Source organism: Grampus griseus (assembly GCF_964374135.1).
Source record: "Grampus griseus genome assembly, chromosome: 3".
Classification (NCBI taxonomy): Eukaryota; Metazoa; Chordata; class Mammalia; order Artiodactyla; family Delphinidae; genus Grampus; species Grampus griseus.
In genome coordinates this window covers 161,510,244-161,649,149 of record NC_139019.1, presented here as the reverse complement: position 1 = coordinate 161,649,149, position 138,906 = coordinate 161,510,244, and the positions used below count along the sequence as shown (strand labels likewise).

The window sequence follows — 138,906 nt, the reverse complement described above, 5'->3', positions numbered from 1 at the left end:
AGGGAATATTGCCAGGACCATGGCTTGATCTTGAGCATCTGTGGAGTCAGGGAGGCATTAGGGGTGTTAGTACTGGACCATGTCCAGGTGTAACGCAGGGCAGACCCTTGCTCCAGGGGCTTTGCTGCACCTCACGTGCCACACTCTTCTCTCTCCTCAGAAACCCCAGGACTTTGATTTCGCCCAGCAGAAACTGACCGACAAGAACCTGGGGTTCCAGATGCTACAGAAGATGGGCTGGAAGGAGGGTCACGGCCTGGGCTCCTGTGGGAAGGGCATCAGGGAGCCTGTCAGTGTGTACGCAGTGGGCGCTGGGGGCCAGGGGTGGGGATGGGCAACCGTGCCTGGGGAGATGAGGCTTTCTGTGGGATTCTGGTCCTAAGTCCTTTGACCTGCAGTCTGATCCTTGGTTTCCTTCATGTCGAACATGGGTTATAGCAGATCATTTACATATGTAGGTGTTCATACAGCTCCTTGCTGCACTTGTATAGACTTGGTCCCTGGCATTTGGCCACATTCATTATTATCATAAAAGCTTGAGTGGTAATGCTGGGTAGTTACGCTAAGAGCCGCTTCCCTTTTCCAGGAGCCCACATGCAGACTAGCCAGGGTAGAGCACGGCCCAGAGTTTATTAAGCCCCATTAGCAGCCAGCAAGCATTTCAGTTAAAATTGAGCTTAGCACCTGCTGGAGAGGCTTTCTGCCGTAATCAGGGGCTGGTTCTGAGCACACTTCTCAGAAAGTTCGCATGCCTGCATGGGTGAGTGTCCCTTGTTCCCCACGGTGAATTGTGTCTCTATTTTCCCCCTCCCTTGCTGTCACTGTTGTGTGTCCCTCATACCTCTGTCCCACTCAGATGACTCAGGCTGTTTTCCATCTCCTGGTGGCCGGGCTCTGGGCTCAGGTGTGGCTAACTCTCCATTTTGCTCCTTAGGGGAACTGCCTCGGAAGGGGAGGGGTTGGGTGCCGACGGGCAGGAGCACAAAGAAGACACGTTTGACGTGTTCCGTCAGAGGATGATGCAGATGTACAGACACAAACGGGCCAACAAATAGGTACGTATGTGAGCTAGTGTGGGGGGCATTCTGCCTAAGCTGATGTTCTGGTACACATAGAAGCTTCCTCCAGAAAAGTTAGTGTGCCCCACTCCTCAAAACCCAAACATCAAGATACCACTCCCCCTAAAAGATCATAAAATTTTGTGAGGGAAACAAAAGGAGTGTTTGGATGTGGATGTGTCCCACCTCTCACCTTCCAGGCTGAAGGAACGAGCCCAATGCTCGCCAAGCGCCACTGCACGCAGCCCATGGTGCGGCCTCTGCACTGGGCTCCCAGGTGCGACTGTACGTGGCCATCTTGTGGAAACAAGCCACCACGGGAGTGGCCTGGTGTTTTACGAGTGTAAGGGTGACCTGGAAGCTGGTGCTGCAGAGGACGCCACTCTGCCTCATCCCTTTCTGAGGGTCTTCAAATCCTTTTCCTTCTGAGGGGCCTTTGGCCTATAAATATCCTATCTTTCTCCTATCTTTCTCCTCTCCTCTCAGTTTTGAACAAAATCGTTCTCTCCCTGAATAGATGAAAACCATTGGTGAGAAAGATAAGGCTTGAAGCAGCAATTACTTTTAAAACGCCACCTCTGTCCCGGATCTGCCCTGGAACCAGTGCCCAAGTAGGTTTGGTGTGTACACAAAAAACAAACATCGCTGCAGTTTCTGGTGCGGAGGTTCCACCCGCTGGCTTTTCTTTTTCTTAAAAAAAGAACGCACCATTTCCAATCCGCTTTTGCCTTTCACCCTCTTCCAAATGCTTTTGGCAGCAAGTCTTCTCCAAGTCTCCCCTGGTTCCGCTCAGAAGGTGGGGCTGCCCTTGAAAGCACCAGCACCCTTTAAGTGCTCAGGAACCAGCTCCTGTCGGTTTTTCTGTCCTGGGACACATTGCTCTCTAAAAGTGATCTGCTTGCAAACTTGATACCGAAACAGTCACAGATCATATCTTCTCAAATTTAAATAGGGAATATAAATCAGTAATAATGAGGTCTGTGCTTTGGTACCACAGCTGTCGGTTGGAGTGCTGAAGCTCTTTAAACAAGTGGAGGTACTGGATTCGATGAACGTGTTATTTATGGAGTCTCATCTCTTAAATGCATCCCAAGAGACTTGATGAAATTTCAGCAATGTATTCAGCAGCTGTATTCAGGGGGGAGTAATCATTACACCGATGAAACTTTCCCCAAATTTACGTGTCTCTTAGAATCCACAAAGCAAACTAGTTTTTTTTTCTTAAACCACATATGGAGTCTCTCCTACAAAGGGGTGGGAGGTGTAAACTCTTCAAGACTCTTCAGTTTTTGCATGTGTGGCAGTGTAAAGAATTGTTTTATTAGGGCCTTTGTACAGAGCAGAAAGGATCCTCTTGGGGTGGGCTGTGCAGCTGTTTGCTATTTCAAGGCGTATGATTGCCGCCCCTTCCAGCTTCTCGCACTCTGCCTCTTGCAACTACATGCGAAATTCTCAGGCTGTGGGAATCTCTCAGCCCTTCCTCACAAAGCAGCCGTGTTGAAGTTTTAAATACATGCTAAAATCTGGAAAACAGGATCCTGCTGATACTATAAGCTTGGGGGACACAGCAGTGAGTTACCCTGTCAGCCACTTGTATTGGCTGTTATGAAATCCTTGCTTTCTCAAAGCCCGAGACCTCCTGGGCTGTAGTCCCAGGCTCCTCTGGATCTGTCTTGTCTGTCTGGCCCACGCTCACCAGCACAGCGTCACGGGCCTGTGCCAGCATCTCACGTGCCCGCCTGATGTTGCCCTTCTTCATGCCACGGGTAGTCCCCAGGGCCCTGCTTGCTTCTGGTCACTTTTGTTGCTTTGGCAACTGGCAGATCTTTATGGCCACGGACATGCTGGAGGTTCTTCAGCAGAGTTGAAATAGCCTGCAGGGGTGGTGTGGTTTTGGGGAACCACAGCTATGGGTTTTTTTTCCTAATCTTTCCAACAGCCTTCCATGTTGGCTGGGGATCAGGTAAAGGGATAGAACTCTGAGAACAGGGCCTTGATCCCGCATGGCCTTTCACAGAGCACCTTTGGTGCTGAGTGAGGTGTGCACCCCCCAGCATGGGTCCTGGCTCTTTTTTCAAGCATCGTATTCGCTTTGTCCTAGTATACTCATTCTTGGCTTTCCTCTGCTTTTATTTATAAGTAAAATACTTTAGGAATTCCCAGGGTTTGAGCCCTGTTCCCACAGCCTCCTGCCACTCCTCCTCCTGGGGGTGTCCTGCTTTGAGCTGACACTGTGAGCCTTTGGCAGTCGTCAAAGGGAGCACCTACTTCTTGAGCCTGGAAAGTCCTGTAAGCACTCAGGTGGCGCTTCTGTGGAGTTGGCATTGAGGCAGTGAAGGTGTTGCGTGGGCCGGGGAGGAGCGTGGTGGTGCGTCCCTGTGCCAGCTGTCGACTGGGGACCAGCGTGCTGGCCCTCTGTGCCCGCCCTTGCCCTCTCCAGCAGAGGCCACTCTGCGGAGAGCACGTGTGAGAGCAAGTGCGATGTGCAGTTGCATAGCCTTGTCAAAGTCACGGTGTCTTTTCTGTCATTCTAGTTCCAGGGTCTCTTCCATGAGGACGACAGGCATCCGGAAAGTGCTAACTCACCACTTTGGGTGCTTACTGTCTCTGCCTTGTTTCCATCACTGGAAATCATATAGAGAAATTTAGCGTTTTTGGTCCTTGGTAAAACCTAGAAGACATTTGTGATGTTACAAAATGGAAGCTTTGGGTTTTGTTTCTTTTTTTTTAATCTAAGAAGTTGTGGATGTTGTTAATCATTTAGCAGTTGAAATAAATGTAGAGGAAACCTAATTTTCCATGGTCTCCGTTGATGTGTTTTTAAATCAGACTGGTTGGGGAACACATGGTAGATGTTGTAGGGCCTACGTGGAGCCAGATCGTAAACACTCCTGCCTCCCAGGCATGCCCTCTGCCTGCGGGGGCCTTTCTGACTGGCTTGCTGCAGCTGGGGAAGCCTAGAGGGTGCCAGAAAGCAGGTAGTGATCAGGGCCAAACATAGTGGGTGGGTCCACTCTGTTTTCTGTAGAGAGGTGGGTTTATTGCTGGGTACAGAAATCTGCCTTTGAGAGGGTGTCGGGACATGGGAGCTTTACCTGAGCTGCCCACAATTCACCTGCCCACCTCAAGGCCTTCCCTGATCTCAGAGTCGGGGTTACAGCTGCCAGAGTTAGACCAAGGCCCACCTGGGCTTCCCCCTGAGTTAGGAGCTGGCCTGTGGGACATCTTCAAAGCTCCCTGCTGTTCCCATATTCTGCCCAGCCTGTGTATGATTCCTCCATCAGCAGCCCCTTGGCCCTTCTGGTGAGGAGGGAGGGTAAAGAGCACATAGGTGGGCAAGCCTGGCACCTACAGGACCTGCAGGGACTTCCACCTGAACACAGTGTAATGGGCAGGAGCCTGGGATATGGTTGTGCCTGGGGTAGCAGGGAGCCCAGGAAGGGTTTGGGGGGCCTTTGTCAGCAAGAAAGGGAGGGAAGGAGGAGACAGGGCCCCTTAGGAAGTTGGTGTGAGACCCCTGAACCTCTCCTCTCACTGTGTCCCAGAGGACACTCAGGAGTGATGAGGACCCATATGATCATGATGGGAGCTCTTGTCATCCAAGAACCTCCCACACATTTGCTGTCATCTTCACCAGAGCCCTGGAGGTTGGTGTCTGACCATGAGCTTTAGTGCCGCTCCCTGAGAAAGTTGCTCAGAACCTATAAGGACCCCACCCATTCTCCTCCTCCCTCTTGGGAGCCCCCCTTCCCAGCTCTCCTTTATCACTGTGCAGGGCTGGGGAAGGTCACTTAGACAAAGGCACACAGAATGAGGTTCTCCAGCCCAGGACACTGTTCAGGCTTTGACCTCCGGCACGTCTCTCCACCTCAGGCCTCAGTTTCCCCTCTGCGATTTGGGAAGGATTTCTTCCTCTGCTACCTTGTCATTTAGGGCTAACTGGAACCTGAACATACCATTCTCAGCCTGGAGGGCCCCTCGCCTCCACGTCCTCCCCCCACAGCCTCTCCTCTCCCTGGAAGCCTTCTGGACCAGGACCGTGAGAGGCAGAGGGTGCTGCCAGAGGAGCTCCAGTCTCCAGTGTTAAAGCAGGCCTTTGCTATGCCTGCACACGGACCTACATAACATGCACACGTAATACATGCAAACGTGCCCATTCAAGCAACATGAGTACATTTTCTTTTGTAAAAGATTTTTGAAAATGCAAGACCCAGATACACGCGGAACAAAGCACAGAGGTTTCCCCTCTTTCCCACTCCCATGTAAAAATAACAAAAAATAAATTTAATAATTTAAGGCTTACGATGCATGCCGCCTAGAGACTTGCTTCCTCGTCGTCTCAACAGTCTTTCCACATGAGTTTGATTTCAAGTACTGTTTGTGAATAAGTAATGCTTGGCTAAAGTCAGGAGGTACAGAAGTGTGTTCTGTGGGAAGATAATTTTCCACGACCCACAGCACTCAGGTATCAGGTTCCTATGTGTAGATTATTTTATTTTCTTTATTTATTTTTGGCCACGTAGCATGTGGGCTCTTAGTTTCCCAGGGATCAACCTGTGCCCCCTGCAGTGGAAGCATGGAGCCTTAGCCACTGGACCACCGGGTAAGTCCCTAGATGATTTTATATATGGGCATATTTTAGATACAGACCTTCTTAAAAATGAAAATTATACTTCACATTCTGTTTTGCCTTTTGCTTTTTTCCACTTAACTTTCCAAAAAACATTTATGTATAACAATGTCTTGGACTGTCATTTATCTCACAAGTTCCCCATCCATAGCCATATGGGTTATCCCGAAACTTTGGCCCCAGTTAGAACACCTTTGTGGATAAAGCCCTTCAAATGGCATTTCTGGGGTCTCCCCACCTCACTGCCTGCCTCCAGTGTCCCTGTGTCATCCGACTTTGGGGGCAACCCTGGGGGTTCCCCTGTTTCCCCAGCCATGCCTGCCTCGCCAGGGCGTAGTGGAGCTGTGGACTCTGGGAAGCGCTCCACTGCAAACCAGAGCCTGCAGCCCTGACCCCTCCGGACCATGTCCTTGCACTATATTCAGGACACAGGTCCAGCTGCCACCCCTCTCTTCTACCCCCAGATCCCTCTAACCCCGTCACCCCCTCCCTCCAATTTTGACCGTCCTGGAGCCAGCACAGCTGCAGCAGGTGACCTTGATTTCCCAGGAGGCCCATCAGCCTGGGCAGGGGACCCTGCCTCTCCAGGCCTTGACTTCCCCCTCTATCCAGTAATTGGCCAACACCCACCCAAGGGGCATCATGAGGGCTGGATATGCACCAGCTGGGAGTTGCGGGGAGGGGAAGGGGAGCCTGCCACAGCAGGTGGTGGGACAATGTGCCTGGTTTCCTCCAGTGAAAGGTACAGCCGATTTGCAGGGTAATCCAGGACCACTCCTAGAGAGGGTTTAGAGGGACTGGTTTTGTTACTGATCCTTCCATATCCTGTCCTCTTGGGCCTCAGTTTCCCCACCTGTGAAGTAGGCGTTGTCCTTGAAGATCCGTAACCCCCTTCACTGTGTGCCCTCCTCACCCCTCCCTGGCCAGCCCGAGGGTGGGGTCACACCCCCAAACTGCCCCCCTCCCACTGAGGAGGGGCTGAGGCCTAGGGTCCAACCCCTAGGACAGGGGTAACTTGTCAAAATCCCATGTGTTTGGGGCATGGGGACAGTCGGAGGGGAGGAGCAGTGGTGACAGTTATTGTTGGGGCTGGAGGCAAACTCCTGCCCGGCTACATGACTGCCAGCTGTCCTGTCCTATTGTACAGATGGGGAAACTGAGACCCAGAAAGGGGAAGAGCCCAGTCCCAGGCTGCACAATGAATTCTCCAAAGTCTCAGTGCCTGCTTGAGCCTCAGTTTCCCCATCTGGGTAGGGCTGGCACTGTGCTGCAGCAGGCAGCAAACTTTTTTTTTTTTTTTTCGGTACATGGGCTTCTCACTGCTGCGGCCTCTCCCATTGCGCAGCACAGGCTCCGGACGTGCAGGCCCAGCGGCCATGGCTCACGGGCTTAGCTGCTCCGCGGCATGTGGGATCTTCCCGGACCGGGGCACGAACCTGCGTCCCCTGCATCGGCAGGTGGACCCCCAACCACTGCGCCACCAGGGAAGCCCAGGCAGCAAACTTTTGAGCCTGTTGTTGGGACTTACGGTTGAGGCCTGGGGCCAAGTATTGGCTCCTACTCCTGGATGTCAAGTGTTAGGGAAACTCCTAAGCTGTGCAGCTGGCCATCAGTGGGGGTGACTCTCCACCCTGCCCCCAGGCTCCACTATGCCTGCCGGACCTCCATTCAACCTTCAAGGCCCACTTCCCATGTCTCCTCCTCCAGGCAGCCTGCCCTGCTCTCCCTGACAGAGGCCCTGCTGCCCCTCTGGCTTCCCCAGGTCTGTCCCTTATACCCCTGTCTTGGGGCGTCCAAGTCTGGCCCTGTCTCACCTGGGTTGAGAGCTCCTTCACCTGGGCCTTCTTGTCTTTAAACCCCCAGCATTGAATGAGTGTTTCATGAAAGGACAATGAACAAGTGTATTTTTTTTTTTTTTTTTTTTTTTTGCGATACACGGGCCTCTCACCGCTGTGGCCTCTCCCGTTGCGGAGCACAGGCTCTGGACACGCAGGCTCAGCGGACATGGCTCACGGGTCCAGCTGCTCCGCGGCATGTGGGATCCTCCCGGACCAGGGCACGAACCCGTGTCCCCTGCATCAGCAGGCGGACTCTCAACCACTGCGCCACCAGGGAAGCCCGAACAAGTGTATTTTGTACAGTGTCTGAAGGGGACCCGCTTTGGGGTGGGACAGGCAGACCCAAGTCAAGTCCTAGACTGGGGGCACGACAGTGGGTGACATTTAGCAAGCCCCATGACCTCTGAGACTCCATCTCCTTCATCCATAACATCCGATGATGATGTATGAGCTCGGGGAGTCCAAAATGTACCATTAATTGAAAAGCCACTTTTCTCCAGTATTTACATTGCCGTTTTTTTGTTTGTATTTTTGGCCGTGCTGCACGGCTTGTGGGATCTTAGTTCCCCACCCAGAGATTGAACCCAGGTCTGTGGCGGTGAAAGTGCTGAGTCCTAACCACTGGACCGACAGGGAATTCCCATACATCGCTGTTTTAATACACTGTATTGAACTATATGGAAATAGAGATACAAACTCAAAATATATACCTGCACCATGCACCATCACAGACAAAATCTGGAAAACTCCACACCCACCTATCAACAGGGGTTCCTTGGGAAGTGGGCTGAGCTGCGGGTGGAATCTTCCCTGTTTACCTCATACATTTCTGTGTGGTTTGAAATCTTTGCTTGCATGATTTTAGAGTGACGAAAATTCATTGTCTATGAAAACGTGGATGATAAACTGAGCCTTGGGTTTGCTTTGAGAATCAAAGGAGATCACAGGTGTCAACTTCGCAGCCTGTAGCTCAGACTGTATACTGTGACAAATCTTCTGATAGACAGTGGTCTCTCTGGACTCTAATCTTCACATCCAGCAGAAACTGGCCCATTTCCCAGTGGAGAAACTGAGGTCTGGGAGCCTGACTGCAGACTCACACTAAATATGAGGATTTCCAGTTGATCTCATCTGTTTTTTTGTTTTTTTGTGGTTCACGGGCCTCTCACTGTTGTGGCCTCTCCCGTTGCGGAGCACAGGCTCCGGACGCGCAGGCTCAGCGGCCATGGCTCACGGGCCCAGCCGCTCCGTGGCACGTGGGATCTTCCCGGACTGGGGCACGAACCCGTGTCCCCTGCATCGGCAGGCGGACTCTCAGCCACTGCGCCACCAGGGAAGCCCTCTCATCTGGTTTTGAAGCTCCCCATATATACACACATGTGTGCATATACATGCATACGTACACACATAAAGACACATGTGTGCACGTGCAGGCTCAAAAACACATGTATATATACAGACACAGATGCGCGCACACACACACACATGCATGCATACGCACCATTCCTATTTCCCACCAAGCCCATGCTCACCGCCCTGAGAACTTTGACACTGAGGAATTGCAGCTCCACGATGAATCTGACACCAGCTGCTTGCTTCAGGACCCAAGGAGGGGGACCTCATGAGCTGAGCTTTTCTTTGCTTGATTTTTCTCCAGAGATTCCTCTGTTTGGACTTGTGGGAGCACCACCTCCCAGTTCCTGGAATTCCTGGTCCAGGTGTGAGATTTGAGGTTTCAGCTTCAGGATTTCAGTGTCCACATCTTGATCATTTGCTTTGCCCAGAGGCAGCTCAGAGCAAAGCAGAACTTGAGGGTTTGAGTCCTCAGTCCAAATATGTCCTCCCTGTGCTGTGTCACCTGGGGTGAGTGATCCACCTATCTGAGCCTTATTTTCCTCATTTATAAAATGGGAGAATGGTAGTATCTGATGCCAGGCTTCTGCGAATCAGCACCAGCATGCTTCGAAGCTCACAAACGTTCACTGCGCTGTTTCCATCGTTCTGTGACACTGGGAGTCTGTCATTGAGGTTTCCTGTTGGCCTGCTCCTCCTAAAAATAAAGTCCCAAGTTCGTGATGTGATGGGAGGACCACACGGGTGATCTTACAATATTCACTCCACCCCTTGGAACCTCAGTTTCCTCATTTGTAGAATGAGGAGATTAGGTACCTGAGAAGGGGCGTCTTTGCTGACCACACGCCCAGACAAATGTTAGAATTGCTAATGCCCAGTGGTTGCCTGTATTGGCAGGGACAGCACCTCCCTCCTTGCTGGCTGCCATGAGGATCACCCCAATTTTTTGGTTTCTTATTGATGTAAAGTTCACATAACATAAAATTCACCATTTTAAAGTGAACAATTCAGTGACATTTAATACATTCACAGTGTTGTTCAAGGACCATCTCTATCTAGTTCCAGAACATACCCATCACCCCAAAAGGAAACCCAATGCTCATTAGCCGTCACTCCCCAGTTCCCCCTCCCCCAGCCCTAATAATGTCTACTCTGCTTTCCGTCTCTATGGGTTTGCCTGTTCTGGACATTTCATAGAAATTGAAATTTCATATACTATGTGGACTTTTGTGTCTGGTTCCTTTCACTCAGCATGATGTTTTCACGATTCATCCATATTGTAGCATGTGTCAGTGCTTCATTCCTTTTTATGGCTGAGTAATATTTCGTTGTGCAGCTGGACCATATTTTCCTCATCCATTCATCTGTCAATGGACATTTGGATTGTTTACTCCTTTTGGCGATTGTGAATAGTGCTGCTGAAAACACTCGTGTATAAGTTCTGGCTTGAATACCTGCTTTCAATTCTTTGGGGTCTATACATAAAAGAGTGGAATTACGGGATCCTATAGCAACTCTACGTTTAATCTTTTGAGGAACTGCCAAGCTGTTTTCCTCGGGGTTGCTCCATATTCCAGCCTTTTTTGCCAACTGATCTGGGCGTCTTTAAAAGCCATGATCCTCTCCCTCATGGGGCAAACCCACTGAGGTCAACCCAGGGCATGACTCTCAATGTCCACAGATATGAGGCGGAATCCTGGGAACAAAGCAAATAGAGGGAAAGTAGGGAGAAGTTAAAGGGTCTTTGGATATAAAATATGATGACGTTTTTCACAGAACAGACCCTGGAGGACAGAATCCGAAGCGTGATGTGATTTTTGTAGGATCCAAAAGGATGAAATTGCAAAGTGTGATGTGATTTTTGTAGAAAATATATAAAATGTAGACAGATTCCCCCACGCAGAGAGTGAGAGGGGTCTGCTCCAAACTGTCTGAGTCACGGGGAGTGTTGGGGGGGCCGAGGGAGAAGCTCTTCCCATCCCTTCCCCAGCCATGCGCCTGGGCACACCAAGAGTGCATGCTTAGGCAGTTTGAAAAGAAAACCCATTGAAGAACATTCAAAGGAAGTAAAAATGATGAAGCATGTGCTGGCGGCAATTGTCGGTCTTTGTTTCAGAGGCAGCTGTGGTCTTAGGAGAAAAAAGCACCAGATGTGAATCTAGACAGTCTCTTCCTGTGTCAAATGGGTGACTAAACATTGCTTCCTCCAGGACCACTGTTTGTAGGCTGCCATGAAAGTCCCTCCAGCATCTCCCTGACAGTCTCTCAGTAGCCTCTGTCCATCTATCTGTTGGTTCACTCATTCACTCACTCATTCATTCACTCACTCATTCATTCGCTCACTCATTCATTCACTACATATTTGAGAAACACCTAACTGCTCCTTCCGGGTGGAACCTTCTTTCAAGATCTAAAAGCAGTATGCAATTATTGGGTGGGCCAAAAATTCGTGTTTTTTCCGTAAGATGGCTCTAGTAGCACTTAGTTGTCTTTAACTTCATTCAAAACAATTTTGTTAGATTGTATGTGACAGCTGTCATATCGGCGTGCATTTAAAAAAAAGACATCAAAATTTGTGTAGCCATTTTAATATTGAAGATGGAAGAAAAAAAGCAGCATTTTCGGCATATTATGCGTTATTATTTCAAGAAAGGTAAAAATGCAGCTGAGGGCTTCCCTCAGGTGGTGCAGTGGTTGAGAGTCCGCCTGCCGATGCAGGGGACACGGGTTCGTGCCCTGGTCCCGGAGGATCCCACATGCCGCGGAGCGGCTGGGCCCGTGAGCCATGGCCGCTGAGCCTGCGCGTCCGGAGCCTGTGCTCCGCAACGGGAGAGGCCACAACAGTGAGAGGCCCGCGTACCGCAAAAAAAAAAAAAAAAAAAAGCAACTGAAACACACAAAAAGATTTGTGCAGTGTAGGGAAAGGTGCTGTTGACTGATCAGATGTGTCAGAAGTGGTTTGTGAAGTTTCGTGCCGGAGATTTCTCGCTGGATGATGCTCCACGGTCGGGTAGACTGGTTGAAATTGATAGCGATCGAATCGAAACACTAATTGAGAACAATCAATGTTATACTACACGGGAGATAGCCAACATACTCAAAATACCCAAATCAAGCGATGCAAATCATTTGCACCAGCTTGGTTATGTGACTTGCTTTGATGTTTGGGTTCCACATAAGTGAAAAAAACCTTCTGACCATATTTCCGCATGCAATCCTCTACTGAAAGGTAATGAAAACGTTCTGTTTTTAAAACAAATTGTAATGGGCGATGAAAAATGGATACTGTATAACAATGTGGAACAGAAGAGATCGTGGGGCAAGCAAAATGAACCACCACCAACCACACCAAAGGCCAGTCTTCATCCAAAGAAGGTGATGTTGCATATATGGTGGGATTGGAAGGGAGTTCTCTATTATGAGCTCTTTCCAGAAAACCAAACAATTAATTCCAACAAGTACTGCTCCCAATTAGACCAACTGATGAATCTGGTCTAATTGGACGCATTTGATGAAAAGCGTCCAGAATTAGTCAACGGAAAACACATAATCTGGGACTTGCCTGGTGGTCCAGTGGTAAAGAATCCACCCTACAATGCAGGGGATGCAGGTTCGATCCCTGGTCAGGGAACTAAGATCCCACATGCCACAGGGCAACTAAGCCCGCGTGCCACAACTACTGAGCTCACGTGCCACAACTACAGAGCTCGCGTGCCTCAACTAGAGCCCGTGTGCTGCAAACTACAGAGCCCACATGCCCTGGAGCCCGCGCGTCACAACTAGAGAGAAGCCCTCACACCACAACGAAGATCCCGCGTGCCGCAACTAAGACCCGACACGGCCAAAAATAAATAAAATATAAATCTTTAAAACAACAAAAAAGAAAACACATAATCTTCCACCAGGGGGCTTCCCTGGTGGCGCAGTGGTTGTGAGTCCACCTGTCAGTGCGGGGGACGCGGGTTTGAGCCCTGGTCCGGGAGGATCCCACGTGCTGTGGAGCAACTGGGCCCGTGTGCCGCGGCCGCTGAGCCTGCGCTCTGGAGCCCGCGTGCCACAGCTGCTGAGGCCCACGCGCCTGGATCCCGTGCTCTGCAGCGGGGGAGGCCACCACAATGAGAAGCCCACGCACAGCAGCGAAGACCCAACACAGCCAAAAATAAAAATAAAGAAAGAATTAAAAAAAAAATCTTCCAGCAGGATAACGCAAGACCACATGTTTCTTTGATGACCAGGCAAAAACTGTTACAGCTTGGCTGGGAAGTTCTGATTCATCCACTGTATTCACCAGACATTGTACATTCGGATTTCCATTTATTTCGGTCTTTACAAAATTCTATTAATGAAAAAAATTTCATTTTCCTAGAAGACTGTAAAAGGCACCTGGAACAGTTCTTTGCTCAAAAAGATTAAAAGTTTTGGGAAGATGGAATTATGAAGTTACCTGAAAAATGGCAGAAGGTAGTGGAACAAAACGGTGAATATGTTGCTCAATAAAGTTCTTGGTGAAAATGAAAAATGTGTCTTTTGTTTTTACTTAAAAAACCAAAGCGGGACTTCCCTGGTGGCTCAGTGGATAAGAATCCGCCTGCCAATGCAGGGGACACAGGTTTGATCCCTGGTCTGGGAAGATGCCACATGCCGTGGAGCAACTAAGCCCATGCGCCACAACTACTGAGTCTGCACTCTAGAGCCCGTGGACCACAACTACTAAGCCCACGTGCCACAACTACTGATGCCTGCGTGCCCTAGAGCCCATGCTCCGCAACAAGAGAAGCCATCGCGATGAGAAGCCCACACATCACAACAAAGAGTAGCCCCCGTTCGCCACAACTAGAGAAAGCCCGCGCAAAGCAACGAAGACCGAACACAGCCAACAAACAAACAAACAAAAAAACCGAAGGCACTTTTTGGCGCACCCAATACAAACTGCAGTCAGTGATTTGAAGGAAACATCCAAGGTACAAAGAAAGGCCCATAATGGAGCCTCGTCTGGGAGATAACATTTCACTGGAGAACTGAAGGATGAATACGGGCATGCCAGGCAGAAGGAGTGCAAAGGCCCTGAGGTGCAAATGATCTCAGCTGTGGGAAGAGGAATGAGATGAAGAGAGGAGGGAGGGAGACAAGGGTGAGGGGTTTCTGGGGTGGGAGACAAGTATAGATTTTGTCCTAAGGCAATGGGGAATCACGGAAGGCTTCAGAGAACAGAAGGGGCATGGCCCAATTTATGCTTTTTAAAAATTGTGGTAAAAGTTACATAACATAGTTACCATTTTAAAGTGTTTAATGCCATGGCAGTTAGCACATTCCCAATGTGGTATAACCATCACCTCTATGTAGTTCCAGAATACTTTCATCATCCCAAAAGGAAACCCTGTCCCCGTTAGCAGTCGCTCCCCATTCCCTGTCCCCCAGCCCCTGGCAACCACCAGTCTGCTTTCTGTCTCTACGGATTTGCCTGTTCTGGACATTTCATATAAATGGGATCATACAACATGTGGCCTTTTACATCTGACTTCTCCAATGTATAGTTTTAAAAGAGCAACTTAGAAGGACAAGAATGCAAATAGGCACCGTGCTGCTCCATCCACACTCCTCCATCCCACTCCCTGTTTAACAACAGGCACCTGTGTGATTGCCTGTGATTGCCAGGGGCTCCCCTGGGCTGCTGGAGCACCCGTTGCCTGCATGACCAACAGAAGGCCAGAAGTGCCTTGAGTTGACATCCCCCAGGGCAGCCCTGATCAATAGCATAAGGTGTTTCCAGATCTCCCAGCAGGATAGAGCCAAAGTCACCCTCCAGGGACTCTGCTGGATGCACGCCCCTCACCACTGAATCCTAGTCTCTGCTCTCTCCCCTTTTCTGAGCCTCAGTTTCCTCCTCTGTAAAATGGGTCATAGGGAGGGAGCAAATTGCACTCAGTGAACAGTCAAAAGTCACACTGGGTTTACAAAAAGTAAGATCCACATTAAGAGTGCAAGGAAAGGACTTTTCTGAGTGTTGATGGGGTCCACTTTGGGAGAGGTGTCAGGCTCAGGAGTCAAGACCCAGCAGGGAAGGCGTCAGGTGGTTGGGAGCAGCTGGAGGCACAGCAGAGGCTCAGCATGTGGCTGCCAGCCTAGCCCTGGGAGGCCAGCCTCTGAAGGCTGCATTCATCCTCCCAGGAAAATCGCAATTCTCTCTTTCCCCTCAGCCCCTCCCCAGCCCCCTTCTCCGCCCTAGTTTATTATTTACCCATTCAGGGCCACGATTTATTTTTGGACGAGGACGTCGCCCCTCCTCACTCTCGTGGCCACCCGCCAGAGCCCCGCGCTGGCCACGCTGGGAGAAGGAAGGCCAGAGAGAATCCAGCCTAGCTGAGAGAAGGTGGGTCCTCGGGGGAGGGTCTTGGTCACGCCTGGCTCTTGATCTTTTGTTTATCCTCATAGACAGCAACTAGGGGTGCGGGCGGCCGAATTTTCGGATTTCTCCACATTCCTGATGAACGAAGAGACTGACATGCCAGTTTACAGCACTGTGTTTGCTGTAGACACAAACAACGTCACTTCGAAATTGACATGGGTGAGCCAGGCATGGTTTGGGGTGGGTTGTGAAGTGTCCAAATATACACTCCTTTAGTTCATGCAGACAAATAAGAATGCATTCATTTTCATTTTTAAAATTATGTTTATTTTATTTTGTTTATTAAATTTTACAAAGTTGAATTCACCCTTAGTCCCCAACTTCAACTTGGCAAACTCCTATTCATCCGTCAAAACCCAATACACAGACTCCTTCCTCCATCCTTTACATGTCCACACAAATGTTACATCTTTCTCCTCTCTGTGGTGTAAGAAAGGAATCCTCCAGTACTATGGTCACCTGTTTATGACTCTGTGTCCCTCTCTGGACTCTGTTCTAGCACCCAGCACAGTGCCTGGCATATAGTGGGTGCTCAGTAAATGTGGAGGTTTGGGGGAACATTTTTAAAAACAGCTTTATTGAGATATAATCCACATATCATTCAATTCGCCCATTTAAAATGTATAGTTCAATGGTTTTTAGGATATTCACAGATGTGTGCAGCCGCCACCAAGATCAATTTTAGAACACTTTCACCACCCCCAAAATAAACCCTGTGCCCATTTCAGTCACTGCCACTCCTCCTCCCCCCAACCCCTGGCAACCACTAATCTACTTTCTTTTTTTTTTTTAGCTTTTTCTGTGTGTGTGGTTTGAGAGATGGAAATTATTTATTTATTTGTTTGTTTATTTATTTATTGGCTGTGTTGGGTCTTTGTTGCTTTGCATGGGCTTTCTCTAGTTGTGGCGAGTGGGGGCTACTCTTCGTTGCGGTGCGCGGGCTTCTCATTGTGGTGGCTTCTCTTGTGGCTGAGCACGGGCTCTAGGCACGTGGGCTTCAGTAGTTGTGGCATGAGGGCTCAGTAGCTGTGACTCGCAGGCTCTAGAGCGCAGGCTCAGTAGTTGTGGCGCACAGACTTAGTTGCTCCGCGGCATGTGGGATCTTCCCAGACCAGGAATCAAACCCATGTTCCCTGCATTGGCAGGCGGATTCTTAACCACTGTGCCACCAGGGAAGTCTCACTAATCTACTTTCTGTCTCTATGGATTTGCTTGTTCTGGACATTTCATATAAGTAGGATCATATAAATGGGATCATACTACATGTGGGCTTTTGTGTCTGGCTTCTCTCACTTAGCATGTCTTCAAGGTTCCTCCATATTGTAGCATGTATCAGTGCTTCATTCTTTTTGATGGCTGAATAATATTCCATCGTGTAGTTAGACCACATTTTGTTTGTCCATTCTTCTGTTGATGGACACTTGAGTTGTTTCCACCTTTTGCCTACTGTGAATAGTGCTGCTGTGAACATGTACGTGGATGTATGTTTTCACTTCTCTTGGGTATGTCCTGAGGACTCACAGTAAATGTTCATGGTTATATTGAACCCTGTTAAACTGCAAAGAGTCACCTGGGTTGGGTAAATGAATGCTCCAACCTCACAGGCTTTGAAATCAGGAATGTGGGCTGGAATCTGCCCCCACTGGCTCATCTGTGAAGGGGACCACAGAGACTTCTGGATTCCTCGGATTGCCTTGTAAGGACCTCAGGACCCCGTGAGTAGAAAATACCCTTTCATCGTCAGCTGGTGTAATCACTTCCTCTCTCCTGGGTCTCTCCAAAATGAAATTTTTGTTCTTTGAGGCCAACTGGTCCACCCCTCAGGGCTTTTGGGACCAAAGACAGCCCTGCCCATGGGACTGGAAACACCTAGATCTGTGATCTGGATCAGACCTTGGGGTTTTGGTGGGGGCTGATCTAGAGGCACCCTACCCTGGGTTGATTTTGATTGAGGGTGGTAGGCTGGGTCAGCACGTTGGGGGTAGCCTGTGCCCAGGACTGTGAAACCTGAGGCCTCGAATGCATGTCCTTGGCCGGCAGGTGTCTTGGGTGGCATCTGAGGCTGAGGGCCTGGCCTGTGTCCAGTCAGGAAAGGCCGAGGTAGGCTGTTTTTGCCTCTGAACACTCTCACTTTGTCAAGGAAATCTCATCTCTAAAAAACAAGCCCTGGGGCTTCCCTGGTGGTGCAGTGGTTAAGAATCCGCCTGCTGGGGCTTCCCTGGTGGCGCAGTGGTTGAGAATCCGCCTGCCGATGCAGGGGACATGGGTTCGTGCCCCGGTCCGGGAAGATCCCACATGCCGCGGAGTGGCTGGGCCCGTGAGCCATGGCCGCTGAGCTTGCGCGTCCGGAGCCTGTGCTCCGCAACGGGAGAGGCCACAACAGTGAGAGGCCCGCATAACGCAAAACAAAAAACAAACAAACAAAAAAGAATCTGCCAGCTAATGCAGGAGACACAGGTTCGAGCCCTGGTTCATCCCACATGCCGCGGAGCAACTAAGCTCGTGCGCCACAACTACTGAGCCTGCGCTCTAGAGCTTGCGTGCCACAACTACTGAGCCTGCATGCTACAACTACTGAAGCCCGTGCTCCTAGAGCCTGTGCTCTGCAACAAGAGAAGCCACCGCAGTGAGAAGCCCGCTCACTGCAATGAAGAGTAGCCCCCACTCGCCGCAACTAGAGAAAGCCCATGTGCAGGAACGAAGACCCAATGCAGCCAAAAATAAATACACAAAATAAGTAAAATTTTTTTAAAAAGAAAGAAAAAAAAGAAATGTCACTGAGCTGTGCATTACTGTGCCAAAATTTCACAGCCGCTTCTTGAGGAATGAGAGGGTAGGGGCATTCGAGAGTCCTTGATATCCATCGCCATCTGGCCTTCCCTCCAGAAGTCCCCAGCGATCAATGTCACAGGGTTCCTGCATGCTGATTTCCCTTCAAATCTTCCACTTCTTTTATGTTTTGGCTGCACTACACGGCTTGTAGGGTCTTAGTTCCCTGACCAGTCACTGAACCCGGGTCCTTGGCAGTGAAAGTGCGAAGTCCTAACCATTGGACCGCCAAGGAGTTCCCCAAACCTTCCACTTCTGACTACAAAATTACTAGCTGCCAGTGCTCTGAACTGATCCCAAAATGAATGAATATTCTGAACTTCTCCTGAAAGAGAAGGGAGTTCCAGGAAGCTGAGGCCACTATGTTCCTGTCCACATCATTTGTTTACAAATATTATGTTGCCACACTGTGCATGGCCCCACACCAAGTGATGTGTGGACTCACGAAACCTCAATCCTCAAGATCCCCCCAGTCTGGGGAGCAAAGGCAAACACAGATTCCTCCAGTCCCATGGGGTCAGGGCTGGGTTGGAGGGAGGAATTGGAGCTGGAGGACCCTAGAACAGGGAGCTGGGCCCTGCCGGGGGGTTTAAAGAAGACTTCCTGGAGGAGGGGGCAATGACGCTGGGTGTTGAAGTATGAATAGGAGTTCAGTGGGTGAGGAAGAGATGGCAGTGACCCTGGCAGAGGGAATTTGCAAGAGCATGAGTCCGAGGACATTGAGCGAACATGGGGAACTGTGAGCAGGTGGGCACACGGAGGCAGGGGGGACATTGCTTAAGGATCCCCATCTGTAGAGTGACCTCAGAGGGAAGCAGCTCCTGCAGAAGCAGTGGACAGTCTTCCTCAAGGTCAACCTCATATGCTCCATCCCGAGACTAACTTCCACGTCAACATCCTGCAAGACTAAAGACTAGAGAGAAACTTTCTCTTACGGGAAACTTACACCGCAGTGTAAGTGGGCATCATCTCTGTGCCTCTGGGAGCAATAATAGGACATCCACTGCATGCTAACTCCTCATGGCCGGAGGCAAAAACAGCAGCTCAGGAAGGTTCAGGGCTTTGGATTCGAACACTCGGCTGCAGGCCTGGGCCAGACGGGGCCATCTCTTCCTTGAGTCACTTCATTTCATCTTCACGCCCAACACTTGGGAGGAGAGAGTCTGATCTCCATTTATTGAACCTCCAAGAGAGGATTTCTGCTTGAGGGTTCATAGTGCTGGTGTCTCCAAGGAAATGCAGAGCCTGAGACCCCCACCTGCACCCATCTCCCCCTACCCCGAGTTCAAAATGGCAGGAGGCTGAGGCCCACTTTCAAGGCCAGTCCCTTCCAGAGGGAGCACCTGGAGTCACCCCAGGGTTTTACATGATCATTTTCCCCTAATTATAAAAATGTTAAGCAATTTCCTGATGGAGAACCAAAGAAACAGAAAAGAAAACAAACAAACAAAAAAAGACACAACCTGTCCCACAGTCGCTCAGCTCAGAGATAATCTCCCCTGCCATTTCATGTACTGACTCCCAGCATTTAAAAAATGGCCTTATTATATTTTATTATCCAAGTAATGTGACTCTCCTGGAGAATAAGCAACTGACAAGATAAGGAGAAAGAAAACATAAGCAGAAATTACCTATCATTTCCAAAACAAGAACTCTTACTATTTTTTTTTTGACTTTTTGAATGTTATTTTATTTATTTTTTATACAGCAGGTTCTTATTAGTTACCTATTTTATACATATTAGTGTATATATGTCAATCTCCCAATTCATCCCACCACCACCAGCCCCCAGCCGCTTTCCCCCAAGAACTCTTTCTATTTTAAAGTATTTATTTTTCTTAGTATGCAACACCTCACGTCTACTGCAAATGATTTAGAAAATACAGCTAAACCAAAGGCAGAAGAGTTTCTTTTTATTCCTTCACCCATAGATGAGCCTCGTTAACTCCAGTTCTATGGTTTCTTCACACTATGAATACTCATGAGATGAAGAACAGCAAATGCTTATGAGCAAAGACTCTGGACCCAGACAGCTCAGGTTCAAATCCTAGCTCTGCCAGCTGGCTGTGTGACTTTGGACAAGTAGCTTCACCTCTCTGGGCCTCAGTTTTCTTATCTATACAACAGGAAGGATGATCATCATGCTTCCAAGGCACAGTGAAGATTGAGATAATGCACTTGCTGTGCTCAGAACATTTTTTACAACTTGATTTTTATACTTCTTTCCTCTGTTTACAAAGTTAAGATGTGCATACCATATACACAAAAATACACACACACACACACACACACACACACACACAGCAACAGCTAATAGGAAGGGAAAGGTTGGCAACCCCACCCAGCAAAGCCCAACCTAAAGCAAGTTAGGGCAAGAGACAAGCTGACGTCCAGCCTCAGCCTGATCCCACGGGGAGCCCTGGAGCATGAAGAGCACCCCAGAGCCTGTCTCGCTCAGAGGTGAGGGGGCTGGGCTAATATATCCAAATCCACCCTCGCAGGGGCTATTATTTCTCTCCATTTTACAGAAGAGGAAGCTGGGACCCAGAAAGGGGTAGGTGACTTGTCCAGGGTCCAGACTTGATTCATGACGTGGATGAAAGAGTCAAGTGATTAGGAAAAAAGCTAATTCTTAAATTTTTTTCCTTTTCCTGTTTTATTTTATTTGTTTATTTATTTATTGGATGAAACCATTTTATAGATTAAAAAATGAAACTCCTAAAAAAATGAAACTCCTGCAATTAGTGAAAGTATATATTGATCCATCCTTTTCGAAGTAAAATTTGACATTATATCCTAAAAACCTTATAAATATGCATGCCCTTTTGCTTAGCAATTCTGCATTTAGAAATTTATCTTGAGGAAATAATCACATAAGTGCTCAGAAAATGTTGTTAATAATAATACAAAACTAGAAACAAAACATTCAGAAATACAGTATTGCTTACAAAACTTATGGTACACTTGTACAATGAAATGTATTTCAGAAATGAAATATGATTATGTCTGCCTATATTTATTGTTATGGAAAGACATTTATGATACGTTATAATATGAAAATCCAGGTTACCAAATAGAGTATGCTCCTTTTAAGATATGTATAATATGTTATTTTATTTTAAATACAAAAATATTATATGCTCAGTGTGAAAAATTCAAATTTAGAGTCCTGTTGAATAAAGAGAGAAGCCCGACTTTGCCCTTTTTTTTTTTTTTTTTTTTTTTTTTGCCGTATGCGGGCCTCTCACTGTTGAGACCTCTCCCGTTGCGGAGCACAGGCTCCGGACGCGCAGGCTCAGCGGCCACGGCTCAACGGGCCCAGCCGCTCCGTGGCATGTGGGATCTTCCCAGATCGGGGCACGAACCCGCGTCCCCTGCATCGGCAGGCGGACTCTCAACCACTGCACCATCAGGGAAGCCCCACTTTGCCCTTTTGAGAGCAATTTGACATGCATCCTTCCAGGTGGTTTACACCTGCCAGGTATAAATATACAGATGCAGACATTATATACGATTTTTTTTCCTTATTTTTACAGAAATGTGATTCTACTCTACATATTAATCTGCAAATTGTTTTGTTTACATACTGTTCTGTGAATATACATGCACATCTATACGCATAGATCTACCTCATTTTTTTTCCTTAAATGGACTACTTTAATCCCCCACTGACATTTTTTGTAATGTTTTTTAAAATTTTTGGTAAATGTAAATTTATCTTTTTTATTTTTTCTTTATTATTGCAGTATGGCTTACACCCAGGAACATACATAAAGTGCATTAATTTTAGGTGTAGATTTTGGTTAATTTTTGAAATTTTTTTTCTTTAAAATGTATTTATTTATGGCTGCGTTGGATCTTCATTGCTGTGCACGGGCTTTCTCTAGTTGTGGTGAGCGGGGGCTACTCTTCGTTGAGGTGTGTGGGCTTCTCATTGCGGTGGCTTCTCTTATTGCGGAGCACGGGCTCTAGGCGCTCAGGCTTCAGTAGTTGCGGCTCGTGGGCTCTAGAGCGCAGGCTCAGTAGTTGTGGTGCACGGGCTTAGTTGCTCCACGGCACGTGGGATCTTCCCGGACCAGGGCTTGAACCCGCGTCCCCTGCATTGGCAGGTAGATTCTTAACCACTGTGCCACTAGGGAAGTCCCTGGTTAATTTTTGATATGGGCACACCCAGGTAACCACCACCCAAGTAAACCTGGCAGGTCCCCTGGTGCCCTTCCCAGTACATCATGTTTCAAATAGCTGTATGCATCTCACTTTCTTCATAGAGGTTGTCCCCCACTTTAAAAAATAATTTTATTGTCTTCCATTATTTTCACTATCTGATCTTAATGTCTCAGAATTGCAAGTCTTTTTCTCCCTTTCATTAAACTTTGGTTTTTGTTTTTGCTTTCAAGTTCTTTTTTTTTAAATTGAAGTATAGTTGATTTACAATGTTGTGTTAGTTTCAGGTGTACAACATAGTGATTCAGTTATATATCTATGTATATGATTCAGTTATATATTCTGTTACAGATTCTTTTCCCTTATAGGTTATTACAAAATATTGAGTATAGTTCCCTGTGCTATACAGTAGGTCCTTGTTGGTTATCTTCATTAAACTTTTTATTTTTAAATAATTATAGATTCACGTGCAGTTGTAAAAATAAGACAGAGACTTGGAAGCATATGTTCCTACTAGAACTTGCATGTGAATACTCGTGGCAGCATTATTCATAATAGTCAAAAGTAGGAACAATGCAAATGTCTACCAACTGATGAATGGGTAAATTAAAAGAGACATCTATACCGTGGGAAATCATTCATCCACAAAAAGAAGTGAAAATACTGATACATGCCACAGCATGGATGACTCTTGAAAACATTATGCTAAGTGAAAGAAGCCAGACATAAAATAAAAGGTCACATATTATATGATTCTATTTATATAAAATGTTTAGAATAGGCAAATCTATATGTAGAGACAGAAAGTAGATTAGCGGCTGACAGGAGCTGGGGGAGGGGAAAATGAGAAGTGATTGCTAATGGGAACAGAGTTTCTTTATCGAGGTGATGAAAATACTCTGGAATTAGATAGTGGTGATGATTGTACAACTTTGTGAATATACTAAAACCCACTGAGTTGAACACTTTCAAAGGGTGAATTGTATGACATGTGAATTATATCTCAATAAAACTGTTGAAAACAAAGAAAACATACAGAGAGAATTAGGGTACCCTGCATCACACTTCAACCAGTGGGAACATCCTGTGTGACTACAGTACATTATCACAGCCAGGAAATTGACATGGATACAATCGACAGATTTTATTCAGATTTATCCAGTTTTACATGCATTCATGTGTGCGCCTCACAGAATTTTAAAGAAATAATAATGGCAGTAGCTTGAGAGCCAGCTGCACAGGAGGCCTACTGGGACCCAATCCCACCACAGCTCTGCAAGGTGGGGACCATCTCCCAGAAGAGGCTCAGAGTTTAAAAAGGTGAATTTTTGTGTATGGCATGAGGTAGGAATCAAGGTTTGTTTTGTCCCACATGGATATTCAGTTGCTACAGAAAAATTTCTTAAAAAGTCCATGCATACCCAAGCTCACACAGGTAACCAGGGATAGGGCAGGGACTCCAACCCAGAAATATTCGACTTAACCCAGAACAGTCTCCAGGTCTCCTGTGGGCCTGTCCTACCGGCTAGCCAGCCAAGCGAGCTTTGCCCTGTCAGCAAAATGGAATGAGTTTTTTAGAGCGTTTGCCAGAGGAAGCAGGGTGGGGAAGCACAGGCCAGCTCTAACTCGCTTCCTTCCTGCAGGGATGTCGAAACATCTCACTCTGTCTCCTTCCCACCCTGACCTCACCTTTAATTTTTTTCCCCCTTTTTCTGCCTTCTTCTGAGGGGGAAGGTAGTTGTCTGGACTGTGTGTGCAGTCCCAGTGCGGAAGGTCCAGCATGTCTTTGCCAAGGGGACGTTCAAGTGCATGCCTACATATAGCACTTTTGTCCACTGGGAGAGGTGAACATGAGGCTCCCAGGACACCCTCAAACTGGCCCAGTTCCCCCCTAGTCTCCCCAAGTCAGGGAGAGGCTCCATCAAGCACCCAAATATCCAGGAGTCTCCCTAGATTTCTTGCCTCCCTCAGCCTCTAGAACATTCCTCCACTGGCCAAATTCTCCCCCTGTTCAGGCAGGCCATCCCTCCCTCAGAAGGTTTGGGGATGGTCAGGAAGCCAGGAGGCCTAGGGGCCACAGTTGGTGCCTAACAAATGTTGAATGGAGCCATAGTTATACTCCATGCCTCCTGACACCACTGTCCCTGAGTCCTTTCTCCCTACAGCAGCCACTGGGGGCTTTCCAGAGCTTAAAAACCATATCAGGTTACTCCCCAGCTTACTCACGTCTCCCATCATCCTAGAATCCTACTCCCTGCAGCCTCCCAAGGAGGCCCAGTCCCTGCCCATCTCCTTGGCCTCCTCTTTCTCCCTCCCCACCCTTGCTCACCCTGCTCCAGCCTCACCACCCTCCTCAATGTTCCTCAAACACTCCCAGCTCCTTTCTACCTCAGGGCTTTTGCATGTGCTGTGCCCTCCCCCTGGGATGACTTTCCTCCTGATCTCAGTGTGCCTGACACCTTCTACCCTTTCTGCTCTCGGTTCAAATGTCACCTCTCCAAATGCACTCCCGCCCCATGCTCTCCCAGCCATCTCCCCTTTCCTGTTCGATTTCCTTCTCAGTACCTATTGTCATGTGACCTCTCCTTATTTAGATATTTGCCTTCTATGCTTTTTGTGCGCCCCCACACCCAGCCCAGGGCCCATGACATGGTTAGATCTCAACATATCTTTATGGAATGAATGAATGGATGGATGAATTAATGCATAAATGAAGGGACGGAAGTGGTTAAGGGACCAGAAGTGACAAGAACCTCTTCTGAGGTCTAGCTATGGGGTAGACTGTTTACACTTTCCCCAATTTGAAGAGGACCCCAGCCATGGCCACTGGGCATCTCTGGAAGGGGCCAGGACTGGGGTGGGATGTGAGGATGCAGCCCAGACCTGCACTCACCTGGCTTGGTGCCCTGGGGCAACCCCAGCCCTCTGAGCCTCAGTTTCCTTCTCTGGAAAACAGGCATAATAATTTTGACTTCCTCTGCTCTCCTCTACCTGGTTTGGACCAGGGCAGAGTCCAGGAGTATCAGCTGCTGCCATTGCTGGGATGGTTGAGGAGCTGGGAGGCCTGGGTGTCATGGTTACACTCCATGCCCCTTTGGGTTCATAGTTGGCAGAGCTCCAAGTTCTTCTCTCTGCCTCCCCTTACCCCTGCTCCAGGGGCATATGTCATCTCTGCCCTAATTGAACCCCTGGAATGGGGAATAGGTGGGGAATTTGGTCCTTGGGGTTCCCACCCCCACCTCACCCCAGTGAGGGAACATCCACGGGACCCTGAGCTTCAGGGCAACCCAGAAGGGGAGACTGAGACCCAGAGAGGCTTCCTTACTTGCCCAACCCTGAGAAGGGAACTAAGGCGGGGCTCTTCCAAGCGATGCCTCTCTGGACCTCTCCAGTACAGGCTGAGGATGGTACCAGGGGGCCGAAGTTCAGGGAGGTTACCTTGTGCACCCAGAGGTAGAGTGGGGAGGGGCAAAGCCGGGGTTCTCCTGAGACAACAGGGGCCCAGGCTGGCTCTGTGCCCTGCAGCACAATTGCAAAATCAGCCCAAACACTCCTGCTTGTGAATGCTGACAAGTGTCAGGTGTATGAGAGTCCAGCTTGTAGAAAAATGAGATGATTCTGAGCACATTTCAATTGAGACCCAGGAAATTCCCCCTTCCTTCCTCCCTCCCCCCTTCCTCCCCCTCCTTCCTTCCTTCCTTCCTTCCTTCTTTCCTTTCCTTCCTCCTTCCCTCCTTTCCTCCTTCTCTCCCTTCTTCCCTCCTTCCCTCCTTCTCTCTAATATGACCCCGAAGGTCTTTAGAAACATCCTTGCTTTCTGGCCTCACAAGATGCTCCTGGATCCTCCGGCCCATTTCCTGCCCAGACCTGGAATCAGCCATTCCTCCAGGAGCCCTGGCTTCTTTCGTGGGAAATGGTATTTAGAGACCACAGTTGACATCAGGGGTGCTCATTGCTGCACATCTGGTCACTGTTTCTAGGCCTTTTCAGTGGGCAGAGTGAGAGCATACTTCTTCTGTTTGAGAGACAATACATGCTGTATTCTTACTGATTTTCCAATTCAACTATTTAGGATTGCAGAATTTTACTTAACTTCTTTGCTTTATTGGTACATCTTTCCTCTAACCCTGAAAATCTTGGTTTCTAACATTAACAAAATGACTTAGTTGCTTTATCCAAAAAAAAAAAAATTATATATATATATATAATAGTTACAGAATAGCAACACCAATATTATTACTAATGCTATGATTCCCCACCAGGGAATATGATTTATGTACTGTATACTGTGTTCAAATGACTGTGTTCTAAAGTCTTCTGAAATAATTCCTGTTTGTGGGGTTAAGCCAACAGCTCAGAACCACAATTAGATTCATTTGTCTCTCTCTCTCTCTCTCTCTTGTTTTTTCTTTTTCTGGCCACTCCACGCAGTTATTTTCCCAACCACGTATTGAACCCGGGCCCTCCGCAGGGAAAGCATGGAGTCCTAACAACTGGACGGCCAGGGAATTCCCCATTTGTCTCATTTTTATTTCAAGTTTTTGTTTCTCTCTCTCTCTCTTTCATTTAATTTTGTTTTGTAACCGTGCAAAACATTCACATGATCCCAAAGTCACATTTACAAAATAAGATAAACTCAGATAAATCAGCTTTTAGCCTGTCCCTTTCATCCTGTTTCTTCTTTTTAAATGTTGAGGTTTATTCTTCCATTTTAAATATAAGTAAATATACATTCATAATCCCCCTTAGATAAATGATAGCCTATTACATGCACTTTTCTCCATCTTGCCCTTTGCACTTTATAACATACCTTGGAGATGACTCTGGTAATATAGAGCTTTTACTCATTGCTTTTTAAAAATATATATATTTTTTGGCTGCATCAGGTCTTAGTTGCGGCACGCGGGATCTTTTCGTTGGGGCGTGTGGGCTCCTCGTTGCAGCGCGTGGGTCTGTCTCTAGTTGTGGTGCACACGCTCACCAGTTGCAGCATGAGAGCCCTCTAGTTGTGGCGTGTAGGTTCAGTAGCCCCACAGCATGTGTGATCCCAGTTCCCTGACCAGGGATCGAACCGGCATTGCAAGATGGATTCCCAACCACTGGACCACCAGGGAAGTCCCATTACTCATTTCTTTTTACAGTGGTGTATTCCATTGGGTGGATGTATGGATAGTTCATCCCATCATCCCCTCTAGGTCATTTCCAGTCTCTGTTATTATCATGCATTTCCCACACATCTCTCTTTGGACAAGATTCCTAGAAGTCGAGTTGCTGGTTCAAAGGGCAAATGAACATGCAGATTTGCTGCATACTTCCACCATGCCATTATACTGTTCTACATTCTCACCAGAGGTGAATAAGAGTGCCTGTTTCTTCACAGCCTCACCAAGAATGAAGGGTCATATTTCTATCTCCATGTATATTTTTCCCCAAACAAAATGGAAGTTTATTTTCTGTCTTGTAAAAGTCCAGAAGTAGGTGGTCCAGGGCAGGCATGATGACTGCTCCACAAAGTCCTCTGGAATTCAGCCTTGTTTTCCCTGGTGGCCTCCATGCCCAATGTCTCACGGTTCAAGATGGCTGCCTCAGCTCCAGCCATCACATCTGCATTCCAGGCATAAGAATGATGAAGGGATAGAGAAGGTAGCAAAGAGAGTGCCCTCCGTGTAGTTTTAATTTCCATTTCTCTTATTAGAGCAAGGCTGAGCATGTTTTCAGGGCCAGTGCACTTATTTAATGTGATCTCTTGTCCATTTTTAAATATAGGGTAGTTGATTTTCTTCTTTATTTTTGGGAACTCTATATTAGGTATATTAACCCTTTGTCTGTGATATATATTGCAAGTGTTTTGTGAGACTTGGAGACTGAGGCTTAGAGAGGCCTAGGGGAGTGGGGCTCAGACAGGGGGTGGGGATCGCGGCCTCATTTCTCTGCAGAGGAGCTTAGGCCGGCAGCCCCCTCCCTTCCACAGTGGACAACGTGGTCCTGCAGCTTCTCGCTGGAGCTGCCAGAGCAGACACCACAGTTCGAACACAACCATGGGTGGCTGGCCTGCCTAACCTTGCCCCCAGCATATTCTCAACCTCGTGGCACACTAATGCCCTTCCCCAGCCCCGCCCCCGCCTCTCCCACAAAATGGAACAATCCCACCCCCTCACTCCATGGTTCCACCCACCCGTTGTGAGTAGCCCCGCCCCACCAGCCCCGTTTAAGCCCATCCTCCCAGCTGCACACGACTTCTGCAGAGGTGCATTCCAGCTGGCCCCACCTGATGGGGTAGCCCCTCCCCAACCCCTCTGGCAGCCAGATTCAAGTCTTCTCCTCGACGCCCGCATCTATGTGTCCTCCAGCACCGTGCCAACCTCTCAGCCTCACCTTCCCCCTCTATACACTGAACGCAGGAATAGTGTCACCCCAAAACCTGCTCCGGCACGGCCTTGATGTGTGACCTTAGGCGTGTCACTTCAGCTCTGTGACTTCAGTTTTCCTCTCTGTACAGTGGGTACATTGAGCTCCCTCCTCAAAACCCAGCCCCTCATTTCCCAGCTATGTCAACTTGGGCAAGGACCTTAACTGCTCTCTGCCTAAGTTTACCCACTCATAATGGGCTGTTGGGAGAACTTTGAGGAGGAAGATTGGACTCTCAGTATACAGCTGGCACTCAATAAATGTTTGGAGCTGTTCGCTTAGTTCCTCCAGGTAAGGAGATAAGGAAACAGGCAGTGATTGGAGGAGGTGGTGGCTGAGGGAAACGACAGCAAGTCGGGGGGCCCAGGGCCAGCACTGCAGACCCCAGGTGTTCCCATAGAAACCACGGCCCGGGCAAAGGCATGGAGGCTGGAATATGCTTGGTGCTTTTTTTCCTTTTTTTTTTTTCTGCTATGGAGATTTTTTTTTCTAATTTACTTATTTCATTTATTTTTTATTTTATTTTATTTTAATTATTATTTTTTTGCGGTACGTGGGCCTCTCACTGCTGTGGCCTCTCCCGTTGCGGAGCACAGGCTCCGGACGCACAGGCCCAGCAGCCATGGCTCACGGGCCCAGCCGCTCGGCGGCATGTGGGATCCTCCCGGACCGGGGCACGAACCCGTATCCCCTGCATCGGCAGGCAGACTCTCAACCACTGCGCCACCAGGGAAGCCCTGCCAGTGTTTTTTAACTTAACAGTGAGCACCTGGCACATCATAGGTGCATCATAAAAATTCACCCAGGAAATTAAATGCTATAACAAAGGACCTTATTTAGATGATTTATGTCATGCTTGTTTGTGTTTTCTGAAACTGTTTTTATACTGAGCATATTAATTTGGCAATCAGAAGAGAAAACACATAAAGCTAATTCCATTAGAAAACATATGCATGTATGTTTCATGCCCTCCCCCCACCCCTCATCATGGCTGTTTATCTTCCCAGCTGCCTCTCCTTTCCTCCAGTCTGGCTCCTCCTGACTTCTCATTGAGAGTGGAGTTGGTACATCCCAGTTCCTAGGGTCTGGGGCTGGGCTGGGCTCCTAGAAAGTGTGCAATTAAGATAAGATGGAGAGGGAATTCCCTGGCGGTCCAGTGGTTAGGACTTGGCACTTTCGCTGCCGTGGCCTGCTTTCAATCCCTGGTTGGGGAACTAATATCTGCAAGCCGCAGGATGAGATGGAGAGATTTCCGGATGGGGGAACTGAGGCTCAGAGAGGTAAGTTGACCTGTTCAATGTCACATAACACATAAGTGTCAGTGGAAGCTGTCTGCCCCCAGAGCTCTTTCTGCTACCTGGAATGGACTCAGGCCAAGCCTGGATTCCTTCCTACCCTGCAGCCATTTTATTAGGCTTATATGATGGTGGCTTTATTATTGACGGGGGGAGTTGCACCCCACATGGAGTTTGATTTCTCAATGGGCCACTGGCAGAAATCGCTGGTCTTTTCCTTCGTATACATCTCACACTGGTGCTCCTTGTTCCCCAAGAAGCCTCAGCCCCAGGCCTAGGGACACCAAATCAGATACATTTGCTCTCTGCTCCCTGGGATCAGGGACCTGAGCCAGGTGCTCTGCCTGGAAAATCTGGAGGGCTGCATGGAGGAGGGGGCACAGAGTTGAGGCTCGGATGAGTAGAAGTGTGCTAGGTTGAGAAGTGGAGGAGGGACTTCCCTGGTGGTGCAGTGGGTAAGAATCTGCCTGCCAATGCAGGCAACATGGGTTCGATCCCTATTCCGGGAAGATCCCACATGCTGTGGAGCAACTGAACCCGTGTACCACAACTACTGAAGCCCGCGCACCTAGAGCCCGTGCTCCACAACAAGAGAAGCCACCGCAATGAGAAGCCCGCGCACCGCAATGAAGAGTAGCCCCCATTTGCCACAACTAGAGAAAGCCCGCACACAGCAACGAAGACCCACGCAGCCAAAAATAAATAAATAAAATTATTAAAAAAAAAAAGAAGAAGAAGAAGTGGAAGACTAGCTGGGTGGATGTAAGGATGGAGGAGCTGGGGGTGGATCATGGATGATGTCTGCGTCTCTAGGAGGGTAGGTAGATGGTTGGGTAGGTGGGTGGATGGATTGATGGATGGGTGGCTGGGTGGGAGGATGAATGGATGGGTGGATGGATGGACAATGGGTGGGTGAGTGGATGGGTGCATAAGACACAGCAGGCCACTCGGGACCACTGACCACCTGGCCGACCCAGTGGGGGCCCCTCAGCCTCCCTCCCTCTTGCCTCTGCTCTTCTTCTCCCTGGAAGGTGCCCCCCCAGAACAGCAGAGACACCTCAGCCCAGCCACCAGACACATCCTGCCTGGGCCCCAAGGTGCAACGAGAGACCCCAAGATGTGATGAGACTGACACCCCTTCCCCAGACTCCGAGTTCCCCTGGTCTGTGCTCACTTTGGGATTTGTTATAACAAAGAATTAAACGATTTTGAGAAGCGGGGACCCAGAGTTCCAAGTTCCACAATCCCCCTGCTGGGGTCCCCAAGATGTGACTAGGAGGCTGAGTCCTAGTTGTCCCCGCTACACTTATCACACTTGCCACCATTTTGGGAGGTGGGAGGGTCCCCGTGTGTCCCTCTGCTCTTGGGCACGCCCCTTCCCTCTCTCAGACTCAGTCTCTCCAGCTGTAAAAGGTGTCCACGAAAGGTCCCAGCTGGGACCAGCTTCTAAGTTTACTGCTCTGATGTCACAGTCTTAAAGATCTGAATAATTTGCATCTTCCTTTCACGCTGGGTTCTGTAAATCACGCAGGCTACGCTGCTCCCACTGCATCAATCAACGAGCATTTATGCTGCTCCAGCTGAATGCAAGCCAGGCCAAGCCATGATTCCCCTCTCTGGAAGTGTGTGGCCGCTACTCTCAGGCCTCCCGGCTAGAATAACACAGAGCAAAACTCGAACCCAGGCCTCTGATTGCAGCCTGGAGGTAGTCTCCCCTGTGTACGCGGTTGGTGTCCAACGTGTGACCCTTTCTCTGTCCCTTAGTGGGCCCCCTCCTCCAATCCAGCCCAGGGCAAAGCAGGCTCCTCTGTGACCTCCCTTGGGGCTACAGGATCCACGTGTTCCGGAAACCAGATGTTTCCGTCCTGTTGGAGGCCTGGGATTTCAGTGATAAGACCAGGGCCAGCATCAAGAGCTTTTGAGAGAGAGAAAGAGGAAGGCCAGACAAAGCAGAAAGAGAGTTACTGAGATGAGCTTTCTCCTGGAAGCCCTGGGAGGGATACGTGCTTAGAGCCTGGGACCGTCCCCAAAGATATAATGATAGCGCTAATAACAATGTCATTTGTTTATCAAGCACAGAGCAGGATACCCTCTGTTTTGTGATAAACGAAGAGGCAAGTATTAGAATCGCCCTCCTCAGTCCATTTGCCATGTGGTGTGCTGGTGAATCTTATCGAACATGTAAAAGCAAATCCTGTCCCTCTCCTGCTCAAAAGCCTCCCATGGCTCCCCAGTTCACATTCTTCACTGGGGCCCAGAAGGTCTCTTCTGACCCAGTCTATGAAGCTGTCTGCCCACACGGCCCCCAACTGTGCCCCCGCACTCACCCTGCTCCAGCCACACCTGCCTCCTCGATGCCGCTCCAAGGGGCTGAGTGTGTTCCCACCTCAGGGCCTTTGCACATGCTGTTCCCCCTGAATCACCACCTCCTCAGAGCAGCCTTTGCCAGCCACCTGTGTTTGCCTGTGGCTCTGCTTGATTTTCTTTCCTTCGCATAATGCTGTCAGAAGCCAGCCTACTCTGTCCTCTGTCATCCATTTTGTCCACCAGGTAGTTGTGAGCGCCCTGAGGGCAGAGCCTCCCTCAATGCTGGCATGTAGTAGGTACTCAATAAACATGAGTTAACAAATGAAGAGCCCCATCTTAAAGAGGAGGAAACAGGGGATTCCCTGGCAGTCCGGTGGTTAGGATTCCGTGCTCTCACTGTTGAGGGCCTGGGTCCAATCCCTGGTTGCAGAACAAAGATCCCATCAGCTGCGTGGCACGACAGAACAAAAAAAAAAAAAAAAAAAAAAAAAAAGGAGGAGGAAACAGAGGCCCCCAGTGCATCCATGGAGATAGGCCGTTGGAACATTTGAGTCTGAGCCCAGATTGTATCATATCTACCTGCAGGGAAGTGAATGCCCCCCCACCCCCTCCAATGGGTAAATAAGGCTTCAAAGGCTGCACGGAGCAGGGCCTGGCCTGTCAGATCCAGGTTCGAGGCCAAGCTTTTCCACTCGGACATTTTTTAATTTGGGGAAGTGGCCTAATTCCCCTGATCCTCAGTTTCCTCTTCTATAAAAATGAAGTCAGAGGTCAGATCAAGGAGGCAGCCTGTGGGGCCCTGCCATGGGCTGCCATAGCAGGCATCTCTCTCCCTCTTTGTGCCCTCCCACACTGCGCGACAATGGGGCCCCTGAGAGGCCTTTGCCCAAGTCGGGACTCTGAGGGACTCCCAGTCTGGGGTGGCGGCAGAGCCAGACAGAGATACCCCCTCATCATGTAAGGTCAGGGTTGGGGTAGTGGAGGAAGTCTGGGAGGGCTTCCTGGAAGAGGAAGTGTTGGAGCTGGCATTCCAGGCCATAGGTGGGGTCAAGTGCAAAGGCTCAGAAATGAGGCCGAATGCATAGGTTCAGAGATGGGGTTTAGCAGCTTGGCTGATGGAAATGAGGCGCTTGATTCTCCCTCTGAGACCTAACAAGAGAGCCATAGAAGGTGCTGGAGTAGGAACGTGAGCAATGCCACCAGTTAAGGGGTCCTGGGGGTGGGAATGCTGGTTTAGGGGCTGGCCAGAGGGGTGAATCCTGACTCTAGCCTGTGCCTGGGGACCAGCAACAACCTCCCCTGGCAGACTGAGGGAGGAGGATGCAGCATCTGAGTCACCCGGTTCCTGCAAGAACATTCGGCACCCAGCAGCCCCACATGGGCTGTCACGAAGCAGGAACACGGCCCCCGGAGCCCCTCCATGCAGACTTCCCCGAGACCTCCTGCTCTCTGTTCCCACAGCTATTCCTTCAAGGCCACAGAAGGAGAGTAGTAGGAGGAGAGGGCAGGTGAAGGGGAGGCCATGTAGGTTGTTTGGCCAGAATTTGGGAGCTTGGGGGAAGGGGAGATTCCCTGGCTGAGGGCCCTGAGTGTCCTGGGGCTGCCAAAGCCACTGGACTCTGTCTGGGATTGGGAAACTGAGGCTCAGAGAAAGTCAGGGTCTGCCCCTATTCTGCGCAGTGTATAGATACCTGGTTCTCTCCTAAGAGCTGAAACTCTGGGGAATTCCCTGGCGGTCCAGTGGTTAGGACTCCCCACTCTCAAGGTTGAGGGCCTGGGTTCAATCCCTGCTCAGGAAACTAAGATCCCGCAAGCTGCACAGCGCGGCTGCCCCCCCGCCAAAAAAAAAGAGTCGAAACCTTGTCTGGAGCCTGCAGTGTAAATCTGATCACATCCCTCCCTCTCTGGCTCCAAACTCTCCCACGGCTCCCCAGTACCCTCAATACTTCATTGCCATCCACGAGCTCCCACCTGGCTCCTTTAGCCCTCAGCATCCCCTTAGTCTCCTCCCTCACTCTGTTCTGACCACCCTGGCCTCCCTGCTGTTCCTCCAACACACCTAGCCCATCCCCACCTCGGGGCCTTTGCACATGCTGTGCCTCTGCCCAGAGCACTCTTTGTGACTTATTAACCCCATCTGATCCCCCAGCAAAGGTGCGGAGAGAGGGGATCATGTGCCCAGGAACACACATCAAGCTGGTGTGAGTCAGGATTTATACCCAGGCCTGTCTGACTACCCCCCAATCCAAGCCCTCTCCCACAGATGGTGTCACGTTCAAAACAGGCCTCCAGACCAGTCCACCGTAGAGATGAATGATTCTCAGTCTCTCCAGGTTTTGCCACCACAGGTGGGTGCCAAAGACTCTCAGTCCTTAGGCCCAAACCCGCTGCTCAGGGAGCTCCTGGGCCAACTTGACTCTCAAGTCTCCCACTGTCCCTCCTGATGTGGCCGTGATTTTTCTGCCCCACTTTCTGCCCTTCACATGAGTAGATGGTGGAGCCTTCAAGGACAACACAGCCAAAAATAATCAGGCCCTGACCTACCTCCCAAAAGTGGGGCAGCCCCGCCCAGCCACCTGGTATCGGAGAGGTAATTAGTACATGTGGCAAATGAGGGTAATTAGGTCTGTGGGAACTGAACCATGGATCCAGATTTGAAGTTTGGAGGGGGCTCAAGGGCCGCCTCCCTCAACCCCCAACCTGCCCTGGTCCTGGGAGGTTGAGTCCATAACCCAGTGCCAGACCCCCTGCACCAGCCCCTTCATGTCTGGGCCTGAGGGGGTCTGGTTCCATTACTTCCTGAGAGCTGTTTGTTTAATGAATTAACCTTGGCCTTGGGGAGAAATTGAATTGGATCTGAATTTTAGGTGGGGTCACTATCTAGGGAAGAAAAATCACCAATATTAAATCATCAAACTCTCCTCTGCCATGACCCCTATGCGTCCACCCCATGCTGGGAGATGCCAAGCCCAAGAGAGGCCTCAGCCCAGCCCTTGAGATACCTTCAGGCTGGGGGAATCAGCGCTGGACACAGACACCCCCTGGGGTCAGTGTTGGGCTACAAGGAGGGAGGGTGTTGGGAAGGGTTCAGCAGAAGAGGAAAGAGGGCTTCTTAGAGAAGCGGGCATTGGGGGTGGGGGTTTGAGGAATGAATAGGAGTTTGCCAGGAGGATAAGGTCTAGTGGCTGGCCCAACTAGCCAGCCTGGGGCAAGAGGGAGTAGGAGAAGGAGAGTGGTTAGAGAGGCACATACAGGGCCCAGAGCTAAAGATTTAGAGGATATCATGCCAGGTTGGACCCATTTCTGTTCTCAAGAGCGCATGCCTGGTTGGGACCCTTCAAACCCTAAAAGAGAAAATCTTAAGAACTTGGCTCAGGGTCGAAACCACATGCCAAGAATAACTATAATGTTTATAACAGCAAGCATTTATTAAACTCCTAGGGTCATACCCTCTTCACGCCAGGACATGTTGGAGCCTTAGAGGAAACCTCAGAAGTGAGCACCATTCTTATGCACATTTTATAGATGGGGAAACTAAAGTGCAGGGAAGAAAAGTGACTTCTTTAAGGTCACCCTGCTGGTAGGAGGCAGGGCAGGGATTCACTCCCTGGCTCATGTGACTCTGGAGGCCACCAAGGACCAAGGTGGGGCCTTGGGACCCCTTCCTTTTGGAAGCATTTACAGAGTTCCTGCTGCAAGTCAGGCCTTGCTCTAGGTGCTGAGACAGAGCCATGGAGGAAGTAGACAGTAACCAAATCATGACCTAAACAGATCTAAGTGGCCACTGTGACTCATGCCATGAGGTTGGGCATGTGGCTTTGGGGAAGAGTGACAGACCTCCCCTGCTCTGGTGGAACAGGAACCCTCCAGGGAGGAGAAACAATATAACTTCAGCCCAAAGGTTGGGTCAGATTTAACTAGGCAGAGGCCAGAGCCTGACCTTTAAGAGCCACTCTGTAAATGCGGCTGCCCTAGAGCCGAAAAAGCTGTTCTATTTCTTGCTTGGTTCCTCCTGTGACAGGAAGCTTATTCCCTCATGTCCTTCCTCAGCCCCAAGAGAAAGCTGTTGTTACCAGTCAGCCACCTTGTGTTGGTGGCCTCTGTTCGCCCCTCAAGGACATTTCCAGTAAGACAGGCCCAAGAACCAGGCAGAAGAGGGCTCAGGCTGGGGTGGTAGTGGCAGCTCAGGGCAGCCCCCTACCCATCTATACCCAGGGGACAGTGAGAAGCTGCTGGTGTTGCCTGGATCCTTCCTGCCTCCTCCCACCACCTACAGCCCTGTAAGCATCAGCCCATTCTCCAGGCGAGAAAACTGAGGTCTACACTGGCAAAATCACTCCCTCAGTTTGAACTTGATTAAGACAACTTCAGGTCAGGGCTGCTCAAGGCCAGCCACATCCCTGTCCTTCCTGGAGACCTGAGAGGGGACCCCATTCTCCCTCATGCTGTTGCCTCCTGCCCTCATAAGGGATAAAGTCTGCCCAGGCTCCTCGCCCAGCCGCCCCCACAGAACAGCCACATGGCCCCAGCTCTACAGCCAGCCAGCACTCAGCACACACCGAGCAGCTTCCAGAAGCCTTGGCTCTGCCGGCACCTTTCCAGTTACTGTTTTTTTTAATTTTTAAATTTTCTTTTTTTTTTTTTTTCGGTAATAAGGAAAAGTCATTCTTTGCACAGAACAGACGGTATTTTCTTTGTTCCCTACAGTGTTCAAGCATTTTGTGGCTTCGCGCCTGAGAGCGAAGCCAAATCCTTTGCTTATGCAAATGCCGTATGAAGTTAAAGGCAACTGGGGAAACTGAGTCTGCAGCTCTGTTTTCTTAGCTGCAGTGATACTACCTCTCATGCTGAGTGAGCCTGGGCTCCAGGATGGGCCAGCTCTGGCCACAATCGAACAAATAAATAGATCAGGGATCCCACAGAAAGGGATGGGGTGGTGGAACAGGGGCGGGTGATATCCCTTCCGAACCCAGGATAGTTAGAGAAGCTTCCAGGAGTCGAGGGGGCAGTGGAGCTGAGCCTGGAAGGACAAAACTGAATATATGCCTTTGGGAAGGGCATTCTAGGTAGAAAAAACAGCTTGGGCAAAGGCCTGGAGGGAGGAAAACTCAGATCTTGGCCTGGGAGTAAGTCTCCGGAAATGACATGACCTGGGATTCACCTAAAGGTAATTTGAAGGAAGCTACCAGCTCAGATGTGCGATTCTTGTTGGCGGAAACAGACAGACAAGAACAGGGAAAGGACGTGAGGAGAGGAAAAGCAAAAACCTGGCATGTGAGTCAGAGCTTCAGGGAAGTGCAGGGCTTGGTTCTGAGGAGCCCCGGTGCCTCTGCCCATGAACCCGATGGCACTCTGTGACTTTGGAGACACCGTGTGTCTCCAGAGAAAGGGCAGATACAGGACTGAAAAGCGGGCTCCACAGGCAGGGTCAGAGGAGATCCTGGCTCGGCTCTAAAAGGACCCTCTCCCAGCAAGCGTAGGAAGGGGGTGGACTCCCTCTGACCAGAGGTGGCAAACTTGGGCCTGTGGACCTCCAGGCAATTCACCCGTTTGGTGGCAAGTGGACACTGACATTCCCTCCACCTGGATTTGGGGACCCTATAACACAGCAACGATGATCCTAATCCAACCTCATCGGCATTGTTACAGTTGTTTTAGGGGACACAGAAGCCCCGAGGTTGACAGAAGTCCCAACCTGGGGATCAGGGTGAGGTGGGAGAGCAGGCAGGAAGGATTCTGAGCAGGGGGCCTGGGATCAAGCCCCATTAAGTGCCTACTGTTTGCCTCTCTCTCATCTACCAGCCCCCTCTCTGCGGAGGTCTCTTTCATTTTCTGGATACAGCCATTGAGAAGCCACTGTGTGCATGCGCCTGGGCCCACCAAGGCAGCAGATGCGCCCTGCCCCTGGACTCCCATTGGGTGAAGAGGAACCTGATTCTCCATCACGGGCAAAAGCAGCAGAGGCCCCGAGGGTCAGGGCCCCCCTTGAAGAGAGGATGAGGCCACATTCTCCTCTGTCCACCCAGGTCTGTCTGTCTGTCTGTCTCCTGTGTCTCTGCCTCTCTCCTCCATCTCTCTGTCTCTAGGTCTGGGTCTCTGTCTCCGCCCTATTCCCTGTCCGCTTCCGCCCCCTTCTTAACCTCTCTTCCCCAATCCTCCCCGCTTCCTCCCTGCTCGCGCCCCTCCTTCTCCCTCTCCCCCCACCTGCCGCCAGCAGGGGGTGCTGCGGTGCGGCCTCGGCGGCCCGGGGAGGCGGGGCGGGCGGCGGCCGCGTCGGGACTCGCCGCGATGGGACCGGAGACGGCGCGGGCGGCGGCGGCGACGGCGCAGACAAAGGCGCGGGCGGTGCGGAGGGCGGCGCGGAGGGCGCGGGCCCCGGAGCCAGCGAGCGAGCGGGGCGCCCGTCTGCGGGGACTCGGCGCCGCGGGGCCGCACCCGCCTAGCGCCCGGACACTTGCGGGGTGCAGAGCCGGCAGGGTGAGCCCGGCCAGCTGAGCCAGCGCTGGGAGCGCGGGGGGCCCCGAAGTTCCAGGGCCGGGGAGAGGGCGCTGGGGGTCCCGAAGTTCCGGATACAGAGGCTGGGGGCAGCTGGGGGAGCCCCGAAGTTCCAGGGCTTGAGAGGGCGCGGGGACCCCGAAGTTCCGTTGTCGGGGTCGGGGAGGGGACAGTGCGAGCGGTTCCCGAAGTTCCGGACCCGTCATTGGAGGAGGCTGTGAAGATGTCTCCGACGTTTCGGACCTGGGGTGGAGGGGCGACGCGAGGGAACCCCGAAATTCAGGACCCGGGGATGGAAGGGTGGCAGGGGCGTCCCCGAAGTTCAGGAGTCAGGAACAGCGCGCAGGATCCCCTAAGCTCTGGACCTGCGGTTGCAGGAGGTAGATAACGTGTCCCCGAAGTTCTGGACCCGGAGTGGGGCGGGGCGTCGCAGGAATCCTGGAAGTTCCAGGGTCGGGGGCGGCACTTCCCGAAGTTGGGGCGCGCATAGGGCACCCTGGTCCTGACCCTGGGAACTCGATCCTGACTGCATATCAGATCCCCTGGACTGGGGCTCCTGGGGTGGGGCTTCGCCCCCGCACGCGATTGTGGATCCCGGACACCGGGCGGAGTCGGGCTCCCCTTTGGAGCCCCGCGGCCGGCAGCGTCCGAAGCGCATGACTCTTGGTGAGTAACTTTTCCCAAAGCCGCAAGTCGCTGCAGGAACATCCGCTGCAGGAACGTCCGGGCAGGAGGGGCCTGAGTTTCTAGGATCCCTGCGCCCCGGAACCCTGGCTCGACCCAGGACTCACCCCCAACCCCGGCCAAAGTCTCTGCCCCTCCCCCACCCAGGGGCTCCGGTTTCAGACCCTGTGACCGGGACAGAAGCTGCCCAGGACAGAGTGGGGGGGCATTCCCCCCTCTGACCACGGAGGCTACCGAGTCTAGGCCTCCCTTCCCTTAGTTTGCCTCCCCCCCTCCCCCAGGTCTCTCGTGGACCTGGATCCCGCCCAGCCCCATGGTACTGGGATTGAGTGGTGATGGGTGGGCACCATGGTAGACCTGTTGAGCCACATCTTGTCTTTTTAACTAGGCTGGAGGCTCCCTGGGGATTTGGACTTTGACTCCAAGGTGTGCCTCTGCCCTACAGTGGAAGCTGAGGGGTCTCTTTGTGGGTCCAGTGGGGGACCGGTCTCCCAGTAGGCACCTGTCAATGCCCCACTTATCGATGGAGGCCCTGCTTTGAGGAGTGATGGACCAAAGTGTCAGGAAGTACTGAACAGGAGTTGGCCACCTTGGCCTCCTCCACCCAGCCCAGAGATTGAGAAGACTTCACTGGGGGTCCAATAACCAGGAAGATGTGAGGTATATGCTGGGCTGTTAGATGCCACCTGGCTCCTATCAGAGGCCGTCTCCTGCCCAGGGTGTTGCAAGAGTTTCCTCCCAATGGAGAGAGTTGGGGTCTTTTTGCTGAGTGATTCCCTCACTTTTGGATTGAAGTTCTATGAATGGTGTACTTGGAAGTGGGTCCTGGGGCTGGATATGCTTGGCCTCCCACAGCCTGGTCTGGGGAGACACTCACAAACGTCCTGTCCCCCCAGAGGCCAAGCCAGCTGTTCCTACCATCCCCCTGGCTGTCCCTTGGAGCCCACCCAGACAAGCCTGACCAATGTCCACAGCCAGGTGAGCCCCTGCTTCTACCAAAGCTTGGCCTTGAGTCCCCTGCGGGGCCGGTGCCTGGCCCCCGCTGAACACCCTCTCCCCATGCAGGGAGCAGCCCATCTTCAGCACACGGGCGCACGTGTTCCAGATCGACCCGGCCACCAAGCGGAACTGGATCCCCGCGGGCAAACACGCACTCACTGTCTCCTACTTTTACGATGCCACCCGCAACGTCTACCGAATCATCAGCCTTGGGGGTGCCAAGGTCCTGGTGGGACTTGGGTGGGGTGGCAGGTGCCAAGGATCCTAGGGACAAGCCTGGTTCAGTCGCTTCCTTGCTGTGTGCCTTGGGGGCCGGGGGAGTACCCTGAGTCTTTCTGGGTCTCAGTCTTCCTCCTGAAATGGCTCAGACCAAGGACTTCTGAGGTGCTAATACAAAGCTATATCCCTGGGGGTTTCACATTCATTATTACCAGTCCCATCACCCGGGAACTTTTCTCCCCTCCGCCTTCCCCAGGCCATCATCAACAGCACTGTCACCCCCAACATGACATTTACCAAAACGTCCCAGAAGTTCGGGCAGTGGGCAGACAGTCGCGCCAACACCGTCTATGGCCTTGGCTTTGCCTCTGAGCAGCATCTGACTCAGGTGGGCCTGCAGGGATACATGGTGGGAGGAATGGGGCTGGGGCTGGGTCTTCTCTTGGGTGCACTGGGGGGCCCTGGACAGATGCTGGGCCTCCATCTTCCCAGCTGCAGAATGGGCCTACAGAATTGGACAAGCCAGTAGCTCCTTCCCAATTTTCTGGTTCACATTCCAGCTCTGTCGGCCACCTGCTCTGATTTCGGACACAGCCTGCCCCTCTCTGGGTGCCTAGGATGGGCTGGGTGCTTCCCCGCACCCCTGGCATTACCTTCTTTATCGCCTTCCTCCACCCTCTGCTGTTTCTAGAGTTCAGTATTGTCTTATCCATTGTTTCCCTGTATGGTTCGTGCTCTCTGAATCCTGTTGAGTTCATGATGCTTTGCTTTGCTTTTCTTCTAGAAGCATTAGTTTTCCTTTCAAATTTAGATCATTGAATTAATTTCTACCGGAGGTTTAAAGTAGGAGTGTTTTTTTCCCACATGAGTATTCAGTTGCTCTTGGGCCATTTTTTGAAAAAAACATCTACCCCCCCCAACCCCCAATGAATTGCACTGGCCCCTTTGCACAAATCAAGTGGCTGTATGTCTGTAAATATGTTTCCTTAAAAAATTACTTTCAAGCTAAGGAAATTTATTTTAAAATGAAAAAAAAAAAGTGTATCCTACCCTAGCTGGAAATGAAAGACAGATTAGCACCCACCTGAGGCTCTCCTTGCTGCAATAAGCCTGACCGAGAGGGAAAGGGGGCCCCTTTCTCAAGGTGGCTCAATGTGATATACCTCCATGAACATCCCACCACCGCCCCCATCCTGATACCCACTCTGCTCATTGGGCATCGTTTTCCAAGCCTACTTCCCACTCTTCCAGTTCATGAGAGGAGGGGATGCACTCAATTCTAAAGTTCCTTCCAAAGCGACAGAGCTGCTACTGGGTGGAGCTGATGTGGTGGGACCCTGGGGGAGGGGGCTGGGGGTTTGTTGACTGTCTGTTCCTGCCCCCCATTCCTCAGTTTGCCGAGAAGTTCCAGGAAGTGAAGGAAGCAGCGAGGCTGGCACGGGAGAAATCTCAGGATGGGGGAGAACTCACCAGTCCAGCCCTGGGGCTCACTGCCCACCAGGTCAGCACTCCCTGTCCCATGCGTGCTAGGAGCTCAACTGATATTGGGGGGGTCTAGGTGCTGTGCCGGTTCCCAGGACCAAATGCTCGCAGATGATGTAAAACTAGATCCATGGCAAGGACCATGGAAGAGGGCTGTGGGTGCCATGGGAGCGTGTCATAGGCTGTCCAAATGCTAGATCAAGGAAGGCCAGAAAACCAGCTCACAGGGCAGAGTTGAAATGTGGAAGTTGAAATGGCTAAGTAGAGCGGCAGAGTAAAAAACTGTCCCTGGGTGTTTCCCCCCACTAACTTATTCGTATCATTTATTTATTTAGTTTAAATATTTATTATTTATTTTACTTATGTATTTTGGCGGCACCGGGTCTTAGTTGTGGCTCGTGGGATCTTTGTGGCGGCATGCGGGCTTCTTAGTTGCGGCATGCAGACTCTTAGTTGTGGCACGCATGCAGGATCTATTCCCTGACCAGGGATCAAACCCGGGCCCCCTGCATTGGGAGCACGGAGTCCCACCCGCTGGACCACCAGGGAAGTCCCTCAGCATCATTTATTGACCGCATACTGTGTGTCAGGCCCAGGGCTGGGCACAGGGATTAAGGAGATGAAAAAGTAGGTTGGTCCAGGCAGCAGGTGGATTCATAATGAATTTAGCCTGATGGAGTGCGTTTCCTGTAGGATTTTTAAATGGATGTTGAAATTTGGCCCCAGGGAAGGTCATTGCTCTGAGGGAACAGCATGGAGGTTTCAGATTGCTCCCCGCTTTGCAGATTATGAGTATCTCCCGGGGTTTAGGCTAGACTGCATCAGGTTTGCTCCTGGGGGTTGGTGAGAGCCCAGCAGGCAAGGTGGGGGGCAGGGCCCAGAAAGGGGCCATTGGGAGCCATTGGTGGTGGGTGAGGAGGGGAAAGGAGCAGTCAGATTCCAGTGCTGGGAAAGACCTCCTGCCCTCAGTCACGACCCACGTAGCATCAGCCCTCACTGTGCCCTCACTTCTGCCCATGCTCTTAGGTGCCCCCGAGCCCCCTCGTCAGCTCCAACGGCCCCGGCGACGAGAAGCTATTCCGCAGCCAGAGCGCGGACGCTCCCGGCCCCGCTGAGCGCGAGCGGCTCAGAAAGATGCTGTCCGAGGGGTGAGGGGGGTAGGGCGGGGCACAGGGGCGTGGCAGGACGAAGGGTTGGGGAAGAGGGGAGAGGAAGTTCACAGAAACTGTAGGCACTTGTTCAAGCGGCGGGATCTGACACTGGACCCAAGGCCTGTGGTAGAAGAGGAGACACCCAGACTATGCCCCTTCCAGAGCCGACCCCGCTCCTGCCTCATCCATTACTCGGGGCTAACTCTGGCCTGTCCACATCTCCCCCGGCTAATTCTAAACCCACGGGTGCCTCCCCACCCACTTTGTTCTGTCCACATCCCCTGGGCTGATCCTGCTTGGCCTTCCGACTGTGTCTCACTGAACTGACACCAAAGCGCCTGCTTTGACCCCACCCCCGACAAGACTCCGCCTCCCCGGGACGTCCCCACCCCCTAGTCCCGAGGTACCTTGGCCCCAACCATAACCCCGCCCCCAGCCCAGCACCTCCCTCACCCTGCCTCAGGCCCAGTGAGGCCCCGCCCTGCCCTCTGCCGACTCCAGCGTCCCCGCAGCTCGGTGGGCGAGGTGCAGTGGGAGGCCGAGTTCTTCGCGCTTCAGGACAGTAACAACAAGTTGGCGGGCGCCCTGCGAGAGGCCAACGCCGCCGCCGCCCAGTGGAGGCAGCAGCTGGAGGCCCAGCGCGCAGAGGCCGAGAGGCTGCGACAGCGGGTGAGGAAGCCCCTCCCTCCCAGAGACCCCAAGTGGCCCGGACCACTGTGAAGCCCCGGCCTCCTATATGTCCTGGGTTCCCTGGCTGGCTGTGTGATCTTGGCAAATCACTTCCCTGAGCCTTAGTTTCTTGTTCTGTAGTATGGGTCTGAAATAATGTCAGCCTCAGAGGGTTGTCAGACCCTAAAGACCTACTTGCCAGAGGCGGGGTGGTGGCCCCAACCAGAAGGGGTTAGTGCCCAGTCATGGGCTTGGCTGGTCAGGCATATTCCCCAGGGATCAGGAGAGTGCAGGCTGGGGCATCAGGGGCTGACCTTCCTGTCTGCACAGGTGGCTGAGCTGGAGGCCCAGGCTGCCACCGCCGAGCCACCCGCGGTCAGTGAGAAGGAGGGACCGGGCCAGTCACTGGAGCAGCTGGAGGCACTAGTGCAAACTAAGGACCAGGTGTGTGAGCGTGTCTGTATGCGTTTGTGTTTCCTTGGGCCCTGCCTTCCCTGATCTCCCATGGGGGAGCCAGGACTCTCAGAATGGATTCTGGGAACTTCTCCATTAGGAGATCCAGACCCTGAAGAGCCAGACTGGTGCTCCCCGTGAGGCCCCAGACAGCACCGAGCGTGAGGAGACACAGCAGAAGGTGCAGGTGTGTGCGGTTGCTGTGAGGCGGGGTGGGGTGACCACCCAAGGCAGCCAGCCTCTGATGTAGGACAGACCTGGCATCTTCCCTACCTAGTGGGTTCTGGGCAGCTATGTGCCTCCCTGAGTTTCAGTTTCTTCACCTATAAATGGAGTAGGAAGACATCTAAGGTTGTGAAGGATTTGGATGACCAGGTGCATGGAAGGACGGAATCAGTGGGTGGTTTATAAAACATGGTTATTAGTACAATGTTTCATCTCCTTCCATTCATTCAACAAGCAGTTTTTGAGTCTCTGTTGAATCTTCATTCTTGACCCCATCAAATCCTCACACATTCCCAGCCTGAGGTCAGGAGCTTGCATTTGTACCCAGGTGTGCTGGCCTGGCCCTCACTGTAGACTTTATCTGAGAAACCTTCAAGCATGTCCTGTGAGTCCAGCAGGAGGGAGAAGTTAAAGGAGCTGGTGCCCCCAAAGAGAGAGGTTGGGGGAATGCTCCCTGTTGTTTCCTGGGCAGAGTGCACAGCATGTGCAAAGGCCCTGAGGTGGGGAGAAAGTATGTTCAAGGAACCACAAGGAAGCCAGCAAGCCTGGGTTGGAATGAGCGAGGAGGGGTATGGATTTCATTCCCAGCATGATGGGTGACGAGGGTCTTGAGCAGAAGAGGAATGTGGTCATTTCAGTGATGTTCCAATCAGGGGACCAGGGAGTGTCTTGGGTAGAGGTGGCAGGGAGGAGGCCAGGAGACAGAGAGGGCTTGGCCCAGAGTGGAGGCTGTGGGGATAGCATTCAGATGCTGGACCCTTGAGACTTGCTGGGGCCCCCAACCCTGCTTGCCCTCTCCCTGCAGGAACTGGAGACCCGAAACGCGGAGCTGGAGCACCAGCTGCGGGCAACGGAGCGCAGCCTGGAGGAGGCACGGGTAGAGCGGGAGCGGGCACGGGCCGAGGTGGGCCGGGCCGCGCAGCTGCTGGACGTCAGGCTGTTTGAGCTGAGCGAGCTGCGGGAGGGCCTGGCCCGCCTGGCCGAGGGCACGCCCTGAGTCCGGCCTCTGGGTCTACGTGGGAGCAGGGGCCTGCGGGAGCTAGTTTTACATGAACGATTCCCGCCTGGGGCACGGGCCAGGCCGCAGGCGGCACAGTGGGCCATTCCCCCGGCAGGGACTGGGGCCCGACTCAGCCTGGGGAGGGCCTGTCCACAGTACTCCAGCCGGCCCTGGCTGTTCACAGCTCACGGGCTGTTTTTGAGCTCTTCATCGTGTAGAATTTCTAGACTCCCCAGGGCATGTGCTGGTGCCCAAATTACATTTCTAAGCGTGGCTGTGTGTGTGGTGTGTGAGTAGCTAGGTACCTGGTCGCCGTCACTGGACCCGCTGCCCTCGGTCTGTGTAGGGTTTGGTAAGCCACTCAGAGATGAGAGGGAGGCTCAGAAAGCCCCAGGGGCATGCCCAGGCCGCATGGCTCTGCTGCCCCATCTTCCTGGGCTCTGCCCATGTTGTCTGGACCAGTTTGGACTAAGGTGGACCCTGGTTAAGGACTCCTCCCACCACTTCACTCTGGCCACAAACCCCAAATACAAGCAGGTGGGCAGGAGGGGACGGTCCTAGCCCATGGCTTTGTTCACTGGGCATGGGAGGGATCTCACCAAAACATCTGCATTTGCAGAGAAGAGCAGTTGCTATGCCCATTTTCCAGGTGAAGAAACCAAGGCCCATATAAGGGGTTTCACCAACCCGAGGTCACTCGGCTGGAATGGTCAGCCCTGCCGTTCAAAACTTTGGGCCTGGCCCCACAGGAAAGGAGACCCGGGGGATGGGGGGGTGGTAAGTGGTGTTCTGGGAGACTTGAGAAGTATAGGCAGTCATACCCTCCTCCCTCTGCCCCTGCTCCCCGAGAGTCAGACGGGGGAACTCAAAAGACTCATTTATTGAGCATCTCCTGCAACGACACACCTTCGCTCTGGGGCCCCACGGCACCCCCAGGGTGACCCTGGGCTGGGGTCACTGCACGTGGACTTGGGCCCAACCTCATAGCCTTCTTTCCTCCTCTGCAGCCTGCCTCTTGGCCAAGGTTCTGAGGAGGGGCCACCAGGGGCTGCAGGGTGGGGTGGAGGGCTGCGCACTGAACGTGGGTGTCCGTGGGCTCCACTGAGGGGGACTGGGCAGACTAGGAGGAGAGATTATCCTGAGGGGAGGACCCTCCAACCTTCAGCTGGATGAAGGCGTCCCAGGCTGGGCAGACGGGGGCCGTGTGGAACTCAGGCCGGGCCCTGAGCGGGTGCTGGGGACAAGCAGGCCTCAGGCTGGGCCCTGGATGGACACCCCCTGCGGCCAGCCCCGCTGGCTTTCTGCCGCTGCAGTGCCTGCTCCACTTTCTCCTTGAAGCGCCGGTTCTTCTGCTTGATTTTGGCCAGCTCGGTCTTGCGCTTGGCCTCCAGGTCGGGATCCTGGCATGGGGAGGACCGGAAGGTGGCTAAGCTGATCGTCCGCGGGGAAGCTTGTGCCCCACGCCCACTCCACCACCGGCTCAGCCCTCACCTTCCCCTCCAGGATCATCTGCTTCCGCTTATTAATCTCTTTCTTTTCATCAAAGTTGGCTGCCTCCAGTTTCTGGGGGGCGGGAGGGAGAGGCCGTCTTGGGGGTCACCATCTTCCAGGAAGCACCCTGGGCCCCAAGGACCAGCCCCTTCCCCGACACTCACAATCTCACACTCCCTCCGCACCACGTTGACCTGTGTGAGGATCTGTAGCACCTCAGGTTCCTCCACCGAGAACTCCTCCAGCTTCTTCTCTGTGGGGACAGCAGGGTCACAGGGGGGCAGGCACGACATGGAGAGGGATTTCAACTATGTAGTGAGTTCCCTGTGTAGCAGGGCATGCAAGGCCATCCAGGGCCGTAGCAGATAAGGATCAGGTGGGCAAGATCTAAGATTTCAGACCCAAGGAAGGTATAGATTGCTCTTTTTTTGTTGTTAGCAATACTATGAATTTGACTAGGGATTTTTTTTTTTTTTCCTGGAAACAGTGTCCTTTAAAGTCAAGACATTTCTGAATCTTAGGACAGTCTGTGCAGTGACTGGAGGTGCCCCAGAGGTTCTCAGTCTTGGCTACACATTAAACCACCCAAGGGGGTTTTTCAAACATGCCCAGGCCCGAGCCCTGGGGCTTCTGACTCATCCACAGGGACCACCCACACACTCTGGTCTGAGAAACCAAAGTCCCTTCCCACCAGATGTGGCTTTCAGCTGCTGAAGGCCATTGCAGAGCTTGTTTCAACAACTGGGCAAAAGAAACTTCTTTGAGGGTTGCATAAAAAGGAAAGCGCAGTTTAAGCCTGCTTACGTGAGCAGGCTAGCGGGTGTCTGATAGGGCTGAGTGGCATCTCACCCAGAAGCACCCGCCTCCCCTCCCCTCTCCTCCTCTGCCCCTCCACTCACTGATCTGCTCCTCGATGGCGTGTACCAGGTGGATGTCATACTGCGTCACCAGCGTGATGGCCTGTCCCTGCCGCCCTGTGGGGACACACCCAGGCTGTGTGCTGGAGGCCAAGACAAAGGGCCAACAGAAGCAGGTCCTGACCAGCAGGCGGCTCAGGGCTCCTCTCAATCAAGGGGAACAGTACAGGAGCTCGGTGGGTGAGTGAGTGACTGGAAATGAATGACGCTCAGGGCGTCAGGGCTCAACCCCCTGCCTGACCTCTGCGTAGTAGGCAGGTCTGTCCCAGGGGAGCTGCAGGACTCCAGGGAGAGGCAGCTCTCCTGCCAGCTTGGCTTTATACAGGTGATGTGGCTGATTTCCCATTTTGGTGTGGCCGCCAGGGAGCCCAGGCCAAGTTCTGTCAGCAATAAGCCCAGACAGGCTTCAGCTCAGATCTCTGCACACCGCTTTCTCCATTCCCCGTTCCTGTGACAGTGACTAGTGCTGGAACAGCACTGGCAGCTGGCCAGGCCCATGGCCCTCGGAGCACCCCAAACAGGTGTCACCTTCTTATTACCCATTGTTGGATGAGGCAGTGGGGGCCCAGAGAGCTGATGTGACCTTCCTGAGGCCACAGGGGAGGAGAGAAGGGCCAGGCCCAGTCTGGCCCCAGAAACCGTCTCTCTGCCCACTCCAGGTGTGAGAAAATCTCCTGGACTCCGCGCCCCTCCTGGGTGGGGCTGGGGAGCAGACACAAGGATGCCTCCTTGGCTCCTAGCCAGAGTCACAGCGAGGGGTTGAACTTGGACGGCAAATCCCACAGGGCAGCGTCATACCCACCAGGACTCGTACACCTATTTGCTGCTGGGCATGGATTGGCAGCCCTGACGGGTAAAGGGGCCTGGGGTGAGGCAACAGGGAGTGGTGGGGATGGGGCCAGTGTGTACCGTGTCCCCAGGGGACAGCACGTGTCACTGTTAGTGCTGCTGGGGGTGAGAAGACAGAGCATCCCCACCTACGGTTTTGAAAGGCCGATTCCCCCAACTTGCAAGTGCTTCCTCTAGTGTCTTTCACCTGTGGCCTGTAGCCCTCCTGTGTCCCACCAGCTTATGACTCTGGCTCCTCGTGGTGTGGGCAGGCAGAAGGGGCGGGTGCCAAAGGCTGCCCCACCCTGTGTGCTCACCTGCACGGGCTGTCCGGCCGACTCGGTGGATGTAGATCTTCGGGAGCCCGGGGGTGTTGTGGTTGATGACCACCTGTACCGTGGGAATGTCCAGGCCCCTGGAGAGAGAGGTCGGTCAGCACCTCTGTCCATGTGGGGAAACTGAGGTTGGGACTCACCCAAGGTCGTTCAGCAGTGAAGCTGAGGCTGCCTGACCCATGCCTGAAGCCAGTCCCTCCCTCTGGCCCTTTTGTGGGGGGCGTCATGGGGAAGGGAGTACCCTGGAGCTGCTCACCGGGAGGCCACATCTGTCGCGATCAGGATCCGGTAGATGCTGGACTTGAACTTGGACAGGGCGGCAAAGCGTTCTTTCTGTGCCGGATTGGGGAGAGAATTGGGGGTGGGGGGCGGGGTGTGAGGTAGCATCTCAACAAACATTTGAGCGCTTACTGTGTGAGGCCTGGGGACAGGGCAGAGGCCAGGACAGTCTCCGCCCTCAGGTGGCTCACAGTCCAGTGAGGGAGATGACCTTGAGGAGGCCAGACTGGGGCAGACAGGTGGCAGGAAGAGTGTTCCAGGCAGAGGAAAGGGCCTGGGCAAAAGCTGGGAGAAGTCCCCAGGGCAAGGCTGGCGGGTGAGGGGATCTGTGGGGCCGCCCAACGCCTCACCTGTTTCATCATGGAATGCAAAGCCACGGTGGGGAAGTTGAATTTGCGCAGCATCATACACAGAATCTGACAGGTCCTGGCAGGAAGGATGTGCTGTCAGCTCATCTAGCGCTAGGGTCCTGGAAAGGTGCTCCTGGCCCTCCCACCCCCCAAGTCCCCAAGTAGATGGCCCTGCACAGCTGGGGAAGGAGAAGCCAGGCTGCAGTGTCCTGCCCACTGACCCCTCCCCTGGCCTAAGCCAACAAGAGTGGGCCCTACATCCAGACTTTTCTCTTCTGGTGGCCAAGAAATTCTTGGGGGCAGCAGTCAGGAGGTCTCCTCCACGTGCTGTGGACTGCCCTTCTACGCTGGCTCAGGCTAGGCTACTCTACAGCTCCTTGACGCTCTCCCTGAACGCCTCAAAGGATTTTGAAATCCCTGGGTCTGCAGAGAGGACAGCCCCAGGTGTTGGTGCTGATGTGCTGGGCCTCATTGACATCCTGAGACCACAGCGAATAGGCTGCTCCAGGGCCTTCTCAGCTGCTGCAGGGGTCTCCTGGAGAGAGCCTGAGGCCCTCAGCCCTTCCGGTTAAAGGCAGGTCTGAGGAACCCCAAATCCTGGCTCTGCCTTCAGGAGAGGTGACCTTGGCAAACTGCTTGACCTCTCTGAGCCCCCTTGAGTGCATCCTCTGAAACTGCTGGTCTGAGCAGAGGCCCCGGAGTGCCGAGACCATCTGTATGCCTCATACCTCCAACCTTGGGCCACCTCTCAGGCCTCCGTGAAGGGCTATGGGAGGGGCGCCCGGGGGATGGGAGAGGCAGGCCTGCCCACACTCACTTGCATGTGTTGGTGAAGATGATGATGGACCAGTCCTCGTGCTCGTCCTGGAAGTTCTGGATCAGGTGGACCAGGTAGGCATCCTTGACCTTCTCAGGCACTAGCAGGTAGCGCTGGTCCAGCTGTTCTGCTGTGCGCACACTGGGGACAGGCGGGCCTGTTTCCCCTTCTGTTGAATGAGGCCAATAGCCCACCCTGCCCATGGGTAGTAACCTCTGTTGGGTGTGACCCCCACTTGGACTCCCGCCTGCCCTGCTCCCCCAGGAGCGTGGTTATGGACTCACGGGGCCTGAGCCTCCCAGAAGAAGGGCTGGTTGGTGGCCAGGCCCTGCAGCTCTCTCAGCGTGTCGGTCAGCGTGGCACTGAAGAGCAGCGTCTGCCTGCGGGCCGGCACAGCCGCCAGGATGGTCTCCAGGTCCACGGTGAAGTCAGTGCAGCCCTGCTCCAACAGCCGGTCCGCCTCATCCATCACCTGTAGTGCCGGCAGCAGGGGGTAGGGATCTGGGGTGAGGGTGCTGGCCGAGCCCTGACTACATGCCTGGGCTCGACCCACCTTCCCCATGTGCCTCCTTCCTGGTCTAAGATGTGGGCCCTAGAGCACTCTCCCTCTAGGTCTTGGAGGCCTTCTCCCTCACCCATCTCAGCTCCAATGTCACCTCCTCAGAGAGGCCCAGCCCCCGACTATCTTTACTAATACAGGCCCCCTTTTGTTGGTTCCTGAGCTGTTCTTATCACCATTCCCAGCGTGGTACTGGATGGCCTGTGGGACACACATTTCCCACATGGATGTATCAGGGCCCCAGGCTGACTTACCAGGAAGCGAATCTTCTTTATGCTGAAGGTATTGGAGCTGCGGAGGTGGTCAGCCAGGCGCCCTGGTGTGGCGATGACCACATGTGGTTTCCGGGAGAGCTCCAAGGCCTGGGCCACCATGTCTGTGGGTGGAGGGCGAGAGGTGGGGCTGGGTGGATGGTCTGAGGCTGCAGAGGGTCCATGCCCAGAGCCTCCCTGGGCCCCCCATACCCATGCCGCCGACAATGATGCAGTCTTTCAAGCCCAGAGGCTTCCCTAGGACCCGGAACTGCTCTGCGATCTGGTAGGCCAGCTCCCTGTGGGCATGAAGGGGCAAGCCTGGGTCAGATAGCGGTTTTGTGCTTGCCTCTCATTCCCATCTCCACCCTACGGCCTCCTGCCTGGACCTCTCCTGTTCACACACCCTCCGAGGCTCCCAGTCCCCTTTGGACAAAGGTTCTGATACTGAGTGTTGGAGGCCCCTTGTGGTCCCTACCCTCACTAGGCTGGATCCCCAAACAGCCCATGGCTTGTCCCCTGCCAGTCCTACCCACACTGGCCTTTCTTCTTCCCACGTCCTCAGCAATGGCCTCAACACCACAGTCATCAAAGCCTGAGACCCAAGTGTCAGTCCCCCCTCCCCCAGGGCTGGTCAGTGTCCAAGTCCTCTCCTCTCTGCCCCCAGCCCCAGCTCCGCCCAGGCCTTTTCTCTGCCTGTGTCCCTACTTCCCGGCCTTCCTGCTTGCCCCTGAGTCAAGCCCTGTGCTCAGAACTTTTCACACACTGTCTTGTTAATTCTTCAGCACCTCTAAGAGGTGGGCATAATTTCTGTCCCCATCTTGCACAAATGGAAAGTGCGCTCAGAGAGGTAAAGGCGCTTGCCCGAGAGAACACAGCTGGTTAACTCACCCACGAGGCCTTTGGGGCGCTCACCTGGTGGGTGTCAGGACGAGGCAGAAGATGCCATAGGGATCCTCAGACAGCTTCTGCAAGATGGGCAGGACAAACGCTGCCGTCTTGCCACTGCCTGTCTTGGCACAGCCCAGGCAGTCCCGACCTGGGCAGAGGGCAAAGCAGTGTCACAGGTGTAGACAGGTGTTGTATCGGGCACAGTTTACAGCAGCTAACATTTAATGAGCAATTACTGTATGCTCAGTACTGGCCTGTGCCCTTCCCGTTCCAGGCATTCTGACAACTTTCCATTTAGAGCAACTGACACATTTTAGAAGGGCGAAGCCATTATAATCCCCATTTAACATAAGGGGAAACAAAGTCTCAAAGATTTTCCCAGGATACACAGACAGTGAGTATCAGGCTGGACTGGAACCCACATCCATCTGCCCTGAGATACCTGCTACTAACCACGACCTCGTTTTGACTCCTTCCGGGGTATCAGGGCTTGGGAAACCCAGAATGTCCTCCCCCCAATCTGCATCCTATGCTCCCTACTGACTCCTTCATCCTTGTTTATTTAATGCCTCAATTTGTCACATCCTAGGCTTCCTGAAGGCGTCCCTTTAATGGCAAAACTGGGTTGGACCAGAGGAGTGGGGAGAAGAGCAGTCTAGGGACCAGAGCCGTGGATTTACCAGTAATCTTGACAACCTCAGTTTCCATTTGTAAAATGGAGATAGTAATCCAAGCTTTACCGAATTTTCCCAGTACTATTAGTTTTTCATCAAACCCTCCCAGTGCTCTGAGGCTATAAAAGTTTCAGAGATTACATCACTTGAGTGCGGACACACAGCGAGTCAGCCGTACACCCTAAACGCCGACACTGCCTAGTCTGCCTCCGGAACCCAGGATCGCCCGTAAGGGCCAAGACTGCCCTTCGCCTCACGGGGCCGGCGTGGGCAAAAGCTGCGAAAAGGCAAAGTGAGGTGACAGGAGCGGGGACGCCTCCTGGAGAAGAGGCCTAGCCATACTCACCTTCCAGGATGGCGGGAATGCAGCCAAGCTGCACGGGCGTGGGCTGCTTCAAACCCAGCTGCCGACATTGTTCCACGAGCCAGGATGACAGCCCAAGCTCCGCAAAGCCAGCCATCCTCGCCGCCAGCCCAGTGAAAGCACCGGTGTGAGCCGTGCTTCCGGTGCGTGTTGATTACGTCAGGAAAGCCTTCCAGTTTATTGGATCTGCCTCCTGCCTGGTCCCACCCTTTGCAGCTCACTGCCATTCCTAGCCTCTACCACATCCTTACCACTCTTCCCCGAATCCCGTTGGCTCTCAGGATCGAATCGAATTACAGATGCCCTGCGAGGCGCACTTGCGTCTCCCGCCCCTTTGACTCCCGTTTGAGTCTCCCATTGGCTCATCTCTAGGGATGAACGAGTAAACTACATTTCCCGGCGTGCCCCGCGGTGACTCCCTCCTTCCGGCCGACGTGTCTCTCAGTGGGAGTAGCGGGTGAGCGGCCAGCAACATGGCGCCTCCGGCTCCTTGCTCAGCCTCTGGAGGCTCCGGGGAGGTGGACGAGCTGTTCGACGTGAAGAATGCCTTCTACATTGGCAGCTACCAGCAGTGCATCAACGAGGCGCAGCGGGTGAAGGTGCGGCGGCTGCGGGGCTGGGGAACCTTGGGGGCGGAGGCGGAAGACACTTCCTGGTGGCTGCGGGTCGCGCTCTGGTTTTAAAAACGCTTCCTCTTCACCTCGCGCCGTTTCATCCCCGCGCCCTCACCACGCCGCCACATCTCTTCAGAGCGCGGTGAAGAATTATCCTTGTCCTATGACCAAACTCAAAGCAGTAACACTTTAACGATACTTCTCACTCTGAGCGCTCTCTCAGACTGAGCCTTGGGAGGCATTTGAGTAAGAGAGAGGTTCATATCGCTATAGTAATAATAACAATGGTAATGATACTACGCTACAGTAGTAATCATAAAGACAGCAACAACAATAATAGTTTCCATCTGTTGAGCACCCACACTGTGCCGCCATGCCCTCAATATCCGTGAAGTAGGGACTGTTGTTTATCCTCATTTTACAGGTGAGAAAAGGGAGGCTCAAGAGAGAAATGGCTTCTCGCTCGTTACCCTGCCCCACTAACCAGGTTATTTCTCCCCAGACTTGCGCATTCATTCATTCACGCATTCCTCATTGAGCATCTGTATGGGCCAGGCAGGATATTAGTGCTGGGCTCAAAGCAGTGACAAAATAGACAAAACTCCCAGCTCTCTTGGAAGCCTCAGCTCCCAAGGGAGACAGACAGTAAACAAGTAAATAAACAAGATGTCAGGAGGTGGTGCGACGGAGAGTGGTGGGAGTGAGCCTGGCTGTTTGAGAGCTAGAAAATGTAGCCCTTCAAGGCAGGGCCCAGGCAACCAGGCGGTGAGTGGGTGACAGGAGAGGGGGCAGCAGGGCCCACGAGCAGCACCATTTGGGGAGGCACATGGATGGTACTGTCACTTTGAGAGTGAGCCATTGGAGAATTTTTAAGAGCAGTGAACATGACAGGGTCTTTGCCAGCCCTCATGGTGTAGTGTCCTGAAGAGAGTAAACAAGTAACCAAGGAAGAGAATACACAGTTTTCAGTTTGAGTCCTCTAGGGGAGAGGGGAGATAAAAAAGTGCTGATCAGAAATGGGGGTGGGGGCTGCTTCACGTGGGAGTGGTCAGGTCAGGGCTCTCTGACTGCCATTTTAACCTGTGACCAAACCTTGAGAAGGGTCTAAGCCCATAAGTTGCTGCAAAGGTGCTGAGGCAACAGTGAGCTCCATGTAGTCAAGGCATGAGGGTGGTGTGGCAGGAGTGAGATGAGCACAGTGGAGGAGATGAAGAAGGAGGTGGGCAGAGTGAGGGGCAGGGCCTGAAGGGCCACAGCAGGGGTTTGGATTTTATTCTGAAGGTGTGGGAGGCCATCGGAGCGCCACACAAGGGAGTTGCAGACATCTTCCCAGAGGCAGCCAGAGGATTGGGAGGAATTTGGATTCTGAAGTAAGGAAGGCTTGTTTTCCCTTCTGGCCTTTGGCAGTGAACCCCATGTCCCTGAGTGTCATCTGCATAATGGGAGGTAAAACCTCAAACAGACTTCAGTAAGAGATTAGGAATCGTTGAAATAACATTTGCATGACTGTATTAGTTTTCCATGGCCACTGTGACAAATTACCAAACGACAGCTTAAGTCAGGCAGCACACGTTTATTATCTCGCAGCTTCTGTAAGTCAGAAGTCCAACACCGCTCTCACCAGGCTAAAATCAAGGTGTTGGCCCAGCTGTGTCCTTTTTTGGAGGTTCTGGGGAAGAAGCACCTTCCTAACTTGTTCAAGTTGCTACCTCTTGGAGGCTTCTGGATGCTTCTCTCCAGTCCTCAACCCCGCATATCACCCTTCCATCTCAGAACAAGCCACAGGGTTCTCACTTGGAGTCTCTCGAATTTCCCCTTCTTCATTTCTTTTGTCTAAAAGTCCTCTGCTTTTAAGGGTTTCCGTGATTAGACTGGATCCTCCCAGATAACCCAGCATAGTGTCTCCATTTTTAGGGTCCATAATCTTAATCACACCTGTGAAGTCCCTTTCATGATGTAACGTAAGCTGTTCACAGGCCCCAGGGACTGGTATGGACATCTCTGGGGGACCTTGTCCGTTTGGCGCCATGGTTGTTACATGCCTCCTTGCTGGGGTAGTGTAGACCATGAGAAGATTGAGACAGACCTGGGCTCAGATTCTGTCTCTTCTGTGTTCTCTCTGCAGCCAGGGCTGAGTCACTGCACCTCTCTGAACCTCACTTTCCCCTCCTGTCAAATGGGAACGATGACATTCATCTCAGTAGGGTCCCTGTAAGGTTCAGCGTTATACTCATGATCCACCGTCTGTCTTCTGTTGTGTGTCTGTTCTGCTTACATTACAGCAATGTGTTCTTTCCGTCTTATTGTGTCATAATATGCAAACTTTACCTCCCTGCTGAAGGAATCAGCATGACCTACTGTATGTAGAGAGTGATGGAAAACAAAGGAAACCAGATCAATACTCTTATTTATTTATTTACTTATTTATTGGCTGTGTTGGGTCTTCGTTGCGGTGCGCGGGCTTCTCATTGCGGTGGCTTCTCTTGTTGCAGAGCACGGGCTCTAGGCGCGCAGGCTTCAGTAGTTGTGGCTCGCGGACTTAGTTGCTCTGCGGCATGTGGGATCTTCCCGGACCAGGGAGTGAACCCCATGTCCCCTGCGTTGGCAGGCGGATTTTTAATCCCCAGGGAAGTCCCAACAGTTTTTTTTTGTTTTTTTTTTTTTATATTTATCTTTGGCTGTGTTGGGTCTTCGTTGCTGCACACAGGCTTTCTCTAGTTGCGGCGAGCAGGGGCTACTCTTCGTTGTGGTGCGTGGGCTTCTCATTGTGGTGGCTTCTCTTGTTGAGGAGCACGGGCTCTAAGTGCATGGGCTTCAGTAGTTGTGGCATGTGGGCTCTAGAGTGCAGGCTCAGTAGTTGTGGCTCATGGGCTCTAGAGTGCAGGCTCAGTAGTTGTGGCGCACGGGCTTAGTTGCTCCACAGCATGTGGGATCTTCCTGGACCAGGGCTCGAACCCGTGTCCCCTGCATTGGCAGGCAGGTTCTTGACCACTGCGCCACCAGGGAAGCCCTCCGCAGTCACTCTTGCTGGAGGCACACTGCGGCCAAACCTCTGAGCTGGGAGAGCTACACCCTCTTTAGCAACGTGGTGAAGATGCACCGGCACCAAACCAAGAGGTTCTACCTGACGCGTCCAGAAGAGCGGGAGTCCTGTCCCTGCTGAGCCATTAGACGTGATTTATTTCTGGTCCACAGGCCACCTAAACCTTCTTAGGCAGCCTGTACTGGGTTGAATGGTGTCCCTGAAAAGATATGTTCACCCGGGACCGGTGAATGTGACTTATTTGGAAAAGAGTCTTTGCAGCTGTAATTCAGTGAAGGATCTCTAGACAAGATCAGCTGGGGTAGACCCTAAATCCAATGACTGGTGTCCTTCTAAGAGAGAGGCTTGAGGCAGACAGAAAAGATGGAGGCAGAGGTGGGGGTGAGGCAGCCACAAGCCAGGGACTACCTGGAGCCACCAGAAGCCGGATGAGGCAAAGAAGGATCCTCCCAGAGAGCCTATGGAAGGCGCACAGCTCTGCCTGATCTCGGACTTCTGGCCTCCAGAACCATGAGAGAATACGTTTCTGTTTCTTTAAGCACACCCCCCAGCCCAGCTGGTGGTTAGTTATAGCAGCCCCAGCAACCTCAGGCACCACCAGAGGTGGCGCCAGGTAGAACACCTGGTGTGTCTCAGTGCTGGCATCATGATGATGTTTGTTTCCCTACCTGTCAGACATTTCGCAAGTGCCCACAAGATGGCAGGCACTGCACAGGTGTTAGGGATGAAGCAGCTAAGAAAGCCTCCAGGAGCTGACCGTCGAGTGTGGTCAGGGGACACTGATGGCCAGTAAGGGGAGGGAACGTGATCCTCCTTGCCAAACCCCATCACCGACTTCCCTTTACAGTACCCCTTGCTCTCAGGTCTGGCTGCACCTCTGAGCTGTTTGAAGGCAGTTTGAGGCCGCCTCGGGGTTGGATGTCGTTGGTGGGCATAAGCCTCCTGGCTTTTCTGGTTTCTGAGCTCCCAGGTGATTCTGATGAGCTGTCAGGACTGGGGACCAGACCACTCACCTGGTGGCATGCATCACAGTCCCTGGTGTTCCCTGGTCTGTACATCTGTCCTTGTTCTTACACCTCCCAGAAGCTCTTCTCTCTTTGGCTGATTGAGAGGGTCCTGAGCGTCTGTGTGTGGGGTCTCGGTGACCCCCCTTGGCAGTCCTGCAGGGTCAGTGGTGGTGCCTGTTTTACAGAGGGGGCAGCTGAGGCTCAGAGTTGCCTCTGGGACCCTGGTCCCCCACAAGGCATCCCACTGTGTCCCTGCTTCAAAGATAGCAACAGCCAACATTTGTCTCTTTTTTTACTGAGGGTGGTATGGGGACCCCAAGTGGGTTGTCCTCACCAGTGACCACCTCCGAGGGTCATTTCAGAGTCACTCATATAGAGGACACCGTGTTCCAAATCATGGCCGGATCCCCAGCCTGGCCACCAAGGCCAGAGCAAGCTGCTGGGACCCGCAGGCAAAGTTGGCCTGAGTCTGGCTGGGGCCAGGAGCCAGGCTTCTTGTTCGCAGTCTCCCTTGGCCTGGGAGGAGGACACGTTCAGCGCCCTCGCCCCCTCAGGCTGGGAAGAAGGCCTGGGGACTAGGAGTCTGGTTCTCAGCCTCGGGGGAGAGCAGTCCTGGCGTGCTCCCACCGGCGGGGCTCCAGAACATTTGTCCCTGTGCTCTGGCAGCTGGACAGGCTGTTCATTCTCTCTGCGCTTTTCCTCTGGCCCTGTGGTTTAGAGGTTGTTGGAGTAGTGACTCCAAGGTGGCCGGCCCCCTTCCCCCATGTCACTTTCCTCTCCCAGCCCCCAGGTGGCCTGTCCCAGCACCCGCGTGCCCTCTAGGCTGAGTTGCTCTGTGCCACCCCAGGTGCCACAGGGCCCACAGGAAGTCAGCCAGCACCCTGGGGCGTGGTCCAAAGCTGCTCTTCCGAGGAAGGGTCCCTCGCTTGCCCGTAGCCTCGTGGGGGCCTCCCTCGCCATCCCACAGTGAACCCTGTAGGAGGTCACCTCACACCTGCTTCTGGGTTCTGTGTGGTGGCTGGGCTGAGGGAGTGTGGCCCGTGGGCCTCGTCCCCGAGTATAGGGCAGTCCCCAAGGTCTCACCCAGCCTGGCTAGACCCAGACATCGCTATGCTGGGGCAGCCAAGCTGAGCTCTCCCAGAAAGGTCCTCCGAGTGAGGCAGACCTTCATTTCTCCTGTTTGTCACGTTTAAAGAACGTTTTGAAACAAAAGCAGGACAGGAACAAGAGGCATGGAAGTATTCATTACAGAAAGTAAGTCCCTTTCGCACGTCTCCCGCTGGGTCCCATCCCTTCTCCAATATCCACCATTCATGTCCGGATAGGAATCCTCCCAGGCCTGTTTGCTAGGCTTGTACAAACTTGGGCATCAGGGCATTCCCGTACCTACCCCCACCCCCACCCCTTGCTGTCCTCGGACCACCCATACTGTTGAGCAGCTTCTGTTTTGATCCACTGCACCCTGGGGTCCTTCCGCCTTGACACAAGCAGCCACGTGTCCAGTGGTCAGAAGCGTGGGCTCTGCCCTGGCCCCTGCTGTGTGGCTGGAGCAGTTTCAGCACTTTTGGTGCCCCCATCCCTCACCTGAATGGATGGGGGTGACGGTCGAACCTCCTTTCCCAGGGAGATGTCAGGGTGGCACAGAATGAGGTGCCCAGCACACCGCATGCCCTCAGTGGAGGCTGCTCTCCTGCTGCCTAAGGTCATAGGCAGCTGAGAGCCAGGGCCGGGACTAGGACCCAGACTCCACTGAGAAAGCTGCCCACTTGTGGCCTCTGAGGGCCTGTTGGGCACGTAGCCCCCAAGAGTTCTGACCTGCTTTTCCACAGCCGTCAAGCCTGGAGAGAGATGTGGAAAGGGATGTCTTCCTGTACAGAGCGTACCTGGCACAGGTGAGTGTGGGCCCTTGACCATGACTGCCAACACCCGGGGGAAGGAGAGTAAGGAACAGAGTGTCGGCAGGGGCGGGGACCACGAGCAGCTGGTGTGGCCACCACAAGAAGGTGGCAGTGTCCCTGAGGCCCTGGAGCACCAGGCCAGAGGGCCAATGTTGGGATTTCTTGCTTTTCTTTTTATACTTAATGGATAGATTTCACTTGTTCAGTACAGTTCTGGGTTTACAGAATAACTGAGCAGATGGCAAAGAGAATTCCAAATGCCCACCCCCCACACGGGCATTTTCTCTTATTAACATTTCGGGTTGGCAGGGTGCTTTTGTTACAATCCATGCAGTGATATTGATACTGTTACTAGCCAAAACCCACAGTTTAGACACTAGGTTTTTTTCTTTCTTTTATTTGGGGTATAATTGATTTATGATGTTGTGTTAGTTTCAGGTGTACAGCAAAGTGAATATGTTATACAAATACATGTATCCACTTTTTTTTTGGATTCTTTTCCCATATAGGCCATTACAGAGTACTGAGTAGAGTTCCCTGTGTTGTACAGTAGGTCCTTATTAGTTATCTATTTTGTATACAGTAGCATGTATATGTCAATCCCAATCTTCCAATTTATCCCTCCTCCCAGACCCCTTACCCAACCCTGGTAACCATAAGTTTATTTTCTACATCTGTAATTCTACTTCAGTTTTGTAGGTAAGTTCATTTGTAGTCTTTTTTTAGATTCCACATATAAGCGATATCTTATGATATTTTTCTTTTTCTGACTTACTTCACTCAGTTTGAGAATTTCTAGGTCCATTCACGTTGCTGCAAATGGCATTATTTTGTTCTTTTTATGGCTGAGTAATATTCCATTGTATATACGTACCACGTCTTCTTTATCCATTCCTTTGTTGATGGACATTTAAATTGCTTCCACAGACACTAGGGTTTTTAAAAAGCAGCATTACCCTGATAATGCAGTAAGACTGCATTCTTCTGTTCTAAAAACAATCTGGACTCTGCAGACAGGATTGAATTGTGCCCAGCCCTGTTCCCACCCCAGACCCACCAGCCTCCCGCCAACCTCGTCCCACAGCCACAGCCATAGACTGCTCTGTTGTGGGTACATGGCTCCACAGATGCCCCCACCTCACATCAGGCCTCGGGTGGCTTCCCAGGTCTGTTTGCATCTTTCCCTCTATGGAACGTTCTGGAGCCTGATGGAACTTCCACCTTGTGGACCAAGCCCCCCTCACCACCCTCCCCCCACCAACCTCCAGGGTGAAGCTGGGGCCCAGACAGTGTGTGTGGTCCCCAGCAGAGTAGGGTGCCCCGGTGCACCCCAGAATCTCCTTGGATGTGTTCATATATTCGTGTGTGTATGTATGTCTTTAAAAGATGAATACATGTCGGTGGCAACGAAAATACTGAAACTACCTAGAAAGAAAGAGTGAAAAATGGGTCCCTGATTCCAGTTCCCCTCCCTGCAGTGACCTCCCTGCTGGGTGTCTGTCGGTGGGGTGCATGTTCTGCTCAATAGAAGCCAGTGCCCAGACCCCCTGCCCCTGGTGACACCACTGCACCCCACCCCCAGAGCTGGCGGGGCCCTCACCCCGTCACTTCACCACCAGGGGCTGAACAGTGAGCTGCCAGGGTCTCCGGCTAGAACAGTGGGCAGCGTGGCACGACAGCTAACGAGTGATGCTGTGCTGGCTTCCACAGCGCACTCCAGCGGGGATGGCACCCGTGGGCTGAGGGGGTCCCTGGGAGTGGTGGGCACCGGCCCCTGGTATTGGGGCTCCACCAGGGCAGTGCTAGAGCCAAGAAGCCCTTGTATGTTCCTGGGGTCTGAGAACATATAAACCCCACGGGGAGTTCGGGCGGAGCTGACAGCCTGCTTGTCTTGCCCACAGAGGAAGTACGGCGTGGTCCTGGATGAGATCAAGCCCTCCTCGGCCCCAGAACTCCAGGCCGTGCGCATGTTTGCTGAGTACCTGACTAGCGACAGCCGGCGGTGAGGTTGGGTGGGGGGCAGGCCTGGGGCACGGTGGATGGGCCTGGGTGGGCAGAGGATGTCTAGTTGGCATCCCTCCTCTGCCCTCTCACCTCTCTGAGCTTCAGTTTCCCTCACTTGCTCAGTGGGAGGCTGTGATGGACCCTGCTTCAAAGGGGGCGGGGGGCTGGGGATCAGAGATGAGGACTTGTGTACAGATACCTAGGGACTGTGAGGGCCTCATTCTTGCCAGGAGGACCTCCCCTGGTACATAAGGGTGGGGACCCTGCAGCCAGTCTTCCAGCCATTGCTGCTCACCCACTGTGCAGGGGAGGGAATGGCAGCCACACCACGCATCGTTCATCTCCGCCCAGATGGAGGGTGGGAGGGGACAGCAAGTCTTCACCCTGAGCTGGGTGTGTCCACCTGTGCCACAGACCAGCAGTCATCAAACTCCCTCAGGCGATGGCCAGGAGAGGTGGGGTGGTCCGGGCTATGGGGACCTGGAAGTGCTGAGCATCCCAGGACCAGGTCCGCCTGTTACCTGCTGCTCCGTTGGGGTCTGAGACAGCTCACAGTCCAGCCCTGCTGGCCTCAGGTGGTTCCTGCACAGGCAGGTGCATGGGCTGTTCCTTGCTCGCTGGGATGCTCACCCAGGTGCACGTGAACTCGGCCTCTGCAGGTGCACCTGTGCGTGGAGCACCAGCCTGACGCAGCAGGCCCCGTGGCCCCTCTGCACCTCGGTTTCCCCCGCCCCTCGGAATGGGCTGGTCTTGAGGCCCCCTGGGATTTCGGAGGTAAACACTCCCCAGAGGGCGGCTGGGATGGAAGGCTGGGGCAGCACAGCCCACGACAGGGAGCCACTCTCTTCTGTGAGCCGATTCCCGCCTACCTGTCCCAGCCCCAGGACACTTCCACCACCCAGGCCGCCCCTCACAGCACTGTGACGCCTCACAGAGGGGCCCTCCCCCCGATCTCTGCCCTGTGGAACTTAATAGACCAGGATGTGGTCATGACCTTGTTGACAGTACGCTTTCCTCGGAGGCTGTGCCGCCATCTGTGAGTCCCAAGTGTGGGTACGACTGTCTGCTGTGACCCCCACCTCTGCTCCTTCCTCATGGAGGGCAGCGCCCTGTGCTCCACCTTCTGTGATCAGGCTCCTTCGTCCACAGACACTTGAAGGATTTACTCAGAGAGGCTTAAGCCGTGGCAGCTGAATGGGGACTCCGAAAAGACATGTCCATGTCCTGACCCCCAGAACCTGTGAACCTGACCTCATTGGAAATGGGGGTCTTTGCAGATGTAAGTGGTTAAGGATCTTGAGATCATCTTGAATATGAGGTGGGCCCTAAATCCGGTGACTGGTATCTTCATAAGAGATGGAAGAGAAGACACAGATGCGGAGGCTGCATGAAGATGGAGGCAGAGATTGGGGTGAAAGAGACACAAGCCAAGGACTGCTGCAGCTCCAGGAGAAAGGACCAGGACCGATCTTCCCTTGGAGGAAGGAACCAATCCCGCCAGCACTTTGATTTTAGACTGCTGGCCTCCAGAACTGGGAGAGAATAAACCCCTGTTGTTTTGATCCCCTGCCTGGTTTGTGGGCTCTGTGACAGCAACCCCAGGACACTAAGACAGGCAGCCTCCTGAGGCCATCCCTTCACCCTCTCTGTGCACGTCTCTAGCTGGGGTGACAAACCCCATTCTCCTTTCGGAAGGGGAAGGAGCCCCAGGGCTGCTGTGAGCACTACAGAAAAGAACCCGCAGGAAGCCCACGGCGTGGAGCAGGCGCTCGGGAAAGCAGAGCGGCTCTTGGTGCATCCATCCTGGCAGTACAAACCACCCCATACAAACTGCCCAGCAAGCAGGTGGTGGAGAAAGTGCTGGAGCCCACAAGGGTAACCACAACGTGTTCCAGGGACAACGTACAGCACTGAGGTTACAAGGACAAGAGCAGGCACCGTGTTCACAGCCTGTGTGCCAGGAGCCAGGCAGGAAGCTTTGGGACGTGGCCTTGGGGCTCCTCACGCCAACCCTGTGTGATCCCCGTGCACAGCCCTTCTGTGCAGAGCGGGGAAGAGACTCAGATTTGAAGTCATTTGTCCGTCAGGCACTCTCTGGTGGGCGCAGAGGGAGTAATAGGCACATCCCTGCCCTCCAGGGGCTCTCAGGTACACAGGCACTTGGCCACCAGCCCCCAGCAACCCGCGTGAAACGTATGCGCTTGTGTGTCCCAAGCCAGAGCATTTGTCCAGCAGTGACACAGGGCCGGGCCCTTGCCTCCCTTCTCTCATTAACCGCTTAGCAGCCCTTTGAAACAAGGAGTTGCAACTCCTCGTTTCAGTTAAGCAGACCGAGACTCTGGTGTCCTGTGGCGGGTGAGGGCGCCCGGCTGGTCCTCGGGCAAGCCTGAACTCCAGCCTGCTGCCGGCTCCCAGCCCCCAGTCGCGCATGACGTCCACTTGCCGGGAGCAGCCTGCACACCAAGCTCGGGAACCGGGGGCAGCCACCCTGTCAGTGGGGTGTCGTCCTGCACAGCCGCCCTCAGGACCCAGGCCTGACGCTGACCGAGGTAGATGAGGACCCTCTGCTGAGACCACTGGCCTCCTCGGGAAGTTGGTGACGTCGCCAGTGTGAGGTTTACCTGTGTGGCCTCATGTCCCTGTGGAGGTGTCCCCATTGAGCTAGCCTGTCCCTGTGCATGTGGGGCGGCGTGGACACCTCAGCCCCCGAGCACTGAGGGCCAGTGGAGCTCGAGACCTGGATGGTCGTTTATGCTGCTTCGTGGGCAGAGCCAGGCATGGCCCTTCCTGCCCCACACGCCCCATTGGGCCTGGAGCACCCAACCCCGCTTCTCCTGGCCTTGGTTTCCGTGTTTATGTGAGGGGTGAGGAGTGCCTGGTGGGGAGGTGGCGAGAGTGGCACCTAGTGGGGCCTGGCAGAGACAGCTGGGCCTATCCTGCCCTGCGCTGCTTTGTGCCCCAGGGGGCCTGACTCACCCTCTCAGGGCCGGTCGGAGAGGCCGCCTCCCGCCCCTGCCTCGGGCTCTGAGCAGCTGCATCTCGCAGGGATGGGATCGTGGCCGAGCTGGACCGGGAGATGAGCCGGACCGTGGACGTGACCAACACCACCTTCCTGCTCATGGCTGCCTCCATCTACTTCCACAACCAGAACCCAGATGCAGCCCTGCGCACCCTGCATCAAGGGGATAGCCTGGAGTGGTGAGTGGCTGTCCTGCACTGGGGGAACGGCCAGCGTGAGTGGCTCCTCTGGTGTCCAGGCAGCTCAGGGCCTCATCAGCCATCGTCATAGGAACGGCAAGGGGGGCTGCTCTGAAAGAGAGGGGCTGGGATGGGGCATGGGCCTCCCATTTAGGCTGCAGCTCTTGTTCTCCGTCCAGGAGACACACTTTTCCGCATGGCTGGGCCATTGCTCTGAGGACACATCACCCGGGGCTGAAAACCCTCTGTTCCCAGGAGCAGAGCAGAAAGCACCTTTGTCTCTGCCTGAGATTTCTGCACCCTCCCTTCTCCCATGAAGCCTTGTGTTTCTCTGCCTTGGGCCCTGGATTTCCATGTCCTCCCTGGGCCCCACGGATCCTCCTCTGAGACCGGCCCTCAGGGCACTCCGGGCCTGGGCACTGGAGCGCCCTGCAGCCTGCTGTCGGCTCCACCCCCACCCCAGGAGGTGGCTCTGGGCTGTGCTGTGTCCGGCTCCCTGCAGCCAGGACTCCAGCCCTGCAGGGTGCAGCCATTCTCCCCTATGAGCGCTCTGGTTTCTGCCTTCCCTTGGTTAGTTGGTTACCACGTGTTCCTTCATATCCGTTTATGTCCCACCTGATCCAGAGAAGGGTTTGCAATAGGCATGTTACACGGCTGGTGAGGCAGTGCACCCCACGAATGTTTCTCATGCTTCTCCTCGGGCTGGTCTGGGTGCTGGGTCACGTTCTGGCGGGAAAACTCGGGAACAAGTGGCCACATCAGTGATCGGTGGTCACAGCTGTCTGGGCTCGAGGCGAGGGGCTGTGGGTGTGGGCGCTGAAAGCATGGAGCAGGTGTTCCCCTGCAGCACTTCATCTGGGACTCTGGAAAGGAGACGGGGGTACAGATGGGATGGCCAGCCACGGGGCGGGCAGGGAGCGGGCCACAGGCCTGGGGACCCCGTGGGAGCTCCCGGCCCAAGCACACTCAGCAGAGACAGGTGGGAGTGCAGGGCCTGGGAAGCGATGGGGTGCTCAGCCCAGCGAGCAGCGCCCAGGTCTGAGTTTGGCCCAGCTGGGCTGACAGTCAGCCTCAGTGTTCCCCTCTGTAAGGCGGGGCTGTGGCCTGAGCACTCAAGGGGAGGTTTCTGGAAGGTGGTGCTTACACAGAGTGAGCCCCTGGTGGAGGATAAAGTGGGGTGGGAGTTCACTGACTGCCTGCCCTTTCCACAGCATGGCCATGACGGTGCAGATCCTGCTGAAGCTAGACCGCCTGGACCTCGCCCGGTAAGCCCCTCCCCACCGGGGCTGCTGGGCTGTGGCCTGTGCGTGGTGGGGGGGTATCTTAGCAACGGCCAGGCCATGTTGGGACCCTGTGTTCTCCAGCAGCCAGGCCGCTGTCTTCAAGGGTGCACGTGGCATGGGGACCACCCAGAGCCCTCCCCCTGGCTCTGATTATCAGTGACACGAGTGTTTCTCCATTTATTTCATTCTAGTCCATTGGGGTGACTGCACTATTGTTTACCTTCTCGTCTCTGCAGGGTGTTGCCTGGGACAAGGGGCGTCACTGTCTGTGCCTCAGTTTCCTTCTGTGAGGCAGGCAGTGGGGCCCATCTTGCAGGGTTGCGGTGGGCTTTGCAAGCACGCAGAGGCATGTGCAGCCGTGGATGGGGGGTGGCCAGGCCGGGGCCTGAGGTCCTGGGGCCTCGTGAGCAAGGAACTCGGTCTGGGGTGGGGCACAGTGACTGGCCACTCAGCTACCGGGCACCTCCTGCCTCTCTCCTCTGCCCCCAGGAAGGAGCTGAAGAAAATGCAGGACCAGGACGAGGACGCCACCCTCACCCAGCTGGCCACCGCCTGGGTCAGCCTGGCTGTGGTGAGTACCCGGCTTGTGTGCGGGCATGAGAGACAGGAGTATCCGGGAGCCAGGAGGTGGCGGCGACCCCCTGTGTGCAGCGCTGGCTGCTCCTGTGGGGAGGGTGCAGGTGGGGTTCCACAGACGCGCTGGACCTCCTGCTTTCTTGGGGGCTAGTCCCCTGGAGGAGCCCCAGCACGTTTTCCCCCTCTCTCGGGCTTGACCCCTTCTGACTCCTTGCAGCCGAGAGGCTTGGCCAGAGCCAGAGTGAACAAACTGGGGGTTTATGGAACCAGACTCGGCGTACCTCTGCCTGCACGTACCCGCTCCCGCCCCCCAGCCCGGGTGCACGGAGCCAGCCAGCTGGCAGCGCACCCTCCTCTGGGGTCTGGCCCTGCTCTTGGCTGCTGTCAGCTTGCTCTCTGGGCTCCCAGCACAGGGTTGGTGCCCGTATCCCCCTCACGCTTTCCCCCCTGGAGCCAGCCCCCCACCCCCCCGTGCCTGGGCACCCCTCTCCTGGCAGCAGGCCCCATTTCTGGATTTGGACACTTGGCTTCCTTTCTCTGAGTCGCTCCTTTGTACAGGCCTTTTAAATGGTGCTCCTCGTATGTGTGCATCTGCACATCCTTTTGCGGGGCTGAGGCCTCACCCCACAGTATCCATTCAGTTTATTGGGACAAACCCGAACAGCTCTCTCCCATAGCCTAGCAGTCTTTCACAAGCACATCTTGGTCTCAGGTTCCCCTGCAGGTGTGGCGCTGTGTCTTTACCAGGCGGACAGAACCTTCTTATTCTGAATTCAGGCGGTCGGGGTCATGGCTGCTGGAGCAGAGGCCACCCCGATGGGCCATGTGTCCCAGTGGTCCCAGCTCAGACCTTGACCCAGCTGCCCATGCACTGATTCTCCCTCTTGAAGCCGAGGCTTTCGAGTCTATAAATATAGGGCTTGGGGAGCCGGGTTTGAGGGGGTCTGCGTACCGCTTCGGCCCCTTCACAGCACTAGCTGCACAAGGGTCTCTTCGGGGAAGGGGGCGGTGTCCGAAGACTGCCTGCCGTGGGCCGGCTGCACTGGGATTGTCTCCACAAAGTGCTGGGATCCCTCCAGGAGGGAGCAGGCAGGGTAGGGCCGGGCAGCAGGGTGACAAAGCGGTGATGCCAACTGTCCCCGCAGGGTGGTGAGAAGCTGCAGGACGCCTACTACATCTTCCAGGAGATGGCTGACAAGTGTTCGTCCACCCTGCTGCTGCTCAGTGGGCAGGCAGCCTGCCACATGGCCCAGGGCCGGTGGGAGGCCGCGGAGGGCGTGCTGCAGGAGGCTCTGGACAAGGTATGGGCAGGCGCAGCCCCAGCCCAGAAACAGGTGTACCACAGACCCCATGGCCTGCCTTGTGGCCATGTGGGGATTTTAATGCCATATCAGTTAAAACTCAGGATTGCAAGCGACAATCCTGATTCTAACTTCTCTTGGAAATGCGAGGATCCCGTCAGCCTGGGCCCCCGTCGGCCTGAGCTGAGCAGACCCACGCTCTGTCTCCTCTTCACTGACACCTTGGCTACCTGGCCAGGGGCCTTTCGTGGTGATCCCTCACCTGGGTCTGTGCTTGGGAGAGACAGTTCCCGTTTGCTGCCGAGGGGAGAGCAGGCTGCCGACGGGATGTGTCACCTCTGCCCATCCTTGTCGAGCAGAGGGCCTGGAGCGCTGCACTCAGGGCTGCCGCAGTTGTCTTCTCACGGCTGCCATCTGAAACGTTGTTTGATATAATGAGACACTGACACCAGTGGGAAGCTTTCTCCATGCTCATCTCTGCGAGGGCCCGAGCTATCGTCAGGTTGTTGGCCGAGTGGGGCCAGGCTGAGGGGAGTCAGTCGGGTGCTCCTGCTGGCTGGTGTCGTCAGGCTGCCCGTGTGGAGTTGCCTCGCCTACCAGAGCGCCCCGTGCTGGTGGGGAGAATGCGGGTCTCTGCAAAGAAGGGCAGCATGGGGTGGAGCCAAATCTGTGCAGGAGGCTTGGGTCCCTGCAGCCCCTCGAGCCTGTGGCGCCCTGCATCCTGAGCGGCATGTCCCTGCCTTGCCCCAGCCAGGGGCTCTGGCTGGGGTTCCTGGCCAAGGCAGCGGCCGAGCTGATTCCCAGAGTTCCCTGTGCCTCAGAGCCCAATATGGGCGGGTGGGGTGAGGTCACCCCCTTGGAGTTTCTGGTAATTTCCCGCAGCTTCCTGCCAATGCCCCTGGGGAGCAGGCAGGGCGGGAGGGGTCTGTCCCACGGTCTCAGGCTTCATTGCAGCAGGAGGAGCAGCTAGCTGGGCTGTGATAGGTTGAGGCCGCCTTGGTCTGGACTCCATTACTTTGAGATTTGTGATAAAAACGCCCCTCCCAAATTGCGACAAGCAAGGGGGCTCTGTGTCAGACTGGTCTGCACGTGAAGCAACATGCTCACTGGGAAAGCAGCCGGTGTGGGGAGGCAGAAGGGAGGGCCCTGAGGTCACTGTCTTGTGGAGCGGCCAGTGGTGGGGGCGTGCTGGGTCTTGCAATCCCAGCCCTGCTTGAGATGGGGGCCTGGAGGAGCTGACCCTGCCTGTCTGGTGTCCCCTTGTGTTGCCAGGACAGCGGCCACCCTGAGACCCTGATCAACCTCATCGTCCTGTCCCAGCACCTGGGCAAGCCTCCCGAGGTAGGACCCTCCCCACCCTCAGCCAGGTGCAGAGTGTTTTCCGGCCCTCACGGTGCCAGCCTGGGGTGGGCAGGGGTCTCTGGTGTGGCCCCGGCTCTAGAGGGAGCTTGGGGCCTCAGGGTCTGACCTTCAAGATTGGCCTGGCCTTGGGGCAAAAACCTGTTCCCCACGAGTGGGTGCAGCTGAGATCGGCCCCGGGAAGCTGGCATTGCAAGTACTCTCCCAGGGTCCCCATCCTGGTCGGGGCTGCAGGTCAGCTGCTCTGTGGGTCCTACAGACAAGTGGGCTGAGGCTCAGGGCTCCCAGGCTGGGACTCAGCCTGTGCCACCTCAGGATTGGGGGCGGACACCAGGACAGAGAAACAGGGCTCCGGGGAGCAATCCTGCTGAGCCTACCTTGTCTGAGGGCGGGGAGGAGGACGCTGGGGCACTGCCCCATTCAGGTGTCTTGCCCAGCCGGCCAGGGGCCTGCCTCAGGGCTTCATGATGGTCTGTCACCAGTTTCTCGAAGAAGAGCCCCCCAGACAGCCTCAGGGCTGGGGTGGTGCAGGACAGATAGGACCAGTCTCCCACTCACCGCAGAGACATCCCCAGACTATCAGTTTTGGAGAAACAGAGCCAGACAGACGCCCCTAGCCCCACATGGTCAGGGCTGAGCCTGGCGGGTAGGGCAAGGCTGGGAGCGAGGGCCCACCTCTGAGGTGTCTCCATACGACGTGCCCAGAACAAATCCATCTCCTTTCCCAGCCCCGTGCTCCCTGACCTGCCTTCCACTCCTGGCCTCCTGCCTCTCCCAGGGCCTGGGTCCCTGCCCAGCCCGCATCCCTGAACCTGGTGCATGCTTCGCGCATGTACCAAGTGCAGGCTCTGTGCCAGGTGGTGCTCCCCACCCGCCAGGGTCCTCTCGAATTCAGCATGGTTCCGGGGCGGCAGGTTGTGATGGAGAAAATGTGGGGAAACCAGGGCTCTTGCCTGGATCTGGCCAGGTGGCCCTTGTTTCACCCCACTCCCTACCCTGCAGGTCAGAGCCACCATGGAGTCCCCATATTTAGCTAACCTTGCCTCCCCCACAGGTGACAAACCGCTACCTGTCCCAGCTGAAGGACGCCCACAGGTCCCACCCCTTCATCAAGGAGTACCAGGCCAAGGTGAGCTTGTGCAGGCGGCCCGTCTCTGAGCCCTAGACCCCCGAGGCTCTGCCAGGCAAAGCGCAGAACTTGGGGCCTGGCTCACAAGTTCTCCCCTCTCTCTGCCCACCCCCATCCCCCTTCCCCGCCCCCTATTCACGTTGAAGGAAAACGACTTTGACCGGCTGGTGCTGCACTACGCCCCCAGCGCCTGAGACCGGCCCCAGACGCGTTTCTGGAGCTGTGGGGATACAAGGCCAGGGCTGTGCTGCCCTCTCCACCGGGCACTTGCCGTTTGGCCAGAAGCAGAGGCTGGAAGCCCAGTCCAGCCCCCCCTTTTGTCAATAAATGTCTCCACTCCAGGTATCCCCACCGGATCCATGTTTGCTCTAGCCATTTTGAGGGGAGCATGTGGGAACCAAGGCTCAGATGGGAGGGGCCTGGGCACCATCACCTAGGGCTGTTGCTGGGAGGGGGCCCCGGTGACCAGTGTCTGTGAGCAGCAGCTGTACAGACTCCCCTGCCCTCAAACAGCCACCTCATGTTGCTGAGCTGCAGGCGGCACAGCCATGTCCCCCAAGCCCAGTTGGCATCCAAGGAAACTGCAGCACAGAGAAGTCACAGCCATCACAAGGGGCCCCAGGATTTGAACGCAGGACCCCTGGGTGGTCTGCAGGTGGTGAGGGTGCCAGAGCACTCAGGTTCAGCCAAGTGGGGAGGGTGTGTACCGGGTCCTCACAGGAGCGAACATCAGCCGCCCAGACCCCTGCTCCCTGCTGCCCTGCGGTGAGTCATGAGCCGAGACAGACCCCCTGTGGTCGGGGCTGTGGGCGCCGGAGCGCTGCTGTGGGTGCCGGAGCGCTGCTGTGGCCAAAGCAGCGAGCTCCCTGCCCAGAGAGAGAAATGCATAGTGAGCGCCCCTCGGTAAGAAGAAGCTAAGGGCTTCCCTGGTGGTGCAGTGGTTAAGAATCTGCCAATGCAGGGGACACGGGTTCAAGCCCTGGTCTGGGAAGATCCCACACGCCACAGAGAAACTAAGCCTGTGTGCCACGACTGAGCCTGCACTCTAGAGTCCGCGAGCCACAACTACTGAGCCCATGTGCTGCAACTCCTTGAACCCTGCGTGCCTAGAGCCCGTGCTCCGCAACAACAGAAGCCACCGCAATGAGAAGCCAGTGCACCGCAAAGAAGAGTAGCCCCGCTCACCGCAACTAGAGAAAGCCCGCACGCAACAACGAAGACCCACGCAGCCAATCAATCCGTTTATTAAAACAAAAAAAGCTAAACAACAGAGGGAGGGAGGGGAATGGCAGAGGCCTCTGGGATGAGGTCACCATTGAGCTGTGTCCACCAAAACAAGAAGAAGGATCTGCCAGGACAGGTTCTGGGGCGACGAGCATCCTGGGCAGTAGGAACAGCCTATGCAAAGACCCTGAGGCCACACTGGACTCAGTGAGCTGGACAGGGCTCTGTCTCTGGGCCAGTGTCTGGGTGGGGAAAGAAAGATACTTGGGCTCCGAGAGCCTGGCTTCGGAGGTGGCCTTGGGAAACCCTGTGCTTGATTGCCAAGACAAGACAGACAGCAAGGGACCCCCAGCATCACGACCCACCCCCAGCCCCTCCCTGCCTGGCGCGGATGCCCCAGGGCAGGGGCATCAGTCAGGGGCAGTGGTGTGTAGGGGGAGTGAGGGCTGAGATGAGCTCCCTGGGGAAGAGGCCTGCCCTTTCAGGTGGGGCAGGGTATGGGTGCCATCCTTGGGACCTCGGCAGCCCCTCACTGAGCCCCTGGTGCCTGGGAGCTGTTTCTCAGCTGCCAGCACCAGGAGCCACTTTCTGTTTCCGCTCTGTACCCACACATTGGCAGCCTCCTATGTGGTCCCTGCCAAAATGAAACTCGAGACTGGGCTGGGGCTGGTGGTTGGGGGCACCTCTCCCATTACTGACGGGTGCCATAGTGACCAGATAGTGCCTGGGCGGGAGGGCAGAGGTGGGTGGTTGGGATGGTACAGGGCTGCCCCACAGGCCCGACTGGACCTGTGAGGGCATGTCCAGCAGCCCGGGACCCCTTAGCCCCCGTCTGCTTGCCACGCTGGCTGTGGCATTAGTTAACGGGACAGATGAACCCCTGCCCACATGGAGTGCACATTCAAAAATAATGAGTAAGAGGTACAGCAGGACAGATGGTGACAAGTGCCAAGGAGAAGACTGATGGGGGGATGAGGGAGGTGCAACAAGCAGGTGACATTTGTAGGTAAAGCCTGAAGTTGGTGAAGGAGGAGCCCTGCCAATACCTGGGGGAACAGCATTCTAGGCAGAGGGAACAGCCGGTGAAAGACCCTGAGGCAGGACTCTTTGGGGTGTTGGAGAGCCACCTCCAGCTATGAGGCCAGTGTGGCTGGAACGGAAGGAGAAAGATGGAGAGAGAAGGGCGTGAGGATAGGTTGTGGGTCACAGTGAGGAGATGGGCTTTTACTCTGTGTGATGGGAGCTATGGAGGGCTGTGAGCAGAGGAGGGACAGGTAGGTTTCCTCTGGCCCCGGAGCGGGGTAAGGAGGAGGCCGAGACACTAGGAAGGAGGCACAAGGGTGGCCGAGGGTCGCATAAGGCTGTACAGGTGCAGAGAAGTGGCTGGATTCTGGGAACATTTGAAGGTGGGGAGAATTGGATTGCTGCAGGACAGAGGGTGAGGGAAAGGAGGAGGGATGAGGGCCCCTTTGACCCCCCCTCTCTGTTTTCACCTGTGCACCTGAAGGTCAGGTCAGGCTGGTGGCCATATGGAACCCAGCCTGGCTCCTGCAGGGCACACACTGATTCCCCCCACCTCGGAAGGCTGTGGGAGGACTCCTAGATGGGGAGAAGGGCGGGCACAGGCATGCGGGAGTCCTGGGGCTGGGATGAGGGCTACCAGTGGCAGGCGAAACGATGTCCCCAAGAGGTGACCGGTGCCTTTGGTGATGGCCATTGGGGGCTTTGGACACAGGTCGTGGTCGGTGTACAGTGGAAGATCATGGGGGGTGGTCCCAATGAAGTGATGGTCTTGATCCAGCCTGAGTTCCCCCACATGGGCACTCACTCCCTTGGCCTCCCTGAAGGCCTGTGTTAACCCGCTTCAGGGAGGCCTGCCAGGTCCTCAGGGTCACAGAGAGCAGCAGGTGGCTCTCAAGCGGGGTGATGGTGAGGCCTGAGTGTGGGACAGGGCAAGAGAAGCATGCTGGAGGGCCTGGGAAAGAGAGAATCGCTGGTCCTGGGCACGGCTTACTGGTGCTCACCTTGCCCCGTGTTGCGGACACAGCCTGGTGGGGTGAAGGAGCCCAGGATGGGCAAGGGCATCCAAGCGAGGACGAGGGATGGGGACACGGGGCCGCTGCGGCCCTACTCGGGTTCAGGTCAGGCGGGCGCCAGGCAGACACCCCCTCCACCCCCCGGTCGCCCCCCTCCCCCCTCCCCCGCGCCTGGGTTTCCTCCACTGGAAAATGAGCCAGATCGCTGGCCCGCCTCCAGGACGCGGCGCGACAACGCCAGGACTTGTACGCCCGAGGTCGCCGCTGCTGCCTCCGGGGGACCCAGCTCCTGCGCGCCCCGGCCCCGCGTCCCTGCGGGGCGGAGCTAGCACGGGCCCCGCCCCTCCGTCCCACGGGCTACGGCCAGCGCGCCCCCGGCCCAACTGCGGCGCGTGACGCGGGGCGCGCGGCTCCGGCGGCCACCGTGGGCGGGCGCAGACTGCCGGGACGACCGGGAGCGGGCGGCATGGCGGCGGCGGGGACCGCGGCGGGTCCGGCGGGGCCTGAGCCCATGCCTAGCTACGCGCAGCTGGTGCAGCGCGGCTGGGGCAGTGCGCTGGCGGCTGCGCGGGGCTGCGCGGACTGCGGCTGGGGGCTGGCGCGCCGCGGCCTGGCCGAGCACGCGCACCTGGCGCCTCCTGAGCTGCTGCTGCTGGCGCTCTGCGCACTCGGCTGGACCGCGCTGCGCTCGGCGGCCACTTCGCGCCTCTTTCGGGTAAGTGCTGCTGGGGGTTGGGACGTGGGGGTCCCGGGCTGGGGGGCCGGGATGTTAGGGAGTCCGGGGCGGGGACCCAGGGCTGCCGCGCGCCCCTTTATGTCTCCGCGGACCAGGGTGACTGGAACGTGGCGAGCCTCAGGCTGGAGGAGCTCGGGACGCGGAATCTTGGGCCGCCGCGTGCCCCTCTGGGCCAGGGCGGGGTGGGGTTGCGAGTGGATGTGGGGGTGTGGCCGGGCTGGGGGAAGCCTGGAACGTGGGGACCCTGACAAGGGTAGGATGCTCAAGATGTGGGGGAACAGGTCCGGTCAGTGCGGGACAAGGGGGCCCCGGGCGGTGGGAGGGCCTTGTCTGCTGCGCACTCTTTCGGATCTAGCGGAGCTGGGTATAGAAGAGCGGAGGACACGGGCAGGGAAGGCTCGGCGCACAGGGGCTGCGTGTGCCTTGCGCCTCCGGGTCACTTGGGGCGCGCTCGGAACCGGATCGGTGTCCGGGGTCGGTGCGGCGGCGGGACTGGCTCGTCCGCTGCGACCGGGAAGAGGCAGGAGCTGCCCAGTCGCTGCCGCTCGTCTGTCTGGAGTCAGCGCCACCCTCCGATCAAGGGATGCAAAGGCCTGGGCTCCCTGGCCACGCCGTGTTCGCAGCCTTTGGGGGGAGGTGGCACGGCCTGGGTCTGCGAAGCTGGACTGTGCGGGCTCCAAGGGGTCGCCACCGAATTGCTCAGTTTCCGGCGAGCCTGGGAAGGCCACCTCCCCAGCTGGAGAGTGACTGTGGGGTGACATTGGCGCCTGGCCTCCCTCCCATCCTTGGGGAGGGGTCGCTGCTATGGGAGCTTGTTGGAAGGCGTTTGGGCTCCAAGCTTGGCTGTGACTTCCCTGAGGACCAGCTGGGGTCACTCCGCCCGTCTGACTGGAGGTGGCAGGGGGTGCAGGGACAGAGTGCCTGGAGCCAACAAAGGGGCCTTTCTCTGCTGGCTGGGCAGAGGCTGGCCCTTGTTAAGTCAGGGATGGGGTGTTGTCTGGTTGCCATTGTCCCCACTCCCACCCCCATATGACCCACATGGGGGTTAGAGACCGCAGCCACCACGCTGCTCCAGGGAGGGGGAGGCAGGCATGACTATGGCCCCTCCGTAGGTGAGCCCTGGTCCCAATCTTGCTTTGTTGCTTCCCCCACCTTCCCAGTTTCCAGCTGGGCAGTGGGAGGTCCAGGAGGACGAGGGCCAGAGCCCAGGAGGGGGATATGGTTGCTCTGGGACTACCAGGGTGGAGCAGGCTTCCTCCCCACGTTCCTGAGGGAGCTGGGTGGGGGACAGCAAGGTCACGGGCCCCTCACTTTTAGAATCCCTGGACGTCGGGCACTCACTCCAGTTCGTGGCTCGCCCTTCCCAAGAAACGGGCGGAGGGGCTGCCTCGTTCTCCAAAGCTCATCTTCTTGGCAGTCGTGTGGTTGCCAGGGGTTACCGGAGCTGGCTCTGGCTGTCTCCATGGCGACTGTTGGTGCTCCGGCCCCCTCAGCCTCGCCTAGGGGAGGGGGGCGGGGCTTGGCCGGCAGCTTTGGAGCCCCGCCCCCAGAGAGATTGAGGCTCTGCCCCCAGGACTCCAGGGGCGCTGGGTCCCTGAAATTCCTCCATGCCTCACCGTTGCATGCTCCCACTTCTCTTGTCCCCTCCCTGCTGTCCCCTCAGGTCCCCCCATCTGCGATGTCCTTTCCTTGACCCTCTTTCTTCCTCTGCCCCATCCTCTCTTCCTTTTCTCCCCTGAGTTCCCATGTCCTCCCCCACCTACCCACCCCATCTTCCCCAGCCCCCGTTCCTCTCTGGTCTCCCCAGTTCCTCCTCTGAGGCACCCCCTCCCCTCAAGTTCCTCCCGCATGGGGATTGCTAGGGTTCCAGCCCCCCATGTTCCCCCGGATGCCCCCATATTCCCCTCCAGTTCACTCCCATTGCCCCTTCCAAGTCTTCTCTTTAATCCTTCTTCCTCTCTGTCATACCTCTAGCTCCCCCTGAGACCCCCAAGCCCCCCAGTCCCCTGGACTGAGCCCACTGGTCTCCCTTGCTTTACACCCACGTGTCCCCCTCCTCCCCTCACAGCCTCCCCTCACGTTTCCGCCCAGGTCTCCCCCATCACTCCCCTCCCCTTGCGGCTGCGGCTGGACAGCTGGGCACTAAGTTTAGCCCTTGGCAGGTACACGTGGGCTCTGGTTACTTTCCAGGAGGCTGTGGGTACCGGGCCCGGCACTGCCTGGCCTGGGGAGTCCCTGGGCCTTGGTTTCCCTACCCTGGAGGAGCGGCCCTTGGCTACCAGTGCTGATGGCCGCCCGCCTTCTCACCCGTAGCCCCTAGCCAAGCGGTGCCGCCTCCAGCCTAGAGATGCCGCCAAGATGCCTGAGAGCGCCTGGAAGTTTCTCTTCTACCTGGGCGCCTGGAGCTACAGCACCTACCTGCTCTTCGGCACTGACTACCCCTTCTTTCACGACCCACCCTCCGTCTTCTATGGTAGGGGACCTGCAGGGCTGGGGCAGGTTGGGGGAGGGCCCTGTTCTGAACTCAGAGAAGGGTACATGGGGGAGCTGGACACTCATCAGACATCCCATGCTGGATGTCTGCTCTGAGACAAGGGCGATGAAGGGGCCCTGGGGCCAGAAAAGGGGGCACCTGTCCCTGTCAGGACTCCGGGAAACATCCTAGAGGAGGGGACCCCTTGTGTGGGCCCAGGCAAGCAGTCCAACACGTGCAAAGGCCCTGGGGCTTGCATGAGCTTGATAATATGGGGACGAGAGGAGGATGGCAGGAGCTTGAGTTTCGTCCTAAATGGGATGGGTTTGTGGATTATAAAAAACCTTCTTCTGGCTGCCATGTGGAGACAGATGAATCTTGGGTAAGGAGGGGAGCTGGGCCCAGGGGTTAGGCAAGGGACCAGTGTGGCTTGGACCAGCTTGGCAAGGAGATAAAGGTGGTGAGAAGTGGCTGCATCCATTGATTGGATTCGACGTGGGTGTCATCAAGGCCTGAGCTCTGGGTGGGATGGGCAGGAATTTGACTGCAGTGTCCTCTGTTACCAACCGGCAGGCCGATGTAGAAAACTCAGTCTGCGACGAGGGGTCAGGCTTCTCTACTCTTGTGCTGACCACCCAGACCGTGTATCAGGGACACACATGGACGTGTTTCCTGCCGTGTGATATAAACATCCTGGGAGGGCTCCTGGTGGCACCAGGGAGCTGGGCATGGAACCCCTGCGCTGCACCTGTCTGTCTTGTGACCATGCTGCCCACATGGCCACTTTTCCCGTGTAACACACGCACATTTCCCGTGTCATAAATCCCTAGAGGGGAGGTTTGAGCTGTCATTCAATTTTCCTTTATGAGAATGAACTGTAATTGAACTCTCTCTCTGTAATTGAAGTTTCGAGCATGGAGTTGCCTCTGGTTCCTGCTTATAAATTATGCTGTGATAGCACACTTGCAAGTTAGCTGCTTCTCTGCAGGCACGCTTACTGAGTACCTACTGTGTACCAGGTGCTGTGCTGACACAACTGTGAGTAGGTCAGAGAAAGCCCCCCACCCCTGTGTTTTGGGGTGACAGATCTGTTAAAGTGAAACAGGAAATCTGTTAACGGTGATAAGTGCAGATGAGGAAACTTGAGTGAGCAGAGGAGCATGGGATGTGGGGTGTCTAGGAGGTGGGGAGGAGGGCATTTTCTACAGGGATGGGGATGGTCCCACCAAAGGTGACTTTTGAGTGGGGACTGGGAGGAACCTGGGGCAGATGGGAAATGCAAAGGCCACTGTCGGACAGACACGCTACTGGCTGATCAGAAGCAGCAAGGAGCCCAATCAGGTGGGGTGGGAGCAGTGGGGGTCTTTACCATAGGGCCACGAGCAGAGGGGGGACGTTGACAGGACGACCTAAGGGTGGGGCTGAGGGCAGGAGCCGGTGTGCTCTGCCCAGGACAGGGTTGTGGTGGGGAGAGAAGTGGCTGATTTAAGAAATGTTTTGGGGCTTCCCTGGTGGCGCAGTGGTTGAGAGTCCACCTGCCGATGCAGGGGACACGGGTTCGTGCCCCGGTCCGGGAGGATCCCACATGCCGCGGAGCGGCTGGGCCTGTGAGCCATGGCTGCTGGGCCTGCACATCCGGAGCCTGTGCTCCGCAACGGGAGAGGCCACAACAGTGAGAGGCCTGCGTACCGCAAAAAAAAAAAAAAAAGAAATGTTTTGAAAGCAGAATTGATAGGATTCACTGCCAAACCATAGGTGGGTGTGAGAGAGAAGGAGGATGGGGCTGGCCCCAGGGTCTAGGGGGCTGAGGGTGGGGCAGGTTTGGGGGAGACCAGGAGCTGGGTGTGGGATGCCCAGGTGGCTGATCCTGGAGATCGGGGAGGGGGATGAGGCAGGAGTGACATGGAGAGGCCAGAGCAGCAGGCGGGGTGTGTGTGGAGAGGAGGTTGGAGGTCCACAGACAGAGCCCGGCCCACCTCACCCCACAACGTGCAGGGAGGTGCAGACGCAGCCCAGATGGGGAATTATCTGCTGCCCTCTTCCCTCTGCCCCAGATCTGGGGCCCAAAGCTGGAGAGGGGGTGCTCTCCACTGTAGCAGTCTCGCCAGTGTGATAGGTGGAAAAGAGGGTGTCCCGTTTCCACAGAGGGTGCCTCCGCGTCCCTTCCTTCTCAAAAGGGACAGAGACACTTGGCAGGTGTGGGGAGGCCCCCCTCTGCTGACTGCAGCACTGCCACAAGGCTGTGCACGGAACGTGGGGGGAGACCCAGCCAGGAGTGTGAGTTTTGCTACTGAGCCCAATTGGGGAGCCCTGGACATGTTCAAGTGGGGGATGAGTGATCTGTCAGGTGTCTTTCATTTTTTTTAATTAGGTAAACTTTACATAACATAGAATTAACCATTCTATTTTATTTATTTATTTTTGGCCGCACTGTGCCGCTCGCTGGATCTCAGCTCCCCGACCAGGGATTGGACCCATGCCCCCTGCAATGGAAGCACGGAGTCCTAGCCACTGGACCGCCAAGGAATTCCCAGAATTAACCATTTTAGCCAGTCACAGAAACACAAATATTGTGTGATTCTACTTATGTGAGGCACCTAGGGTCGTCAAATCCATAGAGACAGAAAGTAGGATGGTGGGTGTCAGGGGCTGGGGAAGGGGGAACAGAGAGGGAGTGTCTAATGGGAACAGAGTTTCAGTTTTACAACATGGAAAAACTTTTAGAGATTGGTTGCACAACAGTGTGAATATACCTAGTGCTACTAAACTTAAAAATGGTTAAGGTGGTACATTTTATGTTATATATATTTTTACCACAACTTTTAAAACTTCACCATTTTAAAGTGAGCAGTTCAGTGGCATTTAGCACGTTCACAGTGTTGCACAAGCACCGTGTCTATCTAGTTCCGGCACATTTCCATCATCCCGAAAAGGAGACCCGTCCCCGTTAGCAGCTTGCCATCCCCCCTCTCCCAGCCCCTGGCAACCATTAGTCCGCTTTCTGTCTCTATGGATTTGCCTGTTCTATAGACATTTCATATACATGGAATCATTGGTATGTGATTGCATGTGCCCGTTTGCGTCTGGCTTCTTTCACTCAGCATAATGTTTTTGAGGTTTATTCACATTGTAGTGTGTGTCAAGGCTTCTTTCCTTTTTAGGGCTGCATAATATTCCACATGATGTGGCTACACGAAACGTGGATTTACCACATTTTGTGTACCCAGTCACCTGCTGATGGACATTTGGGCTGTTCCCCTTTTGATGATTGTGACTAGTGCTGCTGTGGACATGAGTATACGGGGGTCTCTTGAGTCCCTGTTTTCAGTTTCCTTGGGCACAGGCCAAGAGTGGACTTGCCAGATCATGGGGTCTGTGTATTCACAGCCATCGAGGCTGCTGTGGGGAGAATGGACAGTCGGGAATAGGCTCTGGAGGCCGGGAGAAGCTGGGGCAGCGCTGGGAGGAGATGACGGTACCTGGACCAGGGTGGGGGCAGTGGGGGCAGGGCAAGTGAGTGGAGGTGGGGACCGAAGAGGGACCCCCAGATAGAGGTCCAAGTGGATCTCCGTTGCAGGCAGGACCAGGGTACAGACGAAGGGCTGTCACTGAGGTGGCAGCATAGGAGGCGTCTAAGGGATAGCTGGCCTCCAGGGGGACTTGAGGGTCTAGCTCCAGATCACTGAGGCTTGGAGGGGGAGGGACAGGAGACCGGGGATGGAGCCCAGGGAGGCCGTTACGGGCTCCATCCGGGGGATGGACAAAGAAGGAGCCGCAGACAGCAGGGCACAGTCTGGAGTTCTAGGTCGATTTGGGCGAGTCCTCGGTGATGGACTGAGGAGGGGAGGCGGAGATGGTGGGGGGAGCGATGTCCCCTGGAAAGGCACGAGGCCTGAGTGCGGGTGGGCGCATGTGCAAGGGCAGGGGGCAGGAGGTGGCTGCAGGAGGGGAGGTGGAGCCGGGCCCGCTCTGCGGGAGAGCCCGCACTCATGGGCGTTGGAAAGTGTGTGATTTCTGCCTCAGCTGCTTGGCCGGCACAGCAAGGCAGGTGGCAGCCTCCATCGGTTTGGGGATTTGCTGGGAGGGCGGCACCCAGGACCGGGTGTCTTGAGCGAGCCTGGTAAGAGAAGACAGGGAAGGGGGCCTGGGGCACAGTTGGAAATTCTGCAAAGGACCAATTTCAGGGCAGGAGCACCTTTTTCTGTAGATCTATAACTGTTCTAAAAAGTAATGCCTATTCATAAACAATGATGGGTGGAGAATGGGTAACAGAAAACCAGCGACCAGAACAGCTGCAGAGATGCGTGGCACGCCCAGCATGCAGAGGACCCATGCGCGGCTTGAGGGAGTGCTCGGGGTCGCCTGCGGGTCCCGGAGGCCCTGCAGGTCCCTGACGGCACGGTCTGGCCCTCCCCAGACTGGAAGACGGGCATGGCGGTACCACGGGACATCGCGGTTGCCTACCTACTACAGGGAAGCTTCTACGGCCATTCCATCTACGCCACGCTGTACCTGGATGCCTGGCGCAAGGACTCAGTGGTCATGCTCATCCACCATGTGGTCACCTTGGTCCTCATTATCTCGTCCTATGCCTTCCGGTGAGTCCAGGAGAGGACAGGAGGGTGGAGGGCACTGGCGTGAGCAGTGGCAAGAGGCTGGCACAGGGCAGAGGCTGATGCCTGGGTGGGGGGGTATGGGGGTGTCCGTGGGAGAGGTTTCTGAAGAGAGATTCTGACGTGATGGGGCAAAACAGGTGCAGAGAGGCACCACCTGCCCCCACCCCATCTGTCCCCCTCCAGCTCCTCCTGGATGGCAACCTTGGCTGGGTCACAAAGCAAGTGTTTACTGAACACCTGCCATGTGGCAGGTGCTGCTGGGGGCACAGCCGTGAGCACAGTAGACAAAACGTTATGTTCCAGAGCCCTCTGTGGCCACCACACGTGGTCATAGTGCTTCAAGGCAGAGCCTGTGCAAACCACAGCATGCTGTATGTGTAAAAGCCACCCTGATTCCAAGGGTAAAGGAGAGTGAAAATATCTTTCAGTCCCTTTGTTATGTCATTTACATGTTGAATGACGACATTTCGGATATACTGAGTCAATTGGAATATATTATTAAAATTAATTTTACTTCTTCCTATTTACTTTTTTTTTTTAAATGCTGCTGATAGAAAATTTAAAACGAAATTGGGATTAGCAGATGCAAACTATTATATATAGGATGGATAAACAACAGGGTCCTACTGTATAGCACAGGGAACTATATTCAATATCCTATGATAAACCATAATGGAAAAGAATATGAAAAAGAATATATATATATGTATAACTGAATCACTTTGCTGTACAGCAGAAACTAACACAACATTGTAAAGCAATTATACTCCAATAAAGATATTAAAAAAATAAAAATTGAACATGGAAACTCAAAAAAAAATTTTAAAAAAAGAAAATTTAAAACGACATATACAGCTCATATTCTATTCATTTTTTTAAAATTTATTTTTATTTATTTTATTTATTTATTTTGGCTGTGTTGGGTCTTTGTTGCTGCGCGTGGGCTTTCTCTAATTGTGGCTAGTCGGGGCTACTCTTCATTGCAGTGTGCGGGCTTCTCATTGCGGTGGCTTCTCTTGCTGCAGAGCATGGGCTCTAGGTGCGTGGGCTTCAGTAGTTGCAGCATGTGGGCTCAGTAGTTGTGGCGCACGGGCTTAGTTGCTCTGCGGCATGTGGGATCTTCCCGGACCAGGGATTGAACTGTGTTCCCTGCACTGCTCCACCAGGGAAGCCCCTCAAATTCTATTCTTGTTGGACTAGCTGTGCCCTCCAGCACAGTAGCTGCCGGCCACAGGTGGTCATGTCAACTTTAATTAAACTTAAATAAAATCACACATTCTGTACCTCAGCCCAGTATGTGGCTGGTGACTCCTGTATTGGACAATGCAGATTTAGAACATTCCTATCATTCTTGAAAATTTATTAGACAGCCCTGCTCTAGAGGGTAGAATCAGATAACAACCCCCCCACAAAAAAAAACCATGAAAGAAAAGAACTAACAGTTTGTTTGAAGGTGATCACTATGGAAAATTCAAGTCGGAAGATAAGGACTGCAGAGGTGGTGAGGTGAGGTGGGGTGGCCAGGGGTGACCGGTGAGCCGAAACTGAAAGTTGGTGAAGGAAGGCTCCGGGAACACCAGGGATGTTAGGGGATGAGAACAGCCTGTGGCTGTCAGGAGGGCAGAGTGGGCATGAAGACGGTGACAGAGGTGCACAGCCACATCCAGGCTGAACTCAGGCACCACGCAGCTGTGAGGCGGAAGGCTGGATAGGGATGGGGCTCCAGCCTTCGTCAGATCCTGGTGGGGGTGCGGCCTTTCCCAGGCAAGTCTGCAGTTTGCAGCAGTGTTCAGGTTAAATGTACAAACCTGGGAGCATCAGTGAGGCAGTCATGTTGAAAGTGTGGGGTATCTGGACACAGAATGACCCAGGCCTGTGAGGGTCAGGGGTCATTGAGGGTCAGAGGTCACAGAGATGAGGAAGGATCAGAGAGGGCACTTCCAGGGAGGTTCCTGAGCCTGGGGTGTGGCTGCCACAGGACGGGTGCAGCCTGGGTGTTACTGCTGACCTAGCCCTGTGAAGGGGGGATGGGCAGGGCAGATGGGCCAGGGAGGACAGCTCTGAACAGACCCACGGGAAGCCTGGAGGGGTGGCCAAGGGGGCCTGTGCTTGGGAGCCTCGGTGCGGGTAGGGGTCCCAGGGTAACCAGCCCTCTCTCCTCTCCCGATTTCCTCCTCAGGTACCACAAGGTGGGCATCCTTGTGCTCTTCCTGCATGACATCAGTGACGTACAGCTGGAGTTCACCAAGCTCAATGTCTACTTCAAGTCCCGCGGAGGATCCCACCACCGGCTTCACGCCCTGGCTGCAGACCTGGGCTGCCTCAGCTTCAGCCTCAGCTGGTGAGCCGGCAGGGGAGGAGGCGGGCCTAGTGGAAGGGGAGGGGACCTGGTGGAGGTAGGCGGGGCCAGGCCGGGAAGGAAGTGGGGCTTATGAGAGTGGGTGGAGCCAAGCAGGAAGGAAGTGGGTCCTAGAGAGGCGGGTGGGCAGGGAAGGGGTGGGTCCTGGTGAGGTGGGTGGGGGCTTGGTGAGGTGGGAGGGGCCAGACAGGGCCAGGGTGATGTGGGCGGGGTCTGGTGGGACAGCAGAGGGCACGAGTTGGGAATAAGCAAGCTGGGCAGGAAAGGACAGCACAAGAATGGAGACAGCTGGGCAGGAATGAACAAGGGTGGGGTAAGGAGACATGGATGGGTGAGGATGTGCAGGGGCAGATGGATGAGTCCAGACGGGACAGGACAGGGACTGGGGGGAAGGGGAGGGGGCTCCCCTCCCCCTCCCCCTCGCCCCCACAGCCTCCTCGACGCGCCCCTCCCTTCTGCAGGTTCTGGTTCCGCCTCTACTGGTTCCCGCTCAAGGTCCTGTATGCCACGAGCTACTGCAGCCTGCGGTCGGTGCCTGACATCCCCTTCTACTTCTTCTTCAACACACTCCTGCTGTTGCTCACACTCATGAACCTCTATTGGTTCCTGGTGAGTTGGCGCTCACAGCACCTCGCCACCCCTTTCTTCTCAGATGCCAGTCCTGTCCCGGTCCCCGGTCCCCGTCCCCAAGGAGCGCTCCAGGTGCACGCCCTTCTCACGCACTCCCAGGGAGGAGGGGCATGTTAGGCAACGTGCAAAGGGCCGGTGGCAGGAGCACCCAGCCATCAGGAGGGCAGCGAGGTCGGGGACGGGGCTCTCTTCTCACCTGTGCCTTCCCCTCCCACAGTACATCGTGGCTTTTGCTGCCAAGGTGCTGACGGGCCAGGTGCGCGAGCTGAAGGACGTGCGGGAATATGACACAGCAGAGGCCCTGAGCCCGAAGCCCAGCAAAGCTGAGTGAGTGTGGAGGGGCCCCCAGCCCTAGTTCATTCCTTAACCACGTCCGTCTGATCGAGCGCACTCTGTGGGTAGGCCCCGGAGACACGGCAGCGGATGAGGCTGATGCCGACGCTGCCCCCCCCGGAGCCTGCATCCAAAAGAGAGACTGCGACAAAGGCATGGACGATGTAGCGACAGAGTTAGATGCTGTCAGGACAGACAGCGAGGAAGGTGGGGGTGGAGAGGTGAGGGGTGAGAATCAGGGTCTCGGTGGTGGGAGCCGTGAGGGCCAAGCCCAGTGCTGAGGATCAGCTGTTTTCCAGGCCTGACGGCAACCTCTAAGCAGGTGGCAGTGGAAGGGGGCGGTGAGGGGGTGCCATGGGCAGCCCAGGGAGCCCGGGCTCTGTTCGGGCTAATACCCTCTGGTCCAGCGGGGCAACCACTGGTCAGCCAAGCAGGAGATGGGGCCGGGGGTTCGGGCCCAGGTGGGATTTGTAGGGATGACGAGCCAAAGGGGCCTCTTCGACCGTCCTGGAGGTAGGGGCCTCGGGACTGCCAGCCCTGGGATGTGAGCCAGATGGCGCCCAAAGCCCCTGGCCTGGAGGGGCCCCAGGAGTGAATGGAGGCAGGTTGGGATGACCAGCAGGGTCCAAGGTGTGCAGCGCCTCACAGTCAATGTGAGGGGTGGTTGAGCAGCACTGAGATGGGGGCTGCTGAAGGCTCGCAGGGCGCTCCCCAGCAGACCCTCTGATTTGACCCCTGGGAGGTCATCAGTGACCAACCTGGGAAAGATGGTTTCGGGGAAGCAGTGGGCACAGAGTGCAGTGAGGTGTGGGTCAGAATGGGCAGGGAGGAGGATGAGAGAAGCAGAGATTTTTTAAAAATCTCCTTGAAAGACATGAGAAGGGGAGCAAAGAACTGGGGGAATTGCCAGAGCAGCCAAAAAGCCAGCGCCCAGGTTAGAGGGGAGTCAGGCAGGTGAGCAGGGATTGTGGACACAAGAGGGCTGGGCCGCAGGTGAGGTCACCCCAGTGGTCAGATCCCAACTCTGGGGTAGAACTAACCAGACTTGCTTTGGATGTAGATGAAATAGAAATAAAAAATTCAAAGATGACCCAAGACCTCTGGCTCGAGCTGCCATTTACCGAGATGGGACTCAGGGCAGGACCATGTGCACCGGTGGGGGTAGGGGGTTGGGAGTCTAGTTTTGAGGGTGTCGGATTGTCGATGTCCAGCGAACCTGAGTTGGGAATTGCGCGTAGAGGTCAGTGAGGTCTCACCAAGGAGTCTGACCAACCCTCAGAGGCTTCCAGAAGAAACAGTGATTAAAGAGAACTCCAGGGGTGAGGTTGGGGAGGCACCTGCTTGGCTAAATCTAAAACTGAAAGACCTTTCTGCTGTAAAACAGTGAACTCCTAGAGATGTCCTTGTAAACGCAGAGCCCAAGGCAAAGAGCAAGCCAGACCACCTAGCTCCACCCTGCTCCCTGCTCTGTCTCCCCCAAGAATGTCCAGCCAGAATGTGAGTTGGGAGGCTGGCGCCTCCAGCCCCAAATGACAGCATTCCCACTAGGATGGCAAAGAACAAACTCCATACAGAAATGACAGGGGACTGGGGACATGCTGCCATGGTTGGCCCCATGGGCACCACCTGCAGAACCTGGTCCCTAAGGATGGCTAGAGTTAGCACAGTTGGGTATAAAACAAGATGGGATAAAAAGCAATGAGAATGTGGAATGTGCCACAAAAGAGCTGGTCAGGACACCTGAAAATCGTCAGGTCATGGAAAACAAGAGACTGAGGAACCGTCAGCTCAGATTGACTGAATGCAATGTGGGATCCTGGACCAGAAAAGGGACATCTGTGGAAAAACTGGTGAAATTCAAATAAAGTCTATGGTTTAGCTCATAGCAATGTTCTAGCATTGGTTTCTTAGTTGTGATAAATGCACTGTGGAGATATAAAGTGTTAACGTTCGGGGAGACTTGGGCAATGGCTACCGTGGAGCTCTTTATGCTATCTCTGCAAATCTAAAATTATTCTAAAATGAAAAGTTTATTAAAAATGTAAAAGGCATGAGAGACCATGAAAAACAGCATTGGATGTTAAATATATTTCTTTCCTAGGGCTGCCGTAACAAAGTACCACAAACTAGGGGGCTTAAAACAACAGAGGTTTATTCTCTCACAGTTCTAGAGACCAGAAGTCTGAAATGAAGGTGTCAGCAGAGCCACTCTTGCTCTGAAGGTCTTCCTTGCCTCTTCCAGTTTCTGGGGGTTCCAGATGTTTTTTGGCTTGTGGCTGCATCACTCCAATCTCCATTTCCTGTCTTCAAATGGTCTCTCTGGCTCTTATAAGGACATTTGTCATTGGATTTAGACCACTATGATCTCATCCCAAATTCCTTCACTTAATTACATCTACAAAGACTCTTTTTCCAAATAGAGTCACAGTCACAGTTCTAGAGATTAGGATGTGGACATATCCTTTTAGGGACCACCATTCAACCTATTATAGATGTTAAGTCTCCAACAATTAGATACAGCTGAAAAGAGAATCAGTGAATTGAAAGCTGCGGAGAAATTACCTAGGATGCAGCCTAAACAAATGGAAAATATGACAGCTAGAATAGTAAGAATTATGTGGCTGAGTCCTAATAGGAGATAGATAGACAGGGAGAGACAACATGAGAAGACATAATGCTGAGAATTTTTCCAGAAAGTGACAAGACATAAATCATAAGCAGGATGAATACAAAGGCATCTGGGCCCCAGACACATCATAGTGAAATGTGAAACAGCTACAGAAAAGAAGAGATGACCTACGAAACAGTGACAGACTAACAGCAACGAGGGAAGCTGGAAGACTGGAGTCAGATATCACCTCAAATGCTGAAAGGAAGTAACAAGAAACCGGGACTCTTATACACAAGTTTAAAAACAGTTACTCAAGAGAAAGGAAACCTGTTGGCTTGCATGAGATCCTGGGTTTGGTCCCCAGCATCCCCACCAAAAAAAAAAAAAAAAAAAGGATATCCGCAGGAACAAAAACTAAGAAGGCTTACCATTCACAGATCTTCTCTAGGAGAATATTTCAGAAAACTACCCCAAGAGATAGATCAGCAGAGAAATTGATACATATCTGGGTAAAAATTTTTTTAACGCCTAATTTGAGAGATTTTAAAAAATTAGAGCTGAAATATTTAATATTATTGAAACAGGATTGGTGGCTTTGCATTTTGCAGGAGGGTAGGGCATTACCTTTGGGCTATATTGAGTATTTATGTTAACACTATTAGGGTGTAGAGGGGAGAATGGAACCAAAAACAGGTACAACAAAGTAAATGCAGGAAAGGAAAGCTAGAAAAAGCAGGGTAAGTAATGCAGAATGAGGGTAGAATCTCAACTACTGCGCATGCAAATAAACACACATGGAATAATCATGACAATTACGCGACTGGGCTTTTAAATAAATCCATCTCTGACCTGGTCAAAAGACTTCAACTCCAGGATAAATAAAAGTTGTAAGTAAAAAGACAGGAGGAGGGCTTCCCTGGTGGCGCAGTGGTTGAGAGTCCGCCTGCCGGTGCAGGGGACACGGGTTCATGCCCCGGTCCAGGAAGATCCCACATGCCGCGGAGCGGCTGTGCCCGTGAGCCATGGCCGCTGAGCCTGCGCGTCCGGAGCCTGTTGCTCCGCAACGGGAGAGGCCACAACAGTGAGAGGCCCGCGTACCGCAAAAAAAAAAAAAAAAAAAGACAGGAGGAGAAAGGTGTAATTTTTGATGTGAAAGGATCCGCATGATGCAGCCCTAAACTGTGGCGAGATGGGACCACAGGAGGTAAAGTCCACGTTCCTCATCAGGCAGCTCCGAAGCAAGAACAGATGTTCTTTTTAAGCACAGGAACACTTCTCAAAATTGAAAAAAACCAGGGGCAACCTCCGTTGCTCAGAACCAGGATCGTGCAGACCATGTATGATGAAAATGCGGTTAGATTTGAAAACAATGACTGAGAACCACTTTGAAGGACCCCGGAGTGGAGAACAAATCACGTGGCAAAGCAGCACTGAGGCCTTCTTTGCTCCTGCTGGTTCTCTCTTCTGAACCCCCTCCATGGGGCCCCTCCTGGACCTCTGTCTTCGGCCCCCTGCAGTGGCCCCTGCACCCTGGTCACGACCTCGGTCTGAAGCCCCCATCGTTCTCTTGGGCTGCTGGGACCGCCATCCATCGGGGGCCCTCACCCCGCTCTGGGTCTGCTGACCTGCCTGAGGCTACCCCACCCCTCCGTACACCGGCTTTCTCCTCCGTGACACTCTCAGCTGCCCCCGCTGTATCTGAAGAGCCATGACCCGCACATCTGGTCCTCGCTGCAGCACTAATGGGGGCCAGGGGTCCTCAGCGATGCCTGGGCAGTGCCTGATCTCCTGAGACTCTTCCTTCTCCTCGGCCACCAACTGTCCTCACCATTGTCCCCTCACCCGATGACTTGGCTTCCGTGTCCCCAGGAAAGCAGGGGTAGCCGGATGAGGACATCTACCCTCTAGTGCCGGCTGGCTGCTTTGGTAGATGGTCCGTCTCCCTCTGAGGCCACCGTCCCGGGCCACCGATGTCCACCCCTTTGCCTGCTCAGGGACATTCTGATCAAGAAGAGAAACCTCCTCTCTCCGCTCCGCTTACAGACCAGCACCCCCTTCTCCTCCCTTCTCGAACCCAGCTCCCTCTGGGGTCTTCCCCCCACCACCCCGAGACCACTCCTGTCCGCTCCACTGATGCTAAACAAATCTGGTGGTCACTCCCCCCCGCCTTTTTTTGAACAGTTTTATTGAGATGGAATTCACACACCATGCAATTTGCCCATTTGCCGTGTAGAAGTCAATGTTTTTAGTCCATTCACAGAGTTGTGAAACCATCACTGCGGTTTTAGAACATTTTTGTCACCCCCGCAAAAGAAACCCCATACCCAACCCAACCTCTCCTTTTGCAATCGCCAGTCTGCCTCTGCTCCCTGCTTCACTTCCTTTTTTTTTTTTTTTTTTTAGTATTTATTTATTTACTTGGTTGCACTGGGTCTTAGTTGCGGCTCGCAGTCTCCTTAGTTGCGGCACGTGGGCTCCCGCTTCACTTTTTAGTGCCTTCCTGCTCCGCATCTGGCCTCCCCCTCTCCCAGGGCCCTTTCACTTAATCCACCCCGACTTCCAAGTTTCTCTCCCAGCTCACAGTGCTCCTCTGAGTGCCATTGTCTGTGTCAGTGTCTGCTTGACATTCCAAGCACCTTCTAAATATCCAGAATCAACCCCCATTCCCACCGCAAACTACCTCTCGTGAACATTTGTCCATCGCACTTGATGGCAACTCAGGGTGAAAACCTTGCAAAACCCTAGGGAGCCCCCCGTCTCTCCCTCTCCTCCTTATCCTCAAGGAAACATCCAGAATCCACCCGAGTCTCTGCCTGCCCACATCCCCCTGCAGCTTCCACCCTCGTCCTGATTTTCTCTTTCCCGCTGTGGTGCACTGAGACGAAAAAGTGTAAATCTGATTCTGCAGAGAGGCCGTCTCGCCCTAGTTGGGTACTCCCCTCCCCCGCAAATACACTGTTTTTGAGGAGGGAGGGGGCACTTGGAAGCTTGTGCAGAAAAACAAACCAGAATCACCACAGGAAAGCTCTGATAAAGAGGCACAGTGCGGGGGTACGGATCCTTGGAGGTATTAAACCTTCTATAGAAGTATAGGAATTAAAACAGTGGGAACAGAGCTGAGCCCATCAAACTTTAGCAAAGAAGCATCCCGGGAGGGAAGGAAGAACTGTCGATGGGACGCTTGCTTGGTAACCATCTTTATCTCGCATGAGCCCCCAGTGCAAACTCCCAAAGCATCAAAGATGTTGATGCAGAAATGGAAGCTGTGCAATCAAAGAGTCGAAATGAGAGACTGTGCCGTCCAGCAACTGAACTATGAGAAGACTCAAGAAGCTGGGAACCCCACCTCTGCTCTGTCTAAAAGACCAACAGGCAAAGCTGAAGATATAGGACAGATGGGAGGTCCACGGGGGGCTTATCTCTGATCTCCCAGATAAAGGGCTCCCGCGGTGGCAGCGAGACAAAACAGCAGCCCACGGAGAAGTGGGCCGAGGGCGGGAGGTGTGCTCCCAGGAAGGGGCATCCAGTGGCTCCAGCCCCAGGGAAGAGCAAACTAAAGTGACTGAGACCATCTTCTCCAGGAAAGTCTTTATGTTCTCATATGGAACGGTCTCTGAGCTAGAGTGCTCCACAAACCAAAGGGCTGCAGGGTACAGTAATGCACATATGCTAGTATCTGAGGATACACAGAAGTCAAAGGGTGGTAGATCCCTAGGAGCCGCTCGGTTGAACTGTGAGTTTTCTATGCTTTCTGAGGTCTAGACCGTGAGAATATATTACTGGCTCAGAAAACTTAATACAGTTGTACATAAACTAGACTGTAGAATTCACTTTAGCAGAGACTGATGGACCATGTGCAAAGGCACGAAGAGTTCTCATACGTGGGAATAGGAATGGTCAATGGTCGTGACCGTAAGACTGCGGGGAGATGCTGTCTTGGCATCAGCAGGCTGGCCAGTTAAACAGGACACAACACCGAGCAAGTGATGGCAATAGCGGTGAGGGGCAGGGGTAGACCTGTTGAGTCCAGTAAGGTGGGCCTGGGCAGATCCCCAGGGTGCAGGTCCCCTCCCAGTCGGGACCCCAGAGACCTGCCACTAACACAGGCAGGGAAGATGGAATTAAGGAGATCATCAGTGCACATGGGAGCGATCTCGGTGGCACATTTTTGGAAAATTGAGGTGCAGGAGAAGACATCTTTGTAGACAGTTTGAAATATGCAAACCATGAACGTTGTTTAGACGTTAGGGGTCTTTCTCTGGGATCTTACAGTACTGATTCGTTTTAAAACACTACATAACTTGTTTTAAGGACATGGAAGCAAAGAAGGGGCTGTGGCAGGTGTAGACAGAGGGCAGTGGATGGAGAATCATGGGCTGGGAAGCCTTTCCTGGTAGGGCCATTGTAGTTGGGGAGGAGCCTGCCCGGTGGGATAGCCGGGGGCTCTGGCCAGTTCTGCCTCCCTGGGAGAGGAGGAGGATAAAGCGCTGGTCCAGGTCCAGGCGATGGGCTTAAATCAGGCAGAGGTTGGTAGGTGACTTTTGCCCTCCAGCAGCCGCGGGTGGCCCAGGGGGGAGGGGAGAGGAGGGTTTAATTGTAGGAAGGAGCAGGGACCACTTGCCCAGCAGGCAGATGGCAGGGTCTTTTGGCCTTGTGGGCTGGGAGGAAGAATGGGGCGGGGCTGGGAAAAGGAGGGCAAGGAGGGCGGGACGGTGGTGGGAGGCGCTACGTGGTGGCAGGGGGTCCCTAGGCTAACCTGGGCCGGTTCTGGCTCGCAGGAAGCCGCTGAGGAATGGACTGGTTAAGGACAAGCGCTTCTGAACCCCTCGACCCCGGCCCCGCCGCCCAGGACCCAGCCCCACCCAACCTCGCCCTCGGGGACCAGCCACGCGGCTGCCCCATTCGCCCCCTGTACCCTGGCCCTATCAGGCTCCGCCCCCGCCGCAACCCACCCCGCCCTGGCCACTCCCGGGACCCCTGCCCCGCCCCCTCGAGACCCCGCCCCCGTGATTGGTCCCTATTCGACTTCAGGATCGCGGCCACGCCCCCCGAGACCCTGACCTGGCCCAGGTCTTTCCAGGGACCCCGGTCCCGCCCCCAGCCCGCAGGTCCCGGAGCCCACCAGCCCCTGAGCACTCGCCCGGCCGCCGCCTGTGACGAAGATGCCACCGCTGTGCCGGCGTCCGGGCCGCCACGTCCTTCTTCTCCTACTGGCCATGCTGCTGCCCTCGTCACCCCCGGCCCGCGCCCCCGCGCCCCCGGGCCCCGCCGCCGCCCTACTCCAGGCTCTCGGGTTTCCCGACGTGCCCCGGGGCGCTCCCAAGTCCCGGCCTGTACCCCCTGTCATGTGGCGCCTGTTCCGCCGCCGGGACCACCAGGAGGCCAGGGCGGGCCCTCGGAGGACGCCCCTGGGGACTACCCTGCGGCCGTGCCATATGGAGGAGCTGGGGGTCGCCGGAAACATCGTGCGCCACGTCCCGGACCGCGGTGAGTGGGGTCTGCGCTGGGGGCGTGGGTCTGGGAGGCCGATACCCCGCTGGGCGCCCCGAGCCCGCCACGAGCCTCCAGCGGCGCGTGAGGAAGGCCGGAGAGCCCTGAGGGTCGCCACCCTCCCCGTCCAGCCCGCAAGCAACCTGGGCCTCTGAACTCCCTCAGCTCCTCCGCGTGGACACCTGCCGGGACAGGGGATGGGGTGGGGGAGTAATCCGAAGGCCAGGCTCCCTTGCACCGAGCAGGGCCCCTTGCTTGCAGCTGAAGCCCTGCCCCCACTCCATCCCACCCCCTCTGCCGCTTCACACCACTTGATGCCTTCCTGCAGATGCCACCCGCCCTAGCATCGCTTCCCCACTAGCCCCATGCGTTCGCTCATTTCCCCCCCCCCCACCTCCCCACCCCCGCCTATGTCCCCAACGGCGGGCTGGCCGCCCTACACTGGTCGGGGCCTCTTCCTTGCAAGTGACGCCCTGCCCCCACTCCATCTCCCTCACCCACCGCCGCTTCACACCATTTGACGCCTTCTAACAGATGGTGCGACCCCCAGCTCCGGTCGCTCACCTTCCCCCGCTGTCCCCAACCAAGACCCATTCGCGGGCCGGTCGGCACCGAGTGGGGACCCAGCGCCAGCCGAGCCCTCTCCCTTCCTCCCCAGGCGCGGCCGCCCGGCCCCCGGAGCCCGCCTCAGCTGCGGGACAGTGCCCTGAGTGGACCGTCGTCTTCGACCTGTCGGCCGTGGAGCCAGCCGAGCGCCCGAGCCAGGCCCGCCTGGAGCTGCGCTTCGCGGCTACAGAGGCGACGGCGGGGACGGCGGGCGGCTGGGAGCTGAGCGTGGCGCCGGCGGGCGCGGGCCCCGGGCAGGTGGTGCTCCGCCAGGCGGTGTCCGCCCTGGGAATGCCGGTGCGCGCCGAGCTGCTGGGCGCCGCCTGGGCCCGCAACACCTCGGCGCCGCGCAGCCTCCGCCTGACTCTGGCGCTGCGTCCCCGGGCTCCCGCTGCCTGCGCGAGCCTGGCCGAGGCCTCGCTGCTGCTGGTGACCCTCGACCCGCGCCTGTGCCACCCCCTGGCCCGGCCGCGGCGCGAGGCCGAGCCCGCAGTGGGCGGCGGCCCTGGGGGCGCGTGTCGCGCGCGGCGGCTCTACGTGAGCTTCCGCGAGGTGGGCTGGCACCGCTGGGTCATCGCGCCACGCGGCTTCCTGGCCAACTACTGCCAGGGCAAGTGCGGGCTGCCCGCCGCACTGTCCGAACCCGGCGGGACGCCCGCGCTCAACCACGCTGTGCTGCGCGCGCTCATGCACGCGGCCGCCCCTAGCGCCGCCGCCGGCCTTCCCTGCTGCGTGCCCGCGCGCCTGTCGCCCATCTCCGTGCTCTTCTTCGATAACAGCGACAACGTGGTACTGCGGCACTACGAAGACATGGTGGTGGATGAGTGCGGCTGCCGCTGACCGGGGGCGGGCGGGAGAGGGCAACAATAAACACTGCGTGGTCCGCTCTGCTGCCTTCTCGGGTCTTGTCACCTGGGAGTGGGGAGGGAAGCAGCTATGTCCATCACCATCGACCACCAGGATGGTGGGTGGAGGTCCTACAAGTGACGCCGCCGGCGCAGCCTTCCCAGAACCCATCTCTAGGGGGCCCAACGTCTAATGTACACGGGCCCCAGGAACCGACCCTGCGTAGGCCCAGATTCCCCAACTCCCGTCCCTGCTGCACAGGTTTGGCCCATCTCAGCTTTGCCGTTGAGGTGGCTCCGAATCCCCCACCCCCAACCAGGCAGAACCCCAAACCAAGTGCTCTGCCACCCCCTGTAGTTATCCAGCCCCAGTGTGAATGCAGAGCTGTTTATTAAGATTTTATTGGTGACAAAAGAAGTTAAAACAAATTGACCGAAAATCAAAAAGTTACATTGCCTTGGTACAGATGCTTCTTGATTTGGGGGACTCATAGCAACTGTTGCTAAGGTGGAGAAAAAAGCAAACAGCACAAAGCAGAGGCAAAGCATTCCAAGGAACAGAACAGGGTGGGTGGGTGTGTCACCCATGGGGACAGTGCACAAGGGGTCATAGCAAAAACCTATCCAAACTCTATGCAGCTACCAAAAGAAGTGGGAACCGAAAGCACTACAGCAATGGTAATAAATAAGAGGCCTTGCCAGAAGGAAGGTGGCCTGTGTGTCCCCCGTCTCTCCCATGTACCAGCTGGAATCTGGAGGCTTTGGGATAAGGCACATGGGGAGGGGGATGCTGGGGGTCAGGGTCATCAGGGCCTGGATAGGCAGGGTTAGGGTTAGACAGTCCCCAACTAGGTCCCGCCAGGGAGGCTAATCCCCGTCGCGGTGTGCGAAGAGCTGGGGGTGACTCCACCAGCAACAATAAATGCAAGTTGCAACCCAGACCCAGGCAGAGGCCCCTTGTACCACGTGATGTGACAACTCCTTCAAGCCCTTCGGCACAGAACCAACTTATTTCAGAAATGTATCCCCTTTCCCCGCCAAAGTTAAAATGACCCCACCTCATCAAAACTGTGCCCACAGGTAGAAGGGCTCCAAACTAGTCAGGTAGGGTGGGGGAACAAGAGGGGATGGGGCATTCAGTGAGCCTAACTGGCCACAGCGACGGTGGGAGCCTCCCTGGGAACGGGGACAGATCCTCCTGGCTAGTGCTTTCCACCAAATCCTCAGGAAGGACCCTGGGGAAGGAGCCACTGGCCAGGGAACTGCCATCTTCCTGCCCTCTGGCCTCACGGCCAGTCCTGCCCGAGGCCCCTCCTGCGGGGCCGAGTCCACGGCACACGGGAAGCGCTTTGCTTCTCGGAGTCCAGCAGAGACCACGGAGTCGCCTGCCCGGCCCGGGACCATGCTCCCTCACTGCCCTGACGTACAGGGAGAAGCTGCTGGAAGCTAAAACTGGAAAAAAAAAAAAAATCCTCCTCCCGTCACAGGTGTTGATCCTAATCTTGAGTTGTTTTGGCATGTTTAAACTTCGTTTCTGGAAGCTTCTCGCATCTCCCAGGTCCACCACTAAGATTTGAGAGACAAATTCAGGAAAGTATATTTTTCAGTACTCCTTTGAAAGAATCTTTAAAAAACAAACAGAAAAACACAAACCACCATATTTTCTTTAAATGAAAACCCTCCTAGAACACAGGCAGTTGTGAGCGCGGCGATATCAGAGCCAGCGTGGACAGAACCCACTCTGAGGGGCTCTCCCGGCACGGCCGCCACCGCAAGGAGCCTGCTCAGCACAGAAACGCGTAGTTTTTCCTGCTAAAACGTAGTCCCCTTTCAATAAAAGAGAAAAAGAAAGAAAAGAACAGAGGAAAGGGCTACTCTGAGATGAGGGTCTTCCTCCCTCCGCCCTGGTCGCAGACCCAGGTGTGGACGCAGCGGGCGAGCGCTGGGCTCCTCGGCGAGCGGGGCTGGCGGGGCTCGCTGGCGGGCGGTCCTCCGTGGCCGCCCCACCTCCCGCTCTCCCTTCTCCGTCTCCTCGCCGCCACGTGCCAGCAGTGGGCGCTCGCTCTGTCTCGGGCTCCTCTCTCCCTCGGGTACTCCTCTCCCTCTCCTGTTGCTCACAGTGGTGCTTCAGTTTTAGCAGTGGAAAACAGGTATCCATTTATTTTTATTTTTTATTACCCAGAATAAGATGCTGATGGACTAAGCCACGTAGCTTAGCTCTTCCGCTGCCACCTGTTGGGGAGGGAGGGAGGGCAAGAGGCTTCAGAGAAAGTGGGAGCTGGGGCAGCTCCCGGGCCTGGCCCAGAAGGCACGGACGGGGCTTTCTCCCCGACTCCACTTGGCACCTGCGTCCTCATGTGTTAAACATGACCTCAGCGACCGGCCGGGTACCCAGACCAATGACTTCCCACCCGGAGAGAAGGCAGCCAAGAGTTAAGGCTGCTGAGCCTGTGTTGTTCAACAGCGGTACGCCCCTTCTCCCAGCATCACTGCATCCCATTTTCCCTGCACACGGTCAGGAAGGGGCAGAGGAGCAAGCCCCAGGCCTATGCTTGCCCTGCTCGGCCTCGTTACAGATGGAGAACCATGAGGCCCCTTCTCCCAGCATCACTGCATCCCACTTTCCGTGCACACAGTCAGGAAGGGGCAGAGGAGCAAGCCCCAGGCCTATGCTTGCCCTGCTCGGCCTTGTTACAGATGGAGAACCATGAGGCAGGACCCTCGCGGGCACCTAGAAGCACCCCGAGGCACCCGTGCACCTAGGAGCTGGGGCCCTCGCCACCCTCACGACCTGCCTCGTCAGGGCGAGGGGTACGTCCACTTCCTGGCTGCCCACCAGGAGCAGCTCTAAGATTCTCTCTGGAGAGGACCGTGGCACAGACGGTGTGCATGAAGTTCACATCCCCCAGACACTAAGAAGAGGTGCAGGGACCCAGAGTGACAGGTGACAGGATGCACTGGCCCCTCGAGGACTTGAGACTCCCATATTTCCCAAATTTTCCTACAAGTCCAGATCCCAGCGAAGACCTCCTCCAGAGGCCAGCTTGCCTTCTAATACTGGGACAGCCCCGTCACTCCGCCGTGCTGGTATGCCCGCTCCCCCTGGTACGTGGAGTCTTGCGACAGCGCCACATCAATCTGTGACTTAAACTCATCTCCAAGGTAACTGTCCTGGAAGACAAGGTTGGAGAGATGAGCACCCAGTCGAAGGATGCGCAGTCACCCTCCCAGGCTTGAGAACCTGCTCTGCGTCCAGCCCATCACCAGCCGCAGGGAATAATCTGGAAACCTATCCTCAAGCCTAAGTGGCAGGAAACCCACACTGGTTACTTCACCATTGGAGACACGCTACCCAGGACAGTATTGTGGATGGAATGTTCTAGACCTACAGTCCCCCTGCTAAGGTCTTTAGGGGTAAGTGTCACGGGGTCTGCATGTGTGAAGAGGGCTCCCTGGGCTGGTCTGACTTTTCTGTGGGTGTGAGACGTCTCAAGTTAAAGTGGCAGAGGGCTCACCTGGGACAGCTCAGGCTGGGAGAGGCCGGGCTGGCTCATCTGGGAGGGCTGGCTCATGGAGATGTAGCCCTGGGTCAGAGCGCCCTGTGAGAAGGGCTGTGACGCCACATCCTGGCTGGCCTGGCTATTGGGGAGATTCGTCTGGCTGGGCCCAGGAAGCCCAAAGCGGTTCTTCTGGCGTCCCCCACGACCAGTCTTGCCTTTTGGGGTGCCCCGGCCTGAAAGACAGCCATCCAGGGTTCCTTGAACGAGGTTTTGAGCCTCACAGACAAGCACTCCTGCTCAAAGCCTGGATGTGAACAAACTCCAAGGCCAAACTGCTTTTCCCCATGGGATGCCACTCAGTGCTCACCTGCGGCTGGCCCATTAGCTTGTCCAAAATACCCCGGTGGCGGCATGGGCGGCATGACCAGGTTGAAGGGGATGGGAATGTTCATGGCAGCCACGTGGCTGGGGCCAGCACTGATCATGCCAATCTGGTCATGGGTCTGGAAGTACATGTTCGAGGGCCGGCCTATAAGACACAAGGAGAATGGCAGGCATCACACTGCATCCAGATGAATCTGTTGCCTGCCCACAGCTGAAATGTCTGTTTGGTCCTGTCACTGCTTTGTCTGCCCCAGCGTTTCTTGGTGCGTCCCTAACGGCAAAGTCACCTGATGCAGAATCTCACAACTCAACCCCCTCCCCCTCCCTGCACCCAATAGCCTCCTTGAGGCTGGTGCCTGGGAAGGCACCTTTTCTCCCAGGGGATTCTGAGAATCACTGGCCCATGGGGATCTGAAAAACTGAAACCGCTATGCATTTCTAATTTCTTAAAAAAAAACCTTTTATGGCAAATGTTATATTCATATTACATGCTACCACTGCCACCCTGCCACCCCCCAATCAAAAGAAAAAGACCAAGCTTGACAGACCAGCAGATCTCACTGAAAGCAAAAGCCCCCAGGGCAACCTTGGGTGTAGCCAGACCCACGGTGGCATCAGGGATGAAGTATGGACCCAGGAAACCCCCAGCCACACAGGGACTCGTCAGATGTGGCGATAAGAGATCTGTTGTTCTTCAAGAACACAATCCCTGGGACTTCCCTGGTGGTGCAGTGGTTAAGACTCTGCGCTCCCAGTGCAGGGGGCCCAGGTTTGATCCCAGGTCAGGGAACTAGATCCCACATGCATGCTGCAACTAAGAGCTCGCGTGCTGCAACTAAGGAGCCCATGTGCTGTAACTAAGGAGTCCGCTTGCCGCAACCAAGACCCAGCGCAACCAAATATAAGTAAATAAATAAATAAATAAATATTTAAACAGACAAAAACAAACAAAAAAACACAATCCCTGTCTGAGCCCAGGGACAGGGAGAACACTGGGGCAGGGAAAGGGGCCTTGCCAATTTAATGTGGAAAAGGAGCAGCTGGGGTGCGCCTGCCCTCAGGGTGAGTGGCAAGCACATGAGAGGTTTAAGGCCAATGTGAAACTCGGGGAGGTGGCACAGAGTCATGGGTGAGGCAGTCACCCTCCATGCGGGCTGGTGCAGGGAAGGGTCCCAGGAGGCAGGGATCTGGGGGATGAATGGGAACCGTCTACAGACTGGCTCAGGCAAGAGTCGTCACCCCAACAGCAGGATAAGGCTCAGCCCCAGTACATACGGAAGCCTCACACAGGAAAAGCGGGCATGTGCAACCCTGAGGTCTGACAGATGGAGCTGAAGCTTGGGGAAGCCGCGAAACCTGAAATGAGGCGGTGGGTGTGACACCCCCACTGAGAAGGCGAGCGAAGGGCAGGCAAGGTGGGGTGTGAGCACAGGGGCAAACTGGCTGAGCTGCGTGCGGTATTTGTTGAGAAACTGCTGTCCATTGAGCTGTATTATTTTAAAAACATCTGGTTTTTAGAAATGGCTAAAGACCAATTATTTGATTTCTGACAAGGGAAGCTGAGAAAACTCTGTCAAACAGGCTTCTGTGGACCAAGGCTTGGGAGGCCACTCCAGGAGTAACAGGGCTGGAAGCTGTGGGTGTGGGAACGGTCAACAACTGTGGGGCCGGTCCGGTCCCCTGCAGAGACTCACCCTGGCTGCTCCGGTCATAGACGGATCCTGGGATGATGGCCTCCCGGGCATCATACATGGCTGTTGTCATGAAGCGGGCTCCCTGCAAAGGGTTTAGATAAGTGAGGAATTTATCATGTTGACACAAGGAAGAACTTCCAAAGATCTGGTGGCCTGGGAGGTGGCCAGGCTGCACTGAGGACTACCCCGAGGCTTGCCGGCTTTGGGCCTTGTGTGCTTTGGGCCTTGCCTGCCCCTCCTCACCTGACCTGGTCTTTGTTGCCAAACATTTCCGTCTCTGGGCTTCAGCTCAAGCAGCATCCACTCCCTAGGCCCCCAGAGCACCTTGGGTTTGCCAAGTTCCCTAACTGCTTGGGTCTGACTCCTAGGTGCCACCTGTGACGTAGCATCCCATGAAGTCCAAGGCCAGAAAGGCCTCAGAACAGCAGGGAGACCTGGCGTGGGGGGGCTCTGTGGGGACAGACCGGCATGCATGGCTCCTGTTCACACACTGACACTCTCGGCGCACCCTCAGCTCACACTAGTCACGTGTCACACCTGCCATCGCTCACTGCCACGTGCCTGGAACACTGGCTTGGGGAGGACGGGGTTCCCAGCAGTCTCCTCCCCGCCTCCCCGCCCCCTGCCCGCGGCTGGCCCTCACCGGGTTGATGGTGTTGACCAGCTTCCTGGGCTTGCTGAACTGCATGAGGCTCTCCCGCAGGTTGTTCAGCGGCCCCTCCACCAGCACCTTCTGCTCCTTGTAGTAGTTCAGCAGGTGGTTCCAGAGCGGCTGCTTGGACAGGGCCTTTGGGTTGCCCACAATAATAACCCCATATCTGCGAGACGTGGGCACAAAGAGTGCCATGCTTAGGGCTGCACAGTGAGCAGAGCACTACGCAGATTGGTCCAAGGCAAGAGCAAACGAACTCGAAACCCAAGTCCAGAGTAAAAGGTGCCCAGGCAGCTCTCCTGGCACCCCGCCCACCAGGCACCCCTCCTCTTGCCACACAGGAGCCTTGGGTGCCACCCTCGACCTCCCTAACCAGACGCCTGCCCCGCCTGTGCCAGTGCCCGCCGTGAATGCTGGGGACGGGTGGGTAACTGCGAGCTGAGGTGACTTTCACTGGAGCCCACCCTGTAGCTGCCGAGCCTACACCTGGGTTTATTTGAGGGCAGATTTCTGTGGAGCCCAGATGTCAAAACACCTCTGTGGGCCGATGAGCTCAGAGTGAGTCTCCTTGTTTGCAACCACGAGTCAGCCTCCTGGGCACTATGTCATAAGTGGCCCAGGCAGGCTCCACAGCAGCTTCGGGACCCCTTATGGGCCGGGCATGTAACTCGAGGCCCAAGCTGAGCTGCTAATGGATGCTCACACCCATCAGGCTGTGCTGGGACCACCCCCGCCCCTGCCAAAGCTGGCCACAAAACAAATGGGGTAACAAACGAAAACCAAGGTGCCCTCAGTGGGGAAGGGACCAACATGCGAACGTGAGCCCTGCTTGGGGCTGGTACGATGGTGGCTGTTGTCTGGTGTCACATGGGGGTAACACGGGGTCCACCTTGCCCTCTGGGTCCCTCACCATTTCAGAAAAGTTTTATTCCAGAACTGAACAAGGCAAATAGGACTAAAACATTAGACTCATGGATTAAACAACTTGACAAGGACACTCCGTTGTTGGGATGGAATTTCCTTCGAGACTGAGGCCACAGAAAGCCACCAGGACACAGAAACAAAGACAACTCATGAGTGAGACGTTCTTTCCGAATTGCTGCTGGGAGCCCTCTGACCACTAGCACTGGCGAAGCCCCTCTACCATGCCCTGTGCCCCAGCCCAGGGTGCAGCTGGGGTATGAGAATTAATAGGAAAAGAACCAGGCACTGAGCAGCCTCTTGGGCCAACCCCTCCCAGCGCCTCAGAAGGACTCCTATGCAAGAGAAGCCACCAGCAAGGCCCAACAGGACTCAGTCCTCCATACCGTGCTCTGGTCAAGGCCACATTAAGTCTCCTGGGGTCGTTTAAAAATCCAATGCCTTGGTGCTCATTCGCCCGCACACAGGAAAGGATGATGAAGTCCTTCTCGCGGCCCTGGAACGCATCCACGCTGGCGATCTCCACCTCCTGCAGGGGCAACGGTCACGGTCAGCCAATAGGCTTCCTTCAAGGACCCTTCAGCCTGGTGTGCTCAGCCTGGTGTTAAGATGCACCATCAAATCCCAGCGATGAGCCTGGGACCTGAAGCCTGCAGAGCCCCTAGGTGCTGGCCACCGGCTCACTGCGCCTCTGTTACAAGGCGGTCAAAGGTCAGTGCCTGGGGTAGGAGCCAGCAGACCGGACTGGGCGCGCGCACCTGGTAGAGCTTGGTGTGCAGGGAGCCACTGAACTGCATGTACTGCACCAGGTAGGAGCGCTGGCCCTCATAGGGCGTGATGATGCCGATCTGGTCTGGCTTGGCGCCCGCCTTCAGCAGCTTCGTGGTGATCTTCTCCACATTTGCAGCCTCCGTCCTAAGAAAATCAGGCTTTCACTTCCCAGGCTCCACCTGTGGGCTCCTGAGACCGCCCCCCCACCAAGGCTGGAGGCTGTGGGAAGCTCAGGGGCAGTTCCGCCTCCAGCACGACCCTGGGAAGGCCCTGCCCAGTGCGGCCACAGCTGGGCTGCCCATCCTTTACCAAGGGAGTCATGAGGGATAGAAAGGCTCACGCGTGGGCTTAGGAAGGATCTGCTCAACATAAAAACATACGCTGAAAAGATGAGATTGGAGTAGGCTGTTGGTTTAAGTGTCTGAACAGAATAAGGATGAGCGAGACAAGGAAAAGTTTCACCACCACATTAAACAAGACCACAGGCTAGCAGTCACTGGACAAGCCGTCACTGAAGCTAGGAGGCGCCACAGATGAATCACTGCCTACCTGTTTAGGTAGGAGGTGCCTGAGCTGGCAATCTCCTCTTGGCCCTGGGTCACGTAGAAGAACATCGGTTTATCCGGTTGGGGCCACTGGAAGTCAAACCCCTTCTTCACACGATCCGCTGTCATCGTAGAGGAGAAAAAAAGAGAATATCCTATCAGAGAAGAAAGTGTAGGCAGTCTGGACTGAGCTAAGGTGGAGAGCTGAGTGGAGGCCATGCCATCCTGGGCAGGCACACGGTGGGGCAGGAAACCGCAGGCTCCAGGCAAAAGACCCAGGTCTGCGGGCCCGGGCCAGGCCACCGAGTACCGAAACTCCCAGGAACACCTGGCACCGTGTCTGGGATGAAGCCGGCTCACTGGCTGAAAAGATCTCACTGGTTAGTGCAGTCTGTTTAAGAAACCTGTGTCTGGGGGCTTCCCTGGTGGCGCAGTGGTTGAGAGTACGCCTGCCGATGCAGGGGACGCGGGTTCGTGCCCCGGTCCGGGAGGCTCCCACGTGCCGCGGAGCGGCTGGGCCTATGAGCCATGGCCGCTGAGCCTGCACGTCCGGAGCCTGTGCTCCGCAACGGGAGAGGTCACAACAGTGAGAGGCCCGCGTACTGCAAAAAAAAAAAAAAAGAAACCTGTGTCTGCCTCAGGGTAACGAAGATATTCTATTTCCTTCCAGAAGCTTTATGATGTACCTTAAGGGACTCATATGCCCCTACAACTGGCTTTTAAGAACGACACTGTTGGGACTTCCCTGGTAGTCCAGCGGTTAAGACTCTGCACTTCCACAACGCAGAGGGTGCAGGTTTGATCCCTGGTTGGGGAACTAAGATCCCAAATGACACGCGGTGTGGTTAAAAAAAAAAAAAAGAATGACACTGTTGAGCTGACCCCATCTTGTCACACACCAGGGCCTGTGGACACATGGGTCTGCCTCTGGACTCTATGCTGGGCACTGTGCCCAGTGTCTCTGCGACTGCAGCTTTACTGTTAACTCCTGACATCTCCTAGTATGAGTTGCCACCTTCATCAGGCTCTTCATGTTCGTCTTGGGTGCCTGGTCCTTACAATTTAAAAAAATCAGCTTGTCCTGTCACATACCCCACCCACACCTTTGGGAATTCTGACTGGAGTTGTACCTGATCAACAGATTAGTGTAAGAAAACTGGTATTTTTGCATGAAAATAGCCTAACACTGATGAAGGAAGCTTGACCCATGAGAACACGTCGTATGATCCCTTTTATGTCAAGCTGAAAATGAGGCAAAGCCTCAACCTTTCAAGCGAGGGCAGTGGCTGGCAAGCTTGGTGACCTGCTCACTGCTGGCAAACGCTTAACCACCTGCTGGGGGTAAGGCGAGGGCTAATCTACAGTGCTGGCCAATTTCTGTGGTGTAAACACTCCCGCCACCACTGATGTCAGGCTATCCTGAGTCCGTGGGTCTGGGCAGGCACCCGCACTGCCCTGGACAGGGGTCACTTCAAGGCTGCAAGGAGCTGGTCAGGTTGTGCTTTTAGATGCAGGTGCTAGTTACACAGGTGTGTTCACTTAGTGAAAACTCACTAAGCTGAACACTTAGGATCTGGGCACTTTTTTACACTTCAGTAGAGAGTTTAAAAAAATATACTCATGGGCACTGATGGTTCAGCAGTGAACCACCACCACCAACCCCTGCCCTACGGAGCTGACGCCGTGGAGGTAGGTGGAGCAAGGTGGGCAAGGGTGTGAATCACGGTTAAGCGGTGGCTTTCCCAACAAGTGTCAACCGCGTCAGAGAATCACAAACAAGCTCCTCATGGCCTGGCCTTTTCTAGCCCCACCACCCAACAGACCAGCAGCATTCTAAGTGTCAAGACTGCATTGCACAGCAGCCATGGGGCCCTGGCCAGGCACGCACACTTTCGGCCTCAGTCTCCTCACCTATAACGTGGGCTAAACAGGCCGACGTGGTGGGCTGCTGGCATTAATGAGACACTAACTGGTTCTTGAATGAATGCTGGTCTCAGAACCCCTTTACACTCTGAAAAGTTGAGTTCAAACAGCTATTGTTTTTATGGATTACATCTACTGATATTTATTGTATTTTAAAACCCAGAAATCTAAAATATTTTAAAATTCATTTAAAGATAAACATATTAACTTACAAATATTTTTTTATGAAAAATAACTATTTTCCACTAAAATATATATTTAGTGAATTTTCGCAACTCACTTCACTATCTGGCTTATTCTACTCCTGTTCCCAGTCTCCCATGAGCCCTTGCAGCATGTGAGGATGGTCACAGATGCACGTGGTTGGAAAAGGGAAGCGTGTTTTATGACCTTTCCTACTACTGTGGAATTCTGCCCAATTCTACAGGAAAGCTGGACGGGAGGTCACCCTGCAGGTCAGTGACGATGGCCTTTCTACTCTGCCCTGCACCTGCATGGCCTTTGACCCCCCAGTGACTTGGGAGCACCCTTGCTGGCCACTGGAATGGCAAGTGCCTGCTCACCCCGTCAAGCAGAGCTTCCAAAGGCTGATGCACCTGACATCTGTCACCACCAAAGATCTCATCAGAAAATCCATGCAGCATTGGGAAGACTTGATCAGCTTATGCTAGGGGACATGGGTTTTCCAAAATTCTAATTTTGGTGTGAATTCTCAGATTTTATCACTGGTGATGAATATTCTCAGTTATTTTCCTTGAAGCCACAGGCTCACTTTGGTCACTTTTGGGAAAACGCCTGCTAAATACCCCAGTCTGTATAACCAGTGTGTGAGTCCTTCCTTCAAGCACCTCACACCCCTGCCAAGTTTCTTAGGAGAACGTCCTCTCCCATCACACATAGAATCACAAGAACATGCACTCAGGGATTAGTAAACTGAGTACTCTTTGCTTGTGCACCCAGGCTGGTGCCTGCCACAGGTGCGTGGTGGTGACGACACACAGCAGCCTGGTCGCACCACTGACTCATGCTGAGGCTTCTGCACCATTAGCTTAAGTGTCAGCACAGCCAAAAGGCACACGATGTCCCAGTGTTTCTACAGAAGTAGTCTGGCCTTGGTCGTGCAGAGGTCTTTGAGACCCCCATGGCCCGGACTTTGAGAACCACCGATAGAGGAAGGAGCGGGACAGGCAGTCAGCTCTGCCACCCCCTCTTGTGTGTGTTGTGTGTGATGCGCCAATGGTGGAAATGCTCGCATAGTGACTCTGAATTTTACAAGGACACAGGCTCCCCCTTGCCCACACCCCGAGAATGTCCCAGAGTGCACTTTCTGTCCCACTGACCACTGCATCTCTCTGAGGCGTCCCCTACCCACTAGCAGTCACCACGTAAGGCCACTTAAGAAGGAAGTGACAGGAGGTATTGTCTCCCCAGGCCCCCCACTCTGGGCCGAGTATTACCTGCAGTGACACCATTCTGAAGAGAGCCCTCATAGAAGATGTTGGATGGGAAGGCACTGAGCGCAGGATGCATCCGATACTGGACCTGCAGACGGATGGGACGGATGCCCAGCACCACCAGGCGCTCAAAGAGCGACTGGGACAGCCCGGCCTTGGCCGCCTTCTTGCACATCACCACGGGGCCCAGCTGGCAGTGGTCGCCCACGAGGATCAGCTGTGGTGAAAGGCCCACACAGGTAAGAAGCTCAAGCATGGAACAGCCTAGACGTCCACTCAGGGGACTAAGAGGGCCAGGGTCCATACAACCACCCGGCTATGTGAATTCAAGTGGCAAGATATGGCCTGGGGGTGGGAAAACTGCCCACCACATACATGGAACACGCAAACTTGCACTCAGAACCCACACAAAGGCACTCTGTGCCAAGTCCACCCTTCGAAGACCCCCTCAAAGGGCCTGCTGTGCATCCCTCTGTGCTCTGGCAGGGCATCAAACAGCACTACAGGACACTTAAAAACAAACCCCCAGCACTAAGAATTACACAGAACTGGAACAAGAGAGAATGCACACCAATTTTCAAACAAGACTATAATGGATGGGCTGTGGCCCACCTGCTTGGCTCCAAGGACCACAGGGACCATGCACTCTGGCTCGGTGGCCTGGGTGCTCTCGTCGATTAAAATGGATCGGAACTGCATCTTGGCGAGCCTCGGGTCCCCGGCGCCCACACACGTGCAGCAGATGACATCTGCATTCTGGGGAAGAGAGTGCGCCAGGCATCAGGGCACCTGCACGGCCAATGTTCCCAGATCCCCAAAGCAGGCAGGACGGGACACAGACACCATTCCGGTCCACGCCCTCCTCAACAACTATGGAGATAAGTGGTCCCTCCCTGACAACATCTGTCCAGGGTGCAATGACCCTAACTTTCGAGATCCTAAGTGGTTGGGCTTCACTCCTAAGAAAGAGCTTGGCGCCTTGAGACAGCCTCTGAGGGGCAGCGCTAAGCCAAGGGCACCATGCTCAGGCTGAGATCCACTTCTGGTTGGTTCATCAGCAAAGAGCAGGAGACAGCGCTCCAGACCTGCCCCCTGCCCCACCGCGGGTACGGACCAGGTTCCCAAGATCCCAGCAGCAGGGAGGCTGGCGGGAAGTGGAATCTACCTCAACAAGATGTCTCTGTGTGATCTCAGAAAAGCATACGGAGGAGGGTATCAGAGTTCTCTCCTCAAATGCAAAAGAACAAACTAACTAAAGGTGCCATCGTGGACTTAACGTATCCAAGCAGGTCCTTTGGCCCAAGTGAACAAGACAAACGCCCAAAGGCCCAGGCCAGTTCCCCCGGCAGCAGGGCAGGTGAGTTCACCATGAGCAGCTCCCTCTCGGCAGTGCGCTTCAGGGCCCGGTATCGCTTTTCATCCGCAGACGACAGCTCGCCAGTCTCATCCTTCAGCTGCTGCAGCTTCTGGAGCTCCGGCATGCTGCAGACACAGGGGCACATGAGAGGGAGGCGTGTGCCGCCAGGGCCTGCCCAGGGGAGACACACCTCACTTAAGGCCGGCTACCTGACACCCACCTGTCCATGTTCCTGATCTGGTTGTGCAGGGCCAAGAACGACACCGGGGAATCGATGGCCTCTCGGCTCTTGGCACAGAGCCGCACGACTTTCAGCCCAGTCTGGTGGATCTTCTCAGTCAGCTGATCCACGGCTATGTTGCTTGGAGCACAGACAAGCACGGGCCTTCAACACAATGTGAGCAAATGTCAGTGCTCGCCCAGAGAAAGTCGAATTAGCCAAGACTGTTGTTTTGAATCACAGGCGGTAGAGCCAGCTCAAGCTCTAAGACTAAAGCCGGGAGTGACACGATGCTGAAGGAGCTAAGAGCCAGATGGTCTGGAGCTTCCTGATCTTCACTCTACTCAAGCAACCCACCGCTAGCACCCGAGTCCAACATCCTCACCTCCCGTTTGCACTGTAAAGCCTCTCAAAGCTCCAAGGTGCACGCAGGCACAACACGACCCAGGATGGACCTACCCACTACGGCCTTTACAAGAATGGCAGGTTTACTTGTTAAAAGCAACCGCAAAGGCCAGATCTAATACAAACGGCATAGAATGCAGCATGCCAGACACCCTGGGCCCCGAAGCCTCCTGGAAGACAGGCCTCCCTCTCTCCCCCACTTGGGCCATGCAGAGCCCTACCCATTGCCTTGCCGAGCCAGGTGGTAGACAATGGTGGCTGAGGTCACCGTCTTTCCTGTGCCCGGTGGGCCCTGGATCAGACTCAGTGGTCTCTGCAGCACAGTCTTCACGGCGTAAACCTTCGGATACAAGTGGCCGTTAGGGGTGCAGGCACGGCGGAGGGCCGCTCACCGGGCAGGCTCTGCAGTCCGGGACCCTCCTGCCCCCGGGGCGGGGGAGAACCTGAGAGTGGTTGAGGTCAGGGAGCCCCTGCGCCGTGAAGCGTTTGGGCAGCTGGCACTTGATGATCACATCCTCCACTTCGTGGCCGAGAAGTTTGTGGTAGATGTAGCCCGACACGGAGGTCTCGTCCACAGCAAAGGTTTTCAACGCACTCTGCATCCTGAAAGGAAAGCTCCAGGTCAGTGGCACGCACCACCGTGGAGCTGCTGTGCAGACCTGCCCCTCCGTGATGAGGAGGAGAAGCACGGAGACGCCGGAGGCAGCAGCCACGCCAAGGGCAGGTGACGGCAAAGTAGATGCAGGGAAGTAGAGGCTGGGAAGGAGGCAGACATACCTGTCGAATGAGGTTGACTTCCACACGAAATCCACCTGGAAGTTATGAGTCACCTCCACGGGTGCACCCACACTGCTCCGAAGCTCAATAGCGATCTCATCGCCATAATCTATGCCGCCGAGTTAAGTCTCATTCTGGTCAAAAGCCTTTCTGAGGAGACCTCACTCTGTTACTGAAGACACAGACCCTCCTCTGCACCAAAGACAGAAAACGCAGCCAGAGACCCATGTTCTCGGTGACAGATTCTGCCCACCGTGTCCGGGGCCAGCGCAGCCAGCACCGTCCTCCTCCTCGTGAGCCCTGGGGCAGCAGCCAGCACCCAGCATGGAGCAGCCAAGCCCAGGGCCCAAGTTCCAGGCCCTGACTGTGAATTTCCGCAGAGCCCTCAGGCACATAGCTCGGAGCACCCTGGCTTCTGCCTAAGCAGCTCTCTTCATCAGTTTTATAGAAACGGTGCCCCCTCAGAGGACACCTGAAGAAAGGGCGTTGCAGTCGCAGCTGTACACACCCTTCCCTCCACCTGAGGCCCCGAGGCTGCTCTCAGCAGTGACCCCCACGCAGGTCTCCTGTGCTCTGGACAAGTTCGTCACAGACTTGGGCAGACAGTGCCTGTGCCAGCCCTTCTTTACACAAAGGATACTATCAGGGACCTTGATGACGTGGCCGATCCCTTTCCACAGGGGCGCCAGGTCCCCTTTGTACCGCAGGCATATCTCATCCCCTTGCATGAGCCGCATGTCTTACAGGGAAAAGACAGCAAGAAAGTTAAAGTTTTCACATGTGCCACAGACGCTACCATGAAGAGTTCAAATTAAGGGACACTTTACAAGGGTGAAACTAGGAATTTTATGCTACTTATGGTCACAAATATTTTAAAACTTAAAATCACCTCTTAACCAAATTATGACTAAATCCTCATTACCAGAGTCAGTCTTGGGCAAAGTGAAGTAGGCGATTCTCTTCTTGTTAAGGCCCAGGTCCCACCTGACCGTGATGTTATCTTGAGTCTGAGCACATAAAAAATAAGAGCCCTGTTAGCCTGCAACACAGACACAGGCCTGGACTCCTTGTGTCTGGGTTTCCACAGGTGCGTGCCCTATGGCGAGCAGCACCGGACAGCCTGAAACACCAACAAGGGCACATCCAAGAAGTCATTAGGACCCCGAAACCTGCGCAGGACGACCAGGAGACCCCCATATGATGTCTGTTCTTGGAGGCGGCTTCTCTGTGGGCTGCGGAGGGAGAGAAGGAAGCCGATGGCCGGGGACACATCTCGTGAGCCTCAGGGCTCCTGCTTCCTATGCACAGTCTCCGAGGGATGGGCACAAGGAGTGTCCTCAGTGTGCTGTGGGCTCCTGAGGTCTGACTCTCATGGCTGTGGCAAAGGCTACAAACCCAAATGTAAGGAATTTTTGTTGGATTTAAAATCAGAAAACACCCAGGCGGGTGTCTGGCTTTGAGTGATGGGGCGTCTGCCCACAGGCCTGTCCTCAATCCACGGTTCTGTCTCTCAGGGGCTGGGCCTCGGCCCACGTCAGCATTTGCAGTCTGCAGAGAAAACCACCCTCCCCAGACCTTAGAAGAGATGCTTTGTTAAAATGACCAAACCCTCCTGCACACACATCACCTGCGACTCTTTCAGTTTCTTATCATAGTCAGCCTCCAGCTTGACCAGAGGACCGAAAATGTTCTGGTACTGGTAGGCATCCTCATACCGCAGGAGGACATGCTGCGGCTCCTCATCCACTCCCGGCTTCTCGAGGTCCTCCAAGGTGGCAGAAGGATTTTCCTAGAGGACAAGAACGGCACCACGTTCTTCCCTGTTCTCACCTCTACAATGAACTATATGCGAGCTCCCCAGTCAACAGAGGCACAGTCACACCCACCATTTCTCAGAACGAGCTGATGTTGGGCTGATGCGGAGAAGGGCACCCGGTGGTCGGTGGTGTCCACTCCGTAAGGAGAGCCCTCATATCAGGAAGTCCACGCGGCACACAAAGGTGGACACCCAGGTACACAGCCCTGACACACCTATACCATCAGATGGCTGCATTCTCCAACAAAGGCCTAACCCCTGACCTGGGAGAGATTACACTTCTTCCTGGCTGCCAGAAAGATTACTGGCTTCCCTGGCTGTGTAAACAGAAAGGAAGGCCCACGTCCCCATTTCCTCCTGATCCTATGCTGCACCAACAGGAGCAACGCACACTTCCTTGGCAGGGACAAAACAGTATGTGGGCTGTCTGGATACAAACAGGAACAGTGAAGTAATTGTGGCAACTTGAAAATCAAGGTGGAAAGGTTCCTTGCTGGACTGTCCTTCAAAAATATTTTGACTTGCACTTGAAGATAAATTCACATCCTTGATTATATGGGTGCCTAATTAAAATTTCTAGCCTAGTTACTAAAACTTTATCGTAAAATATAAACAGCCAGAACCAGAGATGGGCTTCCCTGGAGAAACAGTCTGTGGGCAGGGCAGGAATCCTGCACGCCCCCAGCCTGGTGTCGCCCTGGCTCCGATGCGCCACAGGCCCGACCAGGTTTTATGGAGTACACCCGCAGTCCTGTCTGTCCACTCAGGCCCGGCTCTTCCTGACATGTCCACACACAGTCACCAATGGCCAGTTCCCAACCACTTCCTTCCCACCACCTACCCTTGCCCTCAGCAAGAGAAAAATTCTAACAGCCGGAGCTTTCCTTTCCCAGAGGCCTGGCGGAGGTACCCGTGGCGCCCTCGGTCCTGCTTCCAGAAGGAGCTCGAGGGGCCACTCCAGGTAGAGGCTGCAGAGTCCCCCTCGAGCTCCTTCCGGAACCTCCTGTTTCTGAGACACCACCCCCAGCTCCCCTCCCCACCCCCGGCAACACTTGGTGCTGAGATGGGTGTGCATTCCCAGCAGGCCCTCACCTTCCAGAGCTCCTCCAGCTTGTTGATCTGCTGGGCGGTGATCTGCCGCGCCCGCAGCTGCTCCTGCTCAGAAGGGATCTTGACCAGCCAGGACAGGAAGCAACGGTCCTGGATCAGGGGCTGCCACTGCGAGCTGTCCCAGTTAATGTCCTTGAGACTGCTCTGACTGGCACAGGGCTGCCTGCAGAAGCCCCGAGGGTGGGGAGAGCCCAGGTGAGGATGACCTCTAGCCCCCCAAAGGCTTACTGCCTTTAACCTCAAAGGGGCGTTTTCCCTACATTTTACTGTATGAGCACATTACCTTTAAATTGTTAGGAATAAATTGTGTGTCCCCACACACTTGAGCTCTGAACTCTTAAAACTCAGAAGAGACTTTGCTTTTACAGAATTGTTTTCGTGATTTAACCAGAACACACCCCAAAAGGGTTACTTGACATTCCCAGCTCTCTAACAAGCCCCAGCCCCCCGAACCTCCTTACACCTCGTCAGTCGGCAGAAACTATTTTAAAGCTCCATGGAGTCAGAGCCATGGAGTGGCTGAGTCTTTGGGGAAGAGGACTGGGGCTGAAAGGCAGTCCCCCAGGGAAATCGCGGCCCTGCCCTCACCTGCATAGCAGCACCACAACCGAGTCAGCCTTGGCAGGGATGAAGCCGAGGAGGAAGACGTTGCGGCAGCCGCAGTTATAACACTCCAGAACCGTCTCCCCCAGGGGCCCATCCTTGTGCAGAGTCACCTCTTTGCATTTTGCCCTCACGAGGTGATTTACAATGTGGCTGAAACCAGGAAATGATAAATAGTTAACACCCGAAGTTTGGCTTTTCACCACTTCCAATTTTCGAGCTCCGTTAAAAGTTCCGGTACCGTTCACGGTCCATTAGCAGGAGTGGTCACACCTCATCCATCTGGCATCCCGGGGGACCAGCCCGCCCCTGAACTGGCTCCCCACGGAGCACAAAAATCAATCCGACTTGAACCATTTTTAAGGAAAACTTTCCTAACACGTTTCACACAGTTCCTGCTTTTTTCTCTCCCCCCCAGTTCCTGCTTTCTTAAATCCAACTTATTGGACCTAAGTGAATCTAACGCTGGGGCCAAGGCTGCTGTCCTGGAGAGGCAGGAGGCTCGCCCCTTTCACTGCTCCTCTGCTCGTTGTAGTTTCTCTCCTGCTCCTTTCAAAGTCACTTCTCATGGCCCCTGTGCCTGCTTCCAGGAGCAACACCCCTCCTCATTTGCTGCAGGCCAGGAAACCTGATAACCAAATGTATTAGAAACCTGAGGACAGTAAAAAATACCGAGTAGTGGGGCTCAGGGCTACTCTCCGGAAGCACAGGGCCAGCCCTGAACGGTCTGAAAGCCCCACCGCCTCAGCTCTTTCCTTGCTTCGGGTGGCCAGGGCTCTGACGCCTTTCTCATTTCCGGGACACGGCTCACCTAAACCAGGACCTGAGTGCCCCAGCCACAGAACTCTACCCTCCGCCACGCCAGCCTCATTCAGGGCCCACGGGTGGTGCACGGTTCTGCCTCAAGCCCTCCCAGCCCCCGCAGCGATCTGCAGCCTGGCTGCAGGTTTGTCACACGCTGAGCATGCCTGCCAAGCCTCCAGCCTTCCCTGCTGCCACCCTCACATCACCTTGGGAAACCCCTCCTGTTCAAGCTTCGGCTTAGATGCCAACATCCTAATCCTCTCTGGCCCCACGAAGACTGTCAGATTACCTAACTAATCATCACTGCTCTCCGTACTTCCAAAGCCACCCCTCCCCCCACCCCTGGGCCTTCTACCAGGATCAGTGATTTTCTCTTGTCTTTTCTAGGCCCACCTCACTCCATTACACTGGCAGCTTCTTGAAGGCGAGTGGCTGTCCCATCACCTTCACAGTCTGACCTTGCACAGAACACACAATCTGGCTGGCCGAGTCTGTTTTCTCTTAGAGGCCCTCCGCTCACTTCCCTTATCTTGGCTCTGCTGACCGGAAGCTGGGGTTGCCAGCCAAGGCAAGTTTTATTTAACTGCTTTTCCTGCAGGAGAGGAACTAATGTGAACACGGTAACACTTATAATTACCCAGAATGTTTAGAAAATGGTATACCAGTCTCTTCTGGTTATCCTGAAGATGCTTTTCCCTTCAAATCTCTAAAAAACATCAGCTCCCTTTCTTGCCTCACTCAGAACCCCACAATTCGCATTACTAACTCCAAGGTGACACGAGATCTGACCATTCTGTGTCCTCAGCCACAGCTGCCAAAGGCACAGTAAGGGTACGGGGTTCTGTGCAAATAAAGCTGCCTATGGAATTTTGTCACTTTATTTCTATAAAACATGAACCTCAGAGGAAGATGCCGCTTTCTTGCAGGCGACCTGGATCCTTGCCCCACGGAGACTCTGCTCTGCTTCCCTGTGGTAATGGAGTGAGTCGCTGCACATCATGGCAGCCTTGGAGGAGCCACCAGGACCAGACCCACGCCAGTGGTGGAGGCTGAGGAGTCTCACCACTCGAGCTTAGCCAAACGGACTCTCCCCTGGAATCCAAGCACCCTCACAATGCGGGTCTCACCCCAAACACAAAACAAGGGACCTAGTCACAGCTGCTGCTGATCAACAGCAGGAAGGGAAGCCCAGAACCGACGGTCAAGTGAACTTAATTTAATCTGATGATTCAGGATCTGGCCCATATTAGCCTCAGGACTGCTCTGATGAGCTAAGGCCAGAGGGAGCCTTCTCAGGAAGCGGCTCCCATGGATGCCCATTACTGTCTTGGGAACATCCTCCCCAGGCACCCAGTAATGAAGATGAACGGGCGTGCCAGGAGCTCATCTTGCAGAAAAATACAAATAAAAACTGGGAAAGAGAATTAAGCCAACCCTACTTGCATAATAAAAAGAACCACAGAGAATAAATCAAGGGTAAATACATTAAGGCATTCACACACCACCATCTGTTTCAAGTTAAACCAGTCACAGAGGAGGGAAAAAACCAGGTTTGTTAGCGTGCTTTTATATTGTGCTTCGCTTCAACATTTCCATAATTTACACACAAATCTGAGCACAGCACTGATTAAAGACACATGCGCGGTTTGATTATCTACCTGCCAGAAGTATTTCCACGTCCATTACAGAACCACTTCTTGCTGGTATTACAGTAAACCACGCAAGCAGGATCGTGTATTCCGCAGTAACTAAAAAAGTCAAAACATCAACAGTTAAAGCTAGAAGACCACTCTCTGGTTTTAATTTGGCAGGATGTAAAATTCTTTCCTCTTACAACATTTTTAAGTTTTTCATTAAACACATACTCAAACCCAATGATCCCACTAACAAAATCCAATCAGTTAACTGCAGAGGCTTCCTGACCCTGTGAACGCAGGGAAGGGTTTAGGGGTGCTGTGGAGATTCCTCAGACAGCAGCAAAGCCCCTTCCAGGGTGAGGTGTGTGTGGGGGGGTGAGAGCAGTAAAAGGTGCCAGGTGAGCCCAACAACGGAGTCCTAAAACCCCCAAGGTGACCTAGTCACTCCCCTTGGCCTCAAGTTTCAGGAACCGTGACTTATAAGCAGGGAAATCGGCATCCTTAGCTCTGGGCACACAGAAGGTAAGCTGAGACCACGCTGCGTTCACAGTGCCTCCCATGCTCCAGCAGAGGGCGCCCTGCTCCTGGGAACACTCAGCTCAACCCAGCAGCGGAGGGTCCTGGGGTACAGACTGAGCTCAGCTCACAAGGAGCACCTAGGGAGATCCCCCTGGCCTCCCTTTTCTGAAAATCAACACACCAAAAACAAAAATATTGGCTCTCCACAGAGTTCTGTATGTGGATGAAGCCAAGACTCAAGTCTCAAATGAGAATGTCCTCTGGCCAAGAACCTTCCCTTCAACACCTCACGCCAGGGGGCTCTCCCTACTCCACTCCCCACGGACGGCAGGAGTGTGACGGGGTGTGCAGACTTTAACGACCTGCAGCTTCACCAGGACCACTTCACAGGCATATTTGGTACATAACAGGAACGCGAATACATATGTAAAAATGTACTGTAAATGAGAGTGAACAAAGAGCCAACAAAGTAAAAAAGTGTGCCCACCAAGCAGGGAAAAGAGCGGCCCTCTGTCCCGTGATGGGTGCAGACCTCAGAGGGGCAGCGTGCCCAAGGGGCAGGCAGAGCTGAGTAGAGGCCCAGGCCCACTGCCCTGCCTGGCGGGGTGCCCTGAGCAAGATCATTTCACCTCTTTTGGTCTCAATTTCCTCATGTGCGTGTAACAAAAAAGCAAGAGTAAGTCCAAACACAAGGGGTGGGTCCTCCTCTAGATAAGAATTCCAAATTTGGTCAACACGCAGGTCTATCCACTGACTACTCACTTCCAATTTTTCAGGAATCTTCCATGCAACAAGGAGGCAGATGTTTTAAAGAAGCCTACAGTGATCTCTTTGTAAGAGAAATCTTAGCTGCTCTATTCACCCTCCAAATGCTCACCCCATGTGATGAGTTCTTTCTGATACATGAGTGGGGCAGGTACCGGGTAACAACCCAAGGGCCTGAGGAAAGCAGAGAAGGGGAACCTTTCCCCCTCCAGCTGGGAGAATCAGGGATGACAGAGGGTGCTGATCCCATTCGCCTGCCCAGTAATAGGGACTTATGTGTGTATAAAGGCTTGAGCAACCTCCTTATTCCCAAGGACAGTGTTTCCAAGTGTCACAGTCCATGGTCTTAGAGGGGCCTCTGTAAAGTTAGCAAATGCATATAGAATGTGGATGCTCTGGGAGGCGAGTCCTCTCCTCCGCTGAAGGTGCTCACCTGCAGGCATGTATGGGGAGATCCTTCGTGTAATAGGTATCTTCCTCATCTTCTTCGAAGTTCAACTCGGCCAACAACTGGCTAGTCTTGGCCACGCTGTCATCCACGGCCCCGTTCTGCAGGATGCCCTCAGGCCCACCGACCTATGGCAGAAGGCAGCGTCACCATGAAAGACTGCAGCTTCCGCGCCTCAGCCCAGGCACATGGCTTCTCCCCATATGAGCAGTCATGGCAACCTTCCCATGAAGCACTGGCCTGCTCTCTACTGTGTGCAACAGTTCAGCGTCTTCTGATTTGACTTTTCATACTCTCCTCTTCCCTATCAAACCTACCTGGCCAAAAACAGGGCACAGGTGGCTGAGGTCATCCGCCCTGCCACCTGCACACCCAGGCCCAACCCCATCTAGCCATAGCGCCATGACTACAAGCAGGAAGCTGAGGGCCACAAGAAGCAAGATGACTTTTTACAAACCAGATATGGTCCCCCCCTGCAGACAGCTGCACAAGGGTCCTCCTCCTTTAAAGCCTAAGCACCAGAAGTAAAGGTTGTGACCCCTGCAGATGTGGGAATGCAGTTCTCTCGTTAGTCCACATACTTCCTTCACTGTCAGTTCCCCTCTCCAGAAGGCAGCCCTTCTTAATTATGAATTAGAAATTGAATGTTAGGATAATCTTCCAGTTTCAGGACACAATCTTACTAAATGTACCCTTTATATGTCATAACAGCAAAAACATACAAATAGGCAACTTGAAATAACTAAGCGATGAATTTCACAGGCACCTCTGCTGAGCTCACACATCCATTCACGAGTGCACAGACTCAGCTTGTCCGAGGGAAACAGGTGCTCCTAATGCTGCCCCCGTTGGAACTGCCTCCTCAGACAGCAGCCAACAGTCCTCATCATGGTCCCCACGGGCCACAGCCCACAAAAGGCTGGGTCAAGCAGTGGAAGCATCATGCGATGAAAGACGGGAAGGAGTGACAGGAGCCCCAGGGCAGGCACCAGGTTTCTCTGAGCTGTGAGACGGGATCAGACACTGGCCTGCCACGCAGAGCTGGGAAACCAAAACCCACACCCACGCCATGCGGGGTCGGCTCAGGCCAGTCCCTGTCCACTGCTCCAGTCACCTATATGGGCCTAAGGACAACGGGTCTCCTGAGGGGGGGCATCCCAGAAACTCCAAAGGTGCATTCAGGTTGTCAAGGAAGCCAAGAACCCATTACAGGAACACGTGTCTCTGCAATGGTCTCAGCCAGATCAGAACCCCATTTCACTGTGTCTGCCACCACTTTAATATACTATCTTTTTTTCTTAAGATTTTTTTGATGTGGACCATTTTTAAAGTCTTTATTGAATTTGTTACAATATTGCTTCTGTTTTATGTTCTGTTTTTTTGGCCACCAGGCATGTGGGATCTTAGCTCCCCAACAAGGGATCAAGCCCACACCCTCTGCCCTGGAAGGCGAAGTCTTAACCACTGGACCACCAGGGAAGTCCCAACATTTTTTCAGAAGGCAACAATCAGGTTAAATGCAAGAAGACTGTATGCTTTGTTTGGGGGAAGGTTTTTTTTTTAAATGAAAAATCAGTATTAACTTTTGGATTTTAATGTAATGAAGACAGTATTATTAACATCATCACAAGCACCTCTTTGTAAATCCCTGACCTCCTTTTTAAAAAAATTGTAAGTGGTTCTGTGGCGTTAAGTACATTCACATGGTTGTGCAACCACTACCACCATCCATCTCCAGAACTTTCTCATCTTCTCAAACTGAAACTGTCCATTCCCCCTCCCTCAGCCCCTGGCAACCTCCATTCTACTTTGTTTCTATGAATCTGACTACTGTAGGGACCTCACATAAGTGGAATCATGCGGTATTTGCCCTTTTGTGACTGACTTATTTCACTTAGCATAATGTGCTCAAGGTTCATCTATGTCCTAACTGTGTCAGAATTTCCTCCTTTTTCAAGGCTGAATAATATTCCATTGTATGGACACACAACATTTTGTTTATCCATTCATCAGTCAGTGAATACTTGGGTTGCTTCCACCTTCTGGCTGCTGTGAATGATGTTGCTATGAACATGGAGTACGAGTATCTCTTCAAGTCCCTGTTTTCAATTCTTTGGGGTATATACCCAGAAGTGAAGTTGCTGAATCATATAATTATTCTATCTTTAACTTTTTGAGGAATTGCCATACTGTTTTCCACAGCACCTACACTATTTTATATTCCCACCCACCAGTAGTGCACAAGGGTCCTAATTTCTCTACATCCTTGCCAACACGTGTGATTTTTCTGTTGGTTGTTGATAGTAGCCATCCTAATGGGTGTGAGGTGGTATCTCATTGTGGTTTTGATTGACACAACCTGGATTATAATGATGCTAAATATCTTTTCCTATGCCTGTTGGCCATTTGGGTATCTTCTTTGGAGAAAGGTCTAGTCAAGTACTTTGCCTTTTTTTTTTTTTTTTTTTTTTTTTGTGGTACGCAGGCCTCTCACCGTTGTGGCCTCTCCCGCCGCAGAGCACAGGCTCCGGACGCACCGGCTCAGTGGCCATGGCTCACGCGCCCAGCCGCTTCGCGGCATGTGGGATCTTCCCGTACCAGGGCACGAACCCGAGTCCCCTGCATCGGCAGGTGGACTCTCAACCACTGCACCACCAGGGAAGCCCTACTTTGCCCATTTTTAATCAGGTTGTTAAATTTTTTGTTGTGCTTTGTTTGAAAATATTTTAAACATTTATTTATTTATTTAGGCTGCACTGGGTCTTAGTTGCGGCACATGGGCATGTGGGATCCTTAGCTGCGGCAAGCAGACTTCTTAGCTACAGCATGCGGACTTCTCAGTTGCAGCATGCGGGCAGACTCTTAGTTCCCCGACCAGGGATCGAACCTGGGCCCCCTGCATTGGGAGCATGGAGTCTTACCCACTGGACCACCAGGGAAGTCCCCTTTGTTTGAAATTTTGATAGCAAGTTACTACTTCAAAAAGTTACCTTTCCTTTTGGCAACACTTCTCCTGACACATGCAGCGGCAATGCTGGGATGAGGCTGCCGACAAGGGACCAAGACACCTCTCAGTGTGACTGCCTCAGCACACACATGTTTGTTTTCTGAAAGTGTGTGGCCAGATTATGGTACCTGGATTTCACTTCATGGCAGTGAAAGAGCCACATATATCATGCTATAGGGGAGGGCTGAGAGGGTGTGGGCCACAATCTCAGGCTCAGGATGGTATTTACGTTTTTAAATGGTTGGATGAAATACCTAATAGTAGGTATTTGCTTCTTGTCCCACAAAGCCTAGAACGTACTACCTAGCACTTGAAGGAAATGCTTGCTGACATTTCTCCAAAGAAGACATACAGATGGTCAACAGGTACATGACAAAACACGCAATATTTGCTAATTATTAGAGAAATGCAAGCCAAAACTACGAGGTATCACCTCACACCAGTCAGAATGGCCATGATTAAAAAGTCTACAAACAATAAATGCTGGAGAGGGCGTGGAGAAAAAGGAACTCTCCTTTGCTGTTGGTGGGAATGTAAATTGGTGCAGCCACTATGGAGAACAGTATGGAGGTTCCTCAAGAAACTAAAAATAGAACTACCATATGACCCAGCAATCCCACTCCTGGGCATATATCCGAAGAAAACTCTAATTCGAAATGTACATGCACCCCAATGTTCACAGCAGCACTATTTACAACAGCCAAGACATGGAAGGAGCCTAAATGTCCATCGACAGAGGAATGTATAAGAAGATGTGGTACATATACATAAAATGGAATATGACTCAGCCATAAAAAAGAATGAAATAATGTCATTTGCAGCAACATGGATGGACATATCATATTATCATATTAAGTGAAGTCACTTATTAAGTGAAGTCAGACAGAGAAAGACAAATATCACAATATCACTTGCATGTGAAATCTAAAAAAAATGAAACAAATGAACTTATTTTCAAAACAGAAATGGACTCACAACTATAGAAAACAAACTTATGGTTACCAAAGGGACTGATGGGGGGATGTTAATTAGGAGTTTGAAATTGACATATACACCCTGCTACTATAAAATCGATAAAACAACAGGGACCTACAGTATAGGGTGCTACATTCAATATCTTGTAATAACCTATAATGGAAAAGAATCTGAAAAAGAATATATATATAACTGAATCATTCTGCTGTATACCTGAAACTAACACAATATTGTAAATTACCTATACTTCAATTTAAAACAGGGTTGGGGGACTTCCCTGGTGGTCCAGTGGTTAAGACTCCACGATCCCAATGCAGGGGGCCCAGGTTCGATCCCTGGTCAGGGAACTAAGATCCCATATACCGCAACTAAGATGGCACGCCTTAGAGAAGCCCGTGCCAAAATAAATAAATAAATAAATAATTTTTAAAATAAAATAAAAAATGGTTAATTTAAAAAAAAAGAAAGAAAATGCTTGCTAACTCCTAGTCTAGAAGAACTCTTAAAATGTCTCATCAGGTTGTATAAACTTTTATGTGTAAAGAAATATCCTTAGTGATATGTGAATCTTTACTTTCCTGAAACATAAAAATTAGTATGTGGAGTAATACGGACACATGCGTGACACCAGGTGCCTTCATTCCACCCACTCCTGCTTCATCCAGGCCTCAGATCCCACACTTCATCTCCCCTCACAGAGGGAAGAGTGAACCAGCAGAGGGCACATCAGGAATGTGTGAGGCTCTTAACAGAGCCTGACCAACCATGTGACGACCCTTTCTCTGCATCACTCATACCCCTTCGGGTTTAATAAGGAGCAGGAAATCTAAGTCCGTTCTAGGACCTGCTCTAGGAACTCTCAAGAGACAATACAATACCGACACAACACAAGGTCAGATGGATTCTCCCTCACCCCCCACTGAAGGCAGGGAGACTAGAGAGAGAGGAGTCCGGATTCCCCAGTAGGCCCTGTAGCTGTGTGGCTGGGGGGCGTGGGTTTGTCCCTCCTCACAAGTACTTACGCACACCTACACACCACATGCACTTGTCCAACCCCTGCCCAGCCCCACTCCTGCCCAGCTGTGACCTGACCACAACACAGACTTCTATAGCTGGCTTGTTAATTTCTCCCTCTACTTTCTGGAAAGTTTTAAGATAAACATTAACTTCAAAAATACATTTGACCTTAGCAACTATAATTAAATGAGTTAAAGCACTAAACAGTGCCTGGCACAGAGAAGGCCCACAATCCAAGCCAGGCGACGTAATGGAAGAAGGGAGGGGAGTGTCCTTGTCTGACACAGGACTGAGGTTATCAACCCATCACCTCCAGCCAGGACTCCTGGGTCCTGCTGGGCTCAAGAAGGGAAAGTCCTCCCCGCACCCCTGGCACCAAGCCCATCCCCAGGCACCGTGTCACTGGGTCTAGAAAGCGAAGGAAACAGTTCTCCCTCCACCCCTGCTCTGGACACTCATTATTGAAGTCCATCTATGAGCTGCTGAGCTGATCAAGGTCTTGCAGAGGTTTTCTGCCCAGAGAGTTTCTTACGACCCACTGCAGAACTCAGTGCACCTCAGAACAGCAGGAAGAGAGGCCACTTCATTCCCACAAAGGAAAAGCACATCAGTTCAAAAATTACCACTAACTGTGCTGGTAAGAACTTTTAGACCATAAATTTTTACCCCAAACCTCATAAGCGTCATACCACTCAGCATGAAATAGACATTCCTGTCCCTCAATCCCCGACTATGCCAATGTCCCAGGGCCTTTGCACTCACTATCCCCCTGGCTTCTACACAGATGGCTCCTGGTCCTTCAGTCCCAGTCCACAGGGCACCTCCTAGGGAGGCCTCCCCTGACCCTATCTGAGGGGCACCAGTGGGGCCAGCTCTGCCGGTCCTGCTCCCTGCTCTGACCCCCGCACCTAGAACTGAGCCCACACCCCAGGAGGCTCTCACAGTGTTAGCTAAATGAACATATCTTCTCAATCAAAATATAAGGTTGAGATGTAAAATGACTCATCATTTATTCTTTTCTTCCACAACTTAAATAAAAAAGAGCGAGTGGGAAATCGCCTTTCCCTCAGGTGACCTGAGGCAGAGAGGAACTACCAGGTCTCTGAGCCCTGCCTCAGGAAAAGGCTAACAGAAGATCCGCTCTCCCTCAGCTTTTGAAAAAGTTTCAAAACTACAGAGAATGAATGACCCACACACCCACCATCTGGATCCACCAGCCACTCACATTTTGCCACATTTGCTCTCTCCCTCTCTTGCTCCGCACACATATGCACACATGTGTTCACACACACATGCACACATGTGTTCACACACACACATACTTTTCTGTTCCTGATCCATTTCAGAATCATAGGTCCCAGGACAAGGGCTTTCTCCACACAACCACAATATAAACATCACACTCGGGAATAATGCTGATGTAATACTGATATCTAATACACATAGACACATTTTCCCAATGTTCTAATAATGTCCTTTACAGTTTTTTAAATCCAAGACCCAGTTAACAATTACACATTATTTGTGATGTAATCTCTTAGCCTTCTTTAATCCATTAGTTTTAACCACAAGAAATTGTTGAGATTTGACCATTTTTGACCTACAATGAAGGGAACTTCACATGGTCCCACCCAGCACAGCAGTCCCTGAGCTTTGGGTTAAAGGAGTTCTACCTGCCTCCCTCTTTTCAGTAGACCCTTGTTTTGACCAAATGCCAAGTCCACCCCTGCCGTTCATTTCAAAGCTCAAGAATATCCTCGACCTGTTTGGGGTGTCTGCAGCTCACCCTGTGCTGCCCCTGCCTGCCCAGCTCTGGGGTCAGCCACTCGCAAAGGAGCTCACAGACTGACATGGAATCCACCCACACCTGCAGGGAGAAGCCAGGCTGTGAGGAGAGGTTCAGTCCAGAAGGCAGGACACCTCACAGGACAATGACCTGGACCGGATCCTGGCTCAGTGGCATGAAAAGAAGAAGAGGGAGGGGCTGCCCAGAAGAGCAGGGCTGGAGACGTGACAATCAATCACATTAACACTAGACCTCACAGGGATCCGGACCAGGTAAATAATCTGACTGTGGAGAAAGGGAAGCCCCATGTATTCAATATTAGATGATCCTGAAAAACTACTGTTGGTGCTGTTTGTCTGACCACAGCAGTATGGCTATGAAGGAAAGATGCCCTTTTCATGTTTTTAGAAATGCATTCTAAATAGCATAAGTCTAAATGGTTGAGTATCACTAACTCATATGGCTCAACCTCAGAAGAGTGAAATGACAAGTTGGATTTGCTTTAAAACACTTCAGCAAAGAAAAAGAAAAAAGAGAGAAAAGAAAATCTTCACAACCATCAAATCAAGAAGACAGATGGGCAGGATTTGCTTTATCTACTTATACACGAGAGAATTCCTAATAAACATTTTTACACAATACAGGTGGACAAGGTGGCTGCCTGGAATCTGTGTTAGCTCTGCAGAGCCATGCACTTGAAAGGAGTGATGGAAGATGAGCACAGCTTGTACCAAATGGCTTCTGCCTCGGGATGAGGCAAGCAACCCCTCCAGCTTCACTGTCAGCCCTGGCAGCTGAGCTATGCGAGGAGCTAGGGTAGATACGAAGGTGCTATCCTCAGTCATGACAAAGGGCTACTCACAGCTCAGCAGGCAGCCTAAATCAACTGTACTGTCTAGAAGCCGTCCTGGCAACAGTCCACAGGGATCCTGAGAAACCCGGCTCAGTTGTCCAACTTGCAAGCTGCTAGTGGACCAACACACATAAAAAGGCACAAGGACCCTATGCCAGCCATGGGATCCCAGGACCCGGCATTCCTGTTGTTTATCAGAGGAAGTAGGATTTTGCCCTCAAGGAAAGCTCTTCCGGCAAGAAGAGTTCAAAGCCCCCCAAGACTGGGGCCCCATAAGACTTGGAAAAGGGAGCACTAAAGACCCGGCCCGACTCACTGCCCCCTCTGCACCTCCCAGGCCACATTCTGCTCTGGGTCCCACTGAACACAATGGTCATCTTGGCCCTTCTCTGTGAGCTGGACTGTCCTATACCACCAAAAGACCACCCCTACCACGCTAACCACCACAACTGCCCCTCAGTTGAGAGCCACTGCCCACAATCTGCCCCTCCAGCCCCTGCGCACAGCGCTCTGGTGGGGCCTCTCCCTCCTGCAAGGCCTCTCACCCAGCTCTCGGGGCAGCATCTCCAAAGGTCTGCTGACCCCCTACTCACACCTCCCATCCAAGGGGAGCCCTGCCTCAGCCCAGGGGGTCCCGGGCCCTGATGCAAACCATCAGAAAAGAACTCACGCCTGCTCTAGAGGAGTTATGAGGACTCGGGGACAACGGGGTGCTCAGCGCAGTGACGAGCATGTGCCTGAGGAGGAGTGGCCACCTGGTACTGTGGTAGTTCACACATGTGCGCACCTGAGGGCACACATCTGACCCCAGCGCTCTCTGCCTGAGCTCCCCTTCTAGCCTCAGCCAAACTCTGCCAGGTCTCCCTGCCACCTAAGGGCCCTTCCTCTCAAGGGAGGTCACGGCACCCCTCAGCAGCAACACAAGGCTCCAGGATCCAGCCCGAGCCCCTCGTCGTGGACAACAGCCCTTTTCCCTCCATGCCAAGCCCTGTGCCCAAGTTGTTCAGGGTGCACTTCCTGAACAACTCAAGGACCACCACTCACAAAGGCTTTTTTCCCTTTCCCTCCTCTGGGCCCTCACTGTCCCCAGGGTCAACTGCAGACTGGGCAGCACCTGCCATTTCTAACAAAGCAGTTGCAGTTGGCAAAGGACTCACTTTGACTCCCAGTGGGAGTCAGCCCTCCCCAAGCACAGCAAGACAGTGAAACAGAAGTACTGAGAGGACGGGCATTGAGAACCAGGCTGAGGAGGTCAGCCTGAGAGTCTGTGCAGAGGGAACAAAACAAAACGTGAACAGACACATGAGGGCTCCCAGGCTCACCACATGAGCAGTGTGGCCAGGCCTCAGCTCCTACCTCTGAACACCAGCACAGAACCTACCTAGCACACGAGGCACCACATCTCCCCAGTGTGTGACCTGGAATGGGAAGCACGGGGTCACCCGATCTCCCTACCTTAGAGCTTTAACAAGAAACTACCAAGATTAGAAGGAGCAAAAATAGAAGAGGAAAGGAAAGGTGGCATGAAAGAGAACTCAGGACAGTGAGTGACTGTTGGGATGGCTACACAGCCCAGTAAATTTACAAAAAAAACACAAAACACTGAATTGAACACTTAAAAACAAGAGGCCTCGGGAACTGCCTGGCGGTCTAGTGGTTAGGACTCCGTGCTTCCAATGCCAGGGACCCGGGTTCAGTCCCTGGTCGGGGAACTAAGATCCTGCAAGCTGCTTGGCAAAGCCAAAAAAAAAAAAAAAAAAAGTATGTCTTACCTGCTTATATCTATGACCCAGATCAAGGTGTGTGAAATTGTAAAAATTATAAAAAAACAAACAAACAAGAGGACCCTGGTATATGACCATACCTCAGTAAAGCTATCATTTATTTATTTTATTATTACTTTTTTTTTGGCTGCACTGGGTCTTCATTGCTCTGCACGGGCTTTCTCTACCTGCGGCGACCGGGGGTTACTCTTCATTGCGGTGCACAGGCTTCTCACTGCAGTGGCTTCCCTCGTTGCGGAGCACGGGCTCTAGGCACGCGGGCTCAGTAGTTGCGGCTCGCGGGCTCTAGAGCACAGGCTCAGTAGTTGTGGCACACGGGCTTAGTTGCTCTGCGGCATGTGGGATCATCCCGGACCAGGGCTCGAACCCGTGTCCCCTGCATTGGCAGGTGGATTCTAAACCACTGCACCACCAGGGAAGCCCAGTAAAGCTATTAGAAAGATGCCTCTCTTTTTTGGTTGTGGGAGCTAGATTGATAGAGAACTTTGTTCTGCTGTTAATATTGGTATTGTATTAGTGTTACCTTTTCCCCCCAATCATGCTGAATCTGGGTAACAAAACTAATTGGGTAAATAGAGTTAGGAGTTATTTCGCTTATTAAGCAGTAACTGACACGTAAGCCCTCCCTTTCAGGGGTTTGGAACCAAACGCCAGAAATCCAATAAGAGGAAAGTACAGGTAGAACACATGCCAGAGCTCCTGCGAGGTTAGCAGCATCTCATCTCCAATTTTCTCAAGGCGTACTTATGTCACAGCTGTACTGAGTGTTCACGGAACAAAAAAGGGCTGACTCAAATTTTAAACTCACCACTTTTAGGAACCCCAGAACTATATGGAACTCACTCCTCACCATAAGCTGAGGGCCAGGAAGCAGAAAATGATCTGTTTACCTGGACAATCAAGGATATGCTGGAACAGCCTTCCCTGACTTCTGAAGGCAGCAGGTTTTGAAGAGTAGGTAGCAGTTCTTTATAATTTTATAAATTGACACACATCAATGTACATAAACACCGGTGAATCCATCAATAAAGGTAACAAACACATCCATCACCCTCAGTCTCCTCGTGCCTTTGCCATCCCTCTCTCCTTTCCTCCCCTCCCCACAACCACTGATCTGCCTTCTGTCACTGTAGGTTACCTAGCACTTTCTAGAGTTTTATATGAACAGAATCAAAGAGTATATACTCTTTTTTAAGTGCATCTTTCACTCACTGGAATTATTTGAAGATACATCCATGTTGCTGGCTGTATCAATGGTTCATTTCCTTTTTTTTGTTTGGCAGTGTTCCCAACTCTTAAGATTTTCACCATAATTCCAATGTTTGGAGGAAACACAATAGTAGCAACAGTCAAGGGGAAATATTCCAACTAGGCAGACCAGAAGGTCTGTAATACCAGCTATTATGCAAAGGACTTCCAAAATTACCTTTCCCTGCCCTTTGAGGGGCAGGGGAAGGGGCCAGGAAAGGGTCAAATACCCAAAAGAAAACTGTCCCTTTATCTTAAGGACACCTGTCAGGGCTTTGATAAATATCAGTTTCAAATAATAAACAAGAAAACAAGTGTCATTGGAACCAACTCAGAGCTCAGCAGGAGTCACCTCTGCCTGCCATTCTCCCACCCTGGCCAAGACACACATGTGTTACCTCAACAAACTTTCAGATAAAACCAACTGTGCAAAACTGGCAGTCAAGACTGATATCAAAAGTGGCTACACACCGGAAAGCAGTCTGGCAGCACCCGAAAAAGCAACAGGCAGTTGTTACCATACCACCCACCAATTTCACTGAAGGCTTACGTCCACACAGAAACCTCTACACAGACGTTCACAGCAGCATTTTCCATAACAGCTAAAAACAAAAACAACTCAAATGTCCACCGACAGGTAAGTGGATAAACAAAATGTGGTCTGTCTGTGCTGTGGAATATCATTCAGTCATAATAAGGAATGGAGCAGATACATGCCACAACATAGATGAACCCTGAAAACATGCTCAGTAAAAGAACAAAAGACCACATACTATATGTCTATTTATATGAAATGTCCAGAGTACATAAATCCAGAGATAGAAAGATTAGTGGCTGCCTGGGGTTAGAGAAGGGAGGACTGACAGGCTAAGGGGTGCAGGGCTTCTTTTTATGGTGATGAAAATGTCCTAAAATCGACTGTGGTGGTGGCTGCACAACTCTGAATGTACTGAAGTCACTGAATTGCACACTTTGAATGGGTGAAGTGTATGGTATGTGAATTCTACCTCGGTCAAGCTGTGAAACAAAAGTGGTTGCCCAGCACTTGACAATCCACAGCCACTCATCCAATAAGATAAAATCAAAAGGCACTCAGAAGAGAAGCCCAGGGACTTCCCTGGTGGCGCAGTGGTTAAGAATCCGCCTGCCAATGCAGGGGACATGGGTTCGAGCCCTGGTCCGGGAAGATCCCACATGCCGCGGAGCAACTAAGCCCGTGAGCCACAACTACTGAGCCTGCGCTCTAGAGCCCGTGAGCCACAACTACTGAGCCCACGTGCCTAGAGCCTGTGCTCCGATACAAGAGAAGCCAACGCAATGAGTAGCCCCCACTCACCACAACTAGAGAAAGCCCGCACACAGCAACGAAGACCCAATGCAGCCAAAAATAAATAAGTAAATATATTTATTTATTAATTTTAAAAAAAAAAAAAAGAACCCAACTAGAACTCAGAGCTGCTCCAGGCTTGCTGTTTTATAGGCTACAGTTTAAACAGGATTTCCAATAAAACGATTACCTCTCACAACCCTGAGCTGCCACGGGTCATGGCACACTGCTCAACCAAGAGATCTTTATCCTCAGCCTTCCGGACACGCTGGACACAAATTACAGACAGCACTATCTGGTCTATCCATTCATACATGAGTCCAGATTTCACGTATGTTTAAAAGTAACAAAAATATAGCTGTTATCCCCATTTTACAGCTGTGGAAACAGGTCTACAGAGTATGAAACTACAGGCGTTATCATGAGCCTCCAGCGGCTCATTCATTTCTCCATGCAAACTCTCCCCTCTCTCCTACCTTCCCCCACCATATGTAAACAAAACCGAAAAAACATACATATGGTGCACACCTGTTCTCCCTGATGCCCCACCCATCAAGCTTCTATTTTTAAGGAATCTGAGGTTAGCATGAGTCAAATGTTTTCTGCTTCTATTAGGGGCTAAAAGAAAGTCCAGGTGGGTGGTCTACCCACGGGAATGACTCATCCAACTAGAATGTAAGCCCCCTCCTCCAGGACAGGGTTTGAGCTCACTCTGGCTGAGGATGGGTTAGCTCCCCGCACCCTGGCGGTGGATCCTCTTGCTAAGGGACACCTATGACAAGGTGAACCCTATAGCTCCTCCCTGGCTGAGAATTCAGGAAAATAAACCTGAGGGAGGTGCCAGGCACAGGAATGGAATCTGAGATCCACAGGAAGATGGCTACATTCCTGGGGAGCCCAGCCCAAGACCACTGCCAGCCCCTTCTCCCACCCCGGGGCAAGGACCCAGGTCCAGGAAGTGTATGCCTAACACACTCTCGTAACACAAACCCAAATTTAAAATAACTGAGCAGCCTTCGCTAAATGTTCACATTATTAAGAACAAAACTTTCTGACGTGGCAGAACCATTTATATGAAACCCACTACCACGGCCCCATTGGAGGAACAAACTCAAAACCAACTTTTCCAAGGCAGGGCTGTGGAGTTACGTAACAGGTCGATTTCAGCAACAGGCAATGCAAGAAGGAAAAACAAAACGCAAACTGCTTCATGAATAATCTTAAAAGCCAGAGAGTGTGGGGTTCTCGATTGGATGCAAAAATTCCGTGTCTGCTGGGGAAGCCTCGACCCTCCTCTCGCCAGCATCCCAGGGCCCGGTGAAATTTGAACCCGCCGCACAGTGGGCATGAATGGGGGCGGGGGTGCCCCGATGGCTGCGACCACAGGTAAGGGAGTGGGGCAGGGCGGTCGCATCAGCCAGAGGGGGAACCGGAGCAGATCACCCCGGAGCTGGTTTGAGCAGGGCACTGACCCAGCTGGAGGAGAACTCGGGGACAAGTCGCCCCCAACCTGTCCAGAGACGGACCTAGGGCCGCTCACCTCGGACAGGCCCGGAAGAGGACTTGGGACAGATCACGTAAGACCCGGCCTGAGCTAGGTCCTGAGATCACTCGGACGCAACCAGAGCGGAACTTGAAGGAGATCTACCCGGGTCCGGCTGGAGAGCGGAAACTGGGGCAGGTTACTCCGGGCACGTCCTGAGCGGGAGATGCCCGTCCAGGTTACTCCGCACCCGGCCGGGCTGTGGGACCCGAGCAGATCAGCCTGGGCCCGGCTGGAGGGGAAACCGGGGCAGGTCCCCGACCGCCGAGGCCCGGCCCTGGCTTCCGGCGTCGCCATGTGCCGCTCACCTGCGCGTCGAGCTGTCCGGCCGCCGCGCCCGGGCCCGCGCAGACCGGGGCCCCAGCGCCGCCACCTCCGGGGCCGCCGGGGGGCGTCTGCGTCTGGCTGGGGAGAGTGAAGTCGGTAAACTCGAACTCGGAGCCCTGGGTGTCGGCGCCGAGCAGCTCGGCCTCCTCAGTGTCCAGGAAGGTGAGCGTCTGCGAGCTGGGCCCGTACGCCTCCACGCTCATGGTGCCGCCGCGTAGAGCTCTCAGGCCGGCTCCACACCTCACTCGAGCCCGCCGCCGCGCTGAGGCCTAGGCCGCAGGCCTCGGGCTGCCGCCGCCGCCGCTGCGCCCGCGCCCGTGAAACGGATCAAAACGCCCGCCGCAGAGCGAGCAGGGTCGAGAGTCACGCGCGCCAAACCGCCGCAGCTGCCGCCGAGCCTCTCAGCTTCGCCGCTTCCTTCGGAGCCGCCCGCCCTCGCAGCCCTCGGCAGGAACAGCCGCCACCGCTGCCGTCGCCGCCGTGCGCGTGCGCGAGCCCGACGCCAGCGCAGGTGCGCGTGCGCGAGCCCGACGCCGGCGCAGGCGCGCGCACTCCTTGAGGACGCCTCCAACCGCGCCCGGACTCCCGGAGCCTAGCGGGCCGACGGGACGCGCAACGTGCACGCGTGGGGGGCGGGGCTTCCAACTGCCGTCTCAGCACACGCTCCAGTACGTGGTCACGCCCCAACCGCTGCTCTGTGGCGCTGGGGCAGAGGTTGGTTTCGGATTTGGTCGTCTGTGTCAGGCGGTGGCAGTGTCTTGGGTTAACTGAGCGCCAACTGAATGCCTTACATAGGTGGAACACCCAGCTGGGGAGGCTTCACCAGGACGGTGCGGTGCGTCCCCATCTCTCGAAGAAGCTCCCTGGGCCTGTTAACCCATCTTTAAAATGGAGGCGCCTGGCACAAAGTAGCTGCTCAGTGTGCATTGGTTGAATAAATGAATGGGGACAGTCCTTACCACAGAGCCTAGCACGCGGAAATGGTGATTGCTGCTGCTCTGGACAATAATATTATTCAGAGGCAGTATATAACAAAGCGATTGGGAGTACTTGCTCTGAGTTGAAATCCAGACCTGACCACCTACTGGCTGTGTGGCTTTGTACAAGTGATTTCACCTTTCTGAGCCTAGGGTTTTCTCATCTGGGAAAGGGGAATAATAGCCATTAAGATGGAATGAGGAATAAATGAGCTACTATTTACTCCCTTAAGAAGTATTTATAAAGGAAAGTTCCATGTGGACAGGAGCTGACCATGTGATCATGGGCTTCCCCAATGGGAAGAATAATGCCAACACACAGGAGGTGCTCAGTGAAAGTTCAGTTACTAGTTTCTGAGCATTAATTTCCTAACTTCTAGCCTCAGTTTCCTTTTTTGTAAAGTGTCTTCGAGAACCTGCCACTTCCCAAGATTCTGGGACTAAATACTTGAAGTCAGATCACAGGGCTCCTGGTTTGCATGGCTACACTAAAAGTTCCTGATGCTGCATTGTTCCTCATTTTCCAATATTCCTGTCACAACACGATAAGAGTTTCCTTTTTCCTTCTTCACATCTTTTTTGGCTTCCTGTGCACTAAAATGTGGGAATATAAAAAATGAATAATTAGGTCCCCCTCTCCAGGGTGAGAGTTTAAGGGAGAATCCCAACAAGCCAACAGATGCTTTCAATAAAATGCAAAGCCCTCTATGGAAAATATCCAATTGAATTGGTAGAAGCATTTAAGACCAATGTGGTAAAACTTATCAGAGTTTTATTTATTTATTTATTTTTATTAATTAATTTTATTTATTTATTTTTGGCTGCGTTGGGTCTTCGTTGCTGTGCATGGGCTTTCTCTTGTTGTGGCGAGTGGGGGCTACTCTTCGTTGCAGTGCGCGGGCTTCTCATTGCAGTGGCTTCTCGTTGCAGAGCAAGGCTCTAGTTGCATGGGCTTCAGTAGTTGTGGCACTCTGGCTCAGTAGTTGTGGCTCTCAGGGTCTAGAGCTCAGGCTCAGTAGCTGTGGCACATGGGCTTAGTTGCTCCGTGGCATGTGAGATCTTCCCAGATCAGGGCTCGAACCCATGTCCCCTGCATTGGCAGATGGATTCTTAACCACTGTGCCACCAGGGAAGTCCCCCTTATCAGAGTTTTAAATGCATGCCCTGCCCTGCATTTGACCTAGCAATTCCATTTCTAAGGATCTCCTCTTGTGTCCTACATACACTCACATTTGCAAAACGTTTTAGTGTATTTGATAATACACTAAAGCATATCTATTTAACACAAAAGAAGTCGGTAATGGAGGAATTGAAAAAAAAAGACATGACGTATAGAAAGCAAATAGCAAATGGCAGAAATAAGTCTTTATGTGTAATTACACTAACTGTAAATGGATTAAATTCTCCACTTAAAAGACAGAGATTGTCAGAACTGATTTTTTAAAATCATGGTTCAACTATGCTGTCTACAAAAGACTCACTTTAGATTCAAAGACAAAATTGAAAGTAAATGGAGAGAAAAAGACACTCCATGCAAATAGTAACCCAAAGAGAGCTGGACTGGCTATACTAATCTCAGATGTTAAGACAAAAATTGTTACTTGAGACAAAGAACATTATATAATGATAAAAGTTTCCATCTATCAGGAAGAAATAATGTATTTTGGGTCTCTACCTAACAGTAGAGACCCAAAATACATGAAGCAAAATGTGACAAATTGAAAGGAGAAATAAACAATTCAACAGTAACTATGGTTTACTCTTGAGGAAAGGAGTCTAAGGCCTAGGGAGATGAAAATGTAGAGTGGAGTTGTCATTTAAGACCTACTCACCCAACCTGGGAGGTCCCAAGGATACAACTTTCACCATGATTGTGAGAAATAAATTTGTGAGGGAACCCCAGCATCCTGGAGGAGCTCTATGATCTCTCTTCTCTGTAGCTCAGAACTTATAACAGTAACTGCTGCCACTGAATTGGGAAACCTAAATGCAATGAGAGTAATTGAATCCCGGGTTGGCACAAGCCAAGCGGTGGCACTCAAACACCAAAGGCAAGGTGGGTGTCATTACCACAATGGACATCAGGGTCAAAGCAGCAATCAGGAAAAAAAAAAAATCAGGATAGTCTGACTCACAGAGACCTATGGCATTGGCTAGATGATCATGGTGTTCCTAGAAGTGAAATAGATGGGAAGCCTACTAAGTTCTTATTTGATCTGTTTAAGCAGAAAAGTTCTAGGTCAAGTGAACAAAAGTCTAACTTGAATCATAAAAATAGAGAGTCGCAGCCCCTCAGTCAATCCTCAGACTTGATCCAGTTCACAAACCCAGAACATCTTTAAGGAAGATGAGGCTGAGTGCCCTTGAGGAAGGACCCTGGCACACTACCAAAAATTTGTATGTTAGCATTTCTCCCAGTCTTCTCCAATGAAACCTATGGCCCTTTACCAGGGTGACTGTGCACTGGGGAAAAGGAAATAATTAGGCCTTTCAGGAATTACTGGACACTGCCTCTGAACCAACACTAATTCTGGGAGACCCGAAACATCACTGTGGTCCATCAGTCAGAATAGGGGCTTATGGGGACTTCCCTGGTGGTCCAGTGGTTAAGAATCCACCTTCCAATGCAGGGGACATGGGTTCCATCCCTGGTCAGGGAAATAAGATCCCACATGCTACAGGGCAACTAAACCCGCACACCACAACTATTGAGCATGCATGCAAGCCACAACTAGAGAGAAGCCCAGCGCGCCTCAACAAAAGATCCTGCCTGCCACAACTTAGACCCGATGCAGCCAAAAAATAAATAAATAACTAAATATTTTTTAAAAAAAACTTAAAACTTAAAAAAAAAAAAGAATAGGGGCTTATGGAAGTCAAGTTATCAATGGAGTTTTAGCTGGTCCATTTCACAATGGGTCCAGTGGATCCCTGAACCCATCCTGTGGTATTTCCCCAGTTCTGGAATACATAATTGGAATAGATACACTTAACAGCTGGCAGAATCCTCACATTCATTCCGTGACCTATGGAGTGAGGGCTATTATGGTGGGAAAGGTCAAGTGAAAGCCGCTAGAACTGTCTCTAGCTAAGAAAATGGTAAACCAAAAATAATACTGCATTCCTGGAGGGATGGCAGAGATTAGTGCCGACATCAAGGACTTGAAAGGTGCAATTGAATGCACATCCCCATTCAACTCTGCTATTTGGCATGTACTGAGGACAGATGGAGCTTGGAGAATGACAGTGGGTTATCACAAGCTTAAGCAGGTGGTTGACTCCAGTTGCAACTGCCCTACCAGATGTGGTTTCATTCCTTGAGCAAATAAACACATTCTCGGTACCTGGTATGCAGCTATATAGGTGGCAAATGCCTTTTTCTCCATCCTTGTCCAAGACCAGAAGTAGTTTGCTTTCAGCTGAAGAGACCAGCAATACACCTTCACTGGCCTACCTCAGGGGTACATCAACTCTCCAGCCCCATGTCACAATTTAGTTCTCAGAAATCTTGATCACCTTTCCCTTTCACAAGATGTCACACTGGTCCATTATAATGATGACATTATGCTGATTGGACCTAGTGAACAAGAAGTAGCAACCATTATGGACTTACTGGTAAGACATTTGCATGTCAGAGAGTAGGAAATAAATCCAACAAAAATTCAGGGGCCTTCTAGCTCAGTGTAATTTTTAGGGATCCAGAGGTGTGGGGAGTGTAGAGGTATCCCTTCTGAGGTGGCTTAAGTTGTTGCATCTGGCCCCATCTGTCACCAAGAAAGGGACACAAAGCCTAGGGGCCTCTTTGGATTGTGGAGGCAACATATTCCTCATTTGGGTGTGTTACTCTGGCCCACTTACCAAGTGACCCGAAAAACTGCTGGTTTTGAGTGAGACCCAGAACAAGAGAGGGCTCTGCAACAGGTCCAGGCTGCTGTGCAAACTGTTCTGCCACTTTGACTGTAAGATCCAGCAGATCAAATGGTGTCAGTGGCAGATAGCGATGCTCTTTGGAGCCTTTGGCAGCCCATGTAGGTGAAATGCAGCACAAGCCCTTAGGATTTTGGAGCAAAGCCCTGCCATCCTCTGCAGGTAAATACTTTCCTTTGGGGAAACAGCTTTACGCCTGCTACTGGGCCTTAGTAGAGACTGAACCCTTCACCATGAGCCACCAAGTTACTATGGGATCTGAGCTGCCATCATGAACTGAGCACTGTCTGATCCATCAACACATAAAACAGGATGTGCACAGCAGCCCATCATCAAATGGAAGGGGTATGTATATAAGATCAGGCCTGGGCTTCCCTGGTGGCCCAGTGGTTAAGAGTTCCGCTGACAATGCAGGGGACATGGGTTCGAGCCCTGGTCCAGGAAGATTCCACATGCCGTGGAGCAACTAAGCCCGTGTGCCACAACTACTGAGCCTGCAAGCCACAACTACTGAAGCCCGCGCACCTAGACCCCGTGCTCCGCAACAAGAGAAGCCACCACAATGAGAAACCCGCGCACCAAAACGAAGAGTAGCCCCCCCCGCTCACCGCAACTAGAGAAAGCCCATGCGCAGCAACGAAGACTGAATGCAGCCAAAAATTAATCAATTAATTAATTTAAAATATATATATATATATCAGGCCCAAACAGACCCTGAAGGCAGAAGTAAGTTACCTGAAAAAATGGGCCAAATGCCCATGGTCCCCACTTCGGTTACACTGCCTTCTCTCTCCCAGCCTGCACCTATGGCCTTATGCAGAGTTTCCTGTGATCAGTTGACAGAGGAAGAGAAATCTTGGGCCTGGATTACAGGTGGGGCTGCGCAATATGCAGGCACCACCAAAAGTGGACAGCTGTAAAACTACAGCCCCTCTGTGACAGCCCTGAAGGACAGCCACGAAGGGAACCCCTCCCAGTGGGCAGAATTTCAGCCAGTGCACTTAGCTGTTCATTTTGCTTGGAGGGAGAAATGGCCAAATGTATGATTATACACCGATTCATAGGCTGCAGCCAATGGTTTGTTTGGATGGTCAGGGACTTGGAAAGAACAACATTGGAAAACTGGGAACAAGAAAGTCTGGGGAAGACTATGTAGATAGACGTCCTTGAATGGCGGGGTCGGGGGGAGGAATGCGAAGATATTTGTGTCCCATGTGATTGCTCACCAAAGGGTGAACCCAACAGAGGAGTATTTTAATAATCGAATGGACAGGATGACCCATTCTGGGAACACCAGTCAGCTTCTTTTCCCAGCCACTCCTGTCACCACCTAATGGACCATGCATGAACAAGTGGCCATGGTGGCAGGAATGGAAGTTATGCGTGGGCTCAGCCACCTGGACTTCCATTCACTAAGGCCAGGCCAGCTATGGCCACTGCCGAATGCCCAATCTGCCGACAACAGAGACCAACACTGATCCCCCAGTATGGCACCATTGCCTGGCCAGCTACCCAATGGCAGGTTGATCACTTTGGACCACTTCCATCATGGAAGAAGCAGCATTTTGTTTACTGGAATAGATACTTACTCTGGATGTGGAATTGCCTTCTCTGCATGTAATGCTTCTACCAAAACTACCATCTGTGGACTTACAGAATGCCTCGTCCGCCATGATGGTGCTCCACATAGCGTTCTTTTGATCAAGAAACTCACTGCACAGCAAATGAAGTGTGGCGATGAATTCACTGGTCTTACCATGTTCCCCATCATCCTGAAGCAGCTAGTTTGATAGAGCAATAGAATGGCCATTTGAAGACTCAGTTACAGTGCCAGCAAGGTGGCAGTACCTTGCAGGGCTGAGGAAGCCTGTCCAGGAGGCTGCATGTGGTCTGAGTCTGATAGCCAGGATTCACGGATCCAGGAATCAAGGTGTGGATGTGGGAGAGGCACCTTTCACTATTACCACTAGTGACCCCTTAGCAAAACTTTTGCTTCCTGTCCCCATGACCTTATGCTCTACTGGCCTAGAGGTCTTCATTTCAAGGGGAGGAATGATTAGACCAGGAGAAACAATGATTTCATTGAACTGGAAGTTGAGACAACCACCTGGCCACTTTGGGTTCCTCATGCCTCTGAATCAACAGGCAAGGAAGGGGGTGACCGTGCTGGCTGAGGTGATGGATCGTGACGTCCAAGGGGGAAATTAGCCTTCTACTCCACAATGGAGGTAAGGAAAAGCATGTCTCGACCACAGGAGATCCCTGAAGTCATATCTTAGTATTACCATGGTCCTGTGATTAAGGTCAATGGAAAACTACAACAACCAGTTCAGTTCGGACTGCTAATGGCCCAGACCCTTCAGGAATGAAGTTTGGGGTCACCCTATGAGGTAGAAGACGATGACCACTCAGGTGCTTGCTGAGGGCAAAGGGAAGATGGAACAGGTAGTAGAAGAAGGTAGTTAATACCAGCTATGACCACGTGACCAGTTACACAAGTGAGGACTGAAATTGTCATGAGTATTTCTTCTTTTTTTTGCTATGTATGTGTGTGTGTAATATCTATATATTCTTCCTTCTCTTATCCTCTTATCATGGAACATGAGACATATTGACTTTATAGTACAGTATTTAAGTATTGTTAGCTTTACATTGTAGTATTTAACTTAAAGTTTATCAAGAACAAAAGTAAACATCACCCAAGGACTTTGCATTCTCCTCTAGAGAAAAGGTTAATGCATTTTCATTGTATACAGGAAAGTTGTATTGTGTTAGGCAAAATTATGACCTGGTTATAATTTTGCCTAACACAATAAGTAACTGCATGACACTTTATTTGAAAATTAAGTATGGTTTAAGTACATGTGTATGATTGCCAAGTTGACAAGGGGTGGACTTATGATGGTTAATTTTGGGTGTCAACTTCACTAGGCCATGGTATCCAGATATTTGGTTAAGCGTTATTCTAGATCTCTAGGTATTTTTTACATGAGATTAACATTGAAATGAGCCAGGCCAAGAAGGACAAATACTGTATG

At 53.5% G+C, this 138,906-nt stretch overlaps 7 protein-coding genes across 14 annotated transcripts in view; 5 read left to right on the top strand and 2 right to left on the bottom strand.

Annotated features, from left to right (window-relative positions):
- The window catches only part of SUGP2 (SURP and G-patch domain containing 2), a 31,105-nt gene extending 27,266 nt beyond the window's left edge, over positions 1 to 3,839 (top strand). For all 5 annotated transcript variants that reach the window (XM_082650689.1, XM_082650687.1, XM_082650685.1 and 2 more), the window contains 3 exons: positions 161 to 297; positions 935 to 1,055; positions 3,593 to 3,839. In XM_082650689.1, the coding sequence (XP_082506815.1) occupies positions 161 to 297; positions 935 to 1,055 (258 nt within the window). In that variant the 3' untranslated portion in view covers positions 3,593 to 3,839. The remainder of the gene's footprint in view (positions 1 to 160; positions 298 to 934; positions 1,056 to 3,592) is intronic.
- Positions 3,840 to 38,647: 34,808 nt separating this feature from the next.
- HOMER3 (homer scaffold protein 3) lies at positions 38,648 to 45,928 on the top strand. 3 transcript variants are annotated; one of them, XM_082650715.1, is made up of 11 exons: positions 38,699 to 38,765; positions 39,321 to 39,449; positions 40,364 to 40,445; positions 40,533 to 40,689; positions 40,942 to 41,073; positions 42,079 to 42,186; positions 43,194 to 43,315; positions 43,831 to 43,987; positions 44,318 to 44,431; positions 44,541 to 44,627; positions 45,471 to 45,928. In XM_082650715.1, exons 3-11 carry the CDS (start codon positions 40,432 to 40,434, stop codon positions 45,660 to 45,662), a joined length of 1,083 nt encoding a protein of 360 aa, XP_082506841.1. In that variant the 5' UTR covers positions 38,699 to 38,765; positions 39,321 to 39,449; positions 40,364 to 40,431; the 3' UTR covers positions 45,663 to 45,928. The 3 variants fall into 3 exon arrangements, with proteins under 3 accessions (XP_082506839.1, XP_082506841.1, XP_082506840.1); XM_082650713.1 differs by lacking the exon at positions 39,321 to 39,449 and having other exon boundaries at positions 38,648 to 38,765; XM_082650714.1 differs by lacking the exons at positions 38,699 to 38,765; positions 39,321 to 39,449 and having other exon boundaries at positions 39,752 to 40,445.
- Positions 45,929 to 46,560: 632 nt separating this feature from the next.
- On the bottom strand, positions 46,561 to 53,531 carry DDX49 (DEAD-box helicase 49). The gene is made up of 13 exons (XM_082650709.1): positions 53,404 to 53,531; positions 52,408 to 52,531; positions 51,706 to 51,791; positions 51,496 to 51,617; positions 50,967 to 51,154; positions 50,683 to 50,823; positions 49,866 to 49,941; positions 49,493 to 49,569; positions 49,219 to 49,316; positions 48,056 to 48,130; positions 47,321 to 47,409; positions 47,157 to 47,228; positions 46,561 to 47,065 (listed from the first exon to the last, which is right to left on the bottom strand). The coding sequence occupies exons 1-13, from the start codon at positions 53,516 to 53,518 to the stop codon at positions 46,877 to 46,879; spliced, it is 1,452 nt and encodes a 483-aa protein (XP_082506835.1). The 5' UTR covers positions 53,519 to 53,531; the 3' UTR covers positions 46,561 to 46,876.
- A 315-nt stretch (positions 53,532 to 53,846) lies between these two features.
- Positions 53,847 to 71,180, top strand: COPE (COPI coat complex subunit epsilon). The gene is made up of 10 exons (XM_082650718.1): positions 53,847 to 54,020; positions 59,915 to 59,977; positions 61,885 to 61,985; positions 65,033 to 65,185; positions 66,397 to 66,450; positions 66,958 to 67,039; positions 68,190 to 68,345; positions 69,618 to 69,686; positions 70,759 to 70,833; positions 70,980 to 71,180. Exons 1-10 carry the CDS (start codon positions 53,895 to 53,897, stop codon positions 71,025 to 71,027), a joined length of 927 nt encoding a protein of 308 aa, XP_082506844.1. The 5' UTR covers positions 53,847 to 53,894; the 3' UTR covers positions 71,028 to 71,180.
- A 3,379-nt stretch (positions 71,181 to 74,559) lies between these two features.
- CERS1 (ceramide synthase 1) lies at positions 74,560 to 92,759 on the top strand (the record flags this gene model as incomplete). The annotated part of the gene is made up of 7 exons (XM_082650716.1): positions 74,560 to 74,808; positions 77,143 to 77,302; positions 81,720 to 81,900; positions 84,098 to 84,259; positions 84,739 to 84,886; positions 85,125 to 85,234; positions 92,630 to 92,759. 7 exons carry the CDS (start codon positions 74,560 to 74,562, stop codon positions 92,670 to 92,672), a joined length of 1,053 nt encoding a protein of 350 aa, XP_082506842.1. The 3' UTR covers positions 92,673 to 92,759.
- A 140-nt stretch (positions 92,760 to 92,899) lies between these two features.
- Positions 92,900 to 94,787, top strand: GDF1 (growth differentiation factor 1; the record flags this gene model as incomplete). Its single annotated transcript, XM_082650712.1, has 2 exons — positions 92,900 to 93,338; positions 94,000 to 94,787. Exons 1-2 carry the CDS (start codon positions 93,014 to 93,016, stop codon positions 94,785 to 94,787), a joined length of 1,113 nt encoding a protein of 370 aa, XP_082506838.1. The 5' UTR covers positions 92,900 to 93,013.
- Positions 94,788 to 95,177: 390 nt separating this feature from the next.
- On the bottom strand, positions 95,178 to 131,167 carry UPF1 (UPF1 RNA helicase and ATPase; the record flags this gene model as incomplete). 2 transcript variants are annotated; one of them, XM_082650683.1, is made up of 24 exons in its annotated part: positions 95,178 to 97,024; positions 97,841 to 97,963; positions 98,308 to 98,525; positions 98,660 to 98,821; positions 100,371 to 100,452; positions 101,014 to 101,188; positions 102,330 to 102,472; positions 102,702 to 102,858; positions 103,264 to 103,381; positions 106,640 to 106,853; positions 107,249 to 107,392; positions 108,004 to 108,118; positions 108,214 to 108,378; positions 108,840 to 108,958; positions 109,062 to 109,221; positions 109,396 to 109,504; positions 110,036 to 110,134; positions 110,285 to 110,402; positions 111,023 to 111,184; positions 112,304 to 112,484; positions 112,910 to 113,077; positions 115,387 to 115,476; positions 117,083 to 117,225; positions 130,946 to 131,167. In XM_082650683.1, the coding sequence occupies 23 exons, from the start codon at positions 131,165 to 131,167 to the stop codon at positions 97,844 to 97,846; spliced, it is 3,384 nt and encodes a 1,127-aa protein (XP_082506809.1). In that variant the 3' UTR covers positions 95,178 to 97,024; positions 97,841 to 97,843. The 2 variants fall into 2 exon arrangements, with proteins under 2 accessions (XP_082506809.1, XP_082506810.1); XM_082650684.1 differs by having other exon boundaries at positions 110,318 to 110,402.
- Between the last annotated feature and the right edge of the window lie 7,739 nt (positions 131,168 to 138,906).

What these genes read in the sequence shown, in the direction of transcription:
- HOMER3 (XM_082650713.1), top strand. An exon ending in TGGGGCTCACTGCCCACCAG is followed by an intron (nt 42,187 to 43,193) that starts GTCAGCACTCCC and finishes CCATGCTCTTAG; the next exon opens with GTGCCCCCGAGCCCCCTCGT. An exon ending in AGACACAGCAGAAGGTGCAG is followed by an intron (nt 44,628 to 45,470) that starts GTGTGTGCGGTT and finishes CTCTCCCTGCAG; the next exon opens with GAACTGGAGACCCGAAACGC.
- DDX49 (XM_082650709.1), bottom strand. Translation starts at nt 53,518, where the DNA reads ATGGCTGGCTTTGCGGAGCTTGGGCTGTCATCCTGGCTCGTGGAACAA. An exon ending in CATCATTGTCGGCGGCATGG is followed by an intron (nt 51,618 to 51,705) that starts GTATGGGGGGCC and finishes CTCCACCCACAG; the next exon opens with ACATGGTGGCCCAGGCCTTG. An exon ending in CGCCATCGAGGAGCAGATCA is followed by an intron (nt 47,410 to 48,055) that starts GTGAGTGGAGGG and finishes CTGTCCCCACAG; the next exon opens with AGAAGAAGCTGGAGGAGTTC.
- COPE (XM_082650718.1), top strand. Translation starts at nt 53,895, where the DNA reads ATGGCGCCTCCGGCTCCTTGCTCAGCCTCTGGAGGCTCCGGGGAGGTG. An exon ending in ACAGAGCGTACCTGGCACAG is followed by an intron (nt 59,978 to 61,884) that starts GTGAGTGTGGGC and finishes TCTTGCCCACAG; the next exon opens with AGGAAGTACGGCGTGGTCCT. An exon ending in CAAGGGGATAGCCTGGAGTG is followed by an intron (nt 65,186 to 66,396) that starts GTGAGTGGCTGT and finishes CCCTTTCCACAG; the next exon opens with CATGGCCATGACGGTGCAGA.